Source organism: Diabrotica virgifera, chromosome 1 (genome assembly GCF_917563875.1).
Source record: "Diabrotica virgifera virgifera chromosome 1, PGI_DIABVI_V3a".
In the NCBI taxonomy this organism is placed as follows: Eukaryota; Metazoa; Arthropoda; class Insecta; order Coleoptera; family Chrysomelidae; genus Diabrotica; species Diabrotica virgifera.
In genome coordinates this window covers 3,987,018-4,131,196 of record NC_065443.1, presented here as the reverse complement: position 1 = coordinate 4,131,196, position 144,179 = coordinate 3,987,018, and the positions used below count along the sequence as shown (strand labels likewise).

Below are 144,179 nucleotides of genomic sequence, written 5' to 3'. Positions count from 1 at the left end.
ACATGAATAGAATAGAATATAATAGAAAAAAGTTTTATTCTCAGGATTCACAAGTTACAAAAATAAAATTGTCAATACAGCGAATCGTGTCAATTACAATTTATAAGGGTTGCTGAAACAACCTACACTTAACATAAAAATAATATTAAAAATAATAATAATAATAATAACAGTAACATTTAGATTAGGATAAGAGCCCTCAGTCTCCTTGCAGGACAGCTTGAAGGTATTCTTCCACTTTGTATAGTTCTAGGTTTATGAGCAACTGTTGAACAGACTTTGTACAGAGACGACAACATAGACTATAGTTGAATTTTAAGAAAAAATCACAGTTTCATTGGTATACTTAGGGCCGGTTGTTCGAACGCTAATCAAAAATGATCATTATCAAATATTTAATTACTGTCATGAAACTGTCAATGTCAACTTTGTTTGGGTTGCTGCTGAAAACATAATTGATTACAATTATGAGATTTATTAGTCAATTATTTTAATAATTGTTATGTTAATTGATTAACTAGTCTCATAATTGTAATCAATTATGTTTTCAGCAACCCAAACAAAGTTGACATTGACAGTTAGTGACAGTAATTAAATAAATTAAATATTTGGTAATGATCATTGCTGATTAGCGTTCGAACAACCGGCCCTTAGTATACAATGACAATTTAACTGTCTAGCAACAATATTATTAAAGCAATATTAAACTAATTAAAAATCACTTAAATCAGACAACAGGTTTAGGAAATTCGAGATATTAAAAATTACCCATTTTTAAAGAGGTGGTGCGTTAATTTCTTAGAGAAGTGTATTTGTATTGTTTGATATATAATTTATATTTTCCAATTTTTTATTTAGAGTTCCTCCAGCAAATTTAAACACCAGAACAACCATCACTATAGGGGATCGAACCTTCGATGTAGAAGCAGACGATCTAGAAAAAATCTGTGATCTAGGACGAGGAGCTTATGGGGTAGTAGAAAAGATGAAACACATTCCAAGCGAGACTATTATGGCAGTCAAAAGAATCACAGCAACTGTCAATACTCAAGAACAAAAAAGACTAGTCATGGATTTGGATATTTCTATGAGAAGCAGTGACTGCCCTTATACTGTACAATTCTATGGAGCGTTATTTAGAGAAGGCGACGTTTGGATTTGCATGGAAGTTATGGATACTAGTTTAGATAAGTTTTACGCCAAGGTGTACAAGAATGGGAAAAAAATTCCTGAGGATGTTCTAGGTAAGTGTATAAAATTCATCATCATTCTCTTTACCTTATCCCTATGCGGGGTCCGTTTCTCTAATTATATTTCTCCACACAATTGTATATTGGGTTATATCAATATTAATTCTCTTGACCAACATGTCCTGCGTAATCGCCTACCCCTAGGTCTTCTTTGGTCTTCCTCTGCTACTCCTTCCAGGAATCTGCACTTAAGGCAATTCTTCGTATTGAGTGATTAACGTCTCGACGTTGAACATGACCAAACCATCTCAACCTATGCTCTCTAATTTCGGCATCAATTGGTGCCACAGCTAGACTTCCCCTAATATACTCATTTTTAATTTTATCCTTTTTTGTCACTCCATTCATCCATCTAAGCATTCTCCTAAGCATTTTCTAAGCATTTTTGCCACATGCATTCGTTGTTCCTCTATCTATCTTTTTCACTGCCCAACATTCAGTTCCGTACATCATAGCCGGTCTTATGGCTGTTTTATAGAATTTTCCCTTCAGTTTCATTGGAATTTTTCTGTCACACAACACACCACTTGCTTCCTTCCACTTCATCCATGCAGCCCTAATTCTTCTGCATGCATCTCCATTTATTTCTCCATTATTTTGTAATACCGATCCCAGACACTTCTGCTGTTTACTTATTACAACTATTTTGGTTTTCTGTATGTTCAGATACCGACCTGCTTCCTTAAGGTCGATTCCGAAAAATATTATTTTATGGTTTTAAATATGAACCATTCATACTATATGGAGCGTATCGTATCATACACTTCTTTGTTAAAACAGGTTTTTATATTTTTCGGAAACGCTACGCTACATGCCAAAAACATATAATACGAATCGACCTTTACAGCTCTCAACGAGACACTCAAGTAATGTTTGCAGATCTTCTTGAGTAGATGCTAGGAGTACTATGTCATCCGCATATCGCAAATTACCGTTCACAATTATTCCTTCTTGTTTTTAAGTACACGTACTATATACAGTACAGGGTGGGTCAAAGAAAACAGTTCACCTCGATATTTGGCAGTAGTTATTGGATTTTAAGGAAATTCCGTAACAGACCGATTTTTATTTTGAAATTACAATTGTTTGATATATATTTCATACTAGTGACGTCATCCATCTGGGAGTGATGACGTAATCGATGATTTTTTTAAATTGGAATAGTGGTCATGTTTTTTTGAAGTTATACTTCTTTACACGCGATATGAGGGTGAATTTTTATATGTTAAAACCTATGATCCGGGCGCATGCGCATTATAACTTTGTTCTGATTGGATGTTCAAATGACATGTCAAAAATTATCCAATATGGCAGCTGTAGCACAGCTGTGGTGTGGACATAGATTTATAATACTCTAGATTGCGCCTTACGATCTTAAAATGGGTGACGGTTGCGACAGAGATAAATGAGCCTATTTGGTCGGTAGTCTCTTTCTAATTCAAGGGGAGTATCGACGACGTCACTATCCTACTCTGTCGTCGAGTATTTTAGATGGCTTGACAGTTCGAGCGGATGGCGACGAGAACTGGTCGTTTGTCTTCGGACGTGGATAATCCTGGTTCGAATCCCATACCAATCTTTACTTTTTTATTTTTAATTTAATCAATATTGCGTTTATTAGATATTATTACATCTCTAAAATAAATCTATGCAAAGAAATATATAACAAATAAGAAAAACTGTGTAGGTACCTATAGATTTTAAAAGATATAAAAGCCAGTGTTATTTTTTTTTTAATAAGTTAATGGTAGAATGGTATAAAGTAATTAAAAATATTCGTAAAAAATTACCAATAATTAATATCAACATAATGTACCATCGATTTATTAATTGAATCGGTCATTTCAAAAACAACACGAGTCACATATTCCTAATTTTACAGAAGAGCAAAGAAAACTTAACTATATAGTCGAAAGATGGATGAAATGGATGACATCAAAATTCAGAGTTATATTGTAGTTTTGTTCCTAATGTTTTTACTGGACTGGTGTCGTTTTTGCACACAACGTTTATCTTCAAGGAGTCTATTCCTCTCAAAAAGTTAGTTTCTCAAAATTGTGGACTTTGCTGTTTTTGAAATGACCGATTCAATTATAAGTAATTAGACATTATTTTTATTTATGAAACTATTGTTACAATTTTTTAAAAAAGTAGAAGCAAAACAAATATTATTCACATCATTCGAATAAGGACGAATTTATATTAATAACGAATGACTTTTATTTTACTATGCAGTTCACAAATTATGTATTCCAATATTAACTTACTATACATAGGTACATTTATTATCTGCTAGATTTACTTAGGTGCATTTTTCAGATGTAAAAATATCTAATAAACGCAATATTGATTAAAAAAAATAAAAAAGGTAATGTGGTATGGGATTCGAACCACGATTATCCACGTCCGAAGACCAAAGACCATTTCTCGTCACCACCCGCTCCAACTGTCAACATATATTACTCGATAAAGTGGGATAGTCACGTCGTCGATATTCCCCTTAAATTAAAAAGAGACTACCGACCAAATAGGCTCATTTATCTCTGTCGCAACCGTCACCCATTTTAAGATGGCAGGGCGCAATCTAGAGTATTATATATCTATGGGTGTGAACGGTTGACAATTTGGTTATGTAATGTATGGTTGTTGCATGTTAAAATTTGTGGAAAGAGAAACAACAAAGGTTAGTTAATAGTTATACTGCCTTTTTGTAGTTATACTTCTTTAGGCGCGATTTCATTGAGGGTGAAATTTTAGTAATCTGCGCACACAGGCAGTATGGAGTTCGTTACTAAATGTTTTAATTTATGTATTTATCAGTCCAGAAAAGGTGTGGAAAGAATAAATTAGAGTTTTGAAGTTATACTTCTTTACCGGCGATAGAGGGTGATTTTTTTATATGTTAAAACCTATCAGCCCGGCGCATGCGCATTATAACTTTGTTCTGATTGGATGTTCAAATGACATGTCAAAAATTATCCGATATGGCAGCTGTGGTTTGGAGGTAAAGGTAAAGGTAAACAAATGTATAATATATTAGTTTTATTGTTGTGAGGACAGAAACAAAAACGTTTATAATATTGTAGTGACTTTTAAATAGTTTTTAAAAGCAACAGGTACGTAATAATTGTTAATGTATCATGAGTATAAACCTACCTATTTGATCTGCCAAAATACATAGTATGTAATACTTTTATTTATATAATTTGATTACCATCGAAATTTCTATCAATATTCACCTAATATATTGTTTTTTTACTCTATGTTTTGTTGTATTTTTTCAATTCTAAATCATTTCAATTCAAAATTAAAATAATTTGATCAATTTTCAAAATATCACAAGTTTAATCCGTTTAGTTAGTCGATCTTCGTAAATAATGACACATAGTGTCCGTGGCTAAGCGGAGAAGGCGAATGAATTCCAATACCAACCGCTCTTATCAGCGCTGGTTCGAGTCCCAATAGAAACTTTCTTTTTTGTTTTTTTTTAATACATTTTATGATTGTAAGTATATTTATTATATAATTGTATTTTCAGAAAATACGTATTTAGTTAAAAAAAATTTCGACAATTAATGTTCAGACATCATTTGTGGCTTGTTTAATGTGTTTGTGTGTGTTTTATTCTTTTATTATTTTAATTTTTGGCACTGTTCTAATAAAAATGTTTGAGAAGTAGTAAGTATAAATTAGTTTAATATTTAAACAAAATATAAATAAAAAGTATATTAATTTCGTTTAAATCATATAATAGAAGTATAACTTCTTACGTGCGTACAAAGTACACACACATTCTTTTTTTAAATATATTTTTCTACAAACGTGTTAAAAATGCAATTTATAGCACTCCATAGGAGCGTTAAAAATGCTACTTTAAAGCACCGGTGCTTTAAAAATTTTAAGGCACTGCAGTTAAAAATGAATTGTCAAATTGTGAAACGTCAAAATATTTATATTTCATTTAGTAACATTAATAGATATTAATAATACCTATTTACGAATGTTTCTTCTAAAATTTAGGAATATATTAATTTTATAATACATTTAAGTATGTAGTAATTTTCTTTACAATTTTTACTTACCAATTTGTTTTGTTTATACCTAATATCGCCGTTGTCTAGCAAGTGCCTGCGTAGATTAGCGGTATGTGTATTTAGCTACGGACCCGTTAGTACTTGGTTCGATTCCCACATAAGGAACCCCACATAAGGATTCCCACATATTCCCTGGAAAAATCGAACGACAAAAGTCAGTACAGCTCAAACAGATAGGTCAAATGGACTCCTGGCAGGGGTAGCAACTCCTAAAACCGCTTGGTTTTATATTGGCAAAATCCGAAATAAAGATGCAACATCAGAAATGTGGCAGAAATGGCTGGAAGACGATAATAAAGGTTTTACATTCACTGTAGAAAAATTGAATAATGTTGGGAAATATTCATCATTCAAAATTGGTGCACCCTTCCAATTGTACACCAAGATGAGTAATGAAAATAAGGAAATTTTTTTTGTTTATTATTAATGGTTATTGACATCTTAGACTATTATTATATGGACTTATAAATGATTAAAAATAATTAAAATAATTAATCGGGATGTTGCCCAACTATTTACCGGGTTGCAAATTTATAATAATTACCTATTTCAAAATGCACTTTTGAAATTAATTTTTCTTATGCACAAATGCAATTTCAGATTTCTTATTCATTACAATAGTTCACAAAATTTCCTGACATTCTCACGAATCCATGTGATACTACCTATACCTATTGTGATAGGTGGTATTTTTGTAAATGGTATTGGCCGTAAATAAACTATTTATTTATTTATTTATTTATAACAAACGTTTGTTATTTATAGAAAAAGACAGAAAATACAAAATAAGTGATTGATGTGATCGTTCATGGGACGATCAGCAAATAAAAAATATGTGATTGATGTGATCGTTCATGGGTATTCTTTCATTTTTCGACTGTATAACTATAACTAACATAATAAAAATATATTATACCTAGATATATATGCACACACATATATAGGGCTCGTGTGGTAGCTCATTTGAAAGGGTGTTCAAATCTCTATTCAGTAATATAAACAATAATATCATTTTATTTATACAGGGTGGCCAAAAAATAATTTCTGAATTAAATTAATTGACGCAAAAATAACAATGTATGCAATTTATTTAACTCAAAATAAAATCTATTGCTAACAGAAAATAGAAAAAAAAATGTTTATTTGGCAAATAAGCATTGCTTTTCGCTTAAATTAAATGGTCAAACTGCCAAGGGGCACGTGGGAGGCTGTTTGTGATTTAATTTAAGTGAAAAGAAATGTTTATTTGTGAAACAAACATTTTTTTCTATTTTCTGACAGCAGTACAATGTATTTTAAGTTAAATAAATTACATACCTTCTTCTTTTTGTGTCAATTAATTTAATTCGAAAATAATTTTTTTGGTCACCCTGTATAAATAATGATATTGTCCTTTTAATGAGCATTTTTCAGTGCGTAACAAATGATAGGAAAAAGGGTAAGTCCGTGATAATACACATTTATGACATTTATTCTAACATGACATTTTAGTTAAATCTGACAGTTGTCACATTTTATTTTCAATTTGGAATAAAAACAGATCAGATGTGTTTCTTGCATTTATAAAATGGTATTTTCTTTGATTTGTATAGTCTTATAAATTATACAGATTATATTTGTAATATTATTATCTAATTAAAAAAAATAGTTTTTTTATTATGGCGCCATCCATCGACAACTAGAATAACTAGAATAAATGTTGTAAATGTCTGTAATCACGGACGTGCCTTTTTGTCTGTCACATACAATTTAATGCGTTAGAAAGAAATCGAAAAACTATGACGCACTGAAAGATGATCATGAGAAAAAGAATTTTAGTGTTTATATTACTGAATAGAGAATTGAACAACCTTTTAAATGAGCTAGCACACGACCCCTATTTCCATTAAAAAAAGCATCGATTACATCATCACGCTCAGGTGGATGACATCACTAGTATTCGCGGTGTGCAAGTACTTGAAAGGGAAACGAGAAACGACCGTGCGCGAGTCGCGTAGAAATATTGCAACTATCTTAAATAATTCATATTGTCAATTGAAATTGTCAAATTGACGTATATTTCATACCTTCTGTCATTGAAGCTGAAAAATTATATATTGCTCTACAATATTGATATGATATGCAATTATTATATAAAGGTAAATTTAATTAATTGTATTTTGCTTGCAGTACTGCATTTTAATAACTAATTTTATTTACTACATACAATTGTTTACGTTTGCATAACATAACCTGCATCTTATTATTTTTTTGGACTATGGCAATTATCCAGCAACCAGGACTAATATAATTGGCCAATATAATTAAAAGTGCGAATAAAAGTACAGAGCGTAGAAATAGAGGGCGCTTTGCCGAACTTGCACGGTCCCAATAGCCAAAAAATTGTACATAATTTAAAAATAAAAATCGACCTATTTCAGCATTTCCTTAAAATCTAATAAGTACTGCCAAATATCGAGGTGTATACTGTTTTATTTGGCCCATCCTGTATTTATTATTCACTTGATTGATAGTGATTTAATGTTTATTATATTATGTTCTTTGTAGGAAACATTGCTCTTGCTGTTGTTAGTGCCTTACATTACCTTTATTCCCAGCTTAGAGTTATTCACAGAGATGTTAAGCCTTCAAATATACTGATTAACAGACAAGGAGAGGTAAAGATGTGCGATTTTGGAATCAGTGGGTATTTGGTAGACTCTATAGCCAAGACCATTGATGCTGGATGCAAACCATACATGGCTGTAAGTAGCATAACGTCTATATTCACAATCAAAATTTTTGATTTTTTCTTTGGTTTTTACACTGTTGGCAAAATGTTCATGAACAATTATCTTTATTCCACCCAGTATAAGCTTAAAAGATAAGTTTGAGTAAATCTTTGCCCAACAGCGTTAGTATTAAAGAAAATATCTAAAATAATAAAAAAAAAATTAGCAGAATCTGTTCACGAGAAAGTCAACTATCAAAATAAGCATAATTTTTGGTAGTGCCCAACTTTTGAGGTTAACACTTTGATGGACAGAACGTCTATATACATCTAATTTCCATTGATGTAATGTGATACAACTCCTATACGCTCTGAGCTTCGCTGGTGTCGCTAACTAGCGGATTACTAATGCAACTTTTGCCGGAAATTTTTAAATTTATTATTTAATTTTTATCGCGTAATATTTACAACGCAAAAAAGTAATTAAATTGTAATCGGTTTTTTTTAAATTTTGTCAATCATTTTGACGTTCTATTGATGAAATAATAATTTCTTACTTCGGATACTTTCACAATTATCGTGTAAATTCAGTATTTAAAACGTAAGTATATTTAAGGTAAAAATATACACCACAGCTTTGACCAACTAATATTTTTTCCTATTAATGTTTTTAGTTTCAATGTTTTAAATTAATCACTTTGACATTTATGTCAAATTTCCAGAAAAGGTTCACTGACTTGTCACTACTGGCGCTCACGAACTTTTAAATATCGCCTCTACGTACGAGCTCACAGCGTATAGACGACATTTCGAAAATAACGAGTTGTGACAAAAAATGTCACATTACATCTGCAGATGTATTCCGGTGGTGATGTTGACGGAATTAATTGAAATGAATGTAATAAAACGAACAGTAAATATTTTATTTATTTTGGTACAAAAAGGTATTGCGCTTAGGTTTCGGAAAAGGGCCGAACGATTGGTGTGTGAATCGTTCACCAGCTGTGTCGTGACTAAAAAGAAAACCACAACGATAATCTGTTTATGTTTATTCCCTCTGACCAGATGACAATAAATCATTTAGGTCTGGCGTACACTTTTGTAGTTTTAAGAAAACGCCCTTGAATGCATTAGTGAGTTGTTGACACAATTGTCTGATATAGTACTTAATTTATGAGGGTGCAGTTTGTTACACCGCACAAACGAAAAACAGATGGTGAAGGATACATTCCGTTTTTATTTACATGTGAATTTTGAATGACTAACGTCGTTTCGATTTTGAGAAATAATAATTAAAAATTAAGAAAAAATAAAATTAGAAATAGTAATTATAGCGTAATGCTACAGATGCATATGAAATGTGACACGATGTCCATGGTAGTCATCCACATGTTTACAAAAAAATGTTAAAAAACTCATGGTTTCCATAAACAATAAGCGCTAAAAGAAATTCAGCAGTTTCCCTATTCTATTTTGCAAAATACATAATAGTGTCACAATAATGGCTTATACATTTGACTAACTGTTCATCAACTTGTTAAGTTTACACACTTCTACAAGCAATTAACACACCACCTTAAAAATGAGTTATTTTTGATGTCTCGAATATCCTGAACCTCTTGTCAGATTTAAGTAATCTGTTTAACATGTTATAGCCTTATTATTTAACAATATCGCTGTAATAATATTGTTTCTAGACAGGTAAATTGTCATTGCATACCGGGTGTACCAATCAAACTGTAATTTTTTGTCAACGTTTGCGTGATCCTGTGGTTATTCTATCATTTATAAAATACTGAAATTAAAACCCAACTATAGCCTCATGTTTTCTTAACATTCTGTTTTTTCATGTTGTTCTGAAGCTTTTTTGATTAATTTGCTTATAATAAAATTCTGTTTTTTGATTCACTTGCTTATGTTGGATAATAAAAAAGTTACGTACCTACTTTAACAACTAGCCTTGATTTTTTTTGTCAATACAGGGTGTTTTTTAATAAGTATGGTAAACTTTAAGGGGCAATTCTGCATGAAAAAATAATGATAGTTTGCTTTATAAACGTATGTCCGCAAATGCTTCGAAATGAAGATTCCCGAGATAGGGGGTGTTGAAATTTTTCTTACAAACTGACGATTTATTTATTGCTCTAAAACCGGTTAAGATATGCAAATGAAATTTGGTGGATTTTAAGAGGTAGTTATTGCGCATTTTTTGATATACAATTAGGAATTTAATATTCACCATTGGCACGCATATGGGTAATATGACACTTATGTGCGCCAATGGTGAATATACAATTCTTAATTGTATGTCAAAAAATGCACAATAACTACCTCTTAAAACCCACCAAATTTCATTTGCATATCTCAACCGAGAGCAATAAATAAATCGTCAGTTTATAAGAAAAATTTCAACACCCTATATCTCGGAAACTAAGCAATTGCGGATATATGTTTATAAAGCAAACTGTCATTATTTTTTCATGCAGAATTACCCCGTAAAGTTTGCCATACTTATTTAAAAACACCCTGTAAAAACAAGGCTAGTTGTTACAGTACCTAACTTTTTTATTATCCAAAATAAGAGAATGAATAAAAAACAGAATGTTAAGAAAACATGAGGCGATAGTTGGGTTTTAATTTCAGTATTTTATAAATGATAGAATAAACCAGTGTGACGCGAACTTTGAGAAAAATCACAGTCTGATTGGTACACCCGGTATACAATGACAATTTACCTGTTTAGCAACAATATTATTACAGCGATATTGTTAAAGAATAAAGCTATAACATACTAAAAAAATCACTTACATTGGACAATAGGTTTAGGAAATTTGAGACATAAAAAATGACCCATTTTAAGGTAGTGCGTTCATTTCTTGGGGAACTGTATTTTGTTTCCTGTATGAAATATTATTTTTTTAGCCCGAAAGAATAGATCCCACCGGAAATCCCTCACAATACGATATACGTTCAGATGTCTGGAGTTTGGGCATATCACTAATCGAACTAGCCACAGGAGACTTCCCATACCCCAAATGGGGCACACCTTTTGAACAACTAAAGCAGGTCGTGGCTGACGACCCCCCAAGGTTACCTAGCGGACAGTTTTCACCGGAATTTGAAGACTTCACCTGCAAATGTCTCCAGAAGAAGTACACCGACAGGCCCAACTATAGCCAGCTACTGGAGCACGAGTTTTTAGTGAAACACAAAGACATAAAAACAGATATATCTCCATTCGTCTCGGAAATACTTGATATACCTGACAATCCCTGAGATTCGTGTGTTGTTTGTTAGTTTTCGGCGGAATTTTTAAAGTCAGGAAGCGTGGTGATGGAAGCCAGGAAGTTTACTACAACATAGAATATGCACTAATAAGTTTCAATCAGAAATTATGATTTTTTTCAATTACATTTGTGATATTTTCAATGAAAAAGGTTTCAGTTTGCTTTTTATAGAATTGTGATTTATATTTTGATCATAAAAGAGAAAAGTCCGTGGGGTGGGATCTGTTGAAAATCAGACCATAATGGACATTTTTCATAGGAGTCTACTTTTTTGCTAGAATCACTTCGTATCAATCATCATGACTTACTCACTCTTGGCGGAGTGTTTGCCGCTCTCTGATTCATTTGTTTCGGTGAATCAGTTCTGTGTTGTCTTGTTACTATTATAGCAGCGTGTTCTGTGACTTGGCCCTGTCTTCGATTTTCCTTCATTATTTTCTGTCGTTAACACTGCTCCTTCCAATTGTAGATTCTTAGCTTCTTTATGTCTTCTAAGACTTGATCACTCCATCTTGTTTTGGGTCTTTCCTTTGGTCTCTTTGTTCTTGGTCTCCATCCGGTTATTCGCTTTAGCGTAGAATCTGGGTTGGCTCTTTCTGTGTGTCCCAGCCATCTGAGCCTTTGCGAACTCGATTATGCCACCTATCCTCACCGTTACCATTATTCGTCGAATTATCTTTCTCTCTAAGATTTCTAACTTCATTTCATCTTTTTGTGTTAAGCACATCGTCTCTGCACTATAGGTGATAACTGGTCTGATTGCAGTCTTGTAAATTTTTAGTGTGGTTGTCTTACTAATGTGATTTTCTTTTAAGAATTTTTGATAAAAAATAAAAATCTTATCTTGTAAAAGGTATATTTAAAATCCCTAAAAAGGGCTGTATCACAACAAAACGTTTTCGGAATCAATATTCCATCATCAGTGTTATCACCTAAAATAAGTATAACTATAAGTAAAACAAACGTGAGGTTAAATTTTGACAAAGATAAAAAAGTGAATAGTTATACTTACAGGTTTACATGGTTTAAGCCACCAAAATGTACGTAAATGTTTAAAGCATGTAAACCTGTAAGTATAACTATCTATTCACTTTTTTACCATTGTCAAAATTTAACCTCACGTTTGTTTTACTTATAGAGTTATACTTATTTTAGGTGATAACACTGATGATGGAATATTGATTCCGAAAACGTTTTGTTGTGATACAGCCCTTTTTAGGGATTTTAAATATACCTTTTACAAGATAAGGTTTTTATTTTTTGTGATTTATGGTATACAGGTAGTACAAGAATTTTTCCTTGTGAAATTTTTGATAGTTCAAGTAGGTTTTATTACCCAGTAGGATGCGTTCATTTATTTCATCAGTTCTATCATTTCTGCCATTCACCATCACTCTCAGGTATTTGACATGGTGTACTCTTTCAAAGGAATATGCAACAAGCCTAATTTCTTTCTCGGTGATGGTACTTTCTCTTGAACACTTGAGGAATTTCGTTTTACTTTGGTTTATTACTAGCCCTCTCTTCTTTGCTTCTTTATCTAGTATTAATATTATCTTCTGCATGGTTTTAAGTCTCTAGTAACCAGTGCAATATCGTGTGCATACGCTACTGGTTGGGCTGAAGATTCGATAATAGTTCCCATAATTTTGGCTGCTCTTACTGCCCCCTCTATGGCAATGTTAAATAATGTTGTTGACAAGGAATCTACCTGTCTGACGCTTACCTCCATTTGTACTTTATCTGAGGGGCCTTCCCTTGATCTCTCTTGTGCCCTTCTTCTCCATTGTCTTGTGTTCATGGTTTTCAGGTCATGTTCCACGTCATCCAACCATCTAGTTCTGGGCCTTCCTATCGGCTTCCATTGTAATATTTTCTTTGTTTCTTTTTATCGTCTTGTCTCTATGTCATGTCCCAGCTATGATAGTCTTCGACCTTTCACAAATCGTACCAAATCGTGACCTTCATCCAATTCATTAACTTCGTTGTTTCTCCTGATTCTCCATGTGCCTTCTTCTTCTTGCAACGGGCCTTATCGACGCAAAAACTGCAAAACCTCGTAAGTCGATTTTTGGTCCATTATTGTTGGTTTATACTTTTACATATCTTTTAAACTACGAAAGCTTGTAAGTCAATATTCAAATTTAATGCTACTAGCGACATGTACAAAAACCTCATAAGTAAGATGTTAAGTTACAAAACCTCGTAAGTTGCCTTTTTATGAGACAAAACCTCGCAAGTTTAATGATAGTTTAAGATTTTAAGTAACAAAACCTCGTAAGTCGCTCTTTGACAAAAAAAAACAATATTACTGAATTTTACTTGATGGTAATGGAATCGTTACCTAAAAGAACACTACACACACAAAATAAATTGAATCTTACATAAAGAAGCCAAAATGTTTTGTTCTAAAGTTACATAAAACTGACTTACGAGGTTTTGCAGTTTAACCGTCGATATACTTTTCTCAGTATTTTTTCTCGAATGTCCTTGGGCTTCATCCCTTTTCGTCATTACCCAGGTTTTGGTCAGATAGATAGTCATTTTGGTTCTTTTGTCCAATATCGATGCCATCAAACTTCTATTAGCATAGTGCATATCTACGATTCCCGCTGGAAATACGTGCATTAGTTTCGCTACTTGCGAAATTCTTCTGATTTTCTGTGCCCAGATATCCTGCCTGGACTAGATATCAAAATATAAAGTGGAAGGAAAAATTATATTTTTACATAATTTGTTAGTAATTAGAATGACAAAAAATCTTGATCAATAGTATGTATTGCATTCAAGCTGAGCTACTACATGTGGCATTACCATTAAGTGATGTTGAATGAAAGATTTTAGAATTCTCCATTACTACTTAATTTATACATGATACCATTTAATGGAAATTTTAAATCAAATTGTTTTTAATTTTTTTTGTTTTTTTTTTACTATCGGTTTCTATCACCAATCTTCCATTTTCTGTTTTATTATCTTCTGTATAATTTTTAATTTCTGCATTTTTAAACAATCGTTCTGTTTTAACGGTACTAAGAGTATTTTTTTAAATTGTGGCTAAGTCACCATTAATTTTTATCTTGTTTAGTTGGCGATTTTTAGCAGATATTTTATTTTCCATAATTTTTTAATAGAAAATATATTTTTAGAGAAACAGTATAGTAGAGGTCGGAACAAATTGTTCACGAATAGTTTTGTACATGTGTTTGAAATTTAGATACTCCTCTGAAGTTGTAATTAAAAAATATAAAGTAGGACTAAAAAAGTATTAAGAGTTCAGAATAGAGATGAGAATGTACCATAAATGGATGGTCCAGATCATACAAAAACAAGGATACGCTTGCAATGTAATGATGCAAGATGATTGCAATAATAATACAATAGACAGAGTGTTTTATTTAAAAAACAAAGTAACTAATGAAATCAGAAAAATGGTAAATCTGGCAACATTGCAATCACCAAATTTGAAATCTTAATATTGCAGAATAAGCGTATTCTGGTTTTGTACAATTCGGACCATCCAAGAGATATTTAGGCGTTTCTAGACTTAGTCCACTAGCTAGTAGACACACGGGTAACCTAATTGTTAGGCTTGGGCTAATCCGGTCCGTTCTCATGTGACTTTCATGTCTATCGTGTCATGTGACTCTAAGCCGCACATCAAAGAAACATGAAACGTAAGAAATAAAACACTGCTAAACAAATAGACGTCCGGCCATTTATGAAACTTTCCGAAAATAAAAATGTGTTATGAGCATGAATCACACTCGTTTCATTGGTAGGCGGACTTCAAGATTTGTTTAGCCGTGTTTAATTTTCATGAAACGCGTTTTACGTTTCATGTTTCGTTGGTGTGCGGCTTGCCTTATGAAACTATTCAAAATATGTAATTGTTTTTCAATGCAAAAAATACATGAATTTATAGTATTGTTAATATGATTTAAAATAACTATTCAAACACGAACAATATTATAGTACTTTATAACTTTTACAACTTTAACACAATGACAACTATAAACTTCAAATACAACTGTTCTATAAACTGTCAACTTTCTATGTTTATATTTGGTTTTTATACATTTTCTGACGTTCTACACATAAAAGTAAACAGTGCAAAAAGTAAAGGGTCCAGGACTGTATTAACTCAATGTACCCGTGTGCCTAGTAGCGTGGCGGTTTCTGTATATACATATACAGAGTGGGCCAAAGAAAACAGTCCACCTCGATATTTGACAGTATTTATTAGATTTAATACCCATTAATTATTCTGATTTAGTGGATGGATATTAGTACAGTTAAAATAATTAAGACGATAATGATTTAATCAGTGAAATTTAAAGTTTTTTCTACTTTAATGACAAAAAAGCAAGCTCATTAGCAGAACCCAATTAAAAATTATTTTGCACATCATATTTGAAACATTATTTGGTTGAAAAATCGCATTTTGTTGGCAAAAAATATATTAATTTGTCTGGACTAAATTACAGATCTGTTTATCTTAAAAGACATATGTTACTATCAACATTAACACAGTGTTGCCAAACTGAATTTTGTTATGTTGAGTGTAAATTTTCCCAGCGATCTCCGAGGGTACAATACATACATCTGTCATTTGTCAACCCTCTCCCTTCCACTTCTCTCACCCCTTATTTTTAAATAGGGAATAGGGGTCGTGTGCTACCTCATTTGAAAGGTTATTCGATTCTCTATTCAGTAATATTAACATTGACATAATTATTTATACAGGGGCCCAAGAAAATTATTTTGAATTAAATTAATTGCCACAAAAAGAAGAATGTATGCATTTTTTTAACTCAAAGTACATTCTACTCCTGATAGAAAACAGAAAAAATGTTTATTTCACAAATAAACATTGTTTTTCGCTTAAATTAAATGTTCAAACTGTCAAGAGGCAGATGGTTGGCAGCTTGAACATTGAAATTAAGCGAAAAGCAATATTTATTTATCAAAAAACATTTTTTTCTGTTTTGTGACAGCAGTAGAATGTATTTTGAATTAAATAAATTACATACATTCTTCTTTGTGTCAATTAATTTAATTAAAATATTTTTTTCTTGGACACCTTGTATAAATAATTATGTTAATGTTTATATTACTGAATAGAGAATTGAACAACCTTTTAAATGAGCTAGCACACGACCCCTATTTCCTATTTAAAAATAAGGGGTGGGAGAAATGGAAGGGAGGGGGTTGACAAATGACAGATGTATGTACCGTAAAAATCTACCTTAGATCGAAAACCGACCTGTTTCGTCATTTCTTTAAAACCTAATAAATACTGCCAAATATCGAGGTGGAATGTTTTCTTTGGCCCACTCTGTAGACCACTTTTATTTTAATTTCCTTGGTTCATCGATCTGGGATTAATCATACAGTCTGTATATTATTGACAGACATTTTTTGGCGAATTGCCATTTTTAATGAACATTTATTAATTTTCAATAACGAACATAGATTCGAAAGTTAATTAATTTTATTACTTTATAACTTCAACTAATCTAATGCTGAATAAAGTGTTCATTGGAAGTAATACAGGGTTGAAGCTTTGGAACATTATAGTGTTTTGTTAATCCCCGACGGGTAAACTGAGGAAATTCAAATAAAATATTGTTGAAAATTCACGGTCAGGAAATTTATTGTGTGTGTTACATGTGTTTTTAGATATTCTGTAATTTATTTTCTAAAGGATGACCTAAATTTCTATAATTCGTGTAAATTGATAGCAGTTCATAGCGTAATGGAAAATATATAAAAGTAGATATGAGGCTTTCCAAGAATTTTCCAAAATTATTTTCGAAATGAGTTGCATTTATGTAGTTTGTTTTGGTCAGTGTCCTTTATAAGAATGCCAGTATTTTGTGAAAAAGCCATAATATCTTATAAGTAAAATTTAATAAAAAATGTTTGTCCTGGTAAAAGGTATATTAGTTTAAAAAGCCCTATAGGGCTACAAACATAGAAACAGAACGTTTTCGCTCTGTAACAAGAGCATCATCAGTGTTACAAGAACATAGTGAGCCACCCAAAAATACAAAGGTTGAAACCTTTTAAAAATAGACTAGTAGTCTCATATAAATATAACCATCTTAAAATCCAAAGGATGGATAAAATTCCTATGGATGTGGCTTTAGGGCAACATATGACTTTCTATTTTTAAAAGGTTTCAACCTTTGTATTTTTGGGTGGCTTACCATGTTCTTGTAACACTGATGATGCTCTGGTTACAGAGCGAAAACGTTTTGTTTCTATGTTTGTAGTCCTATAGGGGCTTTTTAAACTAATATAACTTTTACCAAGACAAAAATTTTTTATTACATTTTACTTGTAATTCATGGTATACAGCCACCTACAGGAAATTCTTCCTTGTGGATTTTTATAATATATTTTGTTAATATTAACATTTCTAATTACTTGGCATTCAATAACACTTACCATCTGATTTGTTCATATTTGTGATAATTCATTCTTTTTTTTTCTTATCCCTGTTCATTTTTTAGATAGACTTGCACTATGGCGCGATAATTTTTGTCAACGATAATTTTGATCACTAGTAATCGTTGGGCTGAAAAGCTCGTAAGCTAACATAGAAAATTTTTTTTTTTTTTGATAAAATTTGATTTTACTATTCAATATATTTGAGGGCGATACAACGATTATAGCGGTCATACAACTTTTCAATACCATTTTTATAATACAATTTGTCTTTAACCTCAGTTTCGGCGATTATCTCTTCATTGGTGCTTATTTTTTTCCAGCGAGCATTCTCTCGAGGTCAGCGAACAGGTGGTAGTCGCTGGGAGCCATGTCTGGTGAATACGGTGGCTGTGGAAACAATTCTAAGCCCAATTCATGAAATTTTGCCATCGTTTTCATTGATTTGTGACACGGTACGTTGTCTTGATGAAATTGCACTTTCTTTTTCTTCAAATGGGGCCGTTTTTTTCGCGATTTCGTCCTTCAAACGATCCAATAACGCAATGCAATATTCGCTGTTAATGGTTTTCCCTTTTCAAGAGCAAGAGTTTCAAACACTTCTCAGAATCATCAATTCGTTGTTTTTGATCTGTTGTGAGCTTTCGCGGCACCCACTTTGCACGGAGCTGTCGCATACCCATATATTCATGCACAATATATCCAACAAGTTCCTTTGATATCTATAGAGTCTCAGCTATCTCGAACAACTTCACGTTACGGTCATCCAAAATTTGTGGATTTTTTGATGTTTTCGTCGGTAACAGCCTCTTTGGAGCGTCCACTGCGAGCATCGTTCTCGGTGCTCATTTCGCCTCGTTTAAACTTAGCAAGCCATTTCTCAACGGTTGATTTTCCTGGTGCAGAGTCCAATGTTTATCAAAGCAAGCTTTGGCTTTGACAGTATTTTTTTCGCCAAAAATCAATGCTGCAGGTAATTCCTTTTTATCAATTTTTTTAGCTAACAAGTTGTTTCAGTGAAAATGCTGTGTTTTTTAAACTAATGTAGGATTCGTTAAAGACAATCGTAATAAAAGTCCGTGTGATGTTTAACAGTTTTAATTAATAAAATAGATACCATTAAATTGACTAAATGTAAAAGTGTTTGTGTAATTGCGACTAAAATTTTACGAGTTCTCACAAAAGAAAATGTATTTGAAATAATCGCGTTTATCTACTTAATATATGACCGGCTTGTCAATATATTAGTACATCTTAAACTTCGCGTCTTTTCGATTATCGCCAAATACAGCCTCTTTCATTCGAATCTAAAAATCGACTCACTCTGGCACCCCTACGCTAAAACAAATTCTCTTACATCTAATCTCCCTTTTCCGTTTTCCCCTGAGAACCAACCTATTAAAATTGGATCAAAGTATGTACCGACTTTTTCCAATAAACGGAAACCAATAAAATTAGTCAAGGCGGCTACTGTTTATCTTAAACTCCGATTCCAAACGATTCGCACATGTGGCATATGTGTTCGTATACGTGAGACCCTTTTTTCGTGCTCGTAATAATAATCAAGAAAAAAAAATACAGTAGACTTAAAAATATAACGACCGTTAAGTACCAATACCTTCTATCTAACGACAAGTAAATTTTACAGGAGAAGCAAAAAACTTATTTAATTTTGCTCTGCCAATCAGAATAATTTAATATATGGACTTTCTACTTTTTTATGTATAAGATTATCGTACCTCACATATTTGATTTTGAAAGAGCTTTTGAAAAAGACAGTTTGTCAGTTAGGAGGTATTGTTTTTCTCTGTTACTTGAAATATATGTGTTTAATGGAAGATAGGAGGTCTTAAATGTAATTAAAAAATGAATTAAACTCAAAAAACTTTATTATTATTATTAATGATATCAACACATTAAGACTTCTGAGATAGTGAGTCATAGAATGTATGACAGTCTTGCGGTAACACAGTTTTCAATTGTTGTAAATGAGAGTACTTCGTAGAACTAATAGGTAGCACTTTGTCATGCAAGGGAGTATAAATCGGTTCAGGAATAATTTTAGGTCTTATGGGCAACTCACTCCACTCATCATCAAAGTTTAGTTTATATTGTATTTTTCCATCTATGGTATACAGTAAAGCCCTCAGATCTGTTACAACAGGATCTCCTACTTTACGACCTGGCCTAATGGAAGTGTATCGCCATGTGTCCTCATTTGCGTAATTTTTAAAAAATTGATAGTCAACCAATTTCACTTCATACGGAAATGGCTTACTTCTTGCTTCCTTAGTAGCAGAAGCATAATCGCTCGGAAGATGAATCTCACGATGCTTCAATTTAGTCTCGATAGCGCTGTGGACCGAGTCACACTCCATTTGAGTGTGACCCGGTTCTAAAAACTTTTGGGTTATAACTATCTGATATTTTACAGAAAAGGCAGATAATGCGTTAGACAAAATGTTATTCCGATTTTGGTATGTGCAGCCATCTGAAAATATTACTATAGGTAACCTGTTGGCGAGACAGTGTTGTGACAAGTAATCTAAAAGGAAGTTAACAAATGTGCTTGCTGTCAAGTCACTGGCAGTTTCGTCAAACCAATAGCATGTTGCATGATGAGTGACCAAATTGTAGACCGTATAGTTGTGACAACTTAACTTCGTTTTGAAGTAGAGGGCACTTGCAGTCAGATAAGGACACACTTTGACAGCTTCAAGATCCATTGTAAGAAGATTAAATTCACCAGCTTGTGCTTTTTCCTTGTCATGTTCTTTCTCGGCTCTTGCTCTTGATTTACGTTGAATATGATCTTTATATTTTTCGTCTGAAATATTTCCTTCTTTATAACTGACACAGATGTCACACATATCCTTTTTTAAGGTATAAATAGAAAGATTTGAATCTTTAAATATCTTGTCAAAAGTATGTCTGCTTGCACTCTCTTCGTTATTATTTGAGCACCATATTTTATAGGAATTATAGAGTTCTGTTTTATTTCGGTAATATGGCTCGATGAATAATTTTCTCGAATTTTTTCTATTATAATGAGAGGGAAGTGTTGGGATATTTTTAAAAAATTCACGTAGCATCTGGATTCTTGTCGCCGTTCCTCTTGGCACAACTCGTTTTCGATTGCTATTGGTGACTTCATTACATGGAAGTGTTTTATGAACTGACTTCTTGACCCAAGATTGTACAGTAAAAGAACCTAGGGAAAATGTATTTAAAAAGGATGTCTTGCAAACTCGCAAATTACCCTCAGCTGTAGGCAAAAAATACTGGAAAGTACCTTCCCGTCTTGTCTCACACCCTACAGTTTTTCTAGCAGTAGTTTGTCGGGAGACTAATCCATTTATATAAATCTTCCTTTGTTCCCAATTTAAGTTTGTCCAAAAATTATTAAATATATCTTGTCGCATCTCCACGGTCAGTTTTTCACAATTCCTGACTTTACTTGTTGTACATTTTTTAGACTTGCATGCTTCACCCAGTTTGCGAGCGCTTCGGGGAGTATTGTGTAACATTTTTCCCTCTTTCGGATTTGTATAACCTAAGTAATCTTTGCCAAGCATTCTTAACTCTTTGTTACGATTTTTTTTCCAAGTCTTACTATCTGGTTTAATTTTTCTTTTTCGTTCTTCATTGATTTCTCCGAAATAAACCTGTCTTGGCACCAGCTCAGAATCCGGCACACTATTTTCTTCAGACACCCTATCTTCGCTCTCAGTCTCCGATGAATCAGACTCTGGGTTATAGGAACTTTCACTGGGTGAAAAATCGTGAGCTGAAGATGTACTTGGAGTCGATGCTCTCTCTGTAATTACATTTTCAGTATGAAGTTCCTCGTTTAATTGTTGGAAGTGGGAGTCTTCTAAATTGTTGGAGGAAAACACATTTTGATAGGAACGATTACTTTCTTAATTGTCAGACAAGGCAAGACTACCAACTTGTTGGCTTGTACTAATAGGAGGAGTAATATTTTCATTTGTCTCCGGAATGTAGGAACTTCCATCTGGTAACAGTACACTGTGGATCAATGTCGTAGTTTCATGAATTAAGTTTACACAGTGTTCGTCTTGGCTCAGATTTTTAGATTGTGATCTTGTGGGCTCTAAACCTTCAGAAATAATAACGCTAGTAGTAGACTCACTTGTGCAGCCATAAGGAATGTTTTCATCAAGTTTCAAAGCCAATCCTAATATTTCAGCTGCCCGTGTTTTCCTACGTCGATCTTGATTGATATTCATCTGTAAAAAAATTTGCATTTAGGTACTACTTTGAGATTTTACTTGAAAATTCAATGCTTTAAACATTGCTTGTTACGTAAATACAGGGTGGGGCATTAGTGTGACAAAGTCCAATTACTCGTTTATCGTAAGAGATACGAAAAAAAGTTATTTAAGTAAAAGTTGGGGCACACATAGTACCATAATTTAAAAATATTTTCAAATATACAGGGTCCTCCGTATTGACAGGGTGACACAAATTTATGTTTTTTTTAATGGAACACCCTGTATATTTTTACATTTTTGGATTCTCCTCGATGTTTTCTTTCTTAAAATATATGGTTTTGTAATATTATACGAGGTAGTTTAAAAGTTAATTACGTTTTTTTGTTAATTTCGTAGCAAAATCTACACCCTGTAGAATTTTAGTGATTTGACATCAAATTTTTATTTTATGTTCAAACGATTTTTAATATAGTCTACTATTGTTAAACATTAACAGTATAGCGAAATGTTTAATTTTAGTATACAGGGTGGGTCGAAACTCGGAATGAGTATTTTCTGAGTTTTCTTAAATGGAACACCCTGTATTTAAGTATTGTAATGAAATGATATTTTATGGTACTTTTTTATTTCTTAAGCATTCCCTATACCTAAGTGCTTTAATTTGTAAGTTATTCGTGATTCTTTAAGCCAAACATTAATTGTAAGAAAAATTACGTGAAATTTTATTAGGTGGCTGTGAAAATATTTAATCAGAAATAATTTTTGGAAAAGAAAATACATCATAATCTAGTCTGATCCTTAATTTATTACTATTGGATGAAATATCCAAATAAATTCGTGGTTAAGTTTGTTGGTGCGCAAAATATTAATAAAAACATACAATATTCTACCTCGTCGGCTATGACACTAAATTTTCTTAAAAATTTGACATTATACTATTTTTATAGATCCAGTTGCTTTGTTACCATTACTAATATGTATTTTTCTTATGAGAAACTGACTAATAAGATTTTGGTGCTAGTGGAATATAACAAAAATGTGCTACTAGCAATAAGAATTTTTCATTAGAAATTCCCTGATAGACGACAACTAAGAAGAGAAACGTTTAAAAATATACAAGAATGGTTTCAACGGACTGATCGCTTAGATTATGATAAATCTGCTCTAATAAAAACTATTGTAAGTGAAGAAAACAGCAATTATATGTAATCCTTAGTGTCACTGAGGATCTGCATATTAGTACAATCGTTCCTACAATCTAAGTATCTAGTCTGTTGAAACCGTTTTAGTATACTTTCAAAAGTTTCTCTTTTTGGTTGTCGTCTATCAGGGAAAGTTGATGATAAATTTTTATTGCTAGTAGCTCATTTTTGTTATACTCTCCTAGCACAAAGCCATTTTAATCCATTCCGCATTAGAAAAATTAATATTAGTAATGGTATCAAATCAACTGAAACTATATAAATAGTATAATGTCGAATGTTTAAGCAAATTTTGTGTCATAGCCAACTAGGCAGAATTTTGTATGTTTGATTCATATTTTAAGCACCAACAACCTTAACTACGAATGTATTTGGATATCTCATCCAATATTAATAAATTAAGGATCAGGCTAGATTATTATGTATTTTTTTTTCTAAAAATTACTTTTGATTGGATATTTTCACGGCTACCTAATGAAATTTTACGTAATTCTTGTTGCAATTAATGTTTGCTTAAAGAATGACGAATAACTTACAAATTAAAGCACTTAGGTATAGGGAATGCTTAAGAAATAAAAAAGTACCATAAAATATAATTTCATTACAATACTAAAATACAGGGTGTTCCATTTAAGAAAACTCAGAAAATACTCATTCCGAGTTTCGACCCACCCTGTATACTAAAATTAAACATTTCGCTATACTATTAATGATTAACAGTAGTAGACTATATTAAAAATCGTTTGAACATAAAATAAAAATTTGACGTCAAATCACTAAAATTCTACAGGGTGTAGATTTTGCTACGAAATTAACAAAAAATCGTAATTAACTTTTAAACTACCTCGTATAATATTACAAAACTATATATTTTAAGAAAGGAAACATCGAGGAGAATCCAAAAATGTAAAAATATACAGGGTGTTCCATTAAAAAAAACATAAGTTTGTGTCACCCTGTCAATACGGACGACCCTGTATATTTGAAAATATTTTTAAATTATGATACTATGTATGCCCCAACTTTTACCTAAATAACTTTTTCTCCTATCTCTTACGACAAACGAGTAATTGGACTTTGTCACACTAATGCCCCACCCTGTATAACTATTAGGGGATCGAAAATAATCTTTATTATAATTTATCATATAAAAGCAAAATGTTTTGTTTCCAATGTTAGTTAAAACGTACTTTAATATTAATAGCTGCATTTTTCTGTTCTTAAACAGCTTTTCATTATGACAAAATATCCGATATGCCCGTTTTTTGCGCCGCCTATGTACTACGAACACCTTAAGTAATTTTAATTATTTTTGTGGAAAGATCTGCTATCTACATTTCAATTTACTAAAACTCCCTTTGGTGGTTGTGTGTACATTTTTAACTATAACTGTATTATAAGCCTTGAATATGTAACTATCATCTTAACTTAAAATTAATTTATAAGAACTTTAACACACAAAAACATGAGTTAAATTGAGGTTAGGTATTTATTTTTTGTACAAAGTCTTACTTAGGCTGTTAATTTTAGTTGTAAAACACTCCTTACCTTTTGATAACACCAGACACACACGTAAATACAATATTGTACGGCAGAAGAACTAAATAAGATACAAAAAACGAATAATACCGGGAAACTGTTGATAGGCGGTACAACTAACAAACAACAACCACAAATGAGTAGATAGAAGGTATTTCTGCTATTCAGTTAGAAGGTATTTCCGGCATAAAAAACGCTGATTAAGGTAGGATATATTTCCATGATGTTATTTTAAATACTTTGAGAATAGATACAGTTAGGATATTTTGTTAGAAGATGCGTAACAAGCTTTGCAGTTAGATGGCGCGATAAACTTATTTTTGAAAAAAATGTAGATAGGAGGTATTGGTACTTAACGGTCGATAAGGTAAAATATTTACAATTCTACACTGATAGTTCGACAACTGTCAAATTTATACACGGATCATTTGAAGGTTAGGGCTAACTAAAAATTAGGATTTAATACCAGTAGTGCCATCTATGTGTCATCTACAACCTTTTCATCCCACCTGTTAGTTGTAGCTTTTTTTCTCTATTGTATTGTCGGGTAGATATTATGACTTTACTTTAGCCATTTTAAAAATCACGGATAGGTCATTCGTCTTGCTTCATACATCAAAATTTAGTGGAAACAAAGACATTTTTGCTTTATGACATCGTGTTGATACATATTTCGCCTTCAGTTGTAAAGATTTTATACGAATTTTGCAAAATTGGTGGAGAGCCAAAGTAGACAAATTTGAAGGTATGTGCGTAAAAAATAGTCGTCATCTTAGTACAAATTGGAACAAATTAATAAGACTAGAAACTGATTACAGTAGAGCGTCGATTATCCGAACTAATTGGGAGACATGGGTGTTCGGAAAACCGATTTGTTCGGATAATCGAACTAGATTGATATAGTCATACATTTTTATCCGCAAGTGAATAAAAGCCATATTTATATACCTACATATTTATTTATATCTTGATAATGACAAATAGAAATTAAACAAAAAAGTGCAGTCTTTGCAACAACATATTTTTGGATACAATATTGAAGAAAATTGAAGATATTTTAAGCGTTAATTACTAACGCTTGCTCGGTACTCGAGTGCGGGGCGCGGGAGTCGAGAGTTCGGATAACCGGTCGTTCGGTTGATCGACGTTCGGATAATCGACGCTCTACTGTATATATTTGCATCAACTTGTATATATCCATGTACATTATTTCATTTATAAGGTTAATCTTGTTTGAGTGCCACATTCGTGTTTTAAATAGCACCCAAACGAAAATCAAGTCTTCACAAATCTGCTGAAAATTCGAGTATATGAAATTAAACATAACTATACTAAAATCACAATAAAGTTGCACTAGAAATAAACAGACCAAGACACGTTGAATGTCCCAAATCATGATTTACAAAGTTTACACATTGTAAAACATGATTCGGCAGTGTTCATCGTAAGATTCAACGTGTCTTGGTTTGTTTATTTCTAGTGCATCTTTATCGTGATTTTGCTATAGGTAGAATAGTAAATGACAAATTGATAAAAAATCATATTGAAACGCGAAATAAGGTAATAAAATTAAAGATCTATAATGTATATTCAAGTTGAAAATACAATTATTTTTAATTTTCTATAGTGTGTCATAAAAGAAAGTAATTTGTAAATAGACCAAATATTTTTGATTGGGTCTTTTATACAGTTCTTGTAAACTGCAAATAAAAGTAACATGGATTTTACAAAATGAGAGGTGTTTGTAACCCTAGCCTCACGTAACTATATATGTATAAAAAAAGATAATGTACTTGAATTTTAAGTTAGTCTGTGTTCTAACAGGCTATTTTTAAGCGATCAGAACAAGTTTGAGTTAAAAAAGCCTAAAAGTCATTCAATGTTTTTAGCTTATAAAAAAGCATTGTAGCAAATATACACTTATTTTTCATACAAACAATATCAGGCTATCCAAAAAGTACGTTGTTTAATTCTAGTGCATCATTTTTGTGATTTTGGCATAGGTAGAATAGTAAATGACAAATTGATAAAAAATCATATTGAAAAACGCGAAATAAGGTAATAAAATTAAAGATCTATAATGTATATTCAAGTTGAAAATACAATTATTTTTAATTTTCTATAGTGTGTCATAAAAGAAAGTAATTTGTAAATAGACCAAATATTTTTGATTGGTTCTTTTATACATTTCTTGTAAACTGCAAATGAAAGTAACATGAATTTTACAAAATGAGAGGTGTTTGTAACCCTAGCCTCACGTAACTATATATGTATAAAAAAAGATAATGTACTTGAATTTTAAGTTAGTCTGTGTTCTAACAGGCTATTTTTAAGCGATCAGAACAAGCTTGAGTTAAAAAAGCCTAAAAGTCATTCAATGTTTTTAGCTTATAAAAAAGCATTGTAGCAAATATACACTTATTTTTCATACAAACAATATCAGGCTATCCAAAAAGTACGTTACGTTTTAGAATAGAAAAAAAAACAAGTAAAAGAAAAAGATTTTATTATATATACATTTGAAAGAGATACTCAAATACTATTCTTCTACATACTCTGCCAACAAATTCAGACACGTATCATAGCAGTGAATTGACCATTCATGCTCAAAACAGGTGGTAGTCGCTAGGTGCAAGATCCGGACTATACGGCGGATGAGGAAACACCTCCCACTTGAATGGAAGAGACAAGTTCATCAGTCACAATGCTTAGTCGTCCACTTCGTTCTTCATCGTGCACATTGGATCGGCCATTTTTGAACTGAATGCATCATTGACGCACTCCACCTTCAGTGATCACATTGTTCCCATAAACAGCACAAATTTTGCGATAAATTTCAATTGGTTTGTTTGCATCCAACAAGAACCGACACACATTTCAAACAGCTGTTGTAAAATAACGAGAAGAGACAGTGACTTCGCGCTATCACCTCTGGACAGCTACTGAACGGACGAACGCCACGATGGTAAGATGGCCGCGCTAGCCCCGCCCCCAGCGGCTACAGATCAAAACGTAACGAATTTCTGGATAACCCTCGTATCTCTGTGAATTTTGTGTACATTCCGTGTATATCAAGGAGGTAAAATGTATCCTTGTAGAACCCCATGGTTCCCTGTCATCCTATATGGCCAGTTTCAACAACGACGGGGTCTATTCGATGAATAATGTTATTCAACCAATAAAACTGACACATCTGCGTTTCACCGACGTCAATTAAGACTTATTCTATGAATAAACTCATAAGTTATAATAATAATTAAAAGATATTAGACCTCCAAACGATAAAAGTTTTAACCCTTATTGTTATAATATTGTCTTACCTGTAGGGACTGTCTGGCCCTATAAGATGTTCCTGCTAATAAATATTTAAAAAAATTGAGGCTTTAGCATAATATATATTTGGAAATATTTGATTGCCCAGAGCAAGACAAGAGTATTTCCCTGGTGTAAGCTGGGCGAATTATCCCGTGGGATATAACCCGATAAAGGAAGAAGAAGTTATAAATAACAGCTTATTTTGACGTTTCAATTTTCACTTCCGAAATACGGTATTTTGAGAACTAACAAATTTTTCCCATGTTTATATCGAAGACTGTCTGTTTTTTTATTCTCAATGTGTTTAAATTTCTCATTTATTGAAATCAGATTTTGATTTTCCTTCTCTAAATAATGTTTGGTTCTTCCTCGTTTTCTGTCCATTTTTAGTAAACAAAACAACATCATTACACTATTTAGAACTTATTCGACGAATAACTAACTGTAGCGTACAAATAGTTATTGAAACGCAATAAAATATAATCTATTCACTGACTTATTGTTGTTGGTGAAACCGGCCGATAGTCTTTTATATACCTAAAAATGATATTTTTATGATTGTCAATTAGAAAGAATGACTTCCAGACTATTTTTGTACCTGAAACACCAGTTTTAATTGTTTTATTTCTTCGCTGGGTATTATTTTAAACAGACAATTTTTATTGTGGTTTTGCACTAATTTGTGACATCACAATATTTTTTATTTCGTTCCTTTTCTTCGATTAACATAATAATTTTGTGGGTAGTAGGTGCCTGAGATATTTTTAAAGTATGTAATTTTGTATAATTTTTTTGAAATTTATAAGATATTAGATATAAACTGATCGCTGAGATTGCTAATATAGTGGATCATTAAAGGTTCATTTATTTAACACGTTCACTGCCACGCGCCCTTAAAAATCCAACACTGATGCTGCCTCAGCAGGCCACATTGGTTCGAAGAGGTTAACATTTGCCACGTTTGACTCCCTATGTTGTCTTGTTTCGATTTTGTAGAATTTGTCGAAGAAAAATGTAGGTTTAATTGAGTCGCCTCCATGGCGTGCATCTAGCAGGGGTAGGGGTAGCGCCTGCACCTCAACCCGCCAGAAACGACATCTCAATTGTCACATTCCTACATCTAGATGTACACCGGCTGAACGCAATCGCATCATCGTCATCAGCGCCATCTCTTTGACGTATATGTCTAAAGGCTAATGAGTAACTCCATTACAGTAGTTGTAGTTGTTTTCATGGCACCTGTTATATTTAGACAAGCCATCTGCTGAATGCAAATTTAACAGTGTATGCATATATATGTTAGACTTAATATACTTGTAAGTGTAAGTGAGCACTTGGTTATATATTATTTCAACTTAAGATGAGATCTTAAAATACCATATTTTAGTATTTTATTTAAAATTACCCTGTTCAGTGATCTGTTAATACTAATATCTCTGACTCGTGTAGTTTTGAGCACAACTGCCCAGGAAACAATTTTTGCATAATTTATTTTATTTACCTTACTCACTCTAAGTTTTAGCGAAGTAGTTTTAAGTTATAAGAAATGTGTGATACTTTTAAATAAATTAAAGACAACTTTCTAGTTTTTTTATTTACAAACATTCCAGTCTTAAGTACAGTATGACAGAAAAGAAGCCAGATATGAAATAGTGACTTCTTTCTTTTTAGCTCTATAAAAATCTGCATAGATGAGCTTTGGCAGCGATTATTACACTGTGGTTCGTATGTACCAAAAGTTTGAGGTTCGAACAATACAAAATATAGTATTAGAATAGAAATATGCTTTATTGTCATTGAAAAAAGTACAATTTTGTAAACAAAGCTTACAAAGAGTCGGAAAAAGAAACAATACATAAATCGTCAATATAATTAAAAAAAAAATGAAATAAAACAAAAACAATATATTGCAAAATTTAAATAAAGTGCAAATTGCATAATCTACCTTAATGAGTTAAGCTGCTGCATATGGCACCTAATTATAGATAAAAATACTTGAACATAAAGGTACTCTAATTTCTTAGTCATTAAGAAACTCTTCTACTGAATAATATGGTCTTTTGGATAGATAGGCTTTTGTCATTTTACGGAACTTGGAGAAAGATGTTGCAGATTTAAATAATTGTAGACAGAGATGGTTGTATAGTTTTTTTGCAGAATATAATAGATTTCTTTGCTAACTCAGTGGATGGGATTGGTAAATAGACATCAAAGATTGAATATCTGGTGGAATGGTCATGATTAGGTCTTACTGAAAAGACATGTAGGTGTTTACGAATTAAGCAAACAATTTCTAAAATATATAAAGAAGGAAGTGTTAAAATCCCGTGATCTTTGAAGTAGCTGCTGCAATGTATCGTTCTTCTGAGGCCATAGAGGCCTCTTTTTGCTCTTATTTTTGTAACTTAAAAATAACATCGGATTGGGCAGCTGTACCAGAAAAGGATGACCATATCGAAGATGGGACTCGAACAAAGAAAAATATGTTACTTTGGAAGATGCTAAATTGATTTCCTTGAAATCTGATGTTGAAACAGATCTTGTTGTATAGAAAGCTGAGACTAGTTTCTTACTTAACAAATCGATACGAAGGGGCCACTTAAGGTTGCTTAAGGTAAATACCAAGAAATTTTACAGAATTAACGGTACTGATCTAGCTGTTATTAAGAGGGTAGGGTTGAAGAACTCATTTATAGGATAATGCTACTGTTTTAGGATGTGCCCTTATAATGTCCTATAATCATTTGCCAACAATACTCATGTACTGGTCTAAACGCAAGTGTTTAGGCAATACATCAATATGCAGGGATCGGTTTTTCTATAATTTGACGAATATTAAGAATGTATTCTCGTGTTCCCCTACCTGGGACAATTCCGCATTGTTCTTGGGGAATTTGTGGTAAGAGAATTGATTTTAGTCTGTCATTGAGGATGGCTATGGTTACAAGTACTTTAAGTAGATAATAAAAAATGCAAGCACCAAGTAAATGTAGTAACTATTGCATTGTGAATTAAAAATAATTGAGTTTTGGCCCCAAACTTTTGTTCCATTCAGTTAAAAATCTAAAAATAACAATATATTAGACTCAATTTCACTCAAAACTAGTCAAATAATTTAATAAGGAAGACAAGAACAATTGAATAGTAAGTTTAGAAGAAAATGAGTACTTACGTTATCTTAACCCTTTGCGGTCGAGCGCGATGACGAGTAAAGTCGTACAGGTCGTTGGCATGTATTATATGCCTACTGAACTACTCGTCACTGTTTGACACATAAAATATTTATATTTGGTAGAATTGAACCAAACATCTTAAACAAGCAACAGGTTGAATTCTATTTGTCTATGTATGAAATTTAATAAAAAAAAAATGATTCATCCGGCAAGCAGATGGGTACAGATCGACCTATATTCGTATCTTAGACTATATGGCCTCTAACTCTGTCCGAGTTAAATATTTTCTTGTATTCATGTTAAAAATATTAACACAATCTGTATAAAATCAACAGAACTCCATATAAACACTTCTCTTTAATTGAAATGGAATGATGTTTAGCACGTGCACGGTCAAACATAAATACATTCAAAACATTTACCAGAATTTGTTGAAAAACCGATATGGGAGATTCTCAACCGAAATTTACCGAGCAATTCAAATATCCCGTTAAAATTGTCATCTATTAAATGGTTAACGAGTTATAAGACTTTAGATTTACGGCATGCTAGAGATGCCAACGACTAAATTCGTGTTTTATGATTTTCATGTATGACATGCAGGGCGACCTGTGGGCAAAATTGTTAGTAAATTTATACGAGTTGTAATGGTGTCATGTATGACATGACAACGACGCAAAGGGTTAAAAACTACTTAAATATTTATGAAAAATGGTTTATGGGGGAGTATCACAGTAGGAACCGGAGGAGGAAAAAAGAAGGAAAGAGAGAAAGAAAATTCTCCTCGTAGCACTACAACCCAGGGTGGCTCTTGGCTGACTGCACAACTCGCTTCCACCTCGAACGGTCGTCCATGATAGTTGGGTCAGTGGATACCCCCATTGTTCGTAGATCTGACCATATATTGTCTCTCCATCGCTTTCGTGAGCGTCCTAAGGCCCTTTTTCCTGGGGGGCTTCTTCCCCGCTTAACTTGGCAAGGCTGTTACTAGGGAGTCTATGGACATGACCAGCCCATCTTAGACGTTGGTATTTAACTTCTTCGAGTACGTTGCTAGCCCTATACATCCGGTATTCGCTGCTATTAGGGTCGTGATAGTCGAGAAAGAAAAAAAGAGGATGGCAATCAACTACAGTATTTTAAGATTACCGTATTTTTAAGAGTTAAGTACTTCATTTTCTTCTAATTGCTTAAGAACTATTACAACAGAGATCATATTTTTATATATCTACACCTGCAACGAATAACATTGCAACCAGCTTTCAAGATATTCTTCAGAAATGATAAAAAATGATATCTTTGTATATGAATGTGATATTTTTTCAGTGTAAGAAGTAAGTAGTTACATACATGTTTGATTACAGGTTATATTTTTAACTTTGGGATATAGCGATACAGTATTTTTTCGACGAAAATTGGTTCAACGTTGTATTTTTGTTACATACTCTGTTATTCTGTAAACAATTCAAATATTCTCTATATTTACAATATTACTCCATTCAGAATCGTTTCTATAAATGCAGTTAAAGTCACACCGACGATATTGGCAGATATAGCTAAAAATACAAGAAGAACACAGTAAATCAAGATTGCCAACAATATTAGTTACCTACAACGTTATTCTATGCAGGGGTCGATTAAAGCCATCGAAATTACAGGTTAGTGTGTGCAATCAAAATTATGTTTCAAATTTTAGTCAATTTCATAAAATGTCATATACTTAACCTAAAATATTGTTTACAATTTTTAATAAATTTTGAATTTAATCTGTTCACAAAAAATGGAAACATCCATAAACAATATCGTAAAAAATTTGGAATACCCTTCCCCCCTTCATCGTACACCTGTTGCCCCTCCTCCCACGCGCTCTTATAGATTTGTGGTAAGCACCGTTCCCCTCTCACTTCTCTAAGATGTAGTTTATGGATGTTCCCTAACCTTTATATTGACAATAATAATAAATAAAAGTCATGCACTACATGTATTTCCATCATGAAACAAGATACTCAATTTTGATCTACAATGAATAGATCATTTTCTTTTCACATCATTTTCCCCAAATTCATCACCTTTTTGCAACTTGGCAACACTGTCAAATCTTCAAAATTTAAACTAAGTACAGTCGGAAAAATGAAAGAATAGGGCTTTTCATCGATTGTCATTTGTTTCGAGCTTCTGTCATGTGTCACATAATATTAATACATCTACGTCATACGTCTTTGGTTTGTATCATTGGTATACGCTGTGAGCTCGTACGTAGAGGGGATATTTATAAACTCGCGAGCGCCAGTAGTCGTAAGTCGGTAAACGTTTACCGGAAATTGGACATAAATGTCAAAGTGATTAATTTAAAATTAAAATTAAAAACATTAATTATAAAAAATATTAGTTGGTCAAAGCTGTGGTATATATTTTTACCTTAAATATACTTACGTTTTAAATACTGAATTTACGTTTTTTTAATGTTCCGTAACATGTAATTATAAATTAATCTTCTATTAATCTTAGCGCCATCTACATGATAATTGTGAAAGTATCCGAAGTAAGAAATTAATATTTCATCAATAGAACATCAAAATGATTAGCAAAATCATAAAAAAATCTATTACAATTTAATTACTTTTTAGCGTTGTAAATATTAAGCGATAACAATTAAATATTAAATTTAAAAATTACCGGTGAAAGTTGAATTAGTAACCGCTAGGAGCGACACCAGCGAAGCTCAGAGCGTATATGCCAATAACGTTTGACGTAGATATATTAATATTATGTGACACATGACAGAAGCTCGAAACAAATGACTGTGAATGAAAAGCCCTATATCCATGAACGATCACATCAATCACTTATTTTGTATTTACTGTCTTTTTCTATAAATAACAAACGTTTGTTATAGAAAAAGACAACAAATACAAAATAAATGATTGATGTGATCGTTCATGGGTATTCTTTCATTTTTCCGACTGTATATCCTGCAAATAATCACACTATGGTCATTCATGTTTCTATAATCTAAAATCTTTATGTAGTAGCAAAAATATCGACTTCTTCCAGTTACATATAAAAGATTACAATGTTTTCTTATTCTAGTGTTCATATTACACAGAACGAGCAAATATTTTGTCATGATCTTTTGCCTGCTTTGCATACTTTGCCTTACCATGACATGTTTCAACGACTACATGTTGTATAGACACACTTTTTTTTGTATTTTTGTACATTCTTAAAAAGGGGAGTTCATCCCCAGCTTCGTACCAAAATCCAAGCGAGCTCTTTTTAGAAATCGTTCTTTCACCCTAAAAATATTAAATATACATCTTTAAATAAAATAAAGAAATACACTAAATAAATAATCATTTCATTGTAAAACGAAACAAGAGGCGTCTTATATTTCAGTTCGTTCAGAGAGTGTCATAAGCACCTTAACCGGTTTCGAACCTTGTTAGGTTCTCATCAGAAAGTGCACATATGACTATCTCTGAATAAACTGAAACAAATCGGGCTACTAGTATCAAATTACAACAAAACAACGTGATACGGGTGTCGTGGCTTTTATTTTAATAAAATTAAAATAATATTAAACATAAAACTTTATTGGGACCAAGTTTTCTAGTAACACCTTTGTGGTTTTTAAAATTTGAAAACCAACGAATGCTAGAGCAGATTTAAAAGTTGCATCTCACTTCTCGCCTGTCCAGCATGATAAAATTCCAACGAAAAATACTAAACTTTCACTAAATATTACTTCTTGTTTTGTTTAAGACCGCGGTTTTGGTAGTACAGTGGAACCCCGATAAGTCGGCCCCCGATAACCCGGAAGTCCGGCTAACCCGGACCGATTTTCATCAGATAAACATTTTGATTTTCAATATTTTGTATTGTGACAACGACCCGATTTGGGCGTCGAAACGTTAATACAATTATTTTTCAATTTAAATGTGGCTTATTTCCCATCAAAATAGTTAATTATCAGACAAACCTTTCAATAATAAAAATGTATGTAATATAATATTTGAGAGATGTGTATGTGTGTAATTTGAACTATACGATAGTCGATAGTAAAAATGACTCATAGCACACGCCGCAGAAACAACAGGCACCTGTCTGTAGTACCTATTCCTTTTTATTTCAAACTGTCTTAGCATTGTTTAGGAAAGACTTTAGTTTTCACTGTTCTTAAATAACATTATGTATTGTGTGTCTTGTATTGTTCGCTTCCGTTTGCTTACGTTTGTGTTTGGTGTTTTTTTTTCAGTAATTTTGATGTGTAGGTACTGTGCATATTTATAAATATATTTCATGTTATTTCAATTCTAACGGAGTTTATCTGTAAGTATACCGTATTTTATTAATTTTTACCATATTCTCCGGCTATCTCGGATTTTCGATAACCCGGATCGGCCGCGGTCCCGATTAATCCGAGTTATCGAGGTTCCACTGTATATGTTTAATGATAATTTTAAAGTTTTTTATTCAACTATTTTTAATGGGAAATAAGCCACAATTTTACCAAAAAAATGATTTTATTAACGTTTCGAAGCCCAAATTGCGTTTCGTTGTCAAAATAAAAAATACTACTAAAATAAACAAAAATGTTGCTAAGTAAAAAAAATTCTTCTAATAATTTATTTAATCTGACTCATTTATATTGGCAATTCAGACGTATATTATACATTTTAAACAAGAAGACTTTAAAATGATATCGCCATTATTTATGAGTTGCGTTCCTGGGACGACTTTACTAAAAGATAGTTCATTCGATTACATGAAATCAATCCCAACTCAAGAATATCCGTCACAAAAAAATATCATAGCATGTGATCTGTCTTTAAAAAGACAACCAAATGCAACGATGACGTAAAATTCTCGCGTTAGAGATTCCATAGTAAATCGCGAGGGAAAACCAGGAAAAAACCTCGTGATACTATCCCGACATCGTAAGTATTTGGTTTTATATTTAATTTACTTGAAAAAAAAAACTAATACCAAATTCTGACTTTATGTTTAAATTATAAATAATATTAATAATACATAGATATACAATAAGTAATACTAAAATATAAAATTTGTACTAACTTCATATATTTGGAAGTAAATTAAATATAAGACCAAATACTTACGATGTCGGGATAGTATCACGAGGTTTTTTCCTGGTTTTCCCTCGTGATTTACTATAGAATCTCTAACGCGAGAATTTTACTGTCATCGTTGCATTTGGTTGTCTTTTTAAAGACAGATCACATGCTATGATATTTTTTTGTGACGGATATTCTTGAGTTGGGATTGATTTCATGTAATCGAATGAACTATCTTTTAGTAAAGTCGTCCCAGGAACGCAACTCATAAATAATGGTGATATCATTTTAAAGTCTTCTTGTTTAAAATGTATAATATACGTCTGAATTGCCAATATAAATGAGTCAGATTAAATAAATTATTAGAAGAATTTTTTTTACTTAGCAACATTTTTGTTTATTTTAGTAGTATTTTTTATTTTGACAACGAAACGCAATTTGGGCTTCGAAACGTTAATAAAATCATTTTTTTGGTAAAATTGTGGCTTATTTCCCATTAAAAATAGTTGATTATAAAAATGCCACAAGGAAATAGCTTCAAACAATATTTTTTAATGGCCAGATGAAAAAATAAAAAGGGAAAGCTGCTTTACATCTCTTTATCCTTTATACAAAGCACAAGTGCACAATACGGGCTCAAACTGAACATCTCAAAAACCAAATGGATGCTAGTAAGCACAACCCAACAATGAGCAAGACAACTGATATTAGACAATTAAAGAATTCAACACGTGGATTCGTACACTTACTTAGGAACAACAGTTAATTCAGGTTGATTCAAGCGAAGGAGATATGTATAAGAACAGAAAAAGCAAGAGTGTCGTTCATTAGCATGAAGCAAATTTTTACCTCTAACATCTTCACCCTACTTCTCAAAATTTCACTTCTCAAATGTTATGTATTTCCGGTTTTTTTTATATGGAATGGAGTCGTGGAAAATGACCTCACAGACCTCACAGTAGAGGCTTTTGAAATGTGGGCTTACCGACGTATATTACGTTTACTCTGGACCGAGCACGTGATCATCGAGGAGGTACTACGCCGAAGAGAGAAGTAGGAATAACTATAAAGAAAAGAAAGTTGGAATACTTGGGTCACGTTATGAGGCACAGTATACAGTGATGAGCACGCTAATAACCGGCAGAATAGCTCAAAAGATAGAAAATATAATACATTGCGAAACAAAAAGAGATGAAACTAGTGGAGGTGGAAATTATCGTTATAAACGTTATGCATTACATAGTTTCCCACCTTTAGACGTCTGTGACAGGAGTATTTTATAAAATTATACTGTCACAGTGACAGTTGTCATACTCCTCTGATGCGTCTAAAGGTGGGAAACTATGTAATGTTAATTTATACGTTTATAACGATAATTTCCACCTCCACTAGTTTCATTTCTTGTCTGTTAACGGACAATGCGCGCGAAGAAAAAGAAGAACTTCACATACATGCGATTCAAAAACAAAATACACATTATAATTAAAATTAAATATATAACTTACATTATTTCCTGCCGTTTGATAATTTCATTGACTATAAGTACTGCTACAGGTGATATGGCTGCAAAAATGATAACCCAACGAGGTATGTCAAATTTGTTTACATTTTGAGTATTGACGATGTCTCTGAAGACTAGAATTGAATATACGCATTGTACAATGATCCTAAAAGAATTGATTTTAGTTTTTTATCTCTAAACATCTTACCAAATCGTAAAAAAAATTAAAACTTTGCCATCCCATTAATGTATTTAAAAGCCAAATGTTGGGTGGTCCCATAAGTACTTCATATACATGCAAACCTGCATGTTAATACGAAACGTTAATAAAATCATTTTTTTAGTAAAATTGTGGCTTATTTCTCATTAAAAATAGTTAATTATAAAAATGCCACAAGAAAATAGCTTCAGAACAACATTAATGCCCGGTTGCACCAACAGATCTTAAGCTTAAGTCGAGAATATCATAAGAATTAATATAATATAATTATAATATATTACAATAAGAATACCATAATATAATAATAGATATAATTGATAATAAGGTAAGAATCTAAAATTATGGTGCAACGTAAATGATACTCAAGGAGGCCCTATTTATAAGTAGAGCTTAGCTAATCTGGAACTTAAGATCTGTTGGTGCAACCAGGCATTAGTCACTCCCAGGTGCCCCAAAAACTTATCCTGAGAATAACGTGAAAGAAATGCACGATCTCATATTGGTAGACCACCGAATGAAGGTGCATGAGATAGCCGAGACAGTAGGCCAGTAGGCATCTCAAAAGATCTCGTTGACCACATCCTGCATAAAATTTTCGGCTTAAAAAAGCTGTCAGCGCGATGGCTGCCGAATTTTCTAACTCTGAACGATAAACGCAACCGTGAGACCACTTCAGAGCACTGTCTGATGCTGTTTACGCTTAGTCCAAATCAGTTTTTAGAAAGTTTCACAACCGTCGATAAAACATGGTTCCAATGGTATACACCAGGGACCATGGAACAATCAGTACAGTGGACTTCACCTCGCGAACGTGCTCCGAGGAGGACGAAGACTGTCCAATCGGTCGGAAAGGTGATGGCCACCATTTTCTGGGATTCACAAGGTGTGATCTATATTCACTTCCTGGAAAAGGGCTAAACGATTACAGGGCTTTACTATGCCGCATTATTGGACCGATTCGACGCCAAATTTCAGAAGAAAACAGCACCGACCGAGGAAGAAAAAATACTCTTCTACCAACGCTCCGGCTCAAACCTCCACCATCGCCATGGCCAAATTGGTCGAATTGGACTAGAAACTGATGTTCCATCCAACGTATTCTCCAGATTTGGGCCTGTACGACTTCTTTTTGTTTCCAAACTTAAAAAAGTCACTTGCCGGGCAGAAATTTAAGTTGAATAAGTAGTTCATCACCGCCACGGCAGACTACTTTGCAGACCTCGAGAAAAGGTATTCTTGAGACGGGTTAAAGAAGGTGGTGCATCGTTGGGTCAAGTGTATCAAGCTAAAAGGAGACTATGTTCAGAAATAAATCGCCACTTTTCCAAAATTTCCCTTTTTCTTTTGAAGGCTAAGTACTTATCGGACCGCCCTAGTATAGCGCAAGAACACAATTCATCAAACCCTCTGTATATGACTTGGTATCAATAGAGTCTTAAAACGTTGTTTCAGCATATCTATGTATCGTCAGAGACCCGGGCTGATACAAATTCATAACAGAACGGCCAGGGAATGTCTCCTGCTTATTTGCCACTTAAGTGGATAGCGGTTTGAACTATGTCTGTATACTAGTCTGGGCTGATTATCGGAGAAGAGGCCATTTTTTGGAAAAGATATTTACCAGCAATTTTATTGCTGGAATCGAATTATAAGATCCTATATATTAATAATATAGGTATGCAAAGTCCTCAGATAGTGTGCTACTTTTTTATAAACAAAATGGCGCTCGAAAATCGTGTTTTTTTCAATTATTGCTCTATAACTCCGAAGATTTTAACTTTACAACAAAAACAACCAAATAAAAATTCACCATGATTAAATTCTGCTAGAGACCTGTTTTCCCGATCTGCTCCGACGAAAATTTTCCTCGGAAAATGCGGGTTTTCCCAACAAAATCTTTAATTTTCAAATAAAGTTTTAGATAAGTAATTATCTACCAATAATTAAATAATTTGGTGACTCAAAAGCCTTCTTGGTTTAGATTATAGTTCCAGAAGCTGGTGAAAATTAAACTAATATTTTAGCAACAATTCAATTATTAATTAATAATTTACGGTCGCAATAATAACCAAAATAATTACGATACACTGATCAAACTTTGAAATCTTATAAAGATGAGATGCCTATTTAACATTTTGTCGACAACATATAATTTTTTTATTTTTTTGCAAAATCTTTAAATGTTTAAAAAAATAGTTATAAACAAATTTACGTTTCTCAGAAAGTTTTTATTATATTATAATTTTAAAAAATAGCTAAAATGCGTATTTCAAATATCTTGAAAATGAATGCTTTAAAACTGTTTTGCAACCATCTGCAAAAAAGTTATGAAACAGCAAAGTAAATATACGATTACTACGGTGTTTATAATTTTTTTTAATTCTTTCAAAGCGCAGAAGTGAGCTTAAAGTACAAGCTAATTATTTACAAATCGATTATCAGTTTAATGGTTATATTTTAATTAAAAATTATAAATATATTTTTTTGTAATTTACACGCGTGAAAGTAGACTAATACAATACTGTAGCTAAAATTTTCACTCGGAGCGACGACCGGCCGCGCAACGTACACTTTTAGTAAATAATGTATGCTGCGTATCAGTCGCTTCGAGTGAACATTTTAGCTCCGATTCTGTATCAGGCCTACTTTTGCGCTAAAAATTACAAAAAAAAGTATTTTTAATCTTTGAATAAAATATAACCATTGCACTAATTTTTGACATTCTTTGTGAGTAATTAGTTTGTACCATAGACTCACATTTAAGCTTTGAAACAATTAAAACAAATTATAAACAACGGTGAAATCGTATATTTACTTTGCTGTTTCATAACTTTTTTGCAAATGGTTGTAAATTTTTTTTAAAGCATTCATTTTCAAAACCTATGAAATACGCATTTTAAGTATTTTTTTAAAATTAGAATATAATAAACAATTTCTGAGAAATGTTAATTTGTTTATAACAATTTTTTTTTAACATTAAAGATTATGCAAAAAAATGAAAAAATTTATATTTTGTCGACAAAATATTAAATAGGCATCACACCTTAATAAATAATCTTTCTAAGTTTGATCAATGTCTCATGATTATTTTGGTTGTTATTGCGACTGTAAATTGTTAATTAACAATTGAATTGTTGCTAAAATATTCGTTTCATTTTCACCGGCTTCTGAATTTATAATCTATACCAAGAAAGCTTTTATTTCACCAAGCTATATAATTATTGATAAATAATTACTGGCCCAAAAAATTTATTTGAAAATTCGAGATTTTGTTGGGAAAACCCACATTTTCCGAGGAAAATTTTCGTCGGAGCAAATCGGGAAAAACTTGCCACTATGTAGAATTAAATTGGGGTGAATTTTTATTTGAGTGTTTTTGGTGTAAAGCTAAAATCTTCGGAGTTATAGAGCAATAATTGAAAAAAATACGATTTGTCGGCGCCATTTTGTTTATAAAAAAAATAGGACACTATCTGCGGACTTTGCATACCTATATTAATAATATATAGGATCTTATAATTCGATTCCAGCAATAAAATTGCTGGTAAATAACCTTTCTTTGTACTTTACTAATTAGACCAGCGTATTATAACTATTTTTTTTTTCAAAATTTAAAGATTATGCAAAAAAAAGAAAAATCTATATTTTGTCGATAAAATATTAAATAATTATCTCATCTTTATAATCTTTATAAGTTTGATCAATGTATCATTATTATTTTGGTTATTATTGCGATCGTAAATTGTTAATTAACAATTGAATCGTTGGTAAAATATTCGCTTAATTTTCACCGGCTTCTGGAATTACAATCTATACCAAGAAAGCTTTGATGTCACTAAGTTATTTAATTATTGATTAATAATTACTTACCTAAAACTTTATTTGAAAATTAGAGTTTTTGTTAGGAAAACCCGCATTTTCCGAGGAAAATTTTCGTCGAAGCAAATCGTGAAAACAGATCTCTATGCAAAATTTAATTGCGGTGAATTTTTATTTGGGTGTTTTTGTTGTAAAGTTAAAATCTTCGGAGTTATGGAGCAATAATTGAAAAAAAATACGATTTGTCGGCGCCATTTTGTTTATAAAAAAAGTAGCACACCATCTGCGGACTTTGCATACCTATATTATTAGATAATATATAGGATCTTATAATTCGATTCCAGCAATAAAATTGCTGGTAAATAACTTTTCCATGAATTTTGCTAATTAGCCCAGAGTATACACAGATTACAGCCCTACAACTAATACTTTATACTTACACTATAGATATAGATATCAGCCAATACAGATTTGTATGAGGAGATTTCTGGAATACTAAATGGTCTCGGTGAATAAAACCTACTGATATAACAACTGAAACAAAGAAAAATGATCATACGTCCATTTTACTTTTCGTACTTTAGATAGAGAAAAGTGAAAGGGTTCACAACACTCAGATTCTTTTAAAACGTCTTTATATACTTCACTCGTTAATTCGCTGTCTGTCTTCTTGCCACTATGTCCGGGAAATCTTGTAATCGATTTTAAACATACTTTTCGACTAGCTAAAGATCTGAACTTTTCAGAATAGCCCAGAACCCGATAACAATGCAATATTCAACAGCTTTTACATGGATTCATTGAGTTTTATTTTGAATTTTAAGCCATTTTAAAGTCATTTGCCAAATGCAACTAACGTAATTATATTTAGATCCCATTGTAAAGTACGTTAGTCAATAGCAGATGTAGCTCAGTGGTAGAGCATTCGACGGCAGATCGAGAGGTACTCGGTTCAAATCCTGGTGTCTTTTTAGTTTACTTGTTTACTAATTATATGGCATATTAATATTTCATATTTTATTAAGTTAATACGTTTCATTAATTTTTTACCATTTTAAACATTTTCTTTGATTTATGAGTTTAAAATGTAACACTTACCAAAATGTAATAAAATAATAAAGCTGATAATCAATCTGGCCATCAGCAAAGTCCATTCATTCTCGTCCCATCCACCCTTAGAAACGGATTCTGTCAGAATGACGGGATTGTAAAAAAACGCACAGGTGCAGTTTAGCTCCACCAGGCATTTTTGGCCACAATGACTGGCCAAAATGCCAATGTATGACGTTAATACCACAATAAACGTAACGAGGAACTTCGTACCGTAGCACCACAGGATAAATACAGCTGCCTGAAATGAAAAAAATCATATACATTTGAATAAAAGGACAAACTTCATAGACTTAGAAAAAGCATTTGATAGAGTGAGACACTACCTACTATTAGAGCATTTGTAGAAATTAGGATGTGAGTTAGACAACGATGTATTCTGTCACCTCTACTCTTTAATCTTTACTCCGAGTTTCTATTTAAAGAGACACTAGATGATTCCACGGATAAAGTCAAGGTAAATGGGTAAATATCAACAGCACCAGATACGCCGATAATCCGGTGTTGATTGCAGAATCCGATTTGGGTCTACAACGACTTATCGACATGACCACCTCGCTCTGTGAGCAGTTTGGTATGAAAATAAACATTAAGAAAACCAAAGTGATGTCAATCCGAAAAAAGGGCAAGCATAATAGGTGAGCGGCAGGCACCCCCAAAATAACCAGGTACTGACCACGGAGAGGTGAATGGCCAATTTTAGACATACTGTATGTTGTTGACGGTGCTGGAAACGAAAATGAGATTTATTTTGAATTTCTTGTGGGGGAACATTGTCAAAATCGCAATTTTACCCTAAAAATAAAAAAATAAAATAACGTTTTTTTGCGTTTACCTCGCTACAACTCTGTTCCATTTAAATATTTTTTTCTGAATTTTTTACAGTATATAGCTCTAACATTTCTGAAGAGAACGGTACCTGTTTCAAGCTTTACTTCTTATTCTGATAAAGGTTATGAATTTTTCAAAAGAAAAGGTGCGGATTTGTGCATTGCAAAGTTTATTCGCAAAAGTTGAGTGACGAAATTTAAAATTTAGCCTTTTAATCACGTTTGTGTTAAAATAGAGAGTACAAACAAGTTTTCTGGAAAATTTTAGATCAAAATCTTTTATAGAAAAAAAAAAAAAAATACTGCAACTATTATTATCGACCCCTCAATAGAAATCCCCAATATAACGGTTATTTTTCGAGATACTGACCATGGGTGGTGAATGGCTAATTTTGGTCTTAGTTTATGTTTTTGACGGTGCTGAAAACGAAAATGAAATTTATTTTAAATTATAGGTGGGGGAATATTGTCAAAATCGCAATTTTACCATAAAAATAAAAAAAAAGTGAAATTCCGTTTTTTGCGTTTAACTCACTACAACTCTGGTCCATTTCAATATTTTTTTCTAAGGTTTGTACACTATATGTTGCTCACTTTTTTGAAGACAATGGTATTTGTTTTAAACTTTTAGTCTTATACTAATAAAAGTTATGATTTTTTTAAAGTACAAGGTGCAGATTCGTGAATTGCAAAGTTTAATCGCAAAAGTTAAGTGGCAAAATTTGAAATTTATCTTATTAATCACGTTTATATTAAAATATACGAGTACAAAGAAGTTTTCTGCAAAGCTTTAGTTACAAATGTTTTATAGAAAAAAAAATGGCGCAACTTTTAATATAGACGTTATACATCCCCAAAATAACGCTTATTTTTCGAGATACTGGCCACGGACGGTGAATGGCTAATTTTGGTCTTATTTTATGTATTCGATGAAGCTGACAATGAAAAGAGGTTTATTTTGAATTTTATGTGAGGGAACCTTGTCAAAATTTTAACCTAAAAATGAAAAAAATATTAAGTCGCGAATTTTTAGGTTTAACTCGCTACAACTCTGTTCCATTTTAATATTTTTTTCTAAAATTTATACAGCATATATCTCTCACCTTTGTGAAGACTATGAAAGCAACTGTAGTCTTTTAGTCTTTTTTCATAAAAATTATGAATTTTTAAAAATCAATGGTGCAGATTCGTGAATTGCAAAGTTAAATCGCAAAAATTAAGTGATAAAATTTAAAATTTATCTATTTGATTACGTTTACGTTAAACCATATAGTTCAAAGAAGTTTTATGGGAAGTTTTAGATCTAGATGTGTTATAGTAAAAATATGATGCAACTTTTAATTTTAAGCAAAACGTGGTTTAATTTTTTTTATTGTTAAGGCAAAATTGCAATTTTGACAATGTTCTCCCACCTAAAATTCAAAATAAAGTTGATTTTCGTTTTCAGCACCATCAAAAACATAAAGAATGACCAAAACTAGCCATTCACCACCAATGATCGGTATCTCGAATAATTAGCGTTATTTTGGAGAGTTATAACGTAGATGTTAAATGTTGCACCGTTTATCTGCTATAAAACATTTTGATCCAAAATTTTCCGGAAAACTTCTTTGTACTCGTGTTTTATTTTTGAATTTGATTTAAAATCTATATTTCAAATTTTGTCAGTCAAGTTTTGCGATTAAACTTTGCAATTCACGAATCTGCACCTTGTACTTTAAAAAATTCCTAACTTTTACTAGGATAAGACTAAAAGCTTAAAGCAGATACTATTGTCTTCAAAAATGTGAGCGATATATAATATAGTGTATAAACTTTAACGAGCTAAACGCAAAAAACGTGATTTCATTTATTTTTATTTTTAGGGTAGAATTGCAATTTTAACAATATTCTCCCACCTAAAATTTAAAATAAATTTAATTATCGTTTTCATCACGGTCAAAAACATAATCTAAGACCAAAATTAGCCATTCACCACCCATGGTCAGTATCTCGAAAAATAAGCGTTATATTAGGGGATTTTTAATGTCGACATTAAAAGTTGCACTATTTTTTTTTTTCTATAAAACATTTTGATCTAAAACTTACTAGAAAACTTCTTTGTACTCTCTGTTTTAACATAAACGTAATTAAGAAGCTAAATTTTAAACTTCTTCACTATATTAGAGCTATATACTGTAAAAATTTCAGAAAAACTATTAAAATGGAACAGAGTTGTAGCGAGGTAAACGCAAAAAAACGTGATTTCATTTTTTTTATTTTTAGGTTAAAATTGCGATTCTGACAATGTTCCCTCACATAAAATTCAAAATAAACTTCATTTTCGTTTTCAGCACCTTCGAAAATAGAAAGTATGAATAAAATTAGCAATTCACCCCTCCGTGGTCAGTATCTCGAAAACTAAGCGCTTTTTTGAGGGTGTGCCGCTCGTGTATAATGTTAGCAATGTTAGTACAATAAACGGGCACAATTCAACAACGTAAATTGAATTCTACATATAACCACTGTTTGGTTTTGGTGCTATTTAGCAAGTACAAGAGTTCACTGATGATGGACTGATAGGTCCGAAAACGTTCGTTCGGAACATTTTTATGTAATCCATTTGGATTTTTAAATTTTAATTTTTAATTAAATTATACCTACTACTAAAGAGTTTTTTACTTCGATGTTAGAGAATCCTAACTTTTTAACCATTGCCTACAGGAAAATTATTTTTTCGTACTTGGAAAACTTGCATTTTGTCACAAATTAAAAAAAAGTTGTCCTAGGACAATTTGGGACAAAGTTAGTCCCTTTTTTAATTCACAGCGGCTTTGCTTATAACAATTAAAAGAACGAATTGTTTTTTGAATAAAGTTTTAATGTGCCAAATTTGAAAAGGATTGCTTTTCAACAGAATAGTCCATAAAGCTTAAAATGTGTCCTCAATATCGACCAAAACCGAGAGAAAGATGGAAGGACTGTGTAGGTGTACGGGCAAAAAAGAATCTTACATTCCAATTGGTCAAGTTCTGGTTCTTCCCGAGGGGTTTCTTCATCACTTCCTGGTCCAAAGGTCGGGCCATCAAGGAGACGCTGATGAGTGGCACTACCATACAAGAAAACCATAAGACTTGTCCCGTCGTTAGCAGCCCCGGTAGCATCAATACTGTAGAAAAAACTTGTAGTACACTTAAAGCTATACAGCAGCACAACCAAAATTGACCTGTAAGTAAATACATCGAAAATTAGTGATGGATTAGAATATAATAATAGAATAGAATAGAAATATGCTTTATTGTCACTGAAATGGACAATAATGCATAATATTTTATGGACAAAGCTTAATATAAAGTCAGAAAAAATAATAACAATAACAAATACAATTTTCTGAAATTTGATAAATTGTCAATATAAAAAAAAATACAAAAATACAAAATATAAGTTAATAATGTAAAGAAAAGAAAAACAAAATCGATATATTGCAACAATTAATAGAAATTGCAAAGTGAACATACAACAAAGTAAACTATAGACAGGAACTAATAAGTTTAAGCTGCTGCATGTGACACCCAAATATAGGTAAGTTTGGTTACTTGTACATTACTGTAATTTCTTAGTTAGTCATTAAGAAATCTTCTACTGAATAATATGGTCTTTTAGATAGATGAGCTTTTGTCATTTTATGGAACTTGGGGAAAGATGTTGCAGATTTGAGTTGTAAAGAAAGATGGTTGTATAGTTTTTTTTGCGGAATATAATATAGATTTCTTTACTAACTCAGAAGACGGGATCGGTAAATAGACATCAAAAGTTGAATTTCTGGTGGAGTAGTCATGATGAGGCCTTGCTGGAAAGACATGCATGTGTTTGCGAATTAAGCAAACAGTTTCTAAAATATATAAAGATGGAAGGGTTCAAATTCCGTGATCTTTGAAGTGACTTCTGCAATATGTTGTTCTTCTGAGGCCAAACAGATATCTTATTGCTCTTTTTTGTAATTTAAAAATAACATCTAAATTGGGCAGCTGTACTAAAACCCCAAAAAGGAAGACCATATCGAAGATGAGACTCGAACAAGGAAAAATATTTTAGTTTGGAAGATGCTAAATTGAGTTCTTTCGAAACAGATCTTATTGCATAGCAAGCTGAGGCGAGTTTCTTACTTAACAAATCGATATGAAGGGACCATTTGAGGTTGCTGTCTAAAAAAATACCAAGAAATTTTACAGAATCAACGGTAGCGATCCGGCTGTTATTAACAAGCAGGGGTTGAAGAGCACTTTTACAGGATAATGCTACAGTCTTATCCACTTCAAAAGAGAGTAAATTAGAGTCAGACCAGGTTTTTATCGTAAGCAAATCAGAAGTTATAGTTGCATGAAGAGATGCAATAGTTGAGTTGCTCCTAGTGATACTTGTATTATCAGCAAAAAGAGAAATTTTTCCATCGATTTTTAAATTAGTGATGTCATTTATAAAGATAAGGAACAGTAGAGGACCCAATACTGAACCTTGTGGTACTCCACATACAATGTTTTTGAGACTAGGAGTCAGTATCATTTGCTCTAACTAGTTGTTTCCTATTATTCAACTAAGATTGGAACCAATTCGAAGAAATACCTCGAATTCCATAGAAATTTAGTTTCTTAATCAAAATGTCGTGATTTACACAATCAAAAGCTTTGGCATAGTCACAGAAAACAGTGGCAGTACAAAGATTATTGTTTAGTGCTTGGTAAATCGCATGAAGCACAGAAAACATGGCATCAGTGGTACATTTATTAGTTAAAAAGCCGGACTGATTTTGGGATAAGATGTTGTTATCAATGAGAGAGGACATAAGTCGGGTTTTTATGAGTCTCTCAATAATTTTGGAGAGTACCGGTCAGTGGCGGCTCGTGGCTTTAGGGACAGGGTCGGCAAGGTTTTTGTCTCCTCAGATAGGTGTACCATCTAATTAAAAGGCTTCAATCATCTTAAAAGATTTTTGATTTTTGTTTTTTAATTTTTTTTTGTTTTTTCACATATATTTAGAACCTAAACATGTTTATAAACTAACTTTAGTTTATGTTGTTTGGACGTAGCAAAATGGGTTATAACATCATCGTAAAATTAATTAATGTGTTGGAGAGATTTTAATAGTTTTTTCTATTGACATTTGAAAAAAGCTTGACATTCTCTTTTGTTTCATGGTGTTTCGACAATACGTTTTGACAAGAGAAATCCCGTTCATTTAAGGCAAAAGTTGGTAGCAATGAGAGTTCATGATAATACTTTATTAATTTCGGGAACAGTTTGTTGCAATGAATTGCAGTATATAAAATTATACATATTTTGTAACTTATCCCATCTTCCGAAAATATTTGCATCAGCATATAAAACTTTTAATTAATTTCCTTAGTTGTTTATTTGATTAAAGAATGATGCATAGTTTTAATACACTCGTCTAATAGATATTTTAAAAATTCTTTGGCGTAACTTTTAAATTTTTGCAAATCTTCAAAATTTGAAAAAAATGAGTATCTATTTGCGCAAGTAATAATAGTATCAAAAATTTCAAAATATACTTGTTTTTCGAGATCTGTGTCATATTTTTGTATTTTTTGGGGGTGTTCGGAAATATCAAGCGAATCCAAAACGTCACTGCGTATACATATTATATTGAAAAATACTATTGAGATTTTTTACCAGCTTTGTTATTCTATTTTTGGAATAAATAATGTCAGTTGACTGATTTTGAACAACATTGAATATAACATCAGTTTGGGTAAACACTTTCTTAAAAATATGTAGAAAAATATTAAAAGAATAATCATTTAGTAAAGTTTTCAAACCGATTGCTTCACGGATCGAGATATCATCACTTGCAAAATTGTCGCCTTTGTTAATAAAATTAAATTAAAAACTTCCAAAAGTTGTTTACGAAAATCTGCCACAGTGAAAACTAACCGAAATATAAAATTCCAAAAGCTACTTTATTTCATAATTAATTTCATCCCGAGCTCACTATTAGCAGGGTACGTGGCTTGGTACGTGGTTTGTCTGCTGCTTGTGTCTGCCCATCACCGATCGGCAGATTGATATCTGCCGGACTCTGCCATTCAAATACGGGTGAAATTGTGGTGAAATGTATAATTGGTTGCCTATCGGCTAATATTCCACAGCTTTTCTTACAAGTAAATCGTAAATCTAGGGACAGCTTGCCGTCCCTGTCGAAGCAGATCTTATAAAAAAGAATTCACACAATCGCATTCGGATGCATGGCTGGGATTATTAATTTGAAAAGTTTCTTACGCGTAGGGATCACTTAACGTATCGGATTGATCGAATTCTTTTAAAAACAATGAATAAAATTTAGTCTGTATTATCTTACAGATATTTTTATTTTACAGAAACAAATATCATCAACTCTGATTAAATTAAATATTTAGAAAATCTACAATGTGTCCATAAATGTGTGGATCGGCACTGCCGACCCTGACCGGCCGCCACTGGTACCGGTAGTAAGGCAATAGGTCTATAGTTGCAAGCATTAGATTTTAGATTAGACAGTTACTTGATGGAAGTTCATTTTATCTAACAATAAAACGCTGAAAAACTTATGTTTTCAATATCTCCACAAAATTTATTAAAAGTTAATGTCACTACAGCTGTTTCGGCAGAGTGCCTTTCTCAAGTGATATATTTTACTGTGTGTTTGCACTTTTGTTATTAACTGAATAGGTTGAGGAGGAATTTGAAATTGAAACGTCAATTATAACGTATTTTCAATGAATATTGTGATTTATTTCCATTAAACACACTATATATAAATGCTATAAAAATTGAGTTTCACAACCATAATTATTAGTCCTTGATATCTTTTGTTTTTACATCAACATATATTTAATACCCTACAGGTTATACATACCAGAGTTCCAAATCGATGCCACAAAATGCCTGGATTCCATGATCAATCTGTATATGGGCAGCGCGGAGTCCCGTTTTATCGACAAAGAACAAGGAATGGAATTCAATTGGCAAGATATGTCTATGGGACCGGGACAATCTTCGGGGTTTTTGTAAGGTTTTGCTTTCTGGCAAACTTGAGGATACAAAGGGGCTATTGACATGCTAAAAATGAGCAGAAACCAATAAACATGCATATAATAATGATAAAGTTAGAATATATTAGAGTATTGGAGCAAAATGCAAATTAATAAACAACACGTGAAAAGAATAGACCTACTTCGCACTGGTATATAGCATACCACATCCGCATGTTTTGTGCAATGCAAACCCATAGGTAGTTTGGGGGTTAGCTCTTTCAAATCCACACTTGTTTGGAACCAAATATGTCTTGCCGTTTCCGTGTTCATTTAAAAACCGCGCTGTCGTGAAATGAACACGCAAACGGAAATACGAATCCCGGCAATATAATCTACATGTCTCTACAAGATCTCCTCGTTAATTCAATATTCCTGTTTGGTCTTCAACGGCCCAAGTTCTGGCTTTAAAGTCTCTTGTTATGTAATATTGTTTTCTAAATAGATTTCTCGGCTGATTTTGTTGATCGTGACTCTCAATTTCTTTACATATATTGTGAATTGTGATAGTATTGTTTTTTATCAGCCTTGCATCTTCGCTTTATTTCTTTGTTGAGGTTTTTCAAATCAGCTTGAAATAGGTATTATGGTTTATATTATGTAAAAGTTTAAAGATGTGAACAGTATTTAAGAATTTTTCTAACCTAGCATCAGCTTGCATAAATATTCCAGCATTGTCACAATTTTCAGCAGACCCCATGATACAGACGACTTCTTTGTAGTCTTGCATAATCTGTAACATCTCTCTGGTGACATCTGGAGTACAATCAGTGAAAAGGGACACTAATAGTGGAACATTATCTATCAGTTCAATGTGTGGCCTGATTTTATCTATTCCTCTGGGGAGTTTGGCCTAAAATATAAAAAAAATGGAAATTACCCCTAATAAATAATACTTGGTGTTGACACTTACCCTGTTACTCATGTCAAAATTAATGGGAGCACTATGCTCAGTACTCTCCGTAAGATTACTCAGAGACTGCCATTCGTGAGTGGTACTATCAGGTTGTAATAAAACACTTTCTTGACTGGTTTGGTTGAAATCGTCACTCTGTTCGTATTGTTTCTTCTCGATGTTGAATTTTTCCACCTCTTTCTCGAACTTAACCGTAGAAAACTCCATGTTAATGGCGCTTGGTGCGGAAAAGCTCATTGTCCTGGACGACTCCAGGTTGCTGCTAAATTAAAGACACTTTAAGAATAGAGTCAAAAAAATGAAAGAAAACAAAGCTCCTGTATCAGATGGCATACCTTCTGAACTTTTAAAATATGGCGCAAAAAATCTGACCTGTAGTATAAGTAAGCTAGTAGAACTGATTTGGAAGCAGGCGAAACACCAGAGGACTGGAACGTAGGTATAATTGTACCCATTCACAAGAAAGGAAACCAAACAGTTTGTGATAACTACAGAGGTATTACCCTGCTAAACGTGACCTACACAATATTGGCCTACATTCTTTGCAATCGATTGTTGGAATATTGTGAAAACATAATAGGCAAATAAATACAAGTGTGGGTTTCGCAAAGAAAAATCTACTATCCATCAAATATTCCTTCTAAGACAAACTTTGGAAAAAACATATGAGTATGGAATTGATACTCACCATTTGTTTGTGGATTTTAAATGTGCCTCTGACTGTGTGTACAAAAACACTTATCATACAAAGCTATGATAAAATTTAATATTCCAATACACTTACTGTGATTGGTAAAAGCAATCCTCTCAACAGCCCACATAACAATGATGTTCGCATCGTGTTCAAAGCATATACTACCAACATTCGTCGGAGTATATTCTTTTTAGTATATGCGTAGTACAAGAATAGTATTTACCATAAAAAACATTCCAAATTTCATGTTCTTTGCATATACTTCAAAGAATATTCTCGTACCGAATATACTGAGTACATTCGTGTACGTAGTATCTCGGAATATTCAAAAAAGTTTATTCTTAGAATTTACCTTTATTGAATATTCCATAAAAGTATATACTTGACACATACTTATAAGTACTTTTAAAATATCTTAAAAAGTATATATGTATGTATAGGAAGAATAATGTTAGCCTATAGAGTATCAACTTCGTTAAGAATAATTAATAAAATTTAAAAATTTATGTATGTAGATAGTACTATTAAACTACCGAATTCATTATTTAAAATTGTTTTAATTGTATGGTAAAAATGTTTAAAAATTAATTGTATTAACGAAAAAGGAGAAATTCTCGTTTCGCTTTCATAATTGAAATGCATTTACTATTTTGATTTAAGTTTATCATGAGTATTTTCATGTAGAATTTTATTGTTACATGGAAGTGACATTTAGGTTAGCTAGGTAGCTGAGCCAAAACCCACAAATAAAGGGAAACGACCACTGCATACCTGCATAAGGGGTAGGGGGTTGGGAACAAAGGCAAAATACAAAATATGAAAATAGTTACAGTTAGGCATTTGGCATTTGTGTCTACACTCAATACTAACACTGTCTATGTTGTGTTACGACGAAAACCAAGTATTTCGACAAGGACTAGGAAGATGCATAATTAACCTTTTTATTTTGTTTGCGGTCAACTTACAAATGAAAAATTTATTTTGGTACTTCAATATTACTTAAATAGTAAGTATGTATATAGGTAGAATTTTATAAATTTTGGTTATTTACATACATATTACATAATATATATTTGGGTACTATAGGTATTTATATATTCAGCACTTTTATTTTTATATGCACATAATAACTAAATATGTATACCTACTTACCTATACTTCATTTAATTTACTTACCGTTGCACGTCATCCGCGTCATAGCCCGTGAGGTCACATGATACCAACACGAAATATTTAGGCGGTAGGTCTGTTCCTTTTTAGAATCATTTGGCAGAGTACACGGGAATTACAGCCACTAGACATATTTTATTATATACGCGTAGAAATAATATTTAAAGATTTCTATCAATGTTAACTTAAAGAAATATACAATAATATGTTTCATTTAATTTGTATAAATGGATTATAAAGCGTTTTTATGAAGCACATTTGTTCGGAACACACTGTAGCTGTAATCGAACGAAGGTGACATTTTCGAATAAATTGGTAACATTTATTTGACAGTTGCGGTGATGATACTTCATATTTGTTTATATTCTTTACTGTAAGTATTTGTTTTATTATATTTACTGTTTTTATTATTTACTTTAACGTAAGATTATAACTTAATTCTTGTTTTCTATTTCTTAAGTTTTTATTTATTTACATTGAATATTAATTTGTTTTGTTGTATAATCCATGTTTACAATAATTATGTGATCTATTTGATTTAAAATGGATTCAGGATTTTTTATACTTTGGCAACTATGTCAACTTCGATCTCTGTCAATGATAATGACGTGCAACGGTAAGTAAATTAGATGAAGTGTATATAATATTTATATAAATAACTAAAATTTATATATTTTACATTTAATTTTCAAGTAATATTGTAGAATGTACTAACTACATTCTCATATGTAAATTTAGTAGAAAGTAGAACCTAGGAGGAGATTCGGTGATGCTGAAAACATACTTCTGAGCAATATAGCACTTCCTTGGAATATTCTTAAAAGTACATTCTTCCCATATACTAAAAAGATGTGCGGTAGTACAGTCTAAGTATATACATAGAAGGTTTATAGCACCTCCTTAGAATATTCTAAAAAGTATATTCTTGATTCTTGGTATATACTGAAAAGAAGTTCGGTAGTACATTCTAAGTATATAAATATAACGTTTAAGTACTGTAATGTAGTATATACTCAACATCTGCTCTGCACATTCCCAATGGTAATTACGCATATTCTCAGTATACCCTATTCCACGAACATAAGCCTGTTTTGGATTACTTCGACAACGAATATTTTACTGTGCAAAATAAGAAGAACGAAAGTAAATTGCAAATTACATTGTTTATTGGAATAATTATTAGCGCCATTTACATTCGTACTTCTTATGTTGCACAGTAAAATATTCGTTGTCGAAGTAATCCAAAACAAGCGTATGTTCGTGGAATGGCCCCTATATACTTTTTCTGAAAAATATGTTCTATGAATATACTAAGAACATGAAATTGTTATGTGGGAGTCGAGTGTAAGATTAGTGTCTTCTATTCAACATTGCCCTAGAGAAATCTATTAAAGAATCTGGAATAACAACAAGAGGGACCATTATTAATAGTACAAATACTAGCGTATGCAGATTACATTGACATCATAGCAAGAAGAAAGGCGGACCTGGTTCAATCGTTCACGGCATTGCAAGCAGCAGCAAAAAAATGGGGTTACAAGTTAACACTAATAAACTAAGTATATGAAGGTCACAAATAATAATCAAGTAGCAGAACCTGAAGATCTAATGGTTGAAACATATACTTGTGAAGGAGTAAGAGAGTTCGTATATCTAGGCTCACAGATAAACCAAAGTAATACAGTACCTGCAGAAATTAACAGACGTTACATTTTTAGCAAATAGAGCGTACTATGGATTAAAGAAACTTTTAACATCAAACATAGTCACAAAAAGAACAAAAATATCGATATACAGATCTCTAATCATGGCCATCATCACTTACGCGTCAGAAACGTGGACAATAACAAAAAATGATGAAAAACGGTTAGGCTATTTTGAAGGTAAAATCCTCAGACATATCTATAAAGGCGTGAAGGAAAACGGATTATGGTGTAGATGCTATAATTTTGAGCTTTACCACCACTAGGTTTAACCAAACTTTGTTTTTGTACAGTTTTTAATAATTTTTCTAGTTTCAACTATAATATATAACAACAATACTATTGCAATTACCAGAAGAGATCCTAAAACTACCAATAAAAAAACTGTTGCCCTTCGTTGAGGCCACATAACTTATTAGTGTTTAAGGGAAAAAACAAGGTATGGTACAAAGGTCTTATTACCAAGTACCAGAGACTAACAAGTCTCACCTGAGTTAAGAAGAAGAAGAATATTGCATTTTATTGCTTTTATACTAAATGCTACACCAATTGTTGCTGCTAAAAGCACATACTTTACACTACGCTCTTCTGAAAAATATTAGTAACATCAAAAAGCTTAATAGATTCTATTAATTACACTTGCGAATGCAATACAACGATTCTAAAACGACCTTCAATCGAAAATAATTATTAACAACCAGTTCTACGAGAATTTTGGGGTAAATAGGGGACTAAGGCAATGCTTAGGGCTTACAATACCGAGCCAAAATCTCAATACCGGTATTTGATATTTAAAATTTCAAATACCGGGATCCCGGTATTAAAACCGGTATTATGAATAAAAAATATACGCGTTATATTTATACTATCCTCAGTTGTTATATCGACTTGGTATTAAATATAATGTGAAACCTATTAAATTTTGTTTTGAAATGAGTAGATGTTGTTTATAACATTCCTAGAGAGTAGGAATAGATAGATACAAAAAAATTGCAAATAGAAAAACTATATAGGATAGTCTTTTTACTCATGAAATTTGCTATTTGTAAATTAATTTAACTTTAAAATATATTAATACAAAGATTAACTTACTGTGACAAATATTTTATATGGATTACTCTGTATTTAGACCGCTATATATTTTCAATTATTATTAATAATTCAGAAAATAAGTGAGCCTAATTTATACACCACAATATACAAAAAAATGAAAAATAGATCTGAAAATGTAAAAACAATTCTGATTAATAAATCTTTCGGCTTATTTATAAAATAAAGTAGTCTAATTTTAAATATTTAAGAATTTTTGAACTCAATTTTAAGAACTCATTTTATATATTTGTATAGGTACACGAGATTTAATAATTTGGTTTTAGAAGCTGATATGTATCACCGTTCGCCTTAAATTAACGACATTCACGCTTTTAGAAAGCGATATACTTGACTTGTATGTGTAATGAATGTGTTTAATAAATATTTTTTACAAAGATATTTGATATTGGTAGTTTATCTTCAAAAATAATTTCTTGTAATAGCAAAAAATATCTTAGAAGAAAGTCCACGGACTTGCTCAACATTTCTCATGAAAGAAGATTAAAAAGACCTGATCCTTTGGACCTCTAGTAAATCTGAACATCAGAGCAAAAACAGAGTGCAGTGTCATGGTGCAGTGAAATAATCTTTCTTAGACTTTTAATAATCATATTTGTTGTCTGAACTGTCCAATATACAAAATTTTATCTATGTATTTATTATGTTCCAAGTAATTGTTATGTCTTATTTTAAAATTTTAATCTTATATGTCTTACTGGGTGCTCCCCACTGGGCTGCCTCCATCTATGTTATTTTTCAATAACTATATGTATTGCTTATTGTTTGTAATGAGACAGATTGCAATAAACATTGGATGTTAAAAAAAAAAGAAAGTTTATTGTGCATCAATTCCATTTTTATAAATTAAGCTAATACCGAAATACCGGTATTTTATTATAAATCCCGGTATCGAATACCGGAAAATATCGTCCGGGATTCCGGTATTCGGGATCCCGGAATCCCGGTATTGTAAGCCCTAGCAATGCTGCAGCCCATCTCTAACACTCCTCAAAATCTATCTAAATAAGGCACTAAAGAAATGAAGAAAATCATTCTCCTCAAGAAAATTAAACCGATTATTGTAGCTAAAAATCTTCTTTCGACACATCAATTCGGGTTTAGAAATAAGCACTCAACCATCGACTATGTGCACAGAATCACAAATATTATCGAAAAATCGCTAAAAGAAAAGAAAGTCTGTTCAGCTGCCTTCCTTGATGCAGCACAGGCTTTCGATGAAGTCGAGTCTGGCACGAAGGTTCAAAGATAAATTAAGTTTTTTGTCCAAACGGTACCAACAACTTTTACCGTCGTACACAAATGAGCGGCATTTTAGAATGGAGCAGGAAGACCGTTTTTCAGACAAATAATTAAAGCAGGTAAACAGGGCAGAGTGTTAGGTCCGGTGCTATCACCTTTGCTGGTGATATGACTAGCCAAGCAGTAAGGACAACCAGTGAAGAGGCGACCAACAAGGTCCAAATAGTACCTAGTTAACCAAATGCATAAATGGACACGAAAAAGGAGAATTAGGCTAAATGAAGCTAAATCTGTTATCGTTAATTTTAAGTATTTAGATATACCACAGAATTACTAACGACACAGAAGCGAAACTCAGGCAAAAAATGGTAACACAATTTCCATGCCCATGCGTTACGTAAGTAGTGCAACCTCACTTTTGCGATTGACAGTGACAGTTGTTTTTAGTTAAATTTTATATAGACCATTCCAGGGTGACGTCATTTGACAGCGACTGAGGGGCAAAGATATGTAAACAAACTAGGTTAAGTGTAGAAAACCATTGTTTAATTTAAGAATATGATTAAAATACCATCGTTTTGTTCAGTTTGAAAGTGTTCCAGTAAAGGTAAAAGAAGATAAAGTAAGTTTTTTTATAATACCAGCCGCATTTAAAGACCGAAATGTTTTAAATCACTATAATCACAATACACTGTAAACAGAACGACGATATGGGCCAAGAAAACTGATTTTCTGATTATACCGGGTTTTTGCATCCCCTACGAGGGTGTCCTATATCCAATATTTGAAATTTTTGTAGTTAAAACCACAGATCTTTTATAATAAAACGAGAAAATAGCAAAAATAACACCAAAAACACAATTTTTGCCCCTCATCAACGGTGTCGAAAGTCACGTGACTTGGAATGGTCAATTTATATAGTTTTTATTTGATATTTTATTTATATTTTATAGTTAAATTTTATATTTCATATTTAATTAATAACTACTTGTCAAAAATATCACACATCATTTGGAATGGTCTACTCCTTTTAGAACATCAAGTTCTATTCTATAAGTGGTGCACAAGGTCAAATATTTCGGTCCCAACAAAATCAACGGAAACGACAGTCAGATTCGCTTCTGTGTAGTTAGTAATTCTGTGGATATACTAAGAGATACCAAACTACGCTGGAAGACTCATGTCAAGAAAATAAAGAAAGAACTCTACTCTTTCGATCCAAAATAAGTTACTACTTTACAAACAAATATTGAGATCTGTATGGACTTAGGGAACTCCACGAAAACAAAATACTGAGAAGTATTGTAGATGTTCCTTGGTACGTGGCAAAAAGTGACCTCTATAAGAACCTAGGAATGGAAACTGTCAATATAATTATCAAGAAGATGGCAGGAATTCACGAACAACGACTTCATAGGCACGAGAATATCAAGGCAATCCAGTTTCTAGATACTACAAGATTGAAGAGAACAAAACCTCCTGAACTACATAGTAAGAGTGCCAGTGAAAGCAGAGCATAGTGCTCGTGCGCGTGTGCATGTTAGAATAGTATGTTAATCTTGTTAGTTTAAATAAGAGACGCTACTGGAACAGTAATCGTAATAATCATCATCGTACTGATAAGTGTTACTAATAATTTTCAAAATCCCCAATGCGACATTCCAACACATAATTTTACTTCATTTGGTTCCTCTATGTTTTCATATTTATATACAATTATTTTTCTATTAGATAAGAAAACCTTTCTATTAGATAAAAATGCCATTCATTCAATCATAAGTTCATGATGGGTTGACAATTTTTTTGTTTCTTTAGTGAAAAAATAAAAATTGTAGTCCTAGTCTAAAGTCCCGGTTAATAGACATTTACTACGGTTGCTTACTTCGAACATGGTGGGGAGATTAAATGTTTGACTTACGTCACAAGAGTACACAAGTCCATTTTTAAATTTGTTGCGGTAATGATCTTCGATCTTTTAATGTGTATTATTGTGTATGTATGTGTATTATTTATCTTATATATCCTAGTTTACTTTCTAATTTTGTATTTAAAATTTTGGTGTTGTTTCCCGTAAAAACTTATTTTGAATTATCCATGAAAAGTTCTTTATTATAGTTGTACATCGTACCTATTGTAGGAGTTTAAATAAGAATATATATTTATAAAGGTTAAAACGTTAAAATTTCATTAACCGTTGAATAAACGTGAACAACCCGTCCTGATTAATTTTAAGTACCAAACCACCCAAATATCAACAGTTTCCATAATTAGGTATTATAATCTACTCAACATCTTTATTTCACAACTATCTTTACTATTTTCCATACATCAAAGACATAAAAATACCGATTAATCATATAACGATTCAAATGACTGTACTCTCGTGACGTAATCGCGAGGTTAATGTTCATTGGTTATTTGGAGTAGACAACCGTAGTAAATGTCTAAGAACCGTGGTCCAAAGTGGTGCTTACAAATGAACCAATCAAAGAAAAAGTGTGTTGTTACTATTCTAAACGTGTCAAATCAAGCCTAGTTCGTGCGCATTGAATACCTATCAATCAATAACGATTTGACATCGACACGTGGCGTTTGCTGAGTCCTTCTGACCACGTTCTGCAATACGAATCTGTTCCTTTGTTGAGGAGGACTAGCGCTAGCATCTGTCTGTCCGCAATTCTCCCCTCTGGCGAAGCGCAGACAACACCGAACACAGAAAACATATAATAGAAGAAGAGGAGAGTTAGTAACAGATCGTGCTACATCTAAAGAGTTTTTTTTAACTTTTATTTGGTAGCGAAAGTATCAGAAAAAAACAAAGCAGAATATCTTATGAGTTATAACAATTTTTGTAGGTAAAGGATACCTACCGTTACATTACATTTTTTTCCTTTTTTGCGTTCTGTGATTAAAAAATAAGAACCCCTCCTCCTTCTGCAAAAACGTAATTTTTTTGCTTTTATTATTTTATCGTGGGTTAAAATAAATTCAAAAATTTCAAAAAATTCAGCCACATATTTGAGGCTTTTACAAAAATCCACAAGGAAATTAAATTCCTATAGCGGGCTGTATACCATCATCATCATCTTGGTGCTACAGCCCTTAGAGGGCATCGACCTTCTCAAGCTTTCTACGCCATTCTGTTCTGTCCCTTGCTTGCATTTTCCAGTTGCCGACTCGGATCTTCTCGGCATCTTGTGTTACCCCGTCCATCCACCTCAGCTTTGGTCTACCCCGTCTTCTCATTCCCACGGGTTGCGCTGTTAGAATCTTTTTTATCATGTTCGATTCAGGGGCCCGGGCTACATGTCCTGCCCACTGCAGGCGGTTTCGCTTAATTATAGTGATAATATCTTTTCCACCAAACGTATGCTTGTAGATATTCTGCAGTTCAAAGTTATATCTACGCCTCCATATTCCGTTCTCACAGACCGCTCCGAATATCTTACGTAGCACCTTTTTTTCAAAAATCGATAGAGCGGATTCATCTGTTTTAGTTAGCGTCCATGCCTCTGATCCATATGTGAGAACGGGGACTATCAATGTTCTATACAGCCTTATACGAGTTTTTTGAGACAGACGTTTGTCAGCTAAGTACTTTGATAGACTATGATAACACCTGTTTGCAATTATTATTCGTCATTTTATTTCCCCTGATGTGTTATTATTGGGGTTAACCGATGTCCCTAGGTATATGAACTCTTTGACCGCTTCGAAGTTTTGGTCATTGATGATTAGATCTGCGTCAACATTTCCAGCTCTTGTGTTTGTGTTAGTTCGCCATGAATTTGGTTTTATTTCGATTTATATGTAACCCCATTCGTTCTGCTGCTGCTACTAGCTCGGTTAGGATTTTCGCAGCTCTCGCTCTGGTTCTTGTTATAATGTCCACGTCGTCTGCATATGCTAGAATTTGGACAGATCTATTGAATATTGTTCCCCTGCTATCTATTTTAGCGTCTCGTACGACCTTTTCTAATGCTACATTAAAAAGTTGACACTCTATGTATTTAACCCCCTCCCTGCCTTAACTCCCTATGTATTTCAAATGGGGTTGACGAGTCGTTTTGAATTTTTACTGCTGATATCATCTTCGCCATTGTCACTTTTATCATACATATGAGTTTTTTTGGAGTTCCTAACTCATTCATAGCGTTGTAGAGACTTGGTCTTAAGATACTGTCATATGAAACTTTAAAATCGACAAAAATATGGTACATATCTATGTTAACCTCTTGCTCTTTTTTAAGGATCTGTCGTAGTGTAAAGATCTGGTTAATGGTTGAACGTCCACGCCTGAATCCTGCCTGATATTCTCCTAGAAACGTTTCGGTATAAGGCTTCAATCTCTCGTGCAAAATGTTTGACAATATCTTGTATGCTGTATTTAGGAGAGTTATTCCGCGGTAATTATTGCATTCCAGTTTGCTTCCCTTTTTGTTTAACGGGCATATTAAGCCTAAGCTCTATTCTTCAGGCATTTGCTCCTCAGACCAAATTTTACAAACAACTTCTCGCATCACCTTGGTGAGCTGCTCTCCACCGTGCTTAAATAACTCTGCTGGGATGCCATCGCTGCCTGAGGATTTGTGGTTTCTTAGTTTTTCTATAGATATTTTCACTTCTTCTACCGAGGGGGTTCCACGAGTTCCTCATTTGGGTATTCCAGCTCTATATTGTTAGTAGGTTCCCCTTCCAGTAACTCTCGAAAGTGCTCTACCCATCGTAACAGGATATCCTCTTTGTTGGTAAGTAAGTTACCTTCCTTATCATTACAATAGTTGATTTTCGGTTTGAATTCTTTTCTAATAATATTTATTTGATGATAGAACTTTCATTATATCATAGCTAATGGGCTGTATACCATTAATCACAAAAATCCTTTATAAAAGGTATATTTTATTAAAATGCCTTAAAGGGCTATACCACACAACATTTTCGGAATAACAAGCATGTCATTAAACTGTAAAAAAGCACTGATGATGGAATTGTTATTCCCAAAACATTTTGTGATGTAGCCCTTTAAGGCCATTAGAAGAAGAAAAATACGTGAATCAACGCCTCTCAAATTCACATTCAAAAATATATGAAAAAGAATATTTTCATACCTCAAAGAAGCAAATACAATATTTTATGCGAAAACCAGGTTTTCAAGGAATATTTTCCACATCTTTACTGGATTTACCCAACTTTTTTGTACTTTCTACATCATTAAATACAGAATATTTTGTAAAAGCCTCAATTGTGCGTGAGAAATTTTTAAAATAGTTACACTGATCGCAACCCTTCGAAAAAAAAAAATAAAAACGAAAAAATTACGTTTTTTGCCACAGAAAAAGGCTAGTGAGTATACTTTTTCTACTTTTCTACGTTTTCTACTATTTTTCTGATACATGTTACAAAAAAATCTTTAGATATCAACATTAGTAATAGTTGTTAAAAAAGTACATGCATATGTTAGAAGACATAAAAAATTTGTTATAAATGAGTTTAAACACTATGTTTTTTACTGTAAATATTAAAGTTAGATACGTTTAATGTTATACGAAAAAAGAAACATTTTCCGTGTTTTCAGAATTTCTACAACCCTTTACAACTAGTACAAGTGAGCAATGATGTAAAGTCGTGACAATATAGAGCAAAATAATATTCAACAATCTCGTCACTGGAGGGTAACATTATTATTAACTCATTTATAACAAACACTTTCACAAATATCGAAAAGAACAGCATAAATAACAAACATAAAGTGAATCTCTGTACTGTAACCAAAAATATACACATTCTCGTCTTGTTATAAACTTTTAAATTTCAAAAAGGGTGCTATGAGATACACAAATGTTTGATATTTACACTGCTGTAAATGTTCTTAGTAAATATATACAGAGTAGACCAAAAGTCTACTACCAACAGCCAAAAGATTTAGAGTTAAGAAAGTTTCAAAAGTGATGAGAAATAGTAGTTTTTCAAACATATACTGTAAATCCCTATTTTGTTGATACTCGATTTATATATCATTGAACGACTCTATCTACCGCGTTTCAGTTTACAATGCTTGACAAAAAAACTGCACTATAGTTAAAAATATAGCATTGTATACAACAATAAATGTTTTTGTTATTATACTGAAGAAAAAATAAAACAATCACTGATAATGACAGGCAACAAAGCGAGATAGACCACAAATCTTGTCAAATTTACCTATTTCTTTCACTAAGTAGGGAAATATGACAATTCCAGCCACTTTCCAGACCCATTTTTTCGCTAAAGACGCGCGATCTCAGCTCATTTTCTTTACTAAAATGGACGAATCGGATACAGGCTCGTTCCAATTGTTCTATAAGATGAACCTATAAGATTAATACAATTACAATACAATGACCTTCGAATTATAACAAATCTATATTATAAACAGCAGGCACACATACGCATTAACGACCACACATCAGAAGAGTTCCGACTTAAAAGAGGAGTGCGACAGGGGTGTATATTGTTACCACTACTATTCAATGCATACTCTGAAGAAATTATGAAAAGAGTTCTTGAGGGAGAGCAGATATAAAGGAAACAGCAGGAAGAAAGGTAAATGCAACGCCAATTAACAACATTAGATATGCGGACGATACTATCAATAGCGGATAACCTCCAACATCTCCAAAAGCTAATAAACAAGATAGTTGAGTATGGAGAAGAATATGGATTATCAATAAACATAAAAAACTAAATTTATGAGGATATCAAAAACCCAAAATAATGATGAAAGCCTCACAAGTAAAGGTAAAACTTTAGAACAAGTTGAAAACTACAACTATCTTGGCACAATAATTAATCACACAAACGATTACTCTAAAGAAATCAAAGTTCGAATAGAGAAAGCAAGAACAAACTTCTATTAAATGATAAAAGTACTTTGTGCAAGAGAACTGAAATTAGATTTGAGAGTTAGGTTGGCAAGGTGTTATATTTTCTCGACTCTGTTTTACGGGATAGAGGCTGGATAATTAACGCGTCGACTACTTAAAAGTTATAAGCCTTTGAATTGCGCATAGAAGAATCCTGAAGATATTATGGACCGAGCATGTAACAAACAACGAAGTCAGGAGAATGCGTAATGAGAGATACAACATAAAGTAGAGCGTCGATAATCCGAACCCTGGTAATCCGAACGTTCGCTAATCCGAACGCAAAAAAAAATTATGAAATTAAAAAAAAATGATCGCGGACCGAATTTTTGGATTTAATATGACAATATGGGCAAAATATGACCGCGGATTTTTGTTTTGTTTATGCAGAAATGCATACAATATATTTGTTTATTATGAAGGTGTTTTATTCCTTGTAACTAAAACGTATGTACACATGTAGGTACAATACATATTATGTACTATGTTTATGAGCTTTTTATGTACATATTTTAAACATACGAGGGGTTCGAGCGAACACCCGATAACTAAAAATAACATTGTTTGGAGATAATCGCGACTAAAGATTTTAGGAAGTTTGAAGAAGTTTTCAAATCGTCATAGAAAGTTTAATGACGATTTGAAATCTTCTTCAAACTTCCTAAAATCTCTAATCGCGATTATTTCGAAACAATGTTATTTTTAGTTATCGGGTTTTCGCTCGAACCCCTCGATATGTTTGATAATCCGAACAATTTGATAATCCGAACTACCCCTGTACCAATTAGTTCGGATTATCGACGCTCTACTGTACTTCAATTAATTACACAAGGGAAAATCCAGGGCAAAAGAAGTGTAGGAAGGAGAAGAATCTCATGGTTGCGTAACTTGAGGACATGGTACGAATCCACATCAACCGAATTATTCAGAGCAGCAGCATCTAAGATCAGAATAGCCGTGATGATTGCCAAACTCCGTCGCGGAGATGGCACGTAAAGAAGACAAGATTAAAATTAGAGATACACGAGGATTGTGTTGTAATAAATAAACAATTCAAAGTTTTATTTCCGAAGAAAAATAAAACTTTTAATGAGACCAAGTTTCTAGTTACGCCTTCGTGGTTTTTATGACTTGCGAACCATACGAATGTTGGATTAAAGAAACTATGGGGGGATCTATAATTTGCATCTCACTACCCGTGTATACAACGTGGCAACATTCCAACGAAAACATGGTCTCGATACTCGGATAGGAGTAAAACTAAATAAACAACTTGTGACTTACCATATCAATAAGTGCTTGGTACTGCATGGTTATCATACCAATAAATATTTGATTACACTGGACCTGAAAACAGCTCTCTGCATCGCTTACATTATCAGTCTGACAATCGTTGAATAAAAGAGAATCTACAAAAAAAAAAAAGAATGTGTGTGTACTTTGTACGCACGTAAGAAGTTATACTTCTATTATATGATTTTTTAAAAATAAATATACTTTAAACAGTTTGTTTTATTTTTTTTAAACACCAAACTAATTTTGTGCTTACCGCTTTCAAAAAAATAAAAAAAACTATAGGATTGCATTGGATTCGAACTCACGACCTCTCGATCTCTGGCCGCATTAGTCGATGCATTGAAGCACAAAAAAAAGGCCTTACTCTCGATTTTTGGCGCAGTACGACGGATTTTAATGCAGTTTGGTGCGTTGGATTCGTGAGAATGTCAGGAAATTTTGTGAACTATTGTAATGAATAAGAAATCTGAAATTGCATTTGTGCATAAGAAAAATTCATTTCAAATTTTTACTAAGGATAATAAAATAGCTCCTAAGGAGTGCTATAAATTGCATTTTTAACACGTTTGTAGAAAAATATATTTAAAAACACTAATATATTTTTTCCACACCTTTTCTGGATTGATAAATACATAAATTAAAACATTTAGTAACGAACTCCATACTGCCTGTGTGCGCAGATTACTAAAATTTCACCCTCAATGAAATCGCGCCTAAAGAAGTATAACTTCAAAAAGGCAGTATAATTATTAACTAACCTTTGTTTTTGTTTCTCTTCCCACAAATTTTAAAACGTAACAACCATACATAACCAAATCGTCAACCGTCCACACCACAGCTGTGCTACAGCTGCCATATTGGATAATTTTTGATATGTCATTTGAACATCCAATAGATGAGTGCGTTGCACTATTGAAGTAAGAAGGATGAGTTGCATTGTAAGAACAATATTGAAGACGAAACAATCTACGTGAAAAAAAAAGAATGTGTGTACTTTGTACGCACGTAAGAAGTTATACTTCTATTATATGATTTCAACGAAATCAATATACTTTAAACAGTTTCTCTACTACTTTCCAAAAATTTTTATTAAAACAATACCAAAAATTAAAAAAATAAAAGAATAAAACACACACAAACACATTGAAAAATGCCACAAATGATTTCTGAACAATAATTGTTGCCAAAAATTTTAATTAAATACGTATTTTCTGAAAACAATTATATAATAATATACTCCTTACAATCCTGTCCTTCTTCTTCTTAACGTGCCCTATCAAGTCCCCTTGACGTTGGCGATTAACATGGCGAAACTGTCTCTGTCTCGAGCTATTCTAAATAGGTGTTCTGCTTTCTTTATTCCTGTCCACTCCCGGATATTCTTCAACCAAGAGGCCTGCTTTCTACCAATTCCTCTGCGTCCTTCGATTTTACCCATCATAATAAGTTGAAGAATATTATACCGGTCTCCCCTTACTACGTGTCCAAAATAGGCCATCTTTCTATATTTGATGTTATCAAGCAGCTCGCGGGTAGCATTTGCTCTCTTAAGGACTGCCACATTTGTCAGCATAGCCGTCCATGGTATTTTCAGAATACGTCTGTGCAGCCACATTTCAAAGGCCTCCAAACGATTAATGGTGGATATTTTTAATGTCCATGCTTCGACACCATACAAGAGGACTGACCAAATGTAGCATTTAATCATGCGCTTTCGAAGTTGAAGTTGCAAGGTATCATTACAGAAGAATGACCTCATTTTTAAAAATGTGGTGCGGGCTATCTCGATTCTACATTTTATCTCTTTATCTGGATCTAGTTGTTCAGTAATATGGCAACCAAGATATTTAAAACTGGGTACTCTTTGAATTATATGACCATCAACATATAAACGTGAATCTTGATGGGCCAAACGGCTAAATACCATGTATTTTGTTTTTGAACAGTTTATATTTAGGCCAATCCTGTCCTTACAATCATAAAATCTATAAAAAAAATAAAAAATGATATAACTTGCATTGGGCTTGAACCTACTCCCCGTGTATCCCGCCGTACGAGAGTCGAAGCGATTTCAAACTGCACCAAATTCGCGTATACGTCATGTGGGAATATACACAAACTGAACAACTTTTTGACATTTTGTTGATATGAATTTTTATTAGTTTGATTTTTGTCGAATTAAAATACAACATATAGAGTAAGAAAACGATACATTAGATGAAAATTTGTAGAAAGTTTGTTCGTAATCAGATTATGTAACTTAAAGCATTGCCTACTAGGGGTATACATAGCAAGTACCAGGTAAGTACATTATTTTTTTACATTTTCCAAATAGGTATGAAGATAATTTTTTATTGGAATACAACTGAAACATTTAGAATTACGTACCTGTGGCTTTTCAAAACTATTTAAAAAGTCACTATAATTATAAATTTGATTTTATTTCTGTCCTCACAACAATAAAAACTGTAGTTTCGCTGTTTCAGTATATTATACAACATTTTTGTTTACCGATAACCTCCATATTGAACAATTATTGACAGATCATTTCAACACCCAATCAGAGCCCGTATAAAGACTAATACCAAACTGTCGGTGTGCGCATGCGCGCAGATCAATATAAATTCACCCTCAATCTTAATCTCAATCGCGCCTAAAGAAGTATAACTTCAAAAAGCTTTAGAGAAAGTACCCAGATACCGAATGGGACGCAACTTTGAAATAAAACGACGCATTCAGATAGCCAGAAACGCTTTCAACAAGATGAAAACACTATTATGCAATGGAAAATTAGGAATAGAATATGGAGTTGAAGCCTGGGTAATTACGAACGATGATCGCCAATGTCCTTAAGGATGAGGCATATGAAGAAGAAAAGATAAAACTCATTCTTGATAGTCAAATTAAAAACAAAAAATTTGTTAGGAAGGATATTGCAATAATTGAAGAAAAAGATCTTCTGTGTAAGAGGTATATTTATTTGAAAACACCAATAAAGAGACACATTAAAAAACAGAACGTTTTCGCTCTAAAGAGAGCATCATCAGTGTTCTAAGCCTAAAATAAGTATAACCATAATTAGTGAAGACAAGAGTAAAAAATTTAAAGGTTGACCAAGATAAAAAATTAGGTTATACTCACAAGCTCTACATGCTAAGCCACCAAAAATACATGGGTTAAAACCCTTAAAATGCCGACTAAAAGCCTTACATTGGCGTGTTATATATTAAACCCTGGCGCCAATGGTTATATACAGTGCTAGTCAAAAGTCCGTACCCCCCTCGTATCTTTTGAACGGTTATACCTATAATAGTGAAATTTGGAGGAAGGAAATAAACGGACGTAAGCTTCTTAACTAGTTATGACAGGTGACGTAATAGTGACAGATGACGTTACAGAGCCACTGTGACCGATAATTTTAAATAGGACCTTATGGTAAGTGATACCTCGTTTGAAAGGTATTTAGAATACCTATTCAGTCATACTAATTTTTTTGAGTTTAGGTTGATTTTGATTTTGGTGAATAAATTAAATAAATATAATATTGTAGTTTCGAATTTAATTAATAAAAATTCAAATGTCCGCCTATGAATTTTTTGGCAAAAAAGTTGACGTTTTTTAATTCTCTAGTAGTTTTTACGTCAACGTCAACCTGTTTGACAAGTAATCATAGGCGGAATTTTGAATTTTATTAATTAAATGAGAAACTACAATTTTATATTTATTTCATTTGTTCATCAAAATTAGCTTAAACTCAAACAAAATTAGTATGACTGAATAGGTATTTTCAATACCTTTCAAACGAGGTATCACTTGCCATAATGTCCCATTTAAAATTATCGGTCACAGTGGCTCTGTAACGTCATCTGCCACTATTACGTCACCTGTCATGACTAGTTAAGAAGCTTACGTCCGTTTATTTTCTTCCTCCAAATTTCACTATTATAGGTATAACCGTTCAAAAGATACGAGGGGGGTACGGACTTTTGACTAGCACTGTATAACACGCCAATGTAAGGCTTTTAGTCGGCATTTTAAGGGTTTTAACACTAGAAAGCCGAAGGGGCCAATTTGGCCCCTGTTGAGATTTAAAGTTATTGTAGTTTTTTTATTTGAGGCAATAATATTTTCATATTTTATGACTTTTAATATTTTGATACAAAGCCTTATTTAAAACAAAAAAATATTGTTTACTCATCATCATTCTCTTTGCCTTATCCCTATGCGGGGTCGGCTTCCCTAATTGCATTTCTCCACACAATTCTATCTTGGGTCATATCAATGTTAATCCCCTTTACTAACATGTCCTGCCTTATCGTCTCCACCCAGGTCTTCTTTGGTCTTCCTCTCCTACTCCTTCCAGGAATCTGCACTTCAGCTATTCTTCGTATTGGGTGATTAACGTCTCGACGTTGAACATGACCAAACCATCTTAACCTATGCTCTCTCATTTTGGCATCAATTGGTGCCACACCTAGACTTCCCCTAATATACTCATTTCTAATTTTATCCTTCTTTGTCACTCCACACATCCATCTAAGCATTCTCATTTCCGCCACATGCATTCGTTGTTCCTCTTTCTTTTTCACTGCCCAACATTCAGTTCCGTGCATCATAGCCGGTCTTATGGCTGTTTTATAGAATTTTCCCTTCAGCTTCATTGGAATTTTTCTGTCGCACAACACACCACTCGCTTCTTTCCACTTCATCCATCCTGCCCTAATTCTACTGCATGCATCTCCATCTATTTCTCCATTACTCTGTAATACCGATCCTAGGTACTTAAAACTATTGCTTTTCACAATCATTTCACCATCCAAAGATACCATTTTATTTGTAGTAACTCCATCTTTAAATGAACATTCCAAATACTCTGTTTTTGTCCTACTAAGTTTTAAACCTTTTTCCTCCAGGGCTTGTCTCCACTGTTCCAGTTTTTGTTCTAAGTCTCTTTCACTATTTCCTATTAACACTACATCATCAGCATACATTAGGCACCATGGAATACTACCCTGTAGTTTCGCTGTTATCTGGTCCAAAACTAATGAGAATAAATAAGGACTAAGCACCGAGCCTTGGTGCAATCCTACTTTCACCTGAAATTTATCAGTCTCTCCCACACCTGTTCTAACACTAGTTGTTACTCCCTCATACATATCTCTCACAATCTTTACATATTCGCCAGGGACTCCTTTCTTATTGAGTGCCCACCACAGAATCTCTCGAGGAACTCTATCATATGCTTTCTCAAGATCAATGAATACCATATGAGCGTTGGTCTCTTTATTCCTATATTTTTCCATCAGTTGCCTTACAATGAAAATTGCATCTGTTGTTGATCTGCCCTGCATAAAGCCAAATTGATTATCGGATATTTCGGTTTCTTCACGTATCCGTCTATCAATTACTCTCTCCCATATTTTCATGGTGTGGATAAGTAGTTTTATAGCCCTGTAGTTTGTGCATTGTTGTATGTCTCCCTTGTTTTTGTAGACAGGTACTAATATACTGCTTCTCCATTCATCTGGCATTTGTCCAACTTCCATAATTCTATTAAATAGACCTGCTAGCCAACTTATTCCTGTCTCTCCCAATGCTCTCCATACTTCCCCAGGAATATCATCTGGTCCGACTGCTTTTCCTTTCTTTATTTTTTGAAGCGCTTGAGCCACTTCCTCGTTTGTTATTCTGGTAACCATTGCTGTTACTGTCTCCGTTAACTCCACAGGCTGTCTGTCAAATTCTTCATTTAATAAACTGTCAAAATACTTCCTCCATCTCTTTTTGACATCCTTTTCGTGAATTATTATTTTATTATTTTCATCTCGGATACATCTAATCTGATTAAAATCTCTTGCTTTCTTTGCTCTCTGTTTGGCTATTTTATATATCTTTGCTTCGCCTTCCTTGGTATCAAGTTGATCGTATAGGTTTGAATACGCTTCTGCTTTAGCTTTTGCTACTGCTACTATCGCTTCCTTTTTGGTGACCATATAGTTTTGAAGATCTATGTCCGATCTGGTTTCTTGCCACTTTTTATATAATTTTCTCTTCTCTTTTATTTTTCCTTGTACTTCATTTGACCACCACCAAGTCTCTTTATCCTCAAACTTCTTTCCTGACGTTTTCCCAAGTATTTCAATAGCCGTCTCTCTAATAATATTGGCCATTTTTCTCCAAGTTGTGTTAGGGCTTCCTTTCATGTTCCAACATATTTGTTCTACTATTCTTTCCCTGAATAGGGAAATTTTCCTTCTCATCTTTTAGCATCCACCACTTGATTTTTTGTGGTCCTCTCCGATATTTTTGTTTAGTTTCGCTTTTTACTTCGATGTCCAGAACAAGCAGCTTATGTTGTTGGCTTACTGTCTCACTAACTATTACCTTGCAGTCCTTGCATTCACGTATGTCTTCTTTCCTTATCATGAAGTAGTCTATTTGGGATTGATGTTGTCCACTTTTGTAGGTAATAAGTTGAGTTTCTCTCTTTTTAAAGAATGTGTTAACAATCGCCATATCCAATGCTGTTGCTAATTCTAGCATGTCATTTCCAGCTTCATTTCTAGTTCCAAAGCCTAATCCCCCATGTATTGTTTCATATCCTGTCTTGGCTTGGCCCACATGTGCATTGAAATCACCTCCTATTATGACTTTCTCCTCTGCTGGAATATCACTCATTACGTCTCCTAATTGGTCATAGAAAGCTCTTCTTTTATTCTCACCCAGACCTGTTTGAGGAGCATACACACACACAACATTCAATACCTCTTTATCAATTACAAATTTCACTGACATCATTCTATCACTCGTTCTTACAACTTCTACTACGTTATCTTTCATTTCACTATCAGCAATTATACCAACTCCATTTCTAGTGTTACTACTCCCTGCATACCACAATTTGTAACCTTCACCTAGTTCTTTCGCCCTTTGTCCTTTCCACCTAGTTTCTTGAATACAAGCAATTTGAACTCCACCAAAAAAATATCACTTCAAAATATTTTGTAAAGGAAATCATACTTCAAATCATTGCCATGGTTGTAACAAGGCAATGTGTGGCAAATATCAAAAACTGCAAATTGTATGGTGTTCCGAATGTTTTTGATGGGCAGCGAATGTGTTAAACCATAAAAGTAAAAAATAAAATTAGATTCTACCGTCTAGAGTTGATTTAATTTACACAGATATACAGGCAGCTGGGGTATTTATTTACAGCTATCACCGCAAAAAAAAAGTGAAGCAAAATATTCGTCGATTTCATTTTCCCTCGTTAGAACCAAATATGCCTCGTTATAAAAGTTTATAGTTCAATAGGAATTTCATGCGACACCTAATGTACCTCGTTATAAGCTAAACCTCGTAATACCTGTGTTCGTTATAGAGAGAGTATACTGTAAATCAAAATGGATTAGTTACCTGCACTGTAGAATTGAGACGATTTAGTTTTTGGTTCCAGAACACTTTTAATGTCCCAATGGACTGGCGTGGGGCTCCTATGACTCAAATATAAATGTCTCGAGTCACTGGGAAGCTCTAAATATACCTCACTTAGTTTGTTATGAATATTTTTGGCAAGCGGCCTAAAATATATTAAAATGTCCAGAAATTAAATTTTTTTTTGTATATTAATTTGTGATATACCGGGTGGTGAATTGGAAAACGGGCCATAGGAAACTCAATGTAAAATTCTAAACTGTTGAATTCCCGCTTCCCTAATTATTTTATATCAAAAGAGATGAAAAACTATTTGTAGAGGATTGAAATCTGTGTTGAAAACAAGTGTTAAAATTGTTCTACGAATTAAACATATTCCAAAATTTTGTAAAACTGTAATTCATTTTTCAGAGTATCACACCAAAATTAGGCCACACACAGTGCAATAATATGTGTAACGGTTGCGTTCGGTCACAATGAAGTTATTATATTAACCATATTTAAACTGTCATTATTTTTATTTTATCATTTATTGTTTAAAAAACAATAATAAAGTTAATAAGATACCTTCAGTTATGGAGTTTGATGTAAAATAATTAGGGAAGCAGGAATTCAACAGTTTAGAATTTTACATTGAGTTTCCTATGGCCCGTTTTACGATTCACCACTCGGTATAAGATTGACAAGAATAAAAGTATAATTTTTTTAATACCTGTAAGCAAATGCTGTACAGTAGGCAGTCAGACTACTTCTCTGGTAAAAGTCTTGTATTCTCTTTCTATCAGTATTCGACAATGGAATGAGATCTCTGCCATCCCAGTAATCTACGCAAGAATCTAAAATTATATCTGCCGTGCCTTCCGACAACAATTGCATGTTTCCCGTAGATAATTCTTGAACTATTACCGCAAACATATGAGGGAAAGGAAACTTCAGCTTCGTGGACAGTTGCAGAGATCGAGCATACTTATTGTCTCTTCTCATCATCTCTGTTTGCTAAAAATGAAATTATAACATTAGCAGAAGAACAACAAGGTTTTAGGTCGGGAAGATCATGCACTGAAACTATATTTATAATGACAACAAACCGGCATATTTATGTTTCGTGGACCTTAAGTAAACATTTGACAGGGTCAAATTAAAGGACGTTATCCATTTGTTATACTCAAGAGAGGTACCTCTAGGAATAATTAAAACGATCGAAAACATCTACCAGAACAACAAAATAAAAGTAAAAGCATAATTTGAACTTAGTGATCCAATTGAAGCTGGCAATGGGATAAGACAGGCGAATTCCTTGAGTCTTTTATTGTTCAACCTGATCATGGATGAAATAATAAAAAAGTAAGAACTAAAAAATGATACCAAATGGGAGAAAAACAACTTAAAATAATCTACTATGCAGACGAGGCAATATTAATCTCTCAAACTGAAGATGATTTACAACGTATGCTGCACCAATTTAACATAACCGCCAGAAAAGACAAAATTCATGGTTATAACAGCAAATCCAATAAGATGTACATTGGAGCTGGAGTGTCAGATAATAGAACAATTGATGGAGTTTAAATACCTAGGCATCACACTATCTAGCTACGGAAGGCTCGAAACAGAAGTGGAAGATCAAGTGAATAAAGTTAACAGAACTGCAGGTTGCCTGAAATACACAATATGGAGAATTAAAAATATCGGAAAAGAAATGAAAGGCAAAATTTACAAAAGAGTCATTAGACCAATAGTGACATACGCGGAAGAAACAGTAGAAAACACGAAAGACCCGACACAGAGATGACAAAAAGATTGCTCGAAACAGTGGAGATGAAAACCCTTCAAAAAATCAATGGTAAGACTCTATGGGGCAGAGCTAGAAGTTAAGATATACGACGGAGATGCAAGGTAGACAACATTAATAACTGGGTAAGAAACAGAGGAATAGAATCGAATAGACATAAGCCGAATGACATCAAATAGAGTAGGAAGGACAGCTAGAGACGGTTCCCCAATAGGAAGAAAATCAGTGAGAAGACCACGGAAACGATGAAACGACAAATTACTAGAGGCACATTGAAAAAACAGACAGAGTCATGTCTATACAAAAAGAAGAAGAATAAAAAGAAAATGAAAATATCAAGATACCAAAACTTTCAATGGTGTAACGATAGCGACACCAAACTCGTGCTGCTGGTTTGCAAGTGCTGCTTACAGACGCACCCACCACCATTGATGCGTGCTTGCAAGCCAGTGGCGCGAGTTTGGTGACGCCATCGTTACAATGGATGATTCAAAAAAGATTTCTTACCAAGTGCCTGAAGCTGGAGAGTTGTTCTTGCAGCGTAAATATCTTTTGCGCTTGATCTACGAATCCTATCTCATTGGCTAGCTCACATAAACACCGTCTGTTAGTAACTGGTACCAAATTTTCGTTGTACATTGCTTCACAAGTTATGTGTGAACAAAATGTATTGTAATGTTCCTGAAATTGACACGTAACTGAGACAGAACAAAAACAATGACGAATTATTTACCTTCGTATCGATATTGCAGGTGTTTAGCAGTATAGCCAGACCTAAAGGCTTGAGATTGGACAGATATCGATTCCATTCCTGGTCGTCGAAGTGTAGCTTGAAGGGATCGTTGTGCCGGTGGGTGAGATCTAGCACTTCAGTGACAGCACTGGGACTTTCCGGTTGAAAATTGGGAAACATCGAGTCTATATCGCTGGATAGGTCATTCACATTGTCCAAACTGAAAACAATTTAGAAAAAAAAATTGTGAAAATCAATCAAGTTCAAATTAAATTATTCGTACTTTTCAAAATGATTTGGGGATCAGAAGAAAATACAAAGGAAACAGAAGCTATAAAGGAGTCCGTCCCGGACCTCACTCCAATTAAAAGTGCAACCAATCACAAGTATAGTGCCATTTGCGTACCAAGGTGTTAGAAGCTCGCTTCGTTTTTGGCCGGTATCTGTAAAAATCCACAGTTGCCACATTGCCTCCACAGCCTATCAGTGAATTTGGTCATAGACAATAGTGTGCATACGTATAGACATTTCGAAAGACTGTAAGTAACATTGTAATTGTAGAATTTGTCTCTCTTTACGATCTAGTTTTTGGTAGATATATTAGTCTTATATTGTTGTTTGTTCCTCTGTATATTCCAATTTGTTTTTTGAAGTTATACTTCTTTAGGCGCGATTGAGATTGAGGGTGAATTTATATTGATCTGCGCGCATGCGCACACCGACAGTGTGGTATTAGTCTTTATACGGGCTCTGATTGGGTGTTGAAATGATCTGTCAATAATTGTTCAATATGGAGGTTATCGGTAAACAAAAATGTTTTATAATATATTAGTTTTTATTGTTGTGAGGACAGAAATAAAATCAAATTTATAATTATAGTGACTTTTTAAATAGTTTTGAAAAGCCACAGGTACATAATTCTAAATGTTTTAGTTGTATTCCAATAAAAAATTATCTTCATAGCTATTTGGAAAATGTAAAAAATAATGTAATTACCTAGTACTTGCTATGCTATACCTACCCCTAGTAGGCAATGCTTTAATTTACATAATCTGATTACGAACAAACTTTCTACAAATTTTCATCTAATGTATCGTTTTCTTACTCTATATATTGTTGTATTTTAATTCGACAAAAGTCAAACTAATAAAAATTCATACAAACAAAATGTCAAAAAGTTGTTCAGTTTGTGTATATTCCCACATGACGTATACGCGAAGGTGGTGCAGTTTGAAATCGCTCCGACTCCCGCACGGCGGGACACACGGGAAGTAGGTTCAAGCCCAATGCAAGTTATATCATTTTTTAATTTTTTTTAATAGATTTTATGATTGTAAGCATATTATGATATATTTTTTTTAGAAAATGCGTATTTAATTAAAATTTTTGGCAACAATTATTGTTCAGAAATCATTTGTGGCATTTTTCAATGTGTTTGTGTGTTTGATTCTTTTATTTTTTTAATTTTTGGTATTGTTTTAATAAAAATTTTTGAAAAGTAGTAGAGAAACTGTGTAAAGTATATTGATTTCGTTGAAATCATATAATAGAAGTATAACTTCTTACGTGCGTACAAAGTACACACATTCTTTTTTTTGCTCTACGTTGTATTTACCCCTTCAATAAATTATTTAGTATCCTTTGTAAAAGCTCTTTTTTGGAGCTCTTTTTTTCTACATAGTTGTAGAAACCCCCCTTTATTACAAATAGCCTCACATTCTTTTACAACCAGCACCTATGTATAGTTTGTACATCTCTCTCTTTTTTTATTAAGTTCTTTATGAACGTCTTATCAACGAATATACTCTAATAGAAAGATACGGCCCTGGCCCTGTAACGTTTTAGCATAGGATTTTGCGTTCCAACTGAGTAGGTGCCATGAAGGTGCATAGACCTGACAACGACTACGACAGCTTAACCGATCTCATTACCGCCCGCACTGCGGCCGCAACATCCCTCGTCAACAAGCCTGCTTATAAACGTGACCATCTGTTTCATATAAAAGCTTTTTCTAGGAGCTATATATATTCTTTGGTCTTATTGTCATGTTGTGATAATATTATCTCAACAAAAACTTTTAGAAAATACTCTATAGGATGGAATAGAATGCAAATGAAAAAATGCAGAGATATGCGTATATGACTCAATATTATTCTACGAAACAGCAGGACAATATAAACGATACAACCTAAATATAAATAAAGAGAAAACACAAATTTAAGGCCATGGGTACATAATTCGCAAATATTTTACGGCTATCCCTAACTTTTCTGTCTTTACATGACAAATTACGTGTAGTAAAATTCACACTGGTATGGATATGTAAACATTACTAGAATGTCATTCTACTTGACAATGTCATAACTAACTTAAAGAAATGGCTTTTGGACGTTCTTGGATAACTGTTATTTTTTGTATAATTGTGAATTATTAATTCAGTTAATAAATGTGATTATTTCATTCATAGGAGATTCTGACCAATAGAAAGCTACAGAAATCTAAATTAAACTGATAATTTTTGATAATTTCCCGTCGTCAAGTATATTACGCCAGATACCCTTCGTTGCTACGAAAAAATACATTCAGTGACATTAATAATAATTAATGTTTTAAAAATTATAAAAGTGATGAAGTGATGACTTTCAACCGTAAAATATTTATAACAACTGTATGTTTAATTGTACTAATTTGTACTTACATAAATAAATTACAATAAAATTTTGGTTTTGAACAGTTTTATTCATGAAATAATCGCAACAAATTGCACAAGAGCTCTAAAATTATTGAATTTTTGCCCTCGTGACACTTTGACATAATTTCACTCGCCTTCGGCTCGTGAAATTAAAACTGTCAAAGTGTCACTCGGGAAAAATTCAATAATTTTAGAGCTCTTGTGCAATTAGTACTGATAATTTTTTCACTAACTATGTATTCAGTGATTGTAATAATTTATATGTACCTATAACAAAAACTAATACTCGATCGAGAAAAGAGGAAAAGTGTTAAAGTGATTTTTTAATAATATATTGTTACTATGGAACGCTTACAATTTTGAACATCTTTAACAACAAAATACTTGGATCACAGAATATATCTTGATGTATTATCTGCTTCTATCACGTTCACGTCTTAAATGATTATTTATCAAATACACTATACAGGGTGTCCCGAAACTCTACCGACAAACGAATACAGGAGATTCTTCAGATAATTTTAAGATAATTTAACCCAATTCACTTAGTCCGAAAATGCTTCCTAAGGGAGCTAGAGCTCTTTGAAGATGGCGTCTTGTAATTACAGTAGAACCCCGTAAATCCGAACCCCGCGAATCCGAACTTTCGGCAAATCCGAACCAACGGAAAGTGAAAAAAATTTAAAAATTCAAGACAAAAACTTAAAAACATGTTTATTATACAGAGTAAAGCCATAAAATTGGACAATGTAGAATTACTAGGACTTTGACATTTAAAATTTCTTAAAAATAAATATTATACTTTAATATATAGAATTATAAAGTGTTCATAAAGGTTAAACACAAACTTACTTTGGTTCTCTCGTAGTCAACTTGAGTCCAAAAATATTGTCCACACTCTTGCGAAAACGTTTGGCAACTCAAAATCACAATGAAAGCTTTGAACTACTAGTTAAGGCTAACTTTCGGATAATCCGAACTTTTCGGAATCTGAACAGGCTGTCCCCCCAATTAGTTCGGATTTGCGGGGTTCTACTGTAGTTTTTCTTAAATACCTCCAGAACGCTTCTATTTAGAAAAACAAAAATTGGTACACGTATTTATCTTCAAGATATAAATCTAATCCATCCATTGCAAATTTCTAGTACCGATTATAGGCGTCCGTTTTGGGTAGAGCAACGGTTATTTTAGCGCATAACTTTTTTATCTTTTAGCGCATAACTTTTATGCGTTTCTGACACTGGATTATTAAATTGTGAAGTATTCTAGTACTAAAAGGTACTCTTGTTTTAAATCGGTAGAACACACCGTTTTCTAGAAAAGAAAAATCGATTTGAAAATTTTTCGCTTTTTGAATTTGAAAAAAAAATTTCAAAAAAAAACTGTTTAGAAAGACAAAAACTGGTACATTTATTTATATACCAGAGATAAATCGATTTCATTAATTGCGAATTTCTAGTACTGGTCATAGGCGTCCGTTTTGGGTAGGTCAACAGTTATTTTATAGCATAACTTTTTTGTCTTGAATTTTTGAGCATTTTTGACACTAGATTATTAAATTATGAGGTATTCGAGTACTAAAAGTCACTATTACTTTATGTTGGTAAAATACTTCGGTTTTTGTTGAAAAGTTCTTTCAATTTTTTTTCAAATTCCAAAAACTAAAAATTTTCAAATCGATTTTTCTAGAAAACGGTGTGTCCTACCGACTTAAAGCAAGAGTACCTTTTAGTACTAGAATACCTCACAATTTAATAATCCGGTGTCAAAAATGCATAAAAGTTAGGGACAAAAAAGTTATGCGATAAAATACCCGTTGCTCTACCCAAAACGGACGCCTATGACCGGTACTAGAAAGTTGCAATGGATGGAATCGATTCATCTCTGAAAAGTAAATATGTGTACCAATTTTTGTTTTTCTAACTAGAAGCGGTCTGGAGGTATTTAAGAAAAACTAATTTCATGACGCCATCTTCAAAGAGCTGTAGCTCCCTTAAGAAGCATTTTCGGACTAGGAGAATTGGGTTAAATTGTATTAAAATTATCTGAGGAATCTCCTGTCTTCGTTTGTCAGTAGAGTTTCTGGACACCCTGTATATGTATCAATATTATTTAATCAACAACTCAAAATATTCCCGATTCATGTCAAATATTTAAAATTGTCACTGATTGTCAGTGTTTAACTGACAGTATGCCGACAATATTCTATTCGAGTGAGTGCGTTGTATGACAAAATAGATTTGGAAAATATTACCACGGACATTGTGTTCATTTTTTTCGAATCCTGAAAAAACCAATAAATATTTTTGAAAAATCTAAACGCAAAATGAAAGACTAAATTATTACCGAGGGCCGAAAGTCCCTTAGATTAAATAAAAAGTTTATTTTGAATGAGATATTTGAAATTAAAAATAACACTAAATTTTCTCTTAGTTTTTTACCCCTGTAACTTATTAAAATAAACATTATACAAGTTCTCAGGGACTTTTGACCCTCGCTAATAACGTAATCTTTCATTCTGCATTTAAATTTTTCAAAAATACTTATTAGTTTTCTCAGGATTCGAAAAAAATGAATCCCCATTTGAATAGCAAACATCAAGAAAAACGAAGATGATAATATATTAAACAATATATAGGCCAACGGCCTATATGACATACAGAGCAGAAAACTGGGTCTTAAACAGAAGTCACCAAAGATGAAAAACTTCTGAAGAATGATAGGGACAAGCCCAACAACAGAGTGAAAAGTAGGAAATAAGGAACAAGCTTAAAATTAAACCATTACTCGACACAATAAAGGAGAAACAATTAGCAAGGTTCGGTCATATAATACAAGTAACAGGAAAGTGCAAAGAGTGTGGAGAGCTAAACCAATAGGGAAAAACAGAAGAGGCAGACCAACAAATGAGTGGAATAGTGACATAGCAGAGATATTACAAAATAAGGGCAAATCTTGGTAAGAATCCACACAAATGGCGACTAACATAAAAATAGAAAAAATTCATCAACAGCTATAAACACCTCTCTTTTGGCTAAAAGACTTCGGTCGATGGCCTTTTGGTACATAGTATCAATAAAGTATAATTCTCTCTCTTTCCTGCCTCGATACTTAACGGTAGAAGAGGATCGATTTTGTATGTACTTATGTGCTTTTCAAAAAGCTGTACTTCGTTAACTTAAGCGAATTTTTAATTATTCTTTACATTGAGATGACACTTACCTTGACGAATGTGAATCGTGATGCTGATTGTGCAAGAAAAATATCTTTTCTGCAGTTGGATTAGGCCAAGACAAAATACCCTTCTTATCGACACATCCTAAGGCCTAAAACAAATATAGAGAAGAATAATGACAACAGTTACTTCTTAACACTAAAACAGCAAAATCAAAACAGTTAAAAAAGCTAATGCTATCTATAAAAGTGTTCCATCTAGTGTCTAGTGCGCATAGGTGCGCCATCTAGTGTCCTTAAAGAGAACATACAGAGAGAATCGAGCTAGTAGCGTTCTAGTAGGTTGCTCTCGATGGGCGCCCTGCAACTCATCAACACGACTCTATCTTATGGGTACAGTCTACGAGAAGTGCACGGTAAATTGAAGGTGTAATTACAAAAAAATTATGTATGTCTTTGTAATCACTTTATAATAAAACATTAAGGAAGGAATTTGGATTTCGATGCATATTTTTTTATAATTATCGTATCAAAGTTACGTGTGTTCATGACAGTTGACCAGTTGCAGGCGACTCGCTCTCGATATTATCCAGATTGCACTGCTCACTGAATGATTGCATGGTTGTGTATTAAGGGCGTAGGCGCAAAATTTTGCACAAATGTGCTTTAAATAAAAATTCCAATTTCGTTTTTTTTTTCGAATCCTGAGAAAACTAATAAGTAATTTTGAAAAATTTAAACGCAGAACGAAAGATTGCATTATATATACCGAGGGCCGAAAGTATCTGAAAAGTTCTATAATGTTTATTGAATATAATGAAAATTTAGTGTGATTTTTAATTTCAAATATCTCATTCAAAAGAAACTTTTAATTCATTCCAAGAGACTTTCGGCCCTCGGTAATAATGTAATATCTCATACTACGTTTAAATTAAAAAAAAAATACGTATTAGTTTTCTCAGGATTCGAAAAAAAATTAATGCATTTAAAACACATTGGCGCGAAGCCTACGCCTTTAATTACCAATATACAAAAGGGTATTCTCATTCCTTAGTCTTTACCAGTAAGTTCTGTCTGATGAGCTAAAATAATAGCGAAACACGTATTACAGAATGGCAGATCGACTAGGTGTGAAAATTCCTTTTCGTATATTATTTACACATTATTTTTATACGTTTATTTATTTTATTTTTATACTTGATGTTTATACTTATACAGAGTTTTTACATTGTAAACTCATACAGGCATTGAAACACATACACCTAGATCCCAAGAATATTAATTTAATCAAAAATCTATACTACAATCAAATATCTATACTACAATCAAACAGTGGTCGTAAGGGTGGAAGATACTGAGACAAACAAGTGTAAAGAACAACTGAGACAAGTGGAAATGCGGAGCATCATTAATAACAGAAGATTTGAAGACGATACCGCAATCATGGCAGAGAATCTAGACGATTTAAAAATTCTCCTAAAAATCATTAACATAGAAAGCAAAAAGATTGAACTAACAATAAATATAAATGAAACCAAATTCATGGTGATCTCAAAAAACCCTGTTGACAACATACATCTGACATTGGAGGGTAAACCGCTAGAGAGGGTCGACAAGTATAAATACCTCGGAGCAATTATAAACTCACAGTTAGATCAAGATGAGAAGATAAAGGTCAAAATAGAAATAGCTCGAAAAGGATTTATAAAATACAGGTCAATGTTTACAAATAAGAAATTGAGGATGGCCATCAGATTGAGTTTCGTTCGTCGAATGTTATGTTTGGTCGCAACTACTATATGGGGTAGAAGCTTGGACTCTAAAAGCCCAATCCGTAAAAAAATGGGAGCCGTTCCAAATGTGGCTATATAGGCGTTGTTCGAATAATTATTCGAACATGAAAAATAGTTTGAAATATTTTTAATTCTAACTCCATTTTTTGAATGCAACACTGTCAACAGTGCCAATATGTATAAAGGACAATTTAGTTTTTAATGTGTGTGCCTAAAAGACCATATGTTGTAAGAAAGGAACTTTCTCCTCAAGATAGGAGAGCAACAACCCCGTTGCCACACTCTCTAAAAAGTGAAAAAGTGCGATTTGAGTCGACATTCCAGCAACACTCCCGTTGCTCGTAGCACTCAAAAGTATAAGACACGGACAATCAACCTCCCTGTTGCGTCCTCGCTGTTAGCCGGCCTCACCTCTAAAAGTCTACGATTAAAAGTACAAGCAATAAAAAGTATAGTGCCCTTTGTGTAACAAGGTGTTAGAAGTTCGCTTCGTTGATGGTATAACCCCATCTGTAAAATCCACCGTCGCCATATCGCATCATCTCCAGACTGGATCGTGGAACAAGTGACTTTGGACAGACATAGACAAGGGCCCATCTGTAAAAATATTAGTACATTTGGACGTTGAGAGGCGACTTAAATTTTTTTGCAGAAATTGCTTGAAAATAACTCAAATAATAATATTTGAGTTATCCTCCCTCTCAAAAAGGTCCGGAACATTGTTTAAATAATCAATATGTTAAAAAATGAAGGAAAAATTCGATTTTTTTCTTCGTTTTTTGATTATAACTTTAAAAGTATTCATTTCCGAGAAAAGTTGTACAAACATAAAAGTTGTGTAATTCAATTTCCTACAATATAGAATTGGTTAAAAATTTAAAAAATAGTCACCCTTGTTGCAAAATAGCAATAATTGCGAAAAAACCATACAAAAACAAGTATTCGCATTTTACGTTTTTCAACCATTTATGCTACACTTAGGACCTTCATATTTCACCCAGAAAAACTTTATGATACAGTAAAACAATACTATAAATTTCATTAAAATCGGTTTAATAGATTTTACAAAATAAATTTTGCCATCCAGCTTTCGCAAAAAAAATTAATTTTTTCAAAATGTTACAGGATTAAAAATAAACCAGATAGGAAGTTGAAATTTTTTTTGTATATATAAGTGTACTGTACCTTTCATTTGCAATTTGCAAAACTAAAATCGATTAACTACAACGGTGTCAGGAATTTTTTTAAATAAACATTAATTATTGGTGCTACGCGCAGGACAGCGGATAGTTTGCTCTGATTGGACATTCCAGTGACCTTTGATAATGATTGATACATTTTAATTTTTATTACATTTCGATATAAATAAATAAATTTGTTTATTGCAAAATAAAAACACATACTCTATCCTTTGAAATAACACTGTTTTTAGCAAAAACTTTCTTTGTTCATATATTTTAACTTAGAGAATAAAAGTTTATAATTTTTAAACATATGCAATTGTTTAAACAATATTTCACAAACAATAATAAAATTAGTTTCATTTTTGTGGAATTAAACTATTAAAATACAACAAAATATAGAGTAAGAAAATAATATATTAGATAAGATTGGAAGAAATTTTGGTGGAAATCAACTTATGTCAATCGAACACCGCTTACCTGCGCGTAGCACCAAAAATTAATGTTTATTTAAAAAATTTCCTGACGCCGTGGTAATTAATCGATTTTAATTTTGCAAATGGCAAATGAAAGGTACAGTACACTTCTATAAGCAAAAAAAAATCAACTTGCTATCTGCTTTATTTTCAGTTCTGCAACATTTTAAAAAAATGAATTTTTTTTGCGAAACCTGGATTGCAAAATCTATTAAACCGATCTTAATGAAATTTACAGTGTTGTTTTACTATATCATAAAGTTTTTCTGGGTAAAATATGAAGGTAATAAGTCTAGCATAAATGGTTGAAAAACGTAAAATTCGAATACTTGTTTTTGTATGGTTTTTTTTCGCAAATATTGCTATTTTGCAACAAGGGTTACTATTTTTTTAATTTTTAATCAATTCTATATTGTAAGAAATTTAATTACGCAACTTTTATGTTAGTGCAACTTTTCTCAGAAATGAATAGTTTTAAGGTTATAATCAAAAGACCAATAAAAAAATCGAATTTTTCCTTCATATTTTGGCATTTTGATTATTTAAACAATGTTCCGGACCATTTTGAGTGGGAGGATAACTCAAATATTATTATTTGAGTAATTTTCAAGCAATTTCTGCAAAAAAATTTGAGTCACCTTTCAACGTCCATCTCAAAACAGATGCGCCCTGGACTAACAATAGTGCGCACTCAGAAACATTGTGAAAGACTCTTGTAAGTACTTTGTAGTTAGTAGTTTTCTTTGTTTTCTCTTTTCTCTTGATCAACATTAATGTTGCATCAATTTTTGTTTTATAAATGTTTGTTTTCTCTCTCTCTCTCTCATAGTTTTTTATGTTCTTTTTTCTTCATTTGTTAATTTTTTATGCTCCTTTTTGTATTTTTCAATAAATAGTTAGTACCCCTTTGTAAAAGCTCGTTTTGAACCATAATGGTAGAAACCCCTTTTCTTACAGGTAAATATAGCCTCACATTTGTGTACAATCAGCAACTATAGTGACAATACAGTATCTCCCTCTCTCTCTTATCTAGGACGTCCTATATGGACGTCGTATTGTCATGTTGTGATAGTATTATCTCAACAGGCGTACTCTGAAAATTCCTTGGACTGCAAAAGTCTCAAACGAAGAAGTGTTAAGACGAATTGGACATGGTTGAAAGCTTATGTAAAAAAACAATTAAAATAAGAAAAACATCGTATCTTTTCCACATACTTTGAAACGATAAATACTCTCTGCTACTCATCATCATGCAAGGAAGAGTAGCGTGGAAAAAAGAGTTTGGAAAAAGAAAAAATCTTGGCTGAAGAATATCAGAGGTCAGAGATTGGACTAACCTTATTGTTGAACAGATATTTCACGTTATAAAAGATAGAGAAGCGTTTAAAGAAGTGACCGCCAACCTTTGTTAGAAGACGGCACAAGAAGAATACTTATAAATCCAGTAAAGACCGAATAACCCTTGAAAACATGAATAATCTGTAAAAAAGTTTTTTAACTACTATATTATCAAGCACTTGCTTACTGTAACTGATCCTAGGACATGTAGGATATTAGTTGATCGGGTTAAAATTTCAGGTTTTCCTCGTAAAATTTTCCAAAAGTTTGACAATACTTCACGTCTGCTGATTTTTAGTTTCTTATCGTCTATTGGTGATCCATCGGCATCTTCTTCCAAATGATTGATTTTTGTGTCACATCTAGTAGTAGCATCAAAGAAGGTCTTTATTCTACAAATAAAATGATGAAATCTAATTATCTAACATAACAAGTTGTAAAAAATCTTTATTAAAGAATAAAAAATCTAACCTTGCAGTTCCAATATAGTTGGTAAGGTTCCAGAACAACGGAAAAATCATTGGCAGCAGTGGCAAGATTACGTTACAAGGTACAATGAACAAGGTATTGGATACCAAGTACCTTCCGAAATATTTGTGAAAATAAAAGTACCTGAACAGATTTATCACCAGAACTAAAACAAAAGTAAACGGTAAAATCATTTGTTCGACAATATTAATTGTTACTAAATGCCTTTGTTGATTCAATTGAGATACTGGTCTATCCAGGGCTTGTTCCAGGAATATCTTTAGATTATTCAAGTAGGGAGTTTCCAATAGACGGTACTTTTTCGGTTCCAGAGGTTTTCTATATTTGGGGGCGCTGAAGACTTCATTTGCATTCTGTAATGTTGGTGCATACACTTCTTTGGCATGTAAAAGTGGAATCTCCGTTTGTTTTTCTAGTGCTTCACAATATCCAGGGCTGATTTGGCCTTAAACAATACAAAAAGAACAAGTTTAACCAAATTGACACAACTACAGTGAATTTATTCATAAATTCTGCTTAATTATCTGTAACGGGCTTACCTGGTTTGACAACTATAACATCTCCCTTGACCAAAAGAGCCCAAGGCAAATTGACAACCTTCCCATCTCTGTAGGTCCATTGTAGCGTAATGCATGGCGAATATGGGGTGTACAAATCTGGATAATTATCAGAAGACCACTTAATACGGGACTTCTCTCTTTCGAGATTCTCCAAAACTGAACGAATCCTATTGGGAATCTCTTGGTGCCGTAATTTGTTATCGTAAATTTCCAGAATAATGTTAACTATAAATAAAACTATGACAGGAATGGCCTCATAGCCTCCCAAGTTGTCCCCTTCCAGTATGTAGCCTACAATAAGTGACACACTTGTCCATAATCCAAAGACAATAGAGATTGCATTTATTGTTGTTCTTTTGCTTCTGAAACTCAATGCATCTTTCAACCAAGATTTTGATTTCCTGAAAAAGAAAGGAATATTATATACATATATATCTGCGGCTTGGTGCTAAAAGGGCCAATGTCAATTATTGACATTGAGTTATTATTAGTTAAAGAGCTTGACAAAGCTAAGATAAGATTATTCAACAGCAACGTGAAGACTGTGCTACTATATTTATACAGAGCAGAAATTGGAAAGTGTCAACAAAATATATCCGACAGATGCAGGTGTTCATAAATAAATGCCTAAGGAAGATTCTTAATATTCACTCGCCAAACCACATATCAAACCAAGAGTTATGGACAAGAACTAACCAGGAACCTATATCTAAGACAATATGCAAAAGGAAATGGAGTTAAATATGGCACACACTAAGGAGACTTGATACAGACATAGCGAGGCAAGTCCTAGAATACACACCACATAGAAAGAGAGGACCAGGTAGACCCGTAGACACGTGGAAAAGAAGTTTCGAGAAAGAAATTAATACTACCTATTGGGAAGACCTGGGCAGAAATAAAGATCAGTTAAAAGGATAGGACAGAATGGAGGCACACAGACCCTATGCTCCTCATAAAGTGAAGAGGAATAAGTAAGTAAGTAAAGGGCTTGACACACCCTCAAAGGATTTTGGTCCAGAACAAGCAGTGCCGGATTTACCACTAGGCCGACTAGGCCATGGCCTAGGGCCGCAAGCAAAAGGGGGCCGCAGCGTTTTGTAAAAAAAACTTTTTTGGTAAAAAAATTTTACTAATTGAATTGAAATCAGTAAACAATTTTTGCAAATAAGAGAACGGCTATTCTATTTAACACGTGGTACGGTATTTTACAACATTTTGACAAGAGTAGCAAAACAATAACTGCTACAGACTTGAATGTGACTTGCAACATACAAATCTCTAAAGGAATATGCATTGAGTCTGAGAGACAACTTTGATTCCTATGAAAAAAGAGGAAAAGAGTTGTCTAAAAATGAAACCTATATTCTTGAAATAAAAAGACGCCCCAAAAGAAAAGCTCTCCCTGGCTAAGACAAAGAAGATAAATCCACTGAACCCCACATTAAGGGCAAAGCAAGCTTAAAGATTCAATGTTGTAATTGACACGCTTTATTCAGAATTGAATGAAAGGTCCGAAGTTTATTTCAGTCTTAATGAAGAATATGGATTTAAAACAACTTATCATCAATTTCCGATGAAGAAATCGAGGTAAAGGTTTCATTTTGACTAAAAAGTATCGAATCGACATAGATGACGACTTTGGAGAAAAGTGTGTACAGTTCAAAGGCTTTGTTGAAGGTATATTTGATTAAGAAAGAGAACCTCATCACAACAAGATTACCAAGCCTCCGAGAAATACACTTTTGGAGTATCTGAAAATAATTCATGAAAAACAGTTAACAACATGATTTCCGAATATGGACACGGCTTTACGCATTCTACTATGCACGATGACATCTAATGCATCTGGAGAAAGATCATTCAGTGTGTTGAAAAGAATCAAAAACTAGTTGAGTAACTCGACTTCTGACAAAAATTCTAGATTGTCTAGTTCGGCCAGTTTTGTTTCAAATGCTGAGCTGTTTCAAGCCTTAGACTTTAAAAATTTGAATAAAGATTTTGCAGCCAAAAAGCTAGAAAAGTGAGTTTTTAGAGTTTAGATATGATATTTATTATAAGAGAATAATGAATAATGAATTGAACGATCTAGAAGTTTATTTGTTGTGTTTTTAAATATTTTTATTTTTCAGTACCGTAGCCTATTACTAGTACAGTTCATATTATTTTGCTTGTTCTTTTACTTATAATGTCTATTCAACTCGCCTTTTTTTAGTTTTTTGTTGTCATCTGTGCTTTTCTCTCCCAATGAAACAAATGGTATTTAATTTTAACAATTAACTACAATACTAATTATTTATAATATAATCATTTTAGCAATATTAATAATTTTACAAATAACTGTTGTTTACTAACATTTTGAATTATATATTTTCTATCTTCTTCTTAAGGTGCCTTCTCCATTATTTAAGGTTGGCTAAAACTACAGAGCAAATTGTTCTTTATCTTAAGCGGTTCTTAGTATCGAATGTGTGTCCATGCCTGTCCAGTCTCTCACGTTCTTCAGCAAGGAGCATTTTCTTCTTCCTGAACCTCTTCTTCCTTCCACTTTCCCTTCCATTATGAGTCGTAAAAAGTTGTATCTTTCTCCTATGTAAATTATTTCCTAGATAACTCGTTTTTCTGTTTTTTACAATATTTAGGAATTCTCTCTCAGTCTCCATTCTTTTCAGCACCTCGTTGTTGGTCAAGTGATCTGTCCAAGAGATCTTCAGCATCCTTCAAAAACCTAACATCTCAATTCACGCCCATTCATTCAGAAACCATCTGATGACATTATATATTTTATATTTTGTTTACGTTATATTTTGTCTATACGCAAATAATCGCTAACCGCAGCGAAGCGGTTAGCCCTGTTACATATATGCTTTCCCGCGCATCTCATGCACTACTGAAATTACGCAAATATGCGGTTCCCGCAGTCAAAGGGTTAAGACATTCAAAATAAATGTATAGGATACGTCATACGTCAATACAGAATTCAGTATAAAAAAAAACATCAATGTGTATAATACAATATTTACAGTGTAACAAAATTGACAAAACATAAAATATATAAAATAACATTCTTACAAGTAAAATATGAAGCTACTGCAGTTTGTCCTCCAGATATTCATTTATCGAATAATATGCTTTTCTTATGAGTAAATCTTTAACTTTTTTTTTTTAAATTCAGTGGAGAGTGGTATTTCTTTCACAGCTTTTGGCAAATGGTATAAGGTCAGACCCATATATCTGAAGCTATTTTGAAATTTGGATGTTCTGTGTTTAGGAACTCGTTAAGATTCAGCACTTCTTGTATTGTAATAGTGATTGTCTGCATTTACTGGAAATGTATTTATTTCCTCTTTTACATAGAGTAAACATTTATAGATATATAGGCAGTAGAAAGTTAAAATTTGATGTTTAATAAAAATTGGTTTACAAGATTGTTGATAATCCAAATTAAAAATTTTACGGATAATTTTTTTTTGGGTAATGAACACTTTGGCACTATCTACTGAGTTCCCCCATAAAATTACATTATAGCAAATGTGGCTGTAAGCAAGGTATAATAAACGTTTATTAATGCTGATATGGGTATTGTGTTTTTAATTCTAGATATAGCATAAAAAGCTTTATTCAATTTCATGTTCACTGAATTCACTTGCTCTGACCATTTCAGAGACAGTCTTGCTCAGACATTTATGTTATGCTTTGTATTACGAATTTTAAAAAGTAAAATTAAAATAAACGTTTTAATTATTATTATTGTTATTAAGTCTTTATGCTTTAATTACATAATCGTGAAGGTATCGGGGGCCGCTTGGGGTAATTTAGCCTAGGGCCTCAAATACCCTAAATCCCGCACTGAGAACAAGGTGTCAGACAAGGATGTAAACTGTCTCCCCAATTATTTAACATATTATATGAGTAGTATATTAGATAATATGTCCAGCGGTAATCATACATACTATGCTAATAAAAGATTGATGACATCGAAATTGTTAGACAAAAGAACCAAAATGACGATCTAATGACGTTGTGTGAAACCTGGGTAATGACGAAAAGAGATGAAGCCCAACTCAGGACATTCGAGAGAAAAATACTGAGAAAAGTATATTGCCTTACAAGAGGAAGACGGCACATGGAGAATCAGGAGAAACGACGAGGTTAATGAATTGAATGAAGGTTATGATATTGTACAATTTGTGAAAAATGAAAGACTGTCATGGCTGGGACATGTGAAGAGACAATGAAAAAACAACATAGAGAATATTACAATGGAAGCCAATAGGAAGGTGAGAAAAAGGAAGGCCTAGAACAAGATGGTTGGATGATGTAGAAGATGACCTGAAAACCATAAACACAAGACAATGGAAAAGAAGAGCACAAGAGAGATCCGATTGGAAGGACATAGCCAGACAGGCAAAGATTCATCCAGGGCATAGGCGTAACCAGGGGGAGGTTTTGGGGGTTATAACCCCCCCCATTGGGACATACTTTGAGCTCTATATGCTTAACACCATACCCCTCAGAGACCTTCCAGTAGTTGTAACCCCCCTCCCCCTTACGATCATCCTGGTTACGCTTATGATCCAGGGTTATGATGCCAGAAGAAGAAGAAGGTGAGTATATTATAAGAAGAGCGCTTGAAAGATGGAGACAAAATAGCCAAAAAATAAACAATCTATGTTTTGCATATGATATGACACAGCATTTCAAGAAGAGTTAATTGATAACCAATATTTCTACCATAAGATGTACATAAGGTATTATACGCATGAGGTAAAAGAAATGGCCAGATATATAGATCTTTGGAGACAGACATTACACGATATATATTACAATGATCACTACACTCGCTCCGGGGGATCAGGACCGAACAGAGAGGTACACTCATATTTAGAAGAACATTCCTCTACAAAATCAAAATAAACGACAAATACGAGGATAGGATAGCCCATACCAAACTTCTGGTAAGGTTTTACATAGGTTATCCATTCAGAATCCTATGCTAAGCCCAAAATGGACAGACCATCTTCAACATTTCTTAAGAGAACCAATATATTTTGCTAGTTTGCTCAAAATAAAATGCTGAATAGAATGGTATAAAACTGCCGAAACTGTGAGTTACTAATACTGTATTATTTACTTTTTATACTCTTTTAACTTAGCTTGAGTGAATATTTCTAGTAGAAATATGCAAATTATTACCTATTTTTTTGAGAGATTTCATATTGATCCAGAACAGCAGATAGTTCAGCACATAATTTATTTATCGCATCATCAGTTTTTAGGCCTTTATCCTCGTTATTATGTTCCATTTTCAGAATTTTAGAATTTTATTTACATTGTAAAATTGGAAATTAAAATTTTATAAATTAATCACATTCTAGATTCTAGATATAGGCAACCAATATAACGCAAATTTCTTCTGTTTAATAAACTGTCAAAGTTGTGAATTTGTGACTTTTACTACAGTTGTAAATAGTAAGGAAAGTAAAATTTTCCACACAATAAAATTGTGTTTTTTTGGATTTGTTATCGATAAAGAGAATATAAAGAGTAATTTAATTGAATTACAAAAGCTTTACACACACATCATTAAGTGTATTTATTCAAATAAATTATTCCGTTAACATTTTTTATCACTTAAAAACTGCCACGCCTCTGTATTAACGTGTGTAAGTCCCATAATATAGAATATAGCTGACTCCACTACTTGACTCAAATTTTTAATAGGTAATCGTAATCGTAATAGGTTTATAAATAAGTTTCTTGTCTTGTTTCTTAAAACTTAAAATTGTGCTTGGCGTTTGTTTTCTGAGCAAATTTAATTTGGGTGTAGTTTTATAAACAGCTTAAAACGAAGAGATACCTCTACAGTAAGTTTGATTTATATTTCGATATAATTGCTATTATTGAATTGATATTTGATGAACTCTTTTCATAATTTAATTTGTTTAAAATTAGGTCTTTATGATAAAGATCAGTTTGTTCTATCTTTTTTCTGTATTATTTTAAATCTTGTGTTGCTTATTTCTTTTAGTATTAATGTAACCAGTTGTTCTGGAATTGTTAAGCTTTTATTTTTATTAGATACTGATTGTGATTGCTGATTGATAGAGGTAAAGTTGGTAAAGTCTTTGTTAGGTGGATACATTATACCGGTGTTGTATAAAAACCGCTAAAATATCTTTTTGCCAGGATAATCGCTTATTTTAACTTTGATTTTTGAACAGAATACGTTTTTAATATCTTGTGATTTTCAGTTTTTTATGGTAGTTATAAAGTAGGTATGTATTTCAATTTTCGGTAAATGACTACCCTAAAATAAGGGTAGACCTTGAAAATGCCGATTTGTTATGGAAATATAGCTGCTATACTGCCGTGCTTAGGAAAAACGCTGTATCTGCAAAAATCTGAAAAAAATGAAATTTTTACTTTTTTCTAACTCAAATGTACATATTATTATCTATCTTATTTGCTTACTAAAAATGACGTAAGTTAAGCCAAAACACATTAAACATGCCGCGTCTTATGCCGTATCCTGTGTAACAGTGTAAGTGTAAATGTATAGGAATTCTTAAGAGGATCGGTACGTATTTCCGGCTGCAATGCTATTCAAATGGGGATTAATTTTTTTCGAATCCTGAGAAAACATAAGTATTTTTGAAAAATTTAAACGCAGAATGAAAGATTACGTTATTAGCGAGGGCCGAAAGTCCCTGAAAACTTCTATAATGTTTATTTTAATAAGTTACAGGGGTGAAAAACTAAGAGAAAATTTAGTGTTATTTTTAATTTCAAATATATCATTCAAAATAAACTTTTTATTTATTCTAAGGGACTTTCAGCCCTCGGTAATAATTTAGTCTTTCATTCTGCGTTTAAATTTTTCAAAAATATTTATTGGTTTTTTCAGGATTCGAAAAAAATGAACACAATGCCGTGGTAATATTTTCCAAATCTATCTTTGTCTTACAACGCACTCAGCCGAATATAATATTGTCAGCATATATAGGGCTTTTCATCGACTGTCATTTGTTTCGAGCTTCTGTCATATGTTGTATAATTAGTGTGACTAACTAGCCCGAAAAATCCGGGACATGGTCCGAATTACGAAGTCGTGTCCCGGCGTCCCGGATAAGGCTTCCGGGCCATCCGAATTTTCAACGTTTTGGTAAAATTCTATTTTCAAATTTTGAATACGTTACTTTTCTGAGGAATTCACATCAAATTGAATTGGTTGAACGAACTCGACAATTTCTAAAGTGTAATATTCTAATACGACATCCAAAACGCATACATTTTATATGGTGGTATTTATTACGTATATTTTTTGGTATTTACGTGGATTTTAAGAAACAAGCTACAATAGTAAGAAGTAATCCAACATAAAAATGTTTAGCGTATTTCTTTTGGCATGTTTGACAATAATATTTTTATGGGATGAAGCCACCACTGGTTGTAATGATATAGTTATTTTTATATTAACCTAAGGTTATATTTACATGGAAATTCAACATCAGGTGATTTTCTAATTTTTCCTTTTTTGAGAACAATTTCCGGATTGGAAGTCGAAACGTCAAAAACTAAGAAAAATGTAATTATCATTACAACCGGTTTTAGCTGAATCCCATCAAAAATATCATTGTCAACATAAAAATGTTAAATAATAAATAAAATGGTAATATAAAGTTCGATATTTAAAAAATTGGCCCGATTTTCATTAAAAAGTCCCGGATTTTAGGTATTATTTCAGGCTTGTCCCGAATTCTACTGAATTGGAGTTGGTCACACTATGTATAATCTATGTATACTATTAATATACACGGATTATACGACATATGACAGAAGCTCGAAACAAATGACTGTGAATGAAAAGCCCTATTGTCATTCAGACACTGACAATCAGTGACAATTTTAAATATTTGACATTGCATCGGGAATATGTTGAGTTATTGATTAAATATTATTGATGTATAGTGTATTTGATAAATAATTGATTTAAGACGTGAACTTAATAAAAAGTTATTTATTGTGTATTATTTGTGGAAGATCCAAGCAGAGAATACATCAGGATAATATATTCTGTGATCCAAGTATTTTGTTGTTAAAGATGTTCAAAATTGTAAGCGTTCCATAACAATATATTATTAAAAAATCATTTTAACACTTTTCCTCTTTTCTCGATTGAGTATTATAGTCTTTGTTGTACAAATAAATTATTACCTACAATCACTGAATACATAGTTAGTGAAAAATTTATCATATTTATTAACTGAATTAATAATTTGCAATTATAAAAATATCAGTTATCCAAGAACATTCAAAACCCATCTCTTTAAATGAATGATGACATTTTCAAGTAGAATGATATTCTAGTAATGTTTACATATCCATACCAGTGTGAATTTTACTACATGTAATTTGCCGTGTAAAGACAGAAAAAGTAGGGATACACGTAAAATATTTGTGAATTATGTACCCATAGCCTTAAACTAAAATTGATTTTACTCTAACGTGATGTCTCTGCAGATACGGCGTTTTTGCTAAGCACGCCAGTATAGAGATGGAATATTTGGTGACTGTAGACTATATAAGTACCTAATATGAGTGTAAATCTGACATTGAGGCTCTAAATCTCATTTATTCTGTTATTAACTACTCATAATTATCAATTTTCTTAGCCTTCTGCTTTGGCCATATTTGGATTCAACTTGACTTTAATCCACAGCTCATCATTCTCTCTTTGACTTATCCTTATGTGGGGTCGGCTTCCCTAATTGCATTTCTCAACACAATTTTATCTTCCACTCATCCATCGAAGCATTCTCATTTCTGCCACGTGCATTCGTTGCTGCTCTTTCTCACTCCCAACATTCAGTTCCGTACATAATAGCCGGTCTTTTGGCCGTTTTATAGAATTTTCCCTTCAGCTTCATTGGAATTTTTCTGTCACACATAACACACCACTCCCTTCTTACTCTGTAATACTGAACCCAGGTGCTTAAAATTATTGCTTTTCACAATCATTTCACCGTCCAAAGATACCATTTTATTTGTAGTACATACTTATTTCCATCTTTAAATGAACATTCCAAATACTCTTGTCCTACTAAGTTTTAAACCTTTTTCCTCCAGAGCTTTTCTCCACTGTTCCAGTTTTTGTTCTCTTTCACTATTTCCTACTAACACGACATCATCAGCATAAAGCACCATGGAATGTTACCCTGTAGTTTTGCTGTTATCTGGTCCAAAACTAATGAGAAATAAGGACTAAGCATCGAGCTTTGGTGCAATCCTACTTTCACACGAAAGCGCTATAGCGGGATAAGATGGTCAAAAATGCCCCCGCACCGATCAGCCCCGCTACTTATGTTTTCAATAAAGGATATAAAATTATGTCCTCATGCAAATTTTTAGCTTCCCAGAGGTCCTAAAACGTCTTAAATCGAGAAAAGAAGAATTTTTAGGTTTTATTTTTTTGTGAGCGCAATTTTACTTTAAACAATCTGAAAAAATTCAAGAGGATGTATATTTTGAACACAAAACAGCCTGATTTTTTTTAGATTTTTGTAATAAAAAATGAGCATAGGAAAAATTTTTGAAATTTTCAAAAAAATTTTAGGTTATGATAATATAATTTTTCCAACTTTTAAATAGTATTTTTTTGTGTACTTTTTGCCGTTCTTTTGAGTGGCAGAGGCAGAATTTTAATATCTGAGCGGAAAGAACGAAAAAATCGAAAAAACCGTTTTTTGCTGTCTCGAGATGCATCTCGGGACTCGGGAAAATTTTAGGATTTGGGATACTGACTACAACAATTGAAAAAAACTAAAAGTGTGAATTTTGTCATAAAATTTGGTATGTGGGGTTATAATAATATTTGGAACAACTTTTCCAAATAACTTTTTCCGATGTCTCTATCGCGAAGCAAATCGAATCGCATATCGAAAATTCATCCTGTTTGTGGATTCGCAGTAGGCCGCGTTTAAAATTTAAAGTTCAGTTGACTATTTTAAAAATTGTGAAACATCACCCTGTATGACTGTGCAAAATTACAAATCTGTATATATTTTGATAGCCGAAACATATGGGTGTCTTCATATTAAATGCGACACACTGTATCTTATCAATTTGATAATTTATTGCCACTAGCATAGTCGTATTTTTTATAGATTCATCATATACAATCAAAATACTGGCTAATTCACTAATTTTATCATAAAAAGTTCAAATTATTGCATTGAAGTATAATTAATGCTTATTAATATAATATTATTATAATAATTAATATAATATGTTGATATTACATGTTGATATTACATGATATTACAGTGGTAATTACATTGTTGTCAGATTTTCCGTTTTTCTGTAAATCTAATGAACTTTCTTATTTCAAATGGAATACCCTGTATATTTTTTGTATTTCGAAGTCCTTCAAATATACTGATTATTTTTTATGTTATATTCCCTATACCTAAATGCCATAGTTTCGGAGTTATTGCTACATTTATTCAAAAAAAAAAAAATTAAACAAATTATAAAAATCAATTTTTTCCGCCCGTGTAGACATTATTTTACGTTCTTTGGATCATTGGGAACAAAAAGTGTTTTGTAAGTTTTCTCTAAAGTACATCGTTTTCCCGTTATAAACAATTTAAAACAGAAAAAAATCGAATAATGACGATTTTCAAGGTTCAAATACACAAATAAAAGATTATTTTTGAAACTGCGGAGTACCTACCCAAATTCAACCTAAACCCTTGTTTCAGGGGCTCACTATAAAATGTTTTATTTTAAAACATTGCTTTATAATAAATGTCAATGAAGAGCATATGAGAGGACGGGCGCAACGGGAGATGCATTAGCAGGAGCGTCATTTGAAATTTTGATAGGGGGGGGGCAAGCATTATATATACAATACATTTATATGCAAACATAATACAAAATTGATCTATTTTTTGTAAATTTCAGGGTTAGGGGGGGGGGGCAAATGCCCCCCTGCCCCCTATCAAATGACGCCCCTGTGCATTAGCAACTAAAAAACAATATTTTAGAATGAAACCAGCTCAAATTACTTACTGTTAACTCCTAAAATAAGGCTTTAGCTTGAATTTCTGTACTTCGAGTTTCAAAAATAATATTTTTTATGATTTGTGTTTTTTAACTTTGAAAATCGTCATTATTCGATATCTTTTCAGTTTTAAATTATTTAGTTAAATAATTATTATTTAAACGAAAACGATTAACTTTAGAGAAAAATTACGAGAAATTTTTTGTTTCCAATAATCCGAAGAACGCAAAATAACTCCGAAATTATGGCGTTTAGGTATAGGGAATATAACATGGAAAATAATCATTATTTTTTAAGGACTTCAAAACGCAAAAAATATATAGGGTGTTCTATTTGAAATAAGAAAGTTAATTAGATTTTCAGAAAAACGGAAGATCTGACAACAATGCAAGTATTACTATATAATATCGGCCACATTAGAAAACCACCACAATCTATAAAGATTGTGCAAGCCGTTTCCGAGATAATTGGGGGTTTCCATACATAAAACTCACTCTGTATATTATATTATTACACATTAATTGGTTCAATACTTCAATTCAATCAATTTGAACTTTTTATGATAAAATTAGTGAATTAGTCAGTATTTTGATTGTATATTTTGAATCTTTAAAAAATACTACGACTATATTAGTTGCAATAAATTATCAAATTGATAATATACAGCGCCAGCGTGTCGCATTTAAGATGAAGACACCCCTATGTTTCGGCTATCAAAATATATACAGATTTGTAATTTTGCACAGTCATACAGGGTGATGTTTCACAATTTTTCAAATAGTCAACTGAACTTTAAATTTTAAACGGGGCCTACTGCGAATCCACAAACAGGGTGAATTTTCGATATGCAATTCGATTCGCTTCGCGTTAGATATCGAAAAAAGTTATTTAGAAAAGTTGTTCCAAATATTATTATAGCCCCACAGACCAAATTTTATGACAAAATTCACACTTTTAGTTTTTTTTTTTCAGTTGTTGTAGTCAGGATCCTAAATCCTACAATTAGCTGTCCCGAGATGCATCTCGAAACAGCCAAAAACGGTTTTTTCGATTTTTTCGTTCTTTCCGCTCAGATATTAAAAATTCTGCCTCTGCCATTCAAAAGAACGGCAAAAAGTACACAAAAAAAATACTATTTAAAAGTTGGCCAAATCATATTATCATAACCTAAAAATTTTTTGAAAATTTCAAAAATTTTTCCTGGGCTCATTTTTCATTACAAAAATCTGAAAAAAATCAGGTTGTTTTGTATTCAAAAGATACAATCTCCTGAATTTTTTCAGATTTTTTAAAGTAAAATTGCGCTCACAAAAAAATAAAACCTAAAAATTTTCTTTTCTCGATTTAAGACGTTTTAGGACCTCTGGGAAGCTAAAAATTTGCATGAGGGCATAATTTTATATCCTTTATCGAAAACATAAGTAGCGGGGCTGATCGGTAAGGGGGCATTTTTGGCCATCTTATCCCGCTATAACCTTTATCAGTCTATTCCACACCTGTCCTAACACCAGTCGTTACTCCCTCATACATATATCTCATTATCTTTACATAATCACCAGGGACTCATTTCTTATTGAGTGTTCACCAAAGAATCTCTTGAGAAACTCTATCATATGTTTTCTCAAGATCAATAAATACCATATGAGCATTTGTTTCTTTACTTCTTTTTTTTTTCATCAACTGCCTTATAATGAAAATTGCATCTGTTGTTGATCTGCCCTGCATAAAGCCAAATTGATTATTGGATATTTCGGTTTCTTTTCACAGTGGCCCTATTACGTCTATCACTATTACGTCACCTGTTATGTGTCTAGTTAACAGCGAGGTAATTATGAAAAATCATGAAAATTGATTTTTCGCATTTTTGCATAAAATTTGATTTTTGAACATGTTCCACCAGTTCTAAATAAAAATAAACTTCATATTCGGATTCAGCGACCTCGAAAATATAAAAAATGACCAACATTTGCCATTCACCTATCATGGTCGCTTTTTCGAAGCGCTTTTTCTAAGCCTCAAATTAGGGGTGTGCCGTTCGCCTAGGTGGATAGGGATTGTTTGTTTTTATAGGCGAGCGGCGCACCCCTAATTTGAGGCTTAGAAATCGAAAAAGCGACCATGATAGGTGAATGGCAAATTTTAGTCATTATTTATATCTTCGAGGTCGGTGAATTCGAAATGTTATGCAAAAATGCGAAAAATTTATTTTGATGATTTTTCATATTTACCTCGTTGTATCTTTGGTCGCTGTAAATATTTCCTTTTGAAAATTTTGCTGTGTCATCTTTGAAGTACAGTTGAGTCCGCGAATCTTTACCCGTGCGTCATCATTTAAAGTATATACGAAATAAGTCGATGTTAAGTCGGAAATTGAAATTTACTAAACGCAACAGCAAGTCACTTACTGTCACTTGCTGTTGCGTTTAGTAAATTTCAATTTCCGACTTAACATCGACTTATTTCATATGCTTTAAATGATGACGCACGGGTTTCAGTATCTAATGTCAGACGACACAGCAAAATTTAAGGATATCCTTGAATAATTTTGATAACAATGAGATTTGCCCGAGATGTTTAAGCAAATTAAAAGAGTTGTTAATTTTTAAACATTTTGTCGTCAGTTTCATGTTTACTTAAAAAAGTTGTGTGACAAACTTTTTAGTTTATAATTTTAATCAACAAAGCATTAAAACATAAGTCATGAAGAAGTTTTCTGAAAATTTTAAGTCAAAATATGCAGTAAGAATGTAGTAAAAAGTTATGTGACTTAATACATTCCCCCCAAAAAACGCTTTATGTTTTTGATGGTGCTGAAAACGAAAATGAGGTTTATTTTGAATTTTAAATGGGTGAACATCGTCAAAATCGCAATTTTACCCTAAATATGATAAAAATATGAAATCACGTTTTTCTTAAAGTTAAAAATTGCACTATGTTTTTTCCATAAAACATTTTGTTCTTTGTACTGTATATTTTAATATAAACTTTATTAAAAAGCTAAATTTCAAATTTTGCCACTCAACTTTTGTGATTAAACTTTTCAATTCAGGAATCTGCACCTTTTTCTTTAAACAATTCATAACTTTTATTATAATAAGACAGAAAGATTGAAACAAGTCCCATTGTCTTCAAAAAGGTGTGGAATATATACTATAAAAATTTCAGAAAAAAAGTATTAAAATGGTACAGAGTTGTAGCGAGTTCAACGAAAAAGAACGTGATTTTATTTTATTATTTTTAGGGTAAAATTCCGATTTTGACAGAGTGCCCCCACGTAAAATTCAAAATAAACCTAATTTTCGTTTTCACTACCATCAAAAACATAAAATATCACCAAAATTAGCCATTCACCACACCGTGGTCAGTATCTCGAGAAATAAGCGTTTTTGGGTTGAGCCGCTCGTCTATAAAGACATACCTATGTACAGTTCGTCTAATTTACTTACCGTTGCACGTCATTCTCTACGCCAGAGATCTAAGTTGACATAGTTGCCAAAGTATAAAAAATCCTGAATCCATTTTAAATCAAATAGATCACATTGTAAACGTGGATTATACAACAAAACAAATTAATATTTAATGCAAATAAGTGAAAACTTAAGAAATAGAGAACAAGAATTAAGTTAAAATCTTTTAAGATTTGCAGTACAATCGTTTTTGCACTGCATTGTTAAGGCTATGGGTACATAATTCGCAAATATTTTACGTGTATCCCTACTTTTTCTGTCTTTACGCGGCAAATTACGTGTAGTAAAATTCACACTGGTATGGATATGTAAACATTACTAGAATGTCATTCTACTTGAAAATGTCATCATTAATTTAAAGAGATGGCTTTTGAATGTTCTTGGATAACTGTTATTTTTATAATTGCAAATTATTAATTCAGTTAATAAATGTGATAATTTTTTCACTAACTATGTATTCAGTGATTGTAATAATTTATTTGTACAACAAAAAATAATATTCAATCGAGAAAAGAGGAAAAGTGTTAAAGTGATTTTTTAATAATATATTGTTCTTATGGAAGGCTTACAATTTTGAACATCTTTAACAACAAAATACTTGGATCACAGAATATATTATCCTGATGTATTCTCTGCTTGGATCTTCCACAAATAATACACAATAAATAACTTTTTATTAAGTTCACGTCTTAAATCAATTATTTATCAAATACACTATATATCAATAATATTTAATCAATAACTCAAAACATTCCCGATGCAATGTCAAATATTTAAAATTGTCACTGATTGTCAGTGTCTGACTGACAATATATGCTGACAATATTATATTCGGCTGAGTGTGTTGTAAGACAAAGATAGATTTGGAAAATATTACCACGGCATTGTGTTCATTTTTTTCGAATCCTGAAAAAATCAATAAATATTTTTGAAAAATTTAAACTCAGAATGAAAGACTAAATTATTACCGAGGGCCGAAAGTCCCTTAGAATAAATAAAAAGTTTATTTTGAATGAGATATTTGAAATTAAAAATCATACTAAATTTTCTCTTAGTTTTTCACCCCTGTAACTTATTAAAATAAACATTATAGAAGTTCTCAGGGACTTTCGGCCCTCGCTAATGACGTAATCTTTCATTCTGCGTTTAAATTTTTGAAAAATATTTATTAGTTTTCTCAAGATTCGAAAAAAATGAATCCCCATTTGAATAGCATTGCAGCCGAAAATACGTACCGATCCTCTTAATACAATTTTTAAAAAACGGCTCCGAACTCTTGGCATGAAGCCGGTAGGTTTCTTTGTATATGTCTACAATAACAACTAAAAAAGTTGTCAGATACCTCGATTATTCCTAGTCGTGATAAAATTAGGTGAAATTTATATTTTTATAGGATATTTTTATAGTAAAGTAAATAATAAAAACAGTAAATATAATAAAAAAGATACTTATAATAAAGAATATAAACAAATATGAAGTGTCATCACCGCAACTCTCAAAAAAATGTTACCAATTTATTCTAAAATGTCACCTTCGTTCGATTACAGTTACAGTGTGTTCCGAACAAAATGCGCTTCATAAAAACGCTTTATAATCCATTTATACAAATTAAATGAAACATAGTATTGTGTATTTCTTTAGGTTAACATTAATAGAAATCTTTAAATATTATTTCTACGCGTGTATATAATAAAATATGTCTAGTGGCTGTAATTCCAGTGTGCTTGGCAAAATGATTCTAGAAAAGAACACACCTACCGCCTAAATATTTCGTGTTGGTATCATGCGACGTTACATGCTATGACGCGGATGACGTGCAACGGTTAGTAAATTAGACGAAGTATACGTATAACTTTTTTCTATTGTACGTAAAATATTTGTTATCACCCAACCCTTTGCGTCCACTGCTGGACTAGGCCTCCCTCATTTTTGTCAATTGTGCTCTATTTTGGGCACTTTGCATCCAATTTCTAGACATTTTCTTGAGATCGTCATTCCAACGAGTAGGTGGTCTTCCTCTACTTCTTTTGTCTAATCTCGGCATCCACTCAAGTAATCTCTTCGACAACCTTTCATCACTGATTCGGGTGACGTATCCGGCCCAGTTCCATTTCAGGGTGGCAATTCGGGAAATTACATCGGTAAGTAAGTAAGTAAGTAACTAAGTAAGTAAGGTATGCTTTATTGTCAAAAAATTTTACCAATTTGTGGACAAAGCTTATACAAAATAAAAAAATACAATAAAAAACAAAAAATAATAAAAAACTACAAACAAAACAAAAACAGAAACAGATACCAAGTAAATGGCGTGAGTTATACTACTTAATATTTATAGTTATTAAGTACACATTAAAAATTTAAAAATTTTGTAAACAATATGTATACAACGTCAGAGCAAAAAGAAGGCGAACGAGGAAAAGGAAAAGGGAAAGTAAATCAAAAGTTCTATGCCGCTGCAAATATGTACAAAAGTACTCGAAAGTAATAATCCTGCAAGTCAATTTGCTGACTTCAAATCGTTTATAAAAAAGTCATTCACTGTATAAAAAGCTCTCTCTAGCAAATAAGCTTTTAAGGCCTTGCGAAAAGCGGGAAATGCTGCAATAGATTTGATGTTAGATGGCAGGTGATTGTGCATTTTTCTCGAATTGTATAGTATAGAGCACTTAACCAGCTCAGACCGTGGGGTTGACAGATAAAGATTATACTCCACGTTTCTAAGGGGATAGTTGTGAGTGGGTCTCTCTGGACCTTCTGATGCATGTTTGCGCATTAAACAAACGCATTCAAAAACAAACAAAGAAGGAAGAGTTAATATTTCAAATTTTTTAAAGAATTCTTGGCAATGAACTCTGCTATTGAGTCTCAGGGAGTAACGAAGAGCTCTCTTTTGTAGTTTAAAAATACGCTCAAATTGAGTCGCACAACACGTACCCCAGAATGGAAGGGGCGTACCGAAGATGAGACTCAAAAAGGGCATAATAAACGGTCCTAGATGTTGACAAATTCATTTCCGTAGCAACTGATCTTAACGCAAAACAAGCAGAATTTTTTGTGTAAGGCATCAATGTGCAAGTTCCATTTTAGAGACTTATCCACAATAAGCCCTAAGAACTTCACCGATTCAACTACCTCTAGACTGTTGTTATTAAGTACTAAAGGTTGCATCATACTGTTGTAAGGTAGGACTTTGGTTTTAGAAACGTTAAATAACAAGAGATTCGAATCGCACCACGATTTAATGGTGTGTAGGTCTGTAGATATGGTATTGCGAAGATCCATAATATCCGTGTTACTCCAAGTAATACTAGTATCATCTGCAAAGAGACATATTTTACCTTTAATGTAGCGGTAACGGTACCGGTAACTCCTGTTCTTCTTTTTAAGTCTTCATTTCTAACTCGGTCACGAAGCGATATAGTCAGCATTGATCTTTCCATTTTCCTCTGGGCTATTTGCAGCATTTTAGAAGTGGTAGCTGTCAATGTCAAAGTTTCGGCACCATAAGTCATCACAGGCAACACACATTGGTCTAATTTTTTACGTTTTAAAGAAATTGGTATATCGCTTTTAAAGATGTCTGAGTTTTCCATAGGCTGCCCATGCTAGGTTTATTCTTCTTCGTAGTGCGCATGTTTGGTTGTCTCTTGTAATCTTTATTTCGTGTCTAAGGTATCCAAGGTAAGTAAACGTGAAACTAACGAAATCTGAAGACAAAATGTTTAAAAATAAACAACTCCTCTTCTAATTTGTTTAAGCATTTTGGACAAATCACATTGTTATCTAAATACTTCAAAGATGACACAGTAAAATTTTCAAAAGGAAATATTTACAACGACCAAAGATACAGCGAGGTAAATTTGAAAAATCATTAAAATTTATTTTTTGCATTTTTGCACAAAATTTAAATTTTGAACATGTTCCACCAATTTTATATAAAAATAAATTTCATATTCGGATTCAGCGACGTCGAATACATAAAGAATGACTAAAATTGGTCATTCACTTTATCAAAAGTTGATCTTCGTGGTCGGTATATATAACGTAGTTTTAGGGGTTGCTGCCGCTCGCCTATTAATTCTATATCTTGAGAATCCTTGTTTTTGTTTTTTCTCTACTAATAGTGTTTTTTCCAGAAAAAAAAAATGAATCCATTTTTAAATCTTGGTATGTTTGAACAAATAATGTTTCAACACGCAGCTGCACAAATTCAACAAGCAGTGGAACAAGGCTTCAATGCACATTTCACAGCTACTGACGATGACGATAGTACTATTGATTTTGAGCCGATGGTACCACAAAAAAAGGATTATGAACCGAAGATGACCGATTTGGAACTATTAGAAAAAACGGTGTCTATGATGAAGTCAGACAAGGATTTTTTATTGATTTTGCAAAATATTTTGAAGGTCTGTGACGATCCTGAAAAATTTAAACCGTAAGCATTTTTAATTACATATCTTTATAGTAGGGGTGGAAAATATGCTAAATTTTCAGTTACTCGAGCGTTATGGGGACCTATATTGGGTTGTGAAGTATAGGTCCTAAAACCAAAAAAACGTAGTAAAGTGGGGACTTTCCACTTTTTAATTTAATTTTCCATTTCTAATGTCCACTTTACATCAACAATAAATTGAACAAGAAATTAACAAAGTTATTCAAGGCCAAATTTGACGAGTACAAAATGTATGGTTTGTAAAAGAAAATGAAGGAATTTGATGAAATAGAACAATTGGATATGTTTTATTTTGTCAATTTTCTTTTTATTCACGGCAAAATTGGATGTAGAATTGTGTTTTGTATAAGCCAAATTTGACCTTGAATAACTTTGTCAATTTCTTGTTCAATTTATTGTTGATGTAAAGTGCACTTAACAATCTTTTTTGCGATTATAGCGCCATCTATCCATAATTCGAAAAAAATGGGGGCTCTTATTTAATCTTTTGAAGTAACCCCCCACCCCACCTCCGTGGGGAGTCGTGTTTGATGTCATTCGATATATTTTTCAAAAATTTTGAATACGTATATTTTGCTGTTTTTCGATCTGATATTTATTTCACGAAATATCGGAGGATTCGTATTTAAAATTTTAAATTTATCCCTCACCTCTCTCCGTGGGAAGTCGTGTTTGGTATTATTCGATAGAATTTTAAAAAATGTTGCTATTGCCAGTTGCAGTTGCCATTAAGTCATTGGAATGTAAACAACTCAATTTGGATCCCACGTGTTGGGAAATTCATTACATTACCTTAGAGCATTATCCTAGTTGCCATGTGACCATCATAAGGCATTTTATTAAAGTATGCACTTTTAACGCATCTATGTTATATTTAAAGGGTTTTTACCCGCATATTTTTCTTTTGGGGCTCAGCTAGCATCCAGTTTATCTAACACTGATGATGATTTTTTTATAAAAATCGAAAACGTTTTGTTGTGATGTAGCTCTTTAATGTGGCCCTAGGGATTTTAATAAAATTTTATACCTTTTACAAAGGATTTTTTTACAATTTTGTGATTGATGGTATACAGCCAACTACAGCAACATTTTCTTTTCCTTGTTGATTTTTTAAAAATATTGAATACATATTTTTTAGTTTTTCAACTGACGTTCATTTCTTGAAATATTCACTTTTTTCTTGTGATACTTTGTGACTCATCCATTATACTATACACTATACACTGTTCTGAATGTACTTAAATTACCTTATCTTAATCTGACGATTTGGAGTTTTTCTAAGGATACATATTTTTTTCTAGATCCCCTTAACGAACTCCCCTGCATTAAGATCCAATATATGGTAGGGGTACATTTACAGGGTACAAGGTTTCTCCCCATGGAATAATCTGACGCGCTCGAGTAACTGCAAAAATCCTCGCTTGGGCTCCCCTACCAATATGTTTATATTCACCTACTTCGGTCACTGAACTTCTAAAAATCATAAGAATAAGGTGAATTTTGCTGAAAATGTCAATTTTGGAACTTCAAAAAAGATGCAAAAAAGTTTGCCACTCCTACCCCGGGCTTTCCCCTAAAACAACCCATCGAAAAAGGGAATAGAAAACATAGATTTGCCAAAAATCTGTATGCTATAGAAAAAAAAATAGTTCAAACAAGAAATGTAGCCAAGATAATTTTAAATAAAAATGTTTATTAGCACTTTTTGTGTAAAATGAATTCTCAGAAATAATGCTTGAAGCGACCGGCGATTATGAAATAAAATTTATATTAACTCAACCGTAAAAATTAGACAACTTTTGATCAGAGTGTGCTATTGATAATAATCAAAATGCGTTTTAAAGGTGAAGAGTGCAGCTTTCGTTTTAGTCTGGGCTGATTATCGGAGAATAGGCCATTTTTGGAAAAAGTTATTTACCAGCAATTTTATTGCTGGAATCGAATTATAAGATCCTATATATTAATAATATAGGTATGCAAAGTCCTCAGATAGTGTGCTACTTTTTTATAAACAAAATGGCGTCCGAATATGGTGTTTTTTTCAATTATTGCTCTAGAACTCCGAAGATTTTAATTTTACAACAAAAACACCCAAATAAAAATTCACCATGATTAAATTCTGCATAGAAACGTGTTTTCCCGATCTGCTCAGATGAAAATTTTCCTTGGAAAATGCGGGTTTTCCCAACAAAATCTTTAACTTTCAAATAAAGTTTTAGATAAGTAATTATCTACCAATAATTAAATAATTTGGTGACTTAAAAGCCTTTTTGGTTTAGATTATAGTTCCAGAAGCTGATGAAAATTAAACGAATATTTTAGCAACAATTCTGTTGTTAATTAATAATTTACGGTCGCAATAATAACCAAAATAATTAGGATACACTGATCAAACTTTGAAATCTTATAAAGATGAGATGCCTATTTAACATTTTGTCGACAAAATATAAATTTTTTATTTTTTTGCATAATCTTTAAATGTGTAAAAAAATAGTTATAATAAACAAATTAACGTTTCTTAGAAAGTTTTTATTATATTGTAATTTTAAAAAATAGCTAAAATGCGCATTTCAAATATCTTGAAAATGAATGCTTTAAAACTTTTTTGCAACCATTTGCAAAAAAGTTATGAAACAGCAAAGTAAACATACGATTACTACGGTGTTTATATATTTTTTAATTCTTTCAAAGCGTAGAAGTGAGTTTAGAGTACAAGCTAATTATTTACAAAAAAATATCGATTATCAGTTTAGTGGTTATATTTTAATTAAAGATTATAAATTTATTTTTTTGTAATTTACACGCGCGAAAGTAGAATAATACAGTACTGTAGCTAAAATTTTCACTCGGAGCGACGACCGGCCGCGCGAGACGTACACTTTTATAAATAATGTATGCTGCGTGTCAGTCGCTTCGAGTGAAAATTTTAGCTCCGACTCTGTATCAGGCCTACTTTTGCGCTAAAAATTAAAAAAAAGTAATTTTAATCTTTAATTAAAATATAACCATTTCACTAATTTTTAACATTCTTTGTGAGTAATTAGATTGTACCATAGACTCACTTTTAAGCTTTGAAACAATTAAAACAAATTATAAACAACGGAGCAATCGTATATTTACTTTGCTGTTTCATAACTTTTTTGCAAATGTTTGGAAAAATTTTTAAAAGCATTCATTTTCAAGACCTATGAAATACGCATTTTATAAAATTAAAATATAATAAACAATTTCTGAGAAATATTAATTTTTTTATAACAATTTTTTTAAACATTTAAAGATTATACAAAAAAATGAAAAATTTATATTTTGTCGACAAAATATTAAATAGGCATCACACCTTTATAATCTTTCTAAGTTTGATCAATGTCTCATGATGATTTTGGTTGTTATTGCGACTGTTAATTGTTAATTAACAATTGAATTGTTGCTAAAATATTCGTTTCATTTTCACCGGCTTCTGAATTTATAATCTATACCAAGAAAGCTTTTATTTCACCAAGCTATATAATTATTGATAAATAATTACTGGCCCAAAAAATTTATTTGAAAATTCGAGATTTTGTTGGGAAAACCCACATTTTCCGAGGAAAATTTTCGTCGGAGCAAATCGGAAAAACATGCTTCAATGTAGAATGAAATTGGGGTGAATTTTTATTTGAGTGTTTTTGCTGTAAAGTTAAAATCTTCGGAGTTATAGAGCAATAATTGAAAAAATACAATTTGTCGGCGCCATTTTGTTTATAAAAATAGTAGCATACTATCTGCGGACTTTGCATACCTATATTAATAATATATATATATATATATATATATATATATATATATATATATATATATATATATATATATATATATATATATATATATAAAACATCTTATGTTTTATATATATATATATATATATATATATATATATATATAACGACCACTCGTACGATATCAATCAAATGAAATAGAGAATGTGGAGAAATCCCCTTACGAATAATTCACACATCCACCATTTTGGGTTGGGAAAATTTTTTGAATAGAATTAAAAATCCAAACTCTAGTTCTTAGAAATGTGTTTTATTTTATTATATTATGTCTAAGGATATTCAACCTCTCATCCTTACCGATGAGCCCAGAGAGGTTGAAGAGGGCGAAACACATTTCTAAGAACTAGTGTTTGGATTTTTAATTCTATTCAAAAAATTTTCCCAACCCAAAATGGTGGATGTGTGAATTATTCGTAAGGGGATTTCTCCACATTCTCTATTTCATTTGATTTATATATATATATATATATGCCGACGAGCCCACAGAGGTTGAAGAGGGCGAAACACATTTCTAAGAACTGGTGTTTGGATCTTTGATTCTATTCGAAAAATTTTTCCCAGCCCGAAATGGTGGATGTGTGAATTGTTCGTAAGGGGATTTTTCCACATTCTCTATTTCATCTATTTGATATATATATATATATATATATATATATATATATATATATATATATATATATATATATATATATATATATATATATATATATATATATATATATGAAAGGAAACGGCAATTGCATTTTATTTCACCTCGACCACCACCGATATTCTACACGACGTGTTTCGAGCTCATGTCAAGCTCTCGTCAGGAACATCTAGGTGGATGGTCGAGGTGCAAGAAAATGCTTTTGGCCTTTCTGGTAATAATAAAATAACCAGACTTCAGTACACTTGGTACGACATCTATATTAATTAAACGAAAAGATTTCTCTGGTATACAGAAGAAATCTTTTCCGTAGCGGACGTGAAAATGTAAATTTTAAAGTCTTCATAAAAGACGATGAACGACAAAAGACACCTCTTTGTGTCACAGATTTGTCTACAAAGCCACGTTATTCGCTACACATTCGTCAATAACGGAGAAGAACCGTGATATGAAAGGAAACGGCAATTGCATTTTATTTCACCTCGACCACCACCGATATTCTACACGACGTGTTTCGAGATCATGTCAAGCTCTCGTCAGGAACATCTAGGTGGATGGTCGAGGTGCAAGAAAATGCTTTTGGCCTTTCTGGTAATAATAAAATAACCAGACTTCAGTACACTTGGTACGACATCTATATTAATTAAACGAAAAGATTTCTCTGGTATACAGAAGAAATCTTTTCCGTAGCGGACGTGAAAATGTAAATTTCAAAGTCTTCATAAAAGACGATGAACGACAAAAGACACCTCTTTGTGTCACAGATTTGTCTACAAAGCCACGTTATTCGCTACACATTCGTCAATAACGGAGAAGAACCGTGATATGAAAGGAAACGGCAATTGCATTTTATTTCACCTCGACCACCACCGATATTCTACACGACGTGTTTCGAGCTCATGTCAAGCTCTCGTCAGGAACATCTAGGTGGATGGTCGAGGTGCAAGAAAATGCTTTTGGCCTTTCTGGTGAAATAAAATGCAATTGCCGTTTCCTTTCATATCACGGTTCTTCTCCGTTATTGACGAATGTGTAGCGAATAACGTGGCTTTGTAGACAAATCTGTGACACAAAGAGGTGTCTTTTGTCGTTCATCGTCTTTTATGAAGACTTTGAAATTTACATTTTCACGTCCGCTACGGAAAAGATTTCTTCTGTATACCAGAGAAATCTTTTCGTTTAATTAATATATATATATATATATATATATATATATATATATATATATATATATATATATATATATATATATATATATATATATATATAAAACAAGGTTGAAATATTGGGGTAGCAGCAATCTCAAAGAAAACTCTTTATAATAATTCCAAGCTTTCGATAATGTTTATTATCATCTTCAGGAAACTACAAATATAAATATACAGTATTTAACAATTAGTCTAACTAAAATCAATAAAAAGTGTTATCTTTGTGCCATCAAAAATCCAAAACACCATAGTTTTCTCTCACTAAACTAGGTGTCTAGGATCCCCAGAAACACAAAAATAACAAAATATTGCTCTGAGAATTAAAATAAAATTAAATTAAAATAAAATTAAAATAAAAAAAAAAAAATCTGAAGATGATAATAAACATTATCGAAAGCTTGGAATTATTATAAAGAGTTTTCTTTGAGATTGCTGCTACCCCCAATATTTCAACCTTGTTTCCTAACTGTTCAGCAAAGATTATATACCTGTTATATATATATATATATATATATATATATATATATATATATATATATATATATATATATATATATAGGATCTTATAATTCGATTCCAGGGTAAATAACCTTTCTTTGTACTTTACTAATTAGACCAGCGTATTATAACTATTTTTTTTCAAAATTTAAAGATTATGCAAAAAAAAGAAAAATTTATATTTTGTCGATAAAATATTAAATAAGCATCTCATCTTTATAATCTTTATAAGTTTGATTAATGTATCATAATTATTTTGGTTATTATTGCGATCGTAAATTGTTAATTAACAATTAAATTGTTGCTAAAATATTTAATGTTTAATTTTCACCGGCTTCTGGAATTACAATCTATACCAAGAAATAGACTGGGAGATATTATACAGAAGTTCAGCCACGATTTTCTAAGTCCTGCCTTTTGCAATACTGGAAGTGTAGACGATGTACTTACAATCTGTGGAAACATCCACAAATTTCCTGTGACATTTTCCTGTAAAAATTAGATTTTCCCAAAAAATAAAAATAGGGTTTTGCGATGAATTTCTAAGTCCTGCCATATCCGTAGATAGACAGGATACTATCGATTTTATGAAGAAAATTTTTTGGGCAGGAGGGTTGCAAACGGGGTAACGGAGTATATATGTATACAAACATGTAAGAAAAATAATGAAATTTCCATGATTTTCTGAGTCCTGCCAACTTAATAAACTAAACATATTTATTTCAAAATGATCAAAAAAAATATTGGCATGACGTCTCCTAATGTTTAAGTATACTTGTCCCTTGGAAATTCTGCGGAAAATTTTCACCCTGATTCCGTGATTTTCTTATTCCTGCCTTTAAAAAGTTATAATACTCAAATACAATCAATACCTTTTCGGTACTCGGCAGGAAGGTTAAACGGTTCTTATAAGACGGCAGGAGTCCTAGATTTGTAAGAAAATTCGTGAAAAAGTCAACGATTTTCTGAGTCATGCCATTTTGCACATGTTTCAAGAATCTTAATATAAGTCTATTTACAAAGAGGCAGGATGGACAAAGTCCAATTACTCGTTTGTAGTAAGAAATACGAAAAAAGTTATTTAGGTAAAACATGGGCCACAGATAGGACTATGATTTAACAATATTTTCTAATATACAGGGCTACCCGTTTTCACAGGGTGACACAAATTTATGTTTTTTTAAATGGAATACCCTGTATATTTTTACATTTTTGGATTCTACTCGATGTTCTTTTTAATATAATATAGTGTTTTAAAATATTATACGAGGTAGTTTAAAATATAATTACGTTTTTTTGTTAATTTTGTAGGAACATTCACACCCTATACATATTGTTAGTGATTTGATATCCAAACTTCTATTAATTTATGTTTAAACGATTTTTAATATAGTCTACTATTGTCAGCTATTAATAGTATACCAAAATGTTTAATTTTAGTGTACGGGGTTGGTTGAAACTCGGAATGAGTATTCTCTGAGTTTTCTTAAATGGTATTTTAGTATTATAATAAAATGGTATTTTATGGTACCTTTTATTTGTTAAGCATTTTCTGTACCATATTTACATATTAATTTCGGCAGTAAATTGTACAGACAGATTACTCAGGTGGTTTTTGGGGTTTCTGAACAAGAATGTCACATTAGAACATATCTTTAAAGTGATGCAAGTAGATTACTTGAGGAGTTTTGTGGTTGCTGAACATGAATACGCCATCAGAATCGACCTCCAAAAACTCTCTAAATTTTGCCCTTAATACACTGATTTTGACAGGTTTATGCACTTTTGGATGCATGTTATGCAGTAAAATGCAATTTCCACCCATTTTTATATTGTACACATTTTATTTGAATTTGAAAAAAATTTTAAAAAAATAAAAAAAAACGGTGTATTTGCCGACTTAAAGCAAGAGTAACTTTTAGTACTAGAATACCTCATAATTTAATACTATACTCTCAAAAATGTCTAAAAATTTAAAGACCAATAAGTTATGAGATAAAATATCTATTGATCTACCCAAGACGGATGCCTATGACCAGTACTAGAAATTCCCAATTGATAAAATCGATTCATCTCTGGAAGAGAAATAAACGTAGCAGTTTTCGTTTTCCTAAATAGAATTTTTCTAAATTCTTTTAAACTCAAAAAGCCCAAAAAACGAAAAATTTTTCAAATCGATTTTTCTAGAACACTGCGTATTCTTCTGAGTTAAAGCAAAAGTACTTTTTAGTACAAAACTATCCCAGAATTTAATAATCCAGTGTCAGAAATGCAAAACGGACCCCTATGACCGGTACTAAAAATTGACAATTGATAATTGTCATTTGACAATTGACCTCTGGAAGATAAATAAGTGTACCAGTTTTCGTTTTTCCAAATAAAAGCGTTCTGCAGCTATTTTAAAGAAACTAATTACAAGACTTCGATATGCTTCTTCTAGACGAAGCATATCGAAGTAGAGGTCGTCCGCCAACCAGATGGTCTGATGACATCAAACAGATCAACAGAAACTTGATGCAGACAGCACAGCACAGAAATGCATGGAGAACACTGAGGGAGACCTATATCCAGCATTGGATAGATCCGGGTTGAATTATGACGATGATGAATTACAAGACGCCATCTTTAAAGAGCTTTAGTTTTCCACGGAAGCATTTTTGAACTAGGTGAATTGAGTTAAATTTTCTTAAAATTATCTGAGGAATCTCCGGTTTTCGTTTGTTATGAGAGCTTCTGGACACCCTGTATAATATAATGGGTAGGTAAATTCCCTACTATAACCAATAACTTGTAAAAATTGTTTATTTACTTTTATTGCGTTTACTTAGATAAAAATATGATCTAATCACTTAAAATAAAGATGTTACAGTTTGCTATTAGATTTGAAAAGTGTGTAAAAATTCCGAGACATTATTCAGGAAAATATTATTTAATAGGATACGATTGTTTTAATGATAACAAATTAATTTTTTGTGTTATTCATCTTTGCGGTTATCCTGCCAAGTTGTAAACGGTTTTAGATTAGTGTTTTTTAAGCATACTCGACATGTTATGACTCAGAAAATTTTGGTGATATGAATATGTTTGTATAACACCCTGAAATAATTTTACAGACACACAATTTCATTTTTTATACGAAATAACTATACAACCATCCTGCCTCTTTGAAAATAGATTTATATTAACCTTCTTGAGATATGTGGGAAATGGCATGACTTAGAAAATCGTGTAATTTTCCACGAATTTTCTAACAAATTTTTTAACTATATATAGTAAAAAAGGTGTAACTAAACATCCTGCCATTTTGAATAATGTCTACTGAAATTATTTATTTTATAACAAAATTTATTTTATGACAGAAAATCACGGAACCAGAGTGAAAATTTTATACAGAATTTTCCAAGAAACAAGTGCAATTAAACATTAGGTGACGTCATGCCAACATTTTTTTTGGTCATTTTGAAATAAATATGATTAATTTATTGTTAGGAGGACTTAGAAATTTATGAAAATTTCATTATTTTCATTACATGTTTGTATATCTGTATACTCCCTTAGTCCTTTTGCAACCGTCCTGTCCAAAAAATTTTCTTCATAAAATAGATAGTGTCCTGTTATTCTATGGATATGGCAGGACTTAAAAACTCATCGCAACTCCCAATTTTTTTTTCATGGAAAATCTAATTTTCACAGGAAAATATCACAGGAAACTCGTGGATTTTTCCACAAATTGTAAGTACCTTCTCTAACCTTCCAGTATTGCAAAGGGCAGGACTTAGAAAATCGTGGTTGAACTTCTGTTAATATCTCCCGGTTTAAAAGCTTTGATGTCACTAAGTTATTTAATTATTGATTAAAAATTACTTACCTAAAACTTTATTTGAAAATTAGAGTTTTTGTTAGGAAATCCCGCATTTTCCGTGGAAAATTTTCGTCGGAGCAAATCGTGAAAAACATATCTCTATGCAGAATTTAATTGCGGTGAATTTTTATTTGGACGTTTTTGTTGTAAAGTTAAAATCTTCGGAGTAGTAGTAGAGCAATATAATTGAAAAAAATACGATTTGTCGGCGCCATTTTGTTTAAAAGTAGCACACTATCTGCGAACTTTGCATACCTATATTATTAATATATAGGATCTTATAATTCGATTCCAGCAATAAAATTGCTGGTAAATAACTTTTCCATGAATTTTGCTAATTAGCCCAGAGTATTTTCGTATACAGTTCGCATTATGCGGCAAATGAAGTCACTTTCTATAAAGCTCTTAAATAAATAAACGTTTCATTTTTTGCGATTATTATGAGATGAACGATTTTTATAGCTTTTGTAATAATAATACTCAGGTATTTATTAAATATTATATTTAATAAAAGTAACATTTACAATCTCTACGTTACATTACATGTTATATGTTCTAACCTTCTAACCTAGGGACCGTTAAAGTATTACGTAACGCGGTTGTGGTATACTAGTGACGTCATCCGTCTGGGCGTGATGACGTAATCGATGATTTTTTTAAATAAGAATAGGGGTCGTGTGGTAGCTCATTTGAAAGGTTCTTCAATTCTCTATTCAGTAATGTAAACATTTACATAATTATTTTTACAGGGTGTCCTTCAACTTCTTTTTTGTCAAATAATTTAATTAATTAAAAATTTTTGGGAGACCCTGTATAAATAATTATGTAAATGTTAATATTACTGAATAGAGAATTAAAGAACCTTTCAAATGAGCTAGCACACGACCCCTATTCTCATTTAAAAAAATCATCGATTACGTCATCACGTCCAGATGGATGACGTCACTAGTATACCATATATGCCACAATATTATAACTTAAAAATAAAAATCGACCTATTTCGTGATTTTTCCTTAAAGTCGCCGGTTTACGAAATAACGAATTTATTCCTTTAATTTGCACCATACTGTCGGTGGAAAATAGTGTCGGGCACGCTTGATTAGCAATTAAAAAACAAAGGAGTTTTGAATATTGTATTGCAAAAAACTCTTCGGGATTTCATCAATAGAAGTTTAAAGAATATCCACCTGCCTTGGCAACATTCAAATTTTCAGTTTTTCACATAGTTTTTGAGGGCTAAAAATGGCCGATTTCGCATTTTTCAATTTTTAATCGCTGATATGTCAAAAACTATTATTTTTAGAGAAAAGTCACTAAAGACCTTTTCTGTTTGGAATAATCCAAAAAACCCAAAAAAAACTTTTTTCCATGCAAAAAAAATAATTTTAGGAAAAAACAAAAAAAAAACGTTTAAAAAATTGTTGACCACCTTTTGGTCCTGGCAACATGCAAATTTGTTAAAAGGAGTCCTTTTTGAGTAAGAATGTGCAAAAAGTCCGAATTAGAATATTTTTCCTAGCGGATTCTCAGTGGCTTTCTGGACTAAGCCGCCATTATGACATTTAGAAGTTTTACCAGCAGGATTTACGTTTTTGCTCTTTGCGCAGTAATTGGCGCAATTCTTGTACAAGAATCTGTGCCTGACACAAATTCTTGTATCGTTTCTGATATCGTTTCTTGTATCTGTGTATGACACTATGCATTCTTTTGACATATCACAAACGATATTAGAAATGATACAAGAAAATGCATAGTGTCATACAGCCTTAACATGCATTTTGATCTTTGTGGATGACACACTCTGACCAAAAGATATCTAATTTTTACCGTCGAGTTGATACAAATTTTATTTAAAAATTGATTTCGCATGCGTAATTGACATTCAATCGCGCCAAGCCTTGTTTCTGAAAGAACGATTCATTCTACAGAAAAAGTGCTTCTTCTTCTTAAAGTGCCTATCCGTTCCGGATATTGGCTATCATCATGGCTATCTTGAAATTTGTTTACCGCAGCGCGGAACAGTTCAGTGGTAGTAGTCGTGTTATACCACTTTCGTAAATTTTGAAGCCAGGAAATGCGTCTTCTTCCCGGTCCTCTTTTACCATTTACCTTCCCTCGGAGAATCAGTTGGAGAAGGCCGTAATATTCTTGATTTCTCATTACATGTTCTAGATATTCTAATTTTTTTGTTTTGATGGTTATGAGGATTTCACACTCTTTCCCCATTCTATGCAGGACTTCCACATTAGTACTTCGGTCAACCCAGGATATACGTAAGATGCACCTATAACACCACATTTCGAAAGCTTCGAGCCGATTCATAGATGCAACAGTTAGTGTCCACGCTTCCATTCCGTAGAGCAGAACTGTAAATATGTAGCATTTCAACAGACGGTATTTTGTTTTTAATGATATGTCTCGACTGTTGAAAATAGGTCTCATTCTAACGTATGCTGCTTTCCCTTTAATTATTCGCTCTTTAATTTCTGTCGAGTGGTCCCATTGGCTATTTAAATTCATGCCCAGATATGTATATTGCTCAACTCTTTCAATATATTGTTGGTTGTTTGTAGTTTGAGCGTTTAATATTGGTTTTTTACTAATTGTCATAAATTTTGTCTTCTTTATGTTAAGAGCTAGTCCGTATCTGTTACTGACTTCTGTTATACGATTTGTTTATATCTGTAAATCATGCAGATTATCGGCAAAAACTATGGTGTCATCTGCATATCTAATGTTATTCAACCATTCAACGTTTATTAATACTCCTTTCGCACAACCATCTAAGGCCTCCTTAAATACCTATTCAGAGTAGGTAAATATTGAATAGTAGTGGAGATAAAATACAGCCCTGTCGTAATCCTCGTTCTATTGCTGTTGCTCGATCAGTTAACTGGTCTTCTATTTTGATTTTGTTCGTTTGATTGTAATACAAAAATAACAAAAAGTGTTAATAAAAAAGTTGTTCAAAATTATCTCAGCTACTTTTTTTTTGTTTGAAACATTTTTTTCTACGGTGTACAGATTTTTAATAAATATATGTTTTCCGACCCCACTCCTACGAGGGGGGTTAGGGGAAGCCCGGGATAGGAACAGCAAATTTTTGCATCTTTTTGGGGTCCAAAATTGACATTCTCAGAAAAATTCAGCCTGTTTTATTATTGTTTGTTAGAGGTCAAATATCTGACAAAACTGTCTAACCATTGGGTGGTTGTTTATAAATGGATACCTTTATGAAACTTTATAAAAACATATATTTGCTATTCATTTTAGAGAAAATTTAGCCGTATTAAGAGGTTTTGCTCAATTGCTAGACGAGATTAGAGATGATAATTGCGAGAAACCATTGAAGTTTATATCTGCAACTTTATCTGGTAAGTTAACATTATTATCTTCTCCTTGATGTGCCTATCCGTGGCGAATGTTATTATTATTATTATTATTATTATACAATAATATCGAGCCAAAGCAGAGCTTATATGGCTCAAAGTATAAAAATAATTGTAGGTCTTAAACTAAATAATATAACATAAAACAAATTCTTACAAAATAAAAATTAAATTAAAGTAAATATTCAAAAGAATTGGTTTTCATAAAAGTTGTAGCAAATTAAAAAAGATACAAAAATTAGAAAGTAAGTATACCTAAAAATTACAAATTTTTTTCTCATAAAAAAGAACAAAATATATCCTTATATTTTACAACTATTTTAACAAAAATTGCTAACATTACACATACAATGTCCAGTTAGTTCTGATCAAACCTGTTTGTGAAACTATTTAAGCTAATAGCCCCTACGATGTCATCACTTAAACTGTTCCATTTATCAAAAACTCGATTTACCAAAAAGTTTTGCCTTACAGTAGTTTTAAAAGGTTCCTTTTTCAATTTATAGTGATGACCCCGTAGTCTAGCATCTTCGCTGATATTAAAAAAATTAGATGTTCCCCAAAATTCTCCCCTAAGAATTCTGTAAGTAGATATTAAATCACCTCTCTCTCTCTTCTATGAGTCAATGGAGACAACTTAAGCTTTCTTAATCGAGTTTCATAGCTTAATCTTGCATAATTAAAAGGTAGCTTAGTAGCTCTTCGTTGTACTCCTTCTAATAAATTAATATCTCTTTGTAAATGAGGTGACCAAACAGATACCGCAAATTCCAGGTGAGGTCTGACATAACTTTTATAGAGTTTCAAAAACAAGTCTGGAAACATTCTAGGAAAAGCTTTTGATATTAGGTATAAAGCAGAGTTAGCTTTACCGACTACTTTTGCTGTTTGAGTAGACCAACTTAACGTTTGGTTGACCGTAACGCCCAAATCATTAACTTCCTGTACCGATTTCAGAGGAACTCCATCCAAAAAATATGTTATATGTGGATTATTATATCCACATTGAACAACACAACACTTACGCGAATTTAATGGAATAGCCCATTTCATGCTCCATTCTGATAGCTGATTAAGGTCACTCTGAAGAGTATTAACAATATCGGGACAGTAATATAACTTTAAATCGTCGGCATATGAAACTGATTTTGACTGCCATCCGCACGTTAAATCGGATACGTACATCAAAAACAGAATATTCCCTAATATTGATCCCTGAGGGACACCACTGGCTACCGCACGTGGAACACTGCAGTCATTTTCCACTTTGACCGAAAAAGTTCTTTCAGAGAGGAAGATTGCTAACCACAATAAAAACTCACCACGCACGCCGTAATGTTCTAGCTTCAGCATTAATTTTTGTATGGGTACCTTATCAAATGCACGGGAAAAATCTATATAAATAATGTCAATCGGTTCATATCGGTCCAAAGATAAAGTCCATTCATTAAGAGAGTGAAGAAGATAAAAATGTGTGTACCATTTTTATATATTCGGCTGCAATACGAAGGAAAAACAATCTTACTTTTTAATTAGAATAAGGAGTGCAGCCAGTCCCTTTAACTGCAATTTTCTGCTCTTATTGGAGCGTCATCAGAAGGAACGTAGGCACTGTTCTCCTTAATCCAATCAAATCGCATCGAAATGCTTTCCCAAATATTGCAGCCAAAATGATGGTAATGGGTGGCTAGCGCCATCTGGCCGTAAAAATACGAAGCAAGTTTTCAATCCTAATAGCAAATAATTAATATTGAAAATATCAAAAATTACTAAAAGATTTTTAAATTGAAAACTTACTGGTACATCCCCATGTATACGCCTCCAAGACTTCTACAATTTGCAAGTCATATGGATGCTGCAGTAAAGACGATAGGGAAGGAATTCTAAACTTTGCAATTCAAATCCCCCGTCTGCAGCTGGCTAGGAACTGAAAGATGCACCATAGTTACTCTACTGAGTAATAAGAAAATAAAATAAAAATGTGTGTACCATTTTTATATATTCGGCTGCAATACGAAGGAAAAACAATCTTACTTTTTAATTAGAATAAGGAGTGCAGCCAGTCCCTTTAACTGAAATTTTCTGCTCTTATTGGAGCGTCATCAGAAGGAACGTAGGCACTGTTCTCCTTAATCCAATCAAGCTGCAGACGGGGGATTTGAATTGCAAAGTTTAGAATTCCTTCCCTATCGTCTTTACTGCAGCATCCATATGACTTGCAAATTGTAGAAGTCTTGGAGGCGTATACATGGGGATGTACCAGTAAGTTTTCAATTTAAAAATCTTTTAGTAATTTTTGATATTTTCAATATTAATTATTTGCTATTAGGATTGAAAACTTGCTTCGTATTTTTACGGCCAGATGGCGCTAGCCACCCATTACCATCATTTTGGCTGCAATATTTGGGAAAGCATTTCGATGCGATTTGATTGGATTAAGGAGAACAGTGCCTACGTTCCTTCTGATGACGCTCCAATAAGAGCAGAAAATTGCAGTTAAAGGGACTGGCTGCACTCCTTATTCTAATTAAAAAGTAAGATTGTTTTTCCTTCGTATTGCAGCCGAATATATAAAAATGGTACAGACATTTTTATTTTATTTTCTTATTACTCAGTAGAGTAACTATGGTGCATCTTTCAGTTCCTAGCCAGCTGCAGACGGGGGATTTGAATTGCAAAGTTTAGAATTCCTTCCCTATCGTCTTTACTGCAGCATCCATATGACTTGCAAATTGTAGAAGTCTTGGAGGCGTATACATGGGGATGTACCAGTAAGTTTCCAGTAAGTTTTCAATTTAAAAATCTTTTAGTAATTTTTGATATTTTCAATATTAATTATTTGCTATTAGGATTGAAAACTTGCTTCGTATATTTATATTTATAGAGTGAAGAAGGTTGCTAGTTACAGAACGGTTCGGCAGAAATCCGTGTTGAGAGACTGGAATAACATTATGCTCTAAAAAAAAGGATAATAATTTATTAGCTATTAATTTTTCCATTATTTTAACTGATGTTGGTGGAACTGTTACTGGGCGATAATTAGACGAAAGTAGTTTATTTCCACTTTTATATTGTTGGCGATGGTGTTTTATATTGTTGGGTTATGTTGGCGATCATCATGGCAATCTTCATTTTATCTGCAGCAACGCGGAAAAGCTGCACAGATGTTGTGTTGAACCAGGTTCTGAGGTTCTTTAACCAGGACGTTCCTCTTCTTCCTGGACCTCGCTTTCCAAATATTTTTCCTTGCAGGATGGCTTGTAGAAGGGCATATCTGGATTCATTTCGCATAATGGGTCCAAAGTATTCCAACTTTCACGATTTAATGGTGGTTATTACCTCTCGGTTCTTCCCCATTCTTCCAAGGACCTCCTCATTTGTGACCCGATCAGTCCATGGGATTTTAAAAATTCTCCGATATAGCCACATCTCAAATGCTTCCAATTTTCATCACATATCTTCGTTCAGGGTCCATGATTCAACGCCATAAAAAGGACAGAGAAGACGTAGCATATCAGCATTCTTACTTTTATACGAAGAGAAAGATTCTTGAGAAAGGCCCCCCCATACGGTTGAAGGTTGATCTAGCTTTTGCGATGCTCTCTCTTAACTCTTGGTTGTTGGTCCATTCTTCATTTACACATAGTTTCAAAAGTTATGCATCACCCCTCGTATTCACGATGTTTACGCTTTTATAAATCCGTATCTTTATCACATATTTAATGGGCCTTTTTTATAAAAAATATACCATTTTTGATTTTTTATTTTATTTGATTACCTGGTTTTGCCAAGGTGTAAACATTTGAAAATTTTTTCTGGTGAAATTTTTGAAAACGTGATTAAAAATGAATCGTACTTTAATTTCTGAGTTAGACCGTATAAGAATTATTATCGATTTAGTTGAAGAAGGCCATTCACAACGGTTCGTGGAGGAAAGAGTGGGTGTTTCTCAGAGTGATGTCTCACGGATATGAAATAGGTTTCTGGAGACAAACTCGATACAGAATAGAGCTCGGTCTGGTAGACCCCGAGTTACCAATGATCGACAGAATAGATATATCAGAATTTCCATCCGTAGAAATTCTTCTATGTCTGTACCAGCCATCCAAAGAGAATTCAGGCATGCCACAGGAGTCAGAGTATCGTTGGCTACAATAAGAAGAAGAATTTTAGACTCCGGTTTGAGCAGTCGTCGACCAATAAGAGTTCCTCAGCTACAACCTAGACATGTTTTGGGCCGCCTCCAGTGGGCTCAAGAACACATAGAGCTCCCCAACTGTTTTGGAATTTTGTGCTTTTTTCAAACGAGACCAGAATCTGTTTAAATAGTGATAACCAGCGAATTCGTGTGTGGCTAGTTGTGCAGCTCTTGTTGGCTCTCGCCACATATAAATTCGCCGGTTATTACTATTTAAACAGATTCTGGTCTCGTCTGAAAAAAGCACAAAATTCCAAAACAGTTGGGGGAGCTCTATGTGTTCTTGAGCCCACTGGAGGTGGTCCAAAATATGTTTATGTTGTAGCTGAGGAACTGTTATTGGTCGACGACTCCTTAAACCTGAGTCTAAAATTCTTCTTCTTATTGTAGCCAACGATACTCTGACTCCTGTAGCATACCTGAATTCTCTTTGGAGGGCGGGTACAGACAGAAGAATTTCTACAGATGGAAATTCTGATATATATATATATATATATATATATATATATATATATATATATATATATATATATATATATATATATATATATATATATATATATATATATATATATACATACATGCTGTCGATCATTGGTAACTCGGGGTTTACCAGACCGAGCTCTATTCTGTATCTAGTTTGTCTCCAGAAACCTATTTCATATCCGTGAGACATCACTCTGAGAAACACCCACTCTTTCCTCCACGAACCGCTGTGAATGGCCTTCTTCAACTAAATCGATAATTCTTATACGGTCCAACTCAGAAATTAAAGTACGTTTCATTTTTAATCGCGTCAAAAATTTCACCAAAATAAATTTTTAAAATGTTTACACCTTGGCAAAACCAGGTCAATTAAATGGGTAATAAATAAAATAAAAAACCAAAAATGGTATATTTTTTATAAAAAATACCCATTAAATATGTGATAAAGATACGGATTTATAAAAGCGTAAACATCGTGAATACGAGGGGTGATGCATAACTCTTGAAACTATGTGTATTATTAATATTCTAGATGGGAAATGAGCCACAATTTAATTAAAAAACGATTTTATTAACGAAACGTTAATAAAATCATTTTTTTAGTTAGATTTTGGCTTATTTTCCATTTAGAATAGTTAATTACAAAAATGCCACATGGGAATAGCTTCAGAACTTCATTTTTTATGGTGCCGAGGTAGTTGTAGTGCCTCACTCTTTCATCTTAGTAGTGCCTTTTTCTTTCTTTTGTTCATGAGGGCTTGTAGGTCTTCTAGGCTGTCCGCAAATACTATGGTATCATACCATAGATATCAATACCTAACGTTATTTAGCCGGTACCCGTTTAGCAGAATACCTTTTCCAGTTTCGTGCAAAGCTTCGATAAATATTGTTTAAGAGTAAAGATTGAAAATTAGGGGGGACAAAATGCAGCTTTGACTCACTCCACGCATGATTTTCACATATTCGGTGTGTACACCGTCAACTCTGATGAGTGATCTTTGTTGTTAATTCCTGCTTCTTTTAGTATTTGTATTATCTTGGCTTGCTGTAGTCGATCAAACGTTTTCTCGTAATCAACCAGACATGCGTATATGTCGCAATTGCCGTCTCTGCATCTCTGGAATAAGACTTGAAAACAAAGCTTCTCTAGTGCCAACAGCATTTTTTATGAACCCGAACTGGTTGGGATTCTCGTATGGATTATTTTTAGGAACAATTTTAGGAGAGGACTCATCAGGCTTATCGTACGGTATTCTTCGCATTTTTTGGATTTTTGGGCAACATTAGTATGGCATTGAGAATATACCATAAAGACTATGGCATTTAGTATAAAAAATAAAATTTATTTTTCAGAACGCTTTCTAACAAAGGAGCTTCTTAAATTTACTGGTACTACAGATAAAGTTGAGGAACTAGCATACTTAGGTAAGTAATTTGTATATAATTGTTCATGTAAGAGGTAGAATATTAGTAAGATCAGGTGGGGTAAGTGTGTAGCAAAATATGAAAACTAGATATATTTATACAGAGTGTTTCATGAATAATGGAAATATTTTAACTGTAGATTTCTGGGCTCAAAATAATGAGGTTTAACCCAAATCACCTAGTCCGAAAATGCTTCCTAAAGGTACGTATCTATACAAGGGTGATCCACGCTCGGTGTAGCAGCTCCACATAGTGGATACGTTGGCGATCGGCGCTCACCCTCTTCGATTCAACTGGTTTGCGGTTTATTAGCCCAGTCGGGATAGCATTTGACCTTGCATTAGGAGCTGAACCAAATTTTATTTTTCTAATCTTTAGGAAGGGTCAATATTAGTATAAATTTAAAATCTCGACTGAATTCCATCGTTGCGTTAGCCGCATCTTGATTTTAAACGAGAACCGTTTTTGCTCAATATCTCCGCCATTTTCAATTTTTTGACAAAAAGTGTAGAAACTGAAATTGTTGAAAATGCGTTTTTTATAATTTCATTTATTATAATTTTTTCGTGCGGTCGATATTTTCCGAGTTATGAGGGGAAAATAGCATAATTATTGAATTATTGAATTATCTCGTTTATTATTAGTTTTACAACAAATATTTACCTATACAAAAATGAAGAGAATTAAATTTTGTATAATTTTGATGCCGTTCATTTTTTTTATAAAATCAATATTTAAGGTAGTACGTATGTGGTAAAGGTGAGAGCGTAAGACCTGATTGATTTTGTAGCAATTGTTTTTGTTTAATATCTCCGCCATTTTCAACTATTCGACAAAAAGTGTAAGAACTGAAATTGTTGCAATTACGATTTACTACAATTTTTCGAGAGAACCAGTGGCTGGTCTACAAGGAGGGGAAATGGGAAAATTCCCCCCAACAGGGTCCAAAATTAAAAAAAAATTTTTTGGAACATCACGATATATTAGTTGACATAAAACTTAAAATATCGACAGACAAATTCAACCAATAAAACCCGCTAGTTAATAAAATTAATGAACTTAATGTATATAATGTCTTTTTATGTCTTTTATATACTTAGTTTGGTTGATGTTTCATTGGAAGTTTCAAAAAATTGTATAAAATATAATTCTCTTTATTTTTGTTTATGTACAATTATGTCGTAAAGTTAATAATAAATGAGACAATTCAATAATTATGCTTCCCCTCCGCTTCCATTATTTTCCCCCTTAACTCGGAGAATATTGATCGTATAAAAAAATTGTGCCAAAGAAATTGTAGAAAATTGCATTTCCAACAATTTTCTTTCCTACCATTTATGTCGAAAAGTTGAAAATGGCGGAGATATTAAGCAACAACAGTTCTCATTTAAAATCAATATGGCGGCTAATGCAACCGCGGAATTCAGTCGAGATTTTAAATTTACACTACTATTGATCTCTCCTAAAGGATATAATTATAAAATTTAAGGCAGCTCGGATACAAAATTCAATTCAATAATTATGCTCCCCGCACCACTTTTTACTATTATCCCATGTAACTTGGAAAACATCAACCGCATGAAAAAAATTGTTAAAAAGAAATTGTAGGAAATTATATTTTGAACAATTTTAATTGAAAATGGCGTAGATATTGAACAAAAACAATTGCTATAAAATCAATCCGGTCTTACGCTCGCGCCATTACCGCATACGTACTACCTTAAATATTAATTTTAGCAAAAAATTGAAAGAGATCAAAATTATGTAGAATTTAATTCTCTTCATTTTTGTACAGGTACATATTTGTTGTAAAACTAATAATAAACGAGATAATTCAATAATTCAATAATTATGCTCCAACTGTCACTATTTTCCAATCATAACTCGGAAAATATCGACCGCACGAAAAAAATTATAATAAATGAAATTATAGAAAACCATATTTTCAACAATTTCAGTTTCTACACTTTTTGTCAAAAAATTGAAAATGGCGGAGATATTGAGCAAAAACGGTTCTCGTTTAAAATCAAGATGGCGGCTAACGCAACGGTGGAATTCAGTCGAGATTTTAAATTTATACTAATATTGACCCTCCCTAAAGATTAGAAAAATAAAATTTGGGGCAGCTCCTAATGCAAAGTTAGGCCTGTTATTCGTCTAACCCGACTGGACTATATATGTAGGGGAGCGCATGCCGTATTCATTTGAGCAGCTACACCGAGCACGGAGCACCCACGTATAGATATACGTACTTTTAGGGAGTTAGAGCTCTTTGAGGCGTCTTTTAATTGGTTTTTTTTATACCTTTAGAATGTTTCTATTTAGAAAAACGAAAACTGGAACGCCTATTTATCTTCCAGGGATAAATCGATTCCATCAATTGCGAATTTCTACTACCCGTCATATGCGTTCGGTTTGGGTAGGGCAACGATTATTTGGACATCTTGGTTATTAAAGCACCCTATGTAACGCACAGCCGGCACAGTTGAATGTGGCTGAATTTTTATGTACAGTGTTGCCATGCTGTTTTCTATATATTTCTTTCATAATTTCAATCAATGTTAAATGTGCCTACAAGAATAATAGAATAATAACATTTACTTCTCCGTCATTATACTAGGTATAATGACAAATGAGGTGTCAAATTAAAGCTTATAATCCAAGGATAGTACTAAAGGTGGGAAATTAGATCTAGGTTGTCTGTCCATCTGTCTGTTTTACCGCGAATATAACTCCTCCGTCACTATAACAGGTAGAATGACAAATGAGGTGTCAAATGAAAGCTTATAATCCAAAGATCGTACTAAAGGTGAGAAATTTCTCACCTTTAGTACGATCTTTGGATTATAAGCTTTCATTTGACACCTCATTTGTCATTCTACCTGTTATAGTGGCGGAGGAGTTATATTCGCGGTCTGACGGACAGCAGGACAGACAGCCTATGTCAAACTTCTCACCTTTAGTACCATCCTTGGATTATAAGCTTTCATTTGACACCTCATTTGCTGTTCTACCTGGTATAGTGACGAAGGAATCATATACGCAGTCGGACAGACAGACGGACAGACAGCCTAGGTTAAATTCCCCACCTTTAGTACCATCCTTGGATAAGCTTTCATTTGACACCTCATTTGTCATTCTACCTGGTATAATGACGGAGGAGTTGAGTTTGCAAACAGACAGACAAGACGGACGGACGGACAGACGGACGTGGACAATTCAATGTTTTCACATTTTTTCAAAATTGGTGAAAACAACAACATTATAAACTTTACTTAATTGGTGTTTCAAAACTACTTATTTTTAACGCATTACACAATATTACAAGGTTTCTAGCAAGTTAAACGTCACAATGATTTAAAATAATCAAGTAAAAACCTATAAATATATACATAACATATTAGAACATACCTAAAATACACAAAAATGATACATTTCACACACAAATATAATATCACAAAAAATTGTAACGTGATAGTATGAAAAAATAGAGGATACGGCAACGGTGTTACATGTGACGGTCGGACCGAGTCGGATCCAATGCCAATATCTACACAGACATATTAGGGTGCTTTAATATATAAGATGTCCGATTATTTTATCTCATAACTTTTTTGTCTTTAATATTAAAAGTAAAATTTTTATTCGTCTTTAGCAGATGCCCCCACGGCATTCATGCCATCATGTTATTTCGTTGTGAATCGATATCGGGGGCCCGAATTTTAGTGGTTCAGAGAGAATCAAATATGCGCTCTCTGATGATACCCTAAGAAGGGTCGAAACTAGTTAGAGTGCTTTTGGCACTCTCTGAACTAACTAAATTAAGACGGCTCTTGTTTCGCTTCACAACGAAATGATTATTTATTATGATTTTTTTTACTTTGCAGCTCGAGGAGGTTTTGGACTTATATTTATAGGAACACTTAAAAAAACTGATGGGTCTAAAGATAAGGTTATCGTAAAAAGATCAGTACCAGGAAAGGAGGCATTTTTAAAATCTGAGGCAACAATTATGAGTCAGTTGGATCACAAGAACATCATCAAAATGTTGTCGTTTGTTCCAGATTCAATGGAAATTGTAATGGAGTTCATGGAAAATAAAAGATTAGATACATTTTTGGAAGTAAGAATATAACCTACCTTTACTAATTCTGCATACTCATAGAGTTATATATTAGCATAGAGAGAGTGTCATTCAGAGCGAAGTGATGACACCATCTTTTTTTATTTGGATTAGTGCTGTTTCACTCTTACGCATAGTAAAGCTGCTACAGTTGTCCTCCTCTTCCGTACCTATATTCACACTGAATGTCATCATAGATTTTCGATATAATGTGTTAGAAAGAGATGCAGCAAACCAGTCCATGAGATCTTGTCGTCAGAAAGCGCGGAAGGTAGGCTCCCTCTATGTTAATATATACCTCTATGTGCATACTTAAGAGCCGTCGTCAATATAACTTCGGGAGATAGTATCATACCCTTTTTTGAAAGTTCTGCGAAACTTTGGCAACAGTAGCAATGATTTGACATTTATTATCTAAGATCAATATTTTGACAATATGCTCATAGGCGCGCTAAATAGAAGTATAGAAAATAATTTTATTATTATTAAATAAATATTTATAAAAATGAACCAAAATGGGTGAAAATTTTATGTTAACATAGGTAGGTACTTATTTGCACGAAATAATAATAAAACAATAATAAATAATCATTTCGTTGTGAAAAGAAACAAGAGCCGTCTTATTTTATTTAGTTCATAGAGCGCCAAAAGCACTCTAACTAATTTCAACCCTTTTTTTAAAATAGAACTTTAAGGGCCGGTTGTTCGAACGCTAATCAACAATGATCATTATTAAATATTTAATTACTGTCACCAAAACTGTCAATTTCAACTTTGTTTGGGTTGCTGAAAACATAATTAATTACAATTATGAGATTTATTATTAATTATGTTAATAATTATTGTTATATTAATTGATTATAGTCTCAGAATTGTAATTAATTATGTTTTAACAATTGACATTGACAGTAATTAATTATTTGATAATGATCATTGTTGATTAGCGTTCGAACAACCGGCCCTAAATGAACTTTTCCCATTTTTTTCAACTATGGATAGGGGAACCCGGGGTGGAACGGGGTACCTAAGTTTGATAGTAATTTGTGCGATATTTAATGAAACTACACCATCATTTGACAAATCTTATGTTTATTTATTTATTTCTTTACAAGGAAAATATAGCTAAAGTTATAAAAAACAAACGTTTCTGAGAAAAATATGCATTACAAAAATAAAGGGAAATTTCCCATTCTGCCCCACCCCCGGGGCACAATGGGGTGCCCCATACTGTAGCTAATATCATTGGCAAAGTTCACAGACGAGAACGCTTTCATCATCGTCACTATCTATGTAAACGAGCACATGCTAGATGTGCCCATTTCTTACAAATGCTACAAGAACACCAGCCTTCATTGGACTTAGAGTAGTAATCATGGCAATACAAGCAGGCCGTATCTTCTTCTTCTGCGCTATCTTCGGATTCAGTTTCAGATATTTTTTGTTTCTTTGCCTTAGTTTTAACCTGTTTGTTCTTATTTTCTTTCCTTTTTTGTTGAGTTTCAATTTCTCTGGGTTTGTTTTCATAATTTTGAAACATTAATCTCTGTTTAATTTTTTTCTCTTTAGCTTCCTTTATAGCTTGCATCTTTTTTAAAGATTCTTCCAGTTCAATCTTATAAGGTGAGGCGGTAAGGACAGCAGTCTTTCCACGCTTTTTTACAGCTCTTTTTGTTCCGGCTTTAACTTAGGTCTCTTGGCGACGTGACTGAAAAATGTGTGTCGGCATTAGCAGTGGCGGCTGGTCTGTAAGTGAAGGGGGAGGTCATATCCGGTGGTTCAAGATTTTTTTTGGAAAAACAAGACCTACAAATCATATTTTAAATAATTTCTTATTCCATCATCTGTATTGGTTTCTTATAACTTATTTTGCAATATGTTGTTTAAATTTAAGCGGATCTTTATTTGACAAGTAAATATGAAATAAGTAAAAGGAGCAAGTCTTCATTACTAATTGTCAAATAAATCAGATAATTAGTATGATATAATATGTAATTATAACAGCCAGAATATCAACAAACTACTTAAACTCAAAACCTAAAATAAATAATAACTTACATTTTTATGCGGATTTAAAAAGTAAATCGATTCTTCTGGCCTTAGATTTTGCGAAATGATCGATAACTTGCTCGTTGAAATTTGTGATCGTTCGAATACCTACCGCTCAACAACGAAAACGATACCTACGGTCTACGGTCAATGACCACGATTTAGTACCAACTTGCATATAAGTGCGTATTTTCGTGAACGTTCGGATTCAAAGTGCTGTATTCTCACAGTGAGGTCAAATAAATTTCTTGACCATCGTGAATGTTCGTATTTAGCTGTTTAAGAGTAATATTGCCGTAGTTTCAGTGAAAGATAAATTTGGCTATTCGGTACCGTCAAACAGCTCGTATTTCATGTTTATTTATCGGTAATCTTTTGGCGGCATCTTTGTCGCTATATTTTACAACAAAATGACTGAAAAGTCAATACAATAAAAGCAAAATTTAACTTTGAACGATACTATTGTATTCCGAACATTTTTAATACAGAAAATTTTCTTTTTTTAAGGAAACAATTACATTATAATCGTTTGATTGTACAATTATTACAGGGAGGTCATTGACCAATTGACCTAAAGGGATAACCGCCACTGTTGGGAACCACGCTAATACCCGTTTCATCACAGTTGAAAATTCTAGTGGCATCTAATTCGTGCTTGTCCAGAATTTCATTAAGCAGATTAAAAAAATTCGATACTGCTACTCTATTGAACCCCATAGCCCGTGCTCCAGAAGTTGCTTCGGGTTTTCTTAAGCTTAAATAAGGGTGACGTTTGAAAAACCTTTACACCAGTCTTCTCCTGCCATTTCCGATATTCTGTTATGCTTGCAGTTATTCTTTTCTGCTAGCTGGTATGCTAGTCGGCGAAACTCTTTCATAGTCATGCCGAACAGTTTTTGCATATCTTTCAGATAAACGACAAGCTCAAGCTCTTGCTCAATAGTGAAAACAGTTTTATACTTTCCTGACGTTTTATCAATGACAGCGTCTGGATTCTCCCGTCTTTTCTGAACATATCGCTCCAGCGTTAATGATGGGACACCAAACCGATTAGACGCAGCCACATATCCCATTTGTCCACTGATAACCGCATCTACAGCTTGCTTCATAACATCGGTAGACCACGACTGCCGGGTGTTTTCTTTTTGTAGGTACGTACCATCTGCGATCAATAAAAAATATAATCAATACGAGAATTTCAAACGAGAAAATACGAGAAGAAAAATATTTATCAATACTAAATATAATCGGCGGCGGAATGGGGTATACCCCATTGTGCCCCAGACAACCGTTCCCAGAAACATTAGTGTTATAATAGGTTATGAACTTTAGTTCTATTACACAAAAATAAAAAAATTATTTATAAAATAAACACCATTTTCCTATGGATCAACAGTAACGAATTCTTAAAAGAATACACTATTGCACTGAATATAAACTATTTTACTACAAAACACTAATTATAAATTCAAACTTTATTAATTAAAAGAAAATTGTTTTTAGGGTGTGAAAATAGACAAAAAAATATTTTATAATATGATATTAGACATTATAAATGGTATGGAATATTTGGAACAAAATAAAATCGTCCACAGGGATTTGTCCCCAAGAAATATTTTTGTGGGTTCAAATATGGAGTGCAAAATTGGAGATTTTGGTTTCGCTGTCAAAGTTACTAGGCCAGACGGAATCTACAAAGAAGAGGTAGTAAATGTGTTAAAAAAATAAACTTTTATTACAAAAATATTATACAGAGTGAGTTTTATGTATGGAAACCCTCAACTATCTCGGCTTGCGAGATTTTTATAGATTTTGGTAGGTAAGGGTTTTCTAATGCGACCAATATTATGGTGGTAATTACATTGTTGTCAGATCTTCTGTTTTTCTGAAAATCTAATGAACTTTCTTATTTCAAATAGAACACCTGTATATATTTTGCGTTTTGAAATCCTTAAGAAATACTGATTATGCCATATGATTTCGGAGATATTGCTACAATTATTAAAAAAAAAAAAATAGTCCAGAAAGCCACTGCGCATCCGCTAGTAAAAATATTCTAATTCGGATTTTTTGCACAATCTTACTCAAAAAGGACCCCTTTTAACAAATTTGCATGTTGCCAGGACCAAAAAAAATTTTTATTAAATTAAATCATTTGGCAAATTGACAAAAAAATTAAATTATTGGACACCCTGTATAAATAATTATGTAAATGTTTATATTACTGAATAGAGAATTGAGCTAGCACAAGACCCCTATTCTCATTTAAAAAAATCATCGATTACGTCATCACGCCCAGATGGATGACATCACTAGTATACCATATATGTCACAATATCATAACTTAAAAATAAAAATCGACCTGTTTCGGGATTTTTCCTTAAAGTCGCCGGTTTACGAAATAACGAATTTATTCCTTTCATTTGCACCATACTGCATACACATGCAACGGTGGAAAATAGTGTCGCGCACGCTTGATTAGCAATTAAAAAACAAAGGAGTTTTGAATATTGTATTGCAAAAAACTCTTCGGGATTTCATCAATCGATGTTTAAAGAATATCTATCTACCTTGGCAACATTCAAATTTTCAGCTTTTCACATAGTTTTTGAGGGTTAAAAATGGCCGATTTCGCAATTTTTCAATTTTTAATCGTTTATATGTCAAAAACTATCAACTTTAGATAAAAGTCACTAAAGACCTTTTCTGTTTGGAATGATCCAAAAAATCTAAGAAAATTTTGTTCCATGCAAAAAAAATAATTTTAGGAAAAAAACAAAAAAAAACGTTTAAAAAATTTTTGACCAACTTTTGGTCCTGGCAACATGCAAATTTGTTAAAAGGGGCCCTTTTTGAGGAAGATTGTGCAAAAAATCCGAATTAGAATTTTTTTCCTAGCGGTTGCGCAGTGGCTTTCTGGACTAATTATAAAAATCAATTTTTTTGGCCCGGGTAGATATTATTTTAGATTCTTTGGGTCATTGAAAAAAAAAAGGTTTTTTGTAATTTTTCTCTAAAGTTAATCGTTTTCGGGTTATAAACAATTTAAAACTGAAAAAACAAAAAATGACGATTTTCAAGGTTGAAAAACACAAATAAAAAATATAATTTTTGAAATTATGTATTATGAAGTTTATAAATATACCTAAATTTAAGCTCAAACCTTCTTTTATCAGCTCCCAATAAGAATATTGGCACGTTTTATTCTAAAACATTGTTTTTTAATTGTTAATGAAGCGCATATGCGAGGACGGACGCATTAACAACTAAAAAATAATATTTTAAAATAAAATGAAACAAACTCAAATTACTTATTGGAGCTGATAAAATGAGGTTTGAACTTGAATGTAGGCACTTCGCAGTTTTAAAAGTAATATTTTTTATTTGTGTTTTTGAACCTTGAAAATCGTCATTTTTCGTTTTTTTTTTTTCAGTTTTAAATTCTTTATAACTCGGAAACGATTACCTTTAGAGAAAAATTACATAAGCCCTTTTTTGTTCCCAACGATCCAAAGAATCTAAAATAATGTCTGCCCGGGCCAATAAAATTGATTTTTATAATTTGTTAAATTTTTTTTAATAAATGTAGCAATAACTCCGAAATTATGTCATTTAGGTATAGGCAATATAACATGAAAACTAATCAGTATTATAAGGACTTCAAAACGTAAAAAATATACAGGGTGTTTCTATTGAAATAAGAAAGTTCATTAGATTTTCAGAAAAACGGAAGATCTGACAACATTGTAATTACTATAATATCAGCCGCATTAGAAAACCCCTACCCACCAAAATGTATAAAAATCGTGCAAGCCGTTTCCAAGTTAATTGAGGGTTTCCTAAAACCTAAAAATCACCTAAAACTCACTGTATAGTAAAATATTTTTTTAGCATGGAAAGTTAACAGGACATCATATACCACAAAACGTTTTAATAAGTCAAGAATTTTCTACAAAAACTGATATTTGGTCTTTCGGATTGCTTGTGTGGGAAATGCACTATCTCAAATTTGGCGGTCCTTTGTTTATGTTAATGCCTATATTAGACCGATTTAAATTTTCAGGAGAGTGAGTATATCGTACAAGAATAAAGAAACCGCCAAACGCGGCAAAAATGAGTGTCGCAAACAATATTCCATCTACAATAAAATAGCCCAAGAGCCCGTGGCTCCTAGGCATCCCATATTTTTAATAAAAGATGAAAGTTTCTCTGCTCATGTTCCCAACACAGCGATAAATACTACATATCAATAAGTACGGGCTTTGGATCGTGGTTATTTGAGCAGATAGCAGGTGGCAAAGGTGTGTAATAGTTATTTATGTATCAAGTCAGTAAAGTTACTCTTTATCGAACGAGTCTGATATTATGAGCAGAGCGAGCTTAGCGAGCGAGGCGAATAACAGACAAGTTCGATAAAGAGTCTTTACTGACGTGGTGCATACAAAATTTTATCGCCAGCAAATACTTACAATTTACAATTTAAGAGTTTTTTAAATTTTAGACATAACAAAAATTTCATGACAGTAATGACAGATGTCTTTTGCGTGATGGCCGCTTTCGATTTTTAATCGATAGTTATCAATATTGAATAATAACTAAATCGGTAAAGTTTTGATTTATTTTATATGAATATAATTACAAACTACTACAGAATTTCACTTTTTGACATAAATCTAATTAAGAATGTCGTAAATTTTGTACAATGTTTTTAATAATTAAAGTAAATAAATTGTAAGTTAACTCAAATAAATAATCGATTACTGCCATCGACCACTTACATTCAATCTCGATTAATCGCGGCAGGTAAAGTAAAATTCTTCTTTCAGTACAATAAAGTGTTACTTTATTGCCGCAAATGGCGTCAAATGAGTACAATAATGAATGACTTTAGTGACGGTTGGCGATAAAATATTGTATTACTTTCCTTAAATTATAAAAGCTGATTTTTGTATATATGTTACTTGGACTACTTTCAAAAAATAATATCTCAGTAGCCGGACAGTTTTAATATTTTTTTCATCTTGCCGGACACATTGAAAGTCTACTGTAGTTACGAGCACGAGACAATATGTGCTCGAGTGTATACGAACGAGTGAGATAGTGCATGGGTTCCGTCTACTGCGATCTTTTACTGCGCATCATCAGTCGTATTATTTATATTTATTTATTATTATACAGGGTGTCCCAAAAGTAGCGGGGCGGTCGAATATTTCGCGAAATGAACATCCCATCGAAAAACTGAAAAATACGTTTTCAATATTTTTTTCAAAAATCTACCGAATGACACCAAACACGACACCTCATCCACACCCTGGAATCTTAAATAGGGACCCACATTTTTTATTTCATATTTGAATAAGTCATAAGAAAGTAAGCAATATTTATACGAGACATTTTTTAGATTTATGGATAGATGGCGCTAATAAATCGTATTTTTCCAATTACAGCGCCATCTATCAACAATTCTAAAAAATGTCTCGAACAAATATTCCTTATTTTTTCATAAGCAATCCAAATCTGCAATAAAAAATGGGGATTCCTATTTGAGATTTTAAAGTTACCCCCACCCCACCTCCAGGAGGTGGAGTGGGGGGCCGTGTTTGGTATCATTCGATAGACTTCTAAAAAATATTGAACACGTATCTTTTAGTTTTTCGATCGGATGTTCATTTCGCAAAATATTCGACCGTCCCGCTACTTTTGGGACACCCTGTATAATAAGATATAATATATTAATACAGGGTGAGTCATGAGGAACTGTACATACTCCTACCTCGTATAGAGGCCCCTATGGGGAATAACAAATGACCATTAAAAAGTGTCTGCTCCCATTGTATAATAATATACAGGGTGAGTTTCGCATTTTGACAGAAATTTGTATTTGTCATAATTTTTGAACGGTCATATCGATGTGTCTCTTATTTTGGCCAATCATTACACTATTACCACCTAATCAACTGATTTATTCAAACCAGAAAAAAATCAGGTTCGGCTTTAAAAAAATTAGTTCGTTTGGGTCTTAGAAAAAATTTCACCCTTTATACGCTTTTTAAAAACTCTAATATGAATTTTAGAAATTAGATAAATAAGCAATTAAAATGGCATATTTATTGTTTTCCGCACACGATTACTTAATTTTTTATAAAAAAATCAAATTTGACTATGAATTAAAAGTTTGATAAACTGAACAATATATTTAACAAAATTAACTTTTATTACCAAAATTAATTTTTTTTAACAAATATTTAATTTATGTTACCACCCAATTAACTAATTTATTCAAACTAGAAAAAAATCAGACCCGGATTTAAAAAATAAGTTCGTTTTGGTCTTAGAAAAAATTTCACCCTGTATACACTTTTTGAAAACTCTAATATGAATTTTACAAATTAGACAAATAGGCAATTAAAATTGCATATTTATTTTTTCCCCACGTGATTACTTAATTTTTTATAAAAAAAATCAAATTTGAATATGAATAATTAAAATTTTGGTAAAGTGAACCATAGATTTAAAAAAATAACTTTTATTAAAAAAATGAATTTACTTATTTTTTTATTAAAAAATCAAACTTGACTTTTCATAAAAAGTGGAAAAGTTTTTGCATAGATTTAAAAAAATTAACTTTTTTTACAAAAATTAATTTACAAAAACAACGTTTTTCTTAAAATTAAAAGTTTCACCATTTTTTTTTGTATAACAAGTCTAGATGTAAAACCATACTATTCTCTTTGGACTCTATAGTTTAACATAGACGTGATCAAGTACATAAATTTTAAATTTTTTCACTTAATTTTTGCGATTTAACTTTGCAATTCACGAATCTGTACCGTTTATTTTTAAAAATTCATAATTTTTACGAGAAGAAGACTGAAAGTCTACAACAATTTTCAGTCTTCACAATGGTAAGAAAAAAAATAATGAAATGGAACAGAGTTGTAGCGAGTTAAACTGTGATTTCATTTTTTTTTTCATTTGTAGGTTAAAATTCCGATTTTGACAAATTTGATTTTTTAATAAAAAATTAAGTAATCGTGTGGGGAAAAAATAAATATGCCATTTTAATTGCCTATTTGTTTAATTTGTAAAATTCATATTAAAGTTTTCAAAAAGCGTATACAGGGTGAATTTTTTTTAAGACCAAAACGAACTAATTTTTTAAATCCGGGCCTGATTTTTCTCTAGTTTGAATAAATCAGTTGATTGAATGGTAACATAAATTAAATATTCGTTCAAAAAAATTAATTTTGTAATAAAACTTAATTTTTTTAAATCTATGGTTCACTTTCCCAAACTTTTAATTCATAGTCAAATTTGATTTTTTTATAAAAAATTAAGTAATCGTGTGGGGAAAAAAATAAATATGCCATTTTAATTGCCTATTTGTCTAATTTGTAAAATTCATATTAGAGTTTTCAAAAAGCGTATACAGGGTGAAATTTTTTCTAAGACCCAAACGAACTAATTTTTTAAAGCCGAACCTGATTTTTTTCTAGTTTGAATAAATCAGTTGATTAGGTGGTAGTAGTGTAACGATTGGCCAAAATAAGAGACACATCGATCTGACCGTTCAAAAATTATGACGAATACAAATTTCTGTCAAAATGCGAAACTCGCCCTTATTAAACAATGGGCGCAGACACTTTTTAATGGTCATTTGTTATTCCACATAGGAGCCTCTATACGAGGTAGGAGTATGTACAGTTCCTCATGACTCACCCTGTATAAATAATACGACTGATGATGCGCAGTAAAAGATCGCAGTAGACGGAACTCACTATCTCACTCGTTCGTTATACACTAGAGTACATTATTGTCTCGCGCTCGTACCTACAGTAGACTTTCAATGCGTCTGGCAAGGTGAAAAAACCATTGAAACTCCGGCTACTGAGATATTAGCTGTTGATAGTAGTCTAAGTAACATATATAAAATTCACCTTTTATACTTTAAGGAAAGTAAGATATATATTTTACACACCTTTGCCACCTGTTAACTACTCAAGTAACCACGATCCAAAGTCCGAACTTGCTCATCGTTTTTATCTGTGTTGGGGACGTGCGCAGAGAAACTTTCAGCTTTTAATAAATTAATATCGAATGCCTAGCAGCCACGGGCTCTTGCTCTAAAAGAGCTGATCCCAGAGAAGGGTATTTCTCGCCGGTGGCCAGTTGCACACACCTCCTATGAGCGACATTATGTACGAAGTTTTCGATTCTGCCAACCTAACTGAATTGAAAAATGGTCCAAATTCCGTCTTAAACTTTAGGAAAAGACCCGCCAATACATATGCCAACCATCCATTTTGGTCCAATGGTGTGGGTTTTTCGTTCTTGTTCCCAAAACTCCCAAAAATTTCGAAAATTTTAGTCCAACCTCTCCAGCTTCTGATAATATCGATCATTACCTTTCCAACGCATGTCTAATTTTGAAAATTACATTCAAAAGTTACCAAGCTTACAAATTTGACTAAATTAAACTTCTTTTTAAAAAAGGGGAAAATGTTAGTATGTGTGTGGAAAAGTTACACCAATCTAAATTTTTTTTCTATGTTGTTTTCACCCAAATTTGAAAAAACTTGTTTTTCAAAATTCAGTCAGTCAGGTTGACAGAATCCAAAACTTCGTGTATACAGTGATGAGCGCGCTAATAACCGGCAAAATCACGCAAAAGATGGAAAACATACTAAGGTGTGAGATAAACAGAAATCAAACTAGTGGAGGTGGGAAATTTAGCGATAAAAACCTATAAATTTACATTTTATTTATTGTTTCTTATCTTTAGACGTATCAGAGGAGTTTGTCAACTAAAACTGTCACTGTTACAGTGGCAGTTGGGAAACTAGTCCGATACGTCTAAAGGTGGGAAACAGTAAATAGAATGTAAATTTATAGGTTTTTATCGCTAAATTACCCACCTCCAGTAGTTTCATATCTGTTTATCTCACAACTTAATATGTTTTCCATCTTTAGCGTTATTTTGCCGGTTATTAGCGCGCTCATCACTGTATGGGTGTCCCGAAAAGATTGGTCATAAATTATACCACACATTTTGCGGTCAAAAATAGTTCGATTGAACCTAACTTACCTTAGTACAAATGTGCTCATAAAAAAAGTTACAGCCCTTTGAAGTTACAAAATGAAAATCGATTTTTTTCAATATATCGAAAACTATTAGAGATTTTTTATTGAAAGTTGACATGTATCATTCTTATGGCAGTAACATCTTAAAACAAAATTATAGTGAAGTTTGTCCACCCCATAAAAATTTTATGGGGGTTTTGTTCCCTTAAACCCCCCCATACTTTTGTATACGTTCCAATTAATTCATTATTGTGGTATCATTAGTTAGACACAACGTTTTTAAAACTTTTTGGACTCTTAGTATTTTTTCAATAAGCCAGTTTTTATCGATATGCGGCTTCTTTTTTAATATATTTACATAAAATTTTTATGGGGGTTTTGTTAGTTTAAACCCCCCAAATGTTTGTGTACATTCCAATTACACTATTATTGTGGTACCATTAGTTAAACACAGTATTTTTAAAACTTTTTTGCCTCTTGGTCTTTTTTTGAGAAATCACCTTTTATCGAGATATGGCTTCTTTTTCAAAATATACCTAAAAATGTAAATTATAAATACATTTTCAGATTATTAACAGGTCTCTATAATCGTACTTAACCATATACAAATATGTGGTGGATTCGACAAATATTCAAAATAGGTCGATAAACACTGGCTTATCAAAAAAGTACTAAGAGGCAAAAAAGTTTTAAAACCATTTTGTTTAACTAATGGTGTCACAATAATAATTTAATTGGAACGTACACAAAAGTTTGGGGGGGTTTAAAGGAACAAAACCCCCTTAAAATTTTTATGGGGTGCACAAATTTCACTTTTATTTTTTTTAAGATGTTGCTGCCATAATAATGCCACATGTCCAGTTTCAATGAAAAATATCGAAGGGTTTTCGGTATATGAAAAAAAATCGATTTTCATTTTGTAACGTCAAAGGGCTGTAAGTTTTTTTGTGTGTACTATTGTATATCGTGACCCGTCAAAATAGCCCGGTCAAAACAGCCCCGTCAAGAAAGCCCCGTCAAAATAGCCTCAACACAAAATAGCCTCGACAAAATAGCCCGCACACAAAATAGCCCCGACAAAATAGCCCGCACACAAAATAGCCCCGGTCAAAACAGCCCCGGCTAAAATAGCCCCGGCTAAAACAGCCTCTTATAAACAATTACATAATTATTTATACAAGGTGTCCAAAAACTTTTTTTTAATTTAAATTATTTGACAAAAAGGAAGAATGTATTTAATTTATTTAATTTAAAATGCATTTTACTGTTGCCCGAAAACAGAAAAAAATGTTCATATCATAAATTAACATTGATTTTTGCTTAACTTTATTGTTCAAATTTCCAAGAGGCAGGAAAGACAGGACTCGAGTTCTCTGAAAAGACAATTTTTATTTAATGTGGTTAAGATAAACATCTGAATAGAGGATAATTACCATTTCCGAAAAAATGTATTTTTAAGGAATTATTTCATGATGAATTCTGAAGGGAGCTTTTTTTTTCGGGGCTATTTTGTCGGGGCTATTTTGTCGGGGCTATTTTGTCGGGGCTATTTTGTCGGCGGGCTATTATTCCGCCGCGATTTTGTCTGCAGGCTATTTTGTCGGAGCTATTTTGTGTGCGGGATATTATGTCGGGGCTATTTTGTCGGAGCTTTTTTGACGGGGCTATTTTGACGGGGTACCATTGTATATAGGTAAGTGAGGTTCAATCAACATATTTTTGACCCCAGAATCTGTGGTATAATTTATGACCATTCTTTTCGGGACACCCTGTATATTAGTATCGCATGTAAAGGGGTGTGCGCTACTTGCGAGAACTCCCGTTCTCTGGGATGTAAGTATACATTTATTGTCATTTTTTTAGATTACCATGTGAAAATATTCCGCGAAGAATAACAAACTATTTTGAACACCTGATGCATGTTGATCCAGCAAGAAGACCACCTTTTGCAGAAATCAAGAAATTTTTCTCATCCTATGTCTAAGGCGTATAAGATTTTTTAGAATAAGTTAAAATGTTAAAAGTGAAATAATTCATATAACTTTCCAGTATTTTTTTAATTTTTAATCTTGTATTATTATAACAATGAAGCAAAATAAAATGTTTTTATGACGAGACTTTTCCCATGTACAAGCATACCTACTTCTATTTGCCACCTCTACTTTAGACAACCTTGGTAGGTGATCTCAAAAATATTTCTTCACAGAAGACTTTTATTGTCTAGGATACGCTGACGATATAGCAATCGTTGTCAGGGGCAGGTTTGCCCAGGTGGTGTCTGGGAGAATACAAGCAGGCCTAAATATAGTTGACGACTGGTGTAAACAAGAGAGTGATAGTAAATGCTCAGAAAACACAAATCGTCAACTTCACCAATAAGACAGCACTACAAGGCCTAAACCACCAATGCTGAAAGGAACAGATGTAGAAGAATGTGCGGTAAGAATTGGGGGCTGGGAGCTTAACCCCAAAATGACTCTATGGTTATAAACAAGGGTTATTAGACCATATTCCACAGGGTGTTCCGAACTTTAAGAAAAAAACAGTATGGTTATTACACCCGGTATAAAATGACATTTACCTGTCTAGCAACAATACTATTACACCGATATTCTTAAATAATAAGGCCATAACATACTAAAAGAATCACTCACATCGGACAACAGGTTTAGGAAATTCGAGACCTCAAACATGTCCCATTTTTAAGGTGTTCGGCTAATTTTGCCGGTGTGTATAATTTGGACCCAGGCAGGCAGGGCCGACGATAACGGGCCTGCAAGGGATGCACTGCAGGCGGGCGCCCCTGTACAGAGGGCGCCAAAATGAGCTTTTTTCA

The 144,179-nt window shown here is 32.6% G+C and overlaps 3 protein-coding genes and 1 long non-coding RNA gene across 8 annotated transcripts in view; 3 read left to right on the top strand and 1 right to left on the bottom strand.

Moving 5' to 3' along the window:
- Nucleotides 1-19,330, top strand: part of LOC114335455 (dual specificity mitogen-activated protein kinase kinase 6) — a 27,944-nt gene extending 8,614 nt beyond the window's left edge. The window contains exons 3-5 of the mRNA XM_028285694.2: nucleotides 859-1,244; nucleotides 7,892-8,088; nucleotides 10,977-19,330. Coding sequence (XP_028141495.1) covers nucleotides 859-1,244; nucleotides 7,892-8,088; nucleotides 10,977-11,330 — 937 coding nt within the window. The 3' untranslated portion in view covers nucleotides 11,331-19,330. The remainder of the gene's footprint in view (nucleotides 1-858; nucleotides 1,245-7,891; nucleotides 8,089-10,976) is intronic.
- A 4,852-nt stretch (nucleotides 19,331-24,182) lies between these two features.
- On the top strand, nucleotides 24,183-29,667 carry LOC114335454 (uncharacterized). Its single transcript, XR_003653264.2, has 2 exons — nucleotides 24,183-26,277; nucleotides 26,331-29,667. It is a non-coding gene; the product is annotated as an uncharacterized LOC114335454 (long non-coding RNA).
- LOC114335451 (transmembrane protein 94) lies at nucleotides 29,662-92,961 on the bottom strand. Of its 4 annotated transcripts, none has more exons than XM_050654044.1 (20): nucleotides 92,772-92,961; nucleotides 87,555-87,976; nucleotides 86,998-87,460; nucleotides 86,714-86,918; nucleotides 81,787-81,890; nucleotides 75,873-76,092; nucleotides 75,647-75,820; nucleotides 74,060-74,343; nucleotides 73,330-73,493; nucleotides 65,902-66,026; nucleotides 63,917-64,065; nucleotides 60,270-60,401; nucleotides 51,794-52,058; nucleotides 51,525-51,733; nucleotides 50,706-50,908; nucleotides 46,807-47,018; nucleotides 42,972-43,224; nucleotides 42,314-42,407; nucleotides 37,839-38,000; nucleotides 29,662-34,554 (listed from the first exon to the last, which is right to left on the bottom strand). In XM_050654044.1, exons 1-20 carry the CDS (start codon nucleotides 92,879-92,881, stop codon nucleotides 34,482-34,484), a joined length of 4,023 nt encoding a protein of 1,340 aa, XP_050510001.1. In that variant the 5' UTR covers nucleotides 92,882-92,961; the 3' UTR covers nucleotides 29,662-34,481. The 4 variants fall into 4 exon arrangements, with proteins under 4 accessions (XP_050510001.1, XP_050510004.1, XP_028141491.1 ...); XM_050654047.1 differs by having other exon boundaries at nucleotides 51,794-52,055; XM_028285690.2 differs by lacking the exon at nucleotides 60,270-60,401.
- Nucleotides 92,962-93,239: 278 nt separating this feature from the next.
- LOC114335452 (ephrin type-A receptor 4a-like) lies at nucleotides 93,240-143,455 on the top strand. Of its 2 annotated transcripts, none has more exons than XM_050654175.1 (8): nucleotides 93,240-93,299; nucleotides 106,244-106,545; nucleotides 119,869-119,969; nucleotides 126,022-126,093; nucleotides 129,981-130,216; nucleotides 133,766-133,966; nucleotides 136,154-136,329; nucleotides 143,207-143,455. In XM_050654175.1, the coding sequence occupies exons 2-8, from the start codon at nucleotides 106,253-106,255 to the stop codon at nucleotides 143,325-143,327; spliced, it is 1,200 nt and encodes a 399-aa protein (XP_050510132.1). In that variant the 5' UTR covers nucleotides 93,240-93,299; nucleotides 106,244-106,252; the 3' UTR covers nucleotides 143,328-143,455. The 2 variants fall into 2 exon arrangements, with proteins under 2 accessions (XP_050510132.1, XP_050510125.1); XM_050654168.1 differs by having other exon boundaries at nucleotides 93,245-93,442.
- Nucleotides 143,456-144,179: the final 724 nt, after the last annotated feature.

Bases quoted from the DNA above. Each gene is read 5' to 3' on its own strand.
- LOC114335451 (XM_050654044.1), bottom strand. From the start codon at position 92,881: ATGGAACATAATAACGAGGATAAAGGCCTAAAAACTGATGATGCGATA. The intron at 73,494-74,059 runs GTATTAAAAAAA...AATATATTTTAG, and splicing joins TGTACAGCATTTGCTTACAG to GCCGCTTGCCAAAAATATTC. The intron at 64,066-65,901 runs GTAAGTCACAAG...TTAATCTTATAG, and splicing joins ACCAAGCACTTATTGATATG to GTTCATCTTATAGAACAATT.
- LOC114335452 (XM_050654175.1), top strand. From the start codon at position 106,253: ATGAATCCATTTTTAAATCTTGGTATGTTTGAACAAATAATGTTTCAA. The intron at 126,094-129,980 runs GTAAGTAATTTG...TTTACTTTGCAG, and splicing joins TGAGGAACTAGCATACTTAG to CTCGAGGAGGTTTTGGACTT. The intron at 130,217-133,765 runs GTAAGAATATAA...AATTGTTTTTAG, and splicing joins GATTAGATACATTTTTGGAA to GGTGTGAAAATAGACAAAAA.